At 55.1% G+C, this 144,179-nt stretch overlaps 1 protein-coding gene across 1 annotated transcript; it reads left to right on the top strand.

Annotated features, from left to right (window-relative positions):
• Positions 1–82,199: 82,199 nt before the first annotated feature.
• On the top strand, positions 82,200–144,175 carry LOC132385501 (rabenosyn-5; the record flags this gene model as incomplete). The annotated part of the gene is made up of 11 exons (XM_059957614.1): positions 82,200–82,309; positions 121,823–122,150; positions 122,564–122,689; positions 124,661–124,761; positions 128,946–128,991; positions 129,205–129,366; positions 131,891–132,132; positions 139,765–139,835; positions 142,022–142,108; positions 142,505–142,607; positions 144,077–144,175. Coding segments are annotated over exons 2-11 (1,230 nt in total), but the record flags the coding sequence as incomplete, so codon positions are not given.
• Between the last annotated feature and the right edge of the window lie 4 nt (positions 144,176–144,179).

Genomic DNA, 144,179 nt, shown 5'->3' with positions numbered 1-144,179 from the left:
TGAGAGAGGGTGCGGAGGTGATTCACCAGGATGCCATCTGGATTAGAGAGGGTGCAGCGGAGATTCACCAGGATGCTGTCTTGAATAGAGAGGGTGCAGAGGAGATTCACCAGGATGCTGTCTGTATTTGAGAGGGTGCGGAGGAGATTCACCAGGATACTGCATGGATTAGACTGGGTGCAGAAGAGCTTCACTGGGATGCTGCATGGAATAGAGAGGGTGATAGAGATTCACCAGGATGCTGACTGGATTAGAGAGGGTGCAGAGGAGATTCACCAGGATGCTGACTGGATTAGAGAGGGTGCAGAGGAGATTCACAAGGATGTGCCTGGATGAGAGAGGGTGCGGAGGTGATTCACCAGGATGCCATCTGGATTAGAGAGGGTGCAGCGGAGATTCACCAGGATGCTGTCTGGATTAGAGAGGGTGCAGAAGATATTCACCAGAATGCTAACTGGATTAGAAAGGGTGCAGAGGTGATTCACCAGGATGCTGCCAGGATTAGAGAGGGTGCGGAGGAGATTCACCAGGATGCTGCCTGGATTAGAGAGGGTGCAGAGGAGATTCACCAGGATGCTGTCTGGATTAGATAGGGTGCAGAGGAGATTCACCAGGATGCTGTCTGGATTAGAGAGGCTGCAGAGGAGATTCACCAGTATGCTGCCTGGATTAGAGAGGGTGCAGAGGAGAGTCACCAGGATGCTGTTTGGATTAGAGCGGATGCAGAGGAGATTCACCAGGATGCAGTCTGTATTAGAGAGGGTGCAGAGGAGATTCACCAGGATACTGCATGGATTAGACTGGGTGCAGAAGAGCTTCACTGGGATGCTGCATGGAATAGAGAGGGTGATAGGAGATTCACCAGGATGCTGACTGGATTAGAGAGGGTGCAGAGGAGATTCACCAGGATGCTGACTGGATTAGAGAGGGTGCAGAGGAGATTCACAAGGATGTGCCTGGATTAGAGAGGGTGCAGAGGAGATTCACCAGGATGCTGCCTGGATGAGAAAGGGTGCAGTGGAGATTCACCAGGACTCTGCCTGGATTAGAGAGGTTGCAGAGGAGATTGACCAGGACGCTGCCTGGATTAGAGAGGGTGCAGAGGAGTATCACAAAAATGCTGCCTGGATTAGAGAGGGTGCAGAGAAGATTCACCAGGATGCTGCCAGGATGAGAGAAGGTGCGGAGGAGATTCACCAGGATGCCGTCTGGATTAGAAAGGGGGCGGAGGAGATTCACCAGGATGCTGTCTGGAATAGAGAGGTTGCAGAGGAGATTCACCAGGATGATGCCTGGAATAGAGAGCGTGTTAGGAGATTCACCAGGTTGCTGACTGGATTAGAGAGGGTGCAGAGGAGATTCACCTGGATGCTGACTGGATTAGACAGGGTGCAGAGGAGATTCACCAGGATGTGCCTGGATTAGAGAGGGTGCAGAGGAGATTCACCAGGATGCTGCCTGGATTAGAGAGGGTGCAGTGGAGATTCACCAGGATGCAGTCTGTATTAGAGAGGGTGTAGAGGGAGATTCACCAGGATGCTGCCGGGATTAGAGAGTGTGCAGAGGAGATTCACCAGGACTCTGACTGGATTAGAGAGGATGCAGAGGAGATTAACCAGGACGCTGCCTGGATTAGAGAGGGTGCAGAGGAGATTCATCAGGATGCTGCCTGGATTAGAGAGGGTGCAGAGGAGATTCATCAGGATTCTGACTGGATTAGAGAGGGTGCAGAGGAGATTCACCAGGATGCTGCCTGGATTAGAGAGGGTGCAGTGGAGATTCACCAGGATGCTGTCTGGATTAGAGAGGGTGCAGAGGAGATTCACCAGGATGCTGCCTGGATTAGAGAGGGTGCAGAGGAGATTTACCGGAATGCTGTCTGGATTAGAGAGGATGCAGAGGAGATTAACCAGGATGCATTCTGGATTAGAGACGGTGCAGAGGAGATTCACCAGGATGCTGCCAGGATGAGAGAGGGTGCGGAGGTGATTCACCAGGATGCTGTCTGGAATAGAGAAGGTGAGGAGGAGATTCACCAGGATGCTGTCTGGAATAGAGAGGGTGCAGAGGAGATTCACCAGGATGCTGTCTGGAATAGAGAGGGTGCAGAGGAGATTCAACAGGATGCTGTCTGGATTAGAGAGGGTGCAGAGGAGATTCACCAGAATGCTAACTGGATTAGAGAGGGTGCAGAGGTGATTCACCAGGATGCTGCCAGGATTAGAGAGGGTGCGGAGGAGATTCACCAGGATGCTGCCTGGATTAGAGAGGGTGCAGAGGAGATTCACCAGGATGCTGTCTGGATCAGAGAGGTTGCAGAGGACATTCACCAGGATGCTGCCTGGATTAGAGTGGGTGCAGAGGAGATTCACAAGGATGCCGTCTGGATTAGAGAGGGTGCAGAAGAGATTCACCAGGATGCTGCCTCGATTAGATAGGGTGCAGAGGAGATTCACCAGGATGCTGTCTGTATTAGAGAGGCTGCAGAGGAGATTCACCAGGATGCTGCCTGGATTAGAGAGGGTGCAGAGGAGAGTCACCAGGATGCTGTTTGGATTAGAGAGGATGCAGAGGAGATTCACCAGGATGCAGTCTGTATTAGAGAGGGTGCAGAGGAGATTCACCAGGATACTGCATGGATTAGAGAGGGTGCTGCGGAGATTCACCGGGATGCTGCATGGATTAGACTGGGTGCAGAAGAGCTTCACTGGGATGCTGCATGGAATAGGGAGGGTGTTAGGAGATTCACCAGGATGCTGACTGGATTAGAGAGGGTGCGAGGAGATTCACCAGGATGCGCCTGGATTAGAGAGGGTGCAGAGGAGATTCACCAGGATGCTGCCTGGATTAGAGAGGGTGCAGTGGAGATTCACCAGAATGCAGTCTGGATTAGAGTGGGTGCAGAGGAGATTCACCAGGTTACTGCATGGATTAGAGAGGGTGCTGCGGAGATTCACCGGGATGCTGCATGGATTAGACTGGGTGCAGAAGAGCTTCACTGGGATGCTGCATGGAATAGGGAGGGTGTTAGGAGATTCACCAGGATGCTGCCGGGATTAGAGAGTGTGCAGAGGAGATTCACCAGGACTCTGCCTGGATTAGAGAGGTTGCAGAGGAAATTGACCAGGACGCTGCCTGGATTAGAGAGGGTGCAGAGGAGTATCACAAAAATGCTGCCTGGATTAGAGAGGGTGCAGAGGAGATTCACCAGAATGCTGCCTGGATTAGAGAGGGTGCAGAGGAGATTCACCAGGATGCCTGGATTAGAGAGGGTGCAGAGGAGATTCACCAGGATGCTGCCTGGATTAGAGAGTGTGCAGAGGAGATTCACCAGGACGCTGACTGGATTAGAGAGGGTGCAGAGGACATTCATCAGGATGCTGCCTGGATTAGAGAGGGTGCAGAGGAGATTCTCCAGGATGCTGCCTGGATTAGAGAGGGTGCAGAGGAGATTCAACAGGATGCTGCCTGGATTAGAGAGGGTGCAGAGGAGATTCACCAGGATGCTGCCTGGATTAGAGAGGGTGCAGAGGACATTCATCAGGATGCTGCCTGGATTAGAGAGGGTGCAGAGGAGATTCACAAGGATGCTGTCTGGATTAGAGAGGGTGCAGAGGAGATTCACCAGGATGCAGTCTGTATTAGAGAGGGTGCAGAGGAGATTCACCAGGATACTGCATGGATTAGAGAGGGTGCTGCGGAGATTCACAGGGATGCTGCATGGATTAGACTGGGTGCAGAAGAGATTCACCGGGATGCTGCATCGAATAGAGAGGGTGTTAGGGGATTCACCAGGATGCCGTCTGGATTAGAGTGGGTGCACAAGAGATTCACCAGGATGCCGTCTGGATTAGAGTGGGTGCAGAGGAGATTCACCAGGATGCTGTCTGGAATAGAGAGGGTGCAGAAGAGATTCACCTGGATGCCGTCTGGATTAGAGTGGGTGCAGAGGAGATTCACCAGGATGCTGTCTGGAATAGAGAGGGTGCAGAAGAGATTCACCAGGATGCTGCCTGGATTAGAGAGGGTGCAGAAGAGATTCACCAGGATGCTGCCAGGATTAGAGAGGGTGCAGAGGAGATTCACAAGGATGCTGCCTGGATTAGAGAGGGTGCGGAGGAGATTCAACATGATGCTGCCTGGATTAGAGAGAGTGCGGAGGAGATTTACTAGGATGCTGCCACGATTAGAGAGGGTGCAGAGGAGATTCACCAGGATGCTGCCTGGATTAGAAAGGGTGCAGAGGAGATTCACAAGGATGCTGTTTGGATTAGAGAGGGCGCAGAGGAGATTCACAAGGATGCTGCCTGGATTAGAGAGGGTGCGGAGGAGATTCACCAGGATGCTGTCTGGATTAGAGAGGGTGCGGAGGAGATTTACGGGGATGCTGCATGGATTAGACTGGGTGCAGAAGAGCTTCACTGGGATGCTGCATGGAATAGAGAGGGTGTTAGGAGATTCACCAGGATGCTGACCAGATTAGAGAGGGTGCAGAGGAGATTCAACAGGATGCTGACTGGATTAGAGAGGGTGCAGAGGAGATTCACCAGGATGTGCCTGGATTAGAGAGGGTGCAGAGGAGATTCACCAGGATGCTGCCTGGATGAGAGAGGGTGCAGTGGAGATTCACCAGGATGCAGTCTGGATTAGAGAGGGTGCAGAGGAGATTCAGCAGGATGCTGCCTGGATTAGAAAGGGTGCAGAGGAGATTCACAAGGATGCTGTCTGGATTAGAGAGGGCGCAGAGGAGATTCACAGGGATGCTGCCTGGATTAGAGAGGATGCGGAGGAGATTCAACAGGATGCTGTCTGGATTAGAGAGGGTGCGGAAGAGATTAACCAGGATGCTGCCTCGATTAGAGAGGGTGCAAAGGAGATTCACCAAGTTGCTGCCTGGATTAGAGAGGGTGTAGAGGGAGATTCACCAGGATGCTGCCGGGATTAGAGAGGTTGCAGAGGAGATTGACCAGGACGCTGCCTGGATTAGAGAGGGTGCAGAGGAGATTCATCAGGATGCTGCCTGGATTAGAGAGGGTGCAGAGGAGATTCATCAGGATGCTGACTAGATTAGAGAGGGTGCAGAGGAGATTCACCAGGATGCTGCCTGGATTAGAGAGGGTGCAGAGGAGATTTACCGGAATGCTGTCTGGATTAGAGAGGATGCAGAGGAGATTAACCAGGATGCATTCTGGATTAGAGACGGTGCAGAAGAGATTCACCAGGATGCTGCCAGGATGAGAGAGGGTGCGGAGGTGATTCACCAGGATGCTGTCTGGAATAGAGAGGGTGAGGAGGAGATTCACCAGGATGCTGTCTGGAATAGAGAGGGTGCAGAGGAGATTCACCAGGATGCTCTCTGGAATAGAGAGGGTGCAGAGGAGATTCAACAGGATGCTGTCTGGATTAGAGAGGGTGCAGAGGAGATTCACCAGAATGCTAACTGGATTAGAGAGGGTGCAGAGGTGATTCACCAGGATGCTGTCTGTATTAGAGAGGCTGCAGAGGAGATTCACCAGTATGCTGCCTGGATTAGAGAGGGTGCAGAGGAGAGTCACCAGAATGCTGTTTGGATTAGAGAGGATGCAGAGGAGATTCACCAGGATGCAGTCTGTATTAGAGAGGGTGCAGAGGAGATTCACCAGGATACTGCATGGATTAGAGAGGGTGCTGCGGAGATTCACCGGGATGCTGCATGGATTAGACTGGGTGCAGAAGAGCTTCACTGGGATGCTGCATGGAATAGGGAGGGTGTTAGGAGATTCACCAGGATGCTGACTGGATTAGAGAGGGTGCGAGGAGATTCACCAGGATGCTGACTGGATTAGAGAGGGTGCAGAGGAGATTCACCAGGATGCGCCTGGATTAGAGAGGGTGCAGAGGAGATTCACCAGGATGCTGCCTGGATTAGAGAGGGTGCAGTGGAGATTCACCAGAATGCAGTCTGGATTAGAGTGGGTGCAGAGGGCGATTCACCAGGATGCTGCCGGGATTAGAGAGTGTTCAGAGGAGATTCACCAGGACTCTGCCTGGATTAGAGAGGTTGCAGAGGAGATTGACCAGGACGCTGCCTGGATTAGAGAGGGTGCAGAGGAGCATCACAAAAATGCTGCCTGGATTAGAGAGGGTGCAGAGGAGATTCACCAGAATGCTGCCTGGATTAGACAGGGTGCAGAGGAGATTCACCAGGATGCTGCCTGGATTAGAGAGGGTGCAGAGGAGATTCACCAGGATGCTGCCAGGATTAGAGAGGGTGCAGAGGAGATTCACAAGGATGCTGCCTGGATTAGAGAGGGTGCGGAGGAGATTCAACATGATGCTGCCTGGATTAGAGAGAGTGCGGAGGAGATTTACTAGGATGCTGCCACGATTAGAGAGGGTGCAGAGGAGATTCACCAGGATGCTGCCTGGATTAGAACGGGTGCAGAGGAGATTCACAAGGATGCTGTCTGGATTAGAGAGGGCGCAGAGGAGATTCACAAGGATGCTGCCTGGATTAGAGAGGGTGCGGAGGAGATTTACCAGGATGCTGTCTGGATTAGAGAGGGTGCGGAGGAGATTTACGGGGATGCTGCATGGATTAGACTGGGTGCAGAAGAGCTTCACTGGGATGCTGCATGGAATAGAGAGGGTGTTAGGAGATTCACCAGGATGCTGACCAGATTAGAGAGGGTGCAGAGGAGATTCACCAGGATGCTGACTGGATTAGAAAGGGTGCAGAGGAGATTCACCAGGATGTGCCTGGATTAGAGAGGGTGCAGAGGAGATTCACCAGGATGCTGCCTGGATGAGAGAGGGTGCAGTGGAGATTCACCAGGATGCAGTCTGGATTAGAGAGGGTGCAGAGGAGATTCAGCAGGATGCTGCCTGGATTAGAAAGGGTGCAGAGGAGATTCACAAGGATGCTGTCTGGATTAGAGAGGGCGCAGAGGAGATTCACAGGGATGCTGCCTGGATTAGAGAGGGTGCGGAGGAGATTCAACAGGATGCTGTCTGGATTAGAGAGGGTGCGGAGGAGATTAACCAGGATGCTGCCTCGATTAGAGAGGGTGCAAAGGAGATTCACCAAGTTGCTGCCTGGATTAGAGAGGGTGTAGAGGGAGATTCACCAGGATGCTGCCGGGATTAGAGAGTGTGCAGAGGAGATTCACCAGGACTCTGCCTGGATTAGAGAGGTTGCAGAGGAGATTGACCAGGACGCTGCCTGGATTAGAGAGGGTGCAGAGGAGATTCATCAGGATCCTGCCTGGATTAGAGAGGGTGCAGAGGAGATTCATCAGGATGCTGACTAGATTAGAGAGGGTGCAGAGGAGATTCACCAGGATGCTGCCTGGATTAGAGGGGGTGCAGAGGAGATTTACCGGAATGCTGTCTGGATTAGAGAGGATGCAGAGGAGATTAACCAGGATGCATTCTGGATTAGAGACGGTGCAGAAGAGATTCACCAGGATGCTGCCAGGATGAGAGAGGGTGCGGAGGTGATTCACCAGGATGCTGTCTGGAATAGAGAGGGTGAGGAGGAGATTCACCAGGATGCTGTCTGGAATAGAGAGGGTGCAGAGGAGATTCACCAGGATGCTGTCTGGAATAGAGAGGGTGCAGAGGAGATTCAACAGGATGCTGTCTGGATTAGAGAGCGTGCAGAGGAGATTCACCAGAATGCTAACTGGATTAGAGAGGGTGCAGAGGTGATTCACCAGGATGCTGCCTGGATTAGAGAGGGTGCAGAGGAGAATCACAAGGATGCCGTCTGGATTAGAGAGGGTGCAGAAGAGATTCACCAGGATGCTGCCTCGATTAGATAGGGTGCAGAGGAGATTCACCAGGATGCTGTCTGTATTAGAGAGGCTGCAGAGGAGATTCACCAGTATGCTGCCTGGATTAGAGAGGGTGCAGAGGAGAGTCACCAGGATGCTGTTTGGATTAGAGAGGATGCAGAGGAGATTCACCAGGATGCAGTCTGTATTAGAGAGGGTGCAGAGGAGATTCACCAGGATACTGCATGGATTAGAGAGGGTGCTGCGGAGATTCACCGGGATGCTGCATGGATTAGACTGGGTGCAGAAGAGCTTCACTGGGATGCTGCATGGAATAGAGAGGGTGTTAGGAGATTCACCAGGATGCTGACTGGATTAGAGAGGGTGCGAGGAGATTCACCAGGATGCTGACTGGATTAGAGAGGGTGCAGAGGAGATTCACCAGGATGCGCCTGGATTAGAGAGGGTGCAGAGGAGATTCACCAGGATGCTGCCTGGATTAGAGAGGGTGCAGTGGAGATTCACCAGAATGCAGTCTGGATTAGAGTGGGTGCAGAGGGCGATTCACCAGGATGCTGCCGGGATTAGAGAGTGTTCAGAGGAGATTCACCAGGACGCTGCCTGGATTAGAGAGGGTGCAGAGGAGCATCACAAAAATGCTGCCTGGATTAGAGAGGGTGCAGAGGAGATTCACCAGAATGCTGCCTGGATTAGAGAGGGTGCAGAGGAGATTCACCAGGATGCTGCCTGGATTAGAGAGGGTGCAGAGGACATTCATCAGGATGCTGCCTGGATTAGAGAGGGTGCAGAGGAGATTCACCAGGATGCTGCCTGGATTAGAGAGGGTGCAGAGGAGATTCAACAGGATGCTGCCTGGATTAGAGAGGGTGCAGAGGAGATTCACCAGGATGCTGCCTGCATTAGAGAGGGTGCAGAGGACATTCATCAGGAAGCTGCCTGGATTAGAGAGGGTGCAGAGGAGATTCACAAGGATGCTGTCTGGATTAGAGAGGGTGCAGAGGAGATTCACCAGGATGCAGTCTGTATTAGAGAGGGTGCAGAGGAGATTCACCAGGATACTGCATGGATTAGAGAGGGTGCTGAGGAGATTCACAGGGATGCTGCATGGATTAGACTGGGTGCAGAAGAGATTCACCGGGATGCTGCATGGAATAGAGAGGGTGTTAGGGGATTCACCAGGATGCCGTCTGGATTAGAGTGGGTGCAGAAGAGATTCACCAGGATGCCGTCTGGATTAGAGTGGGTGCAGAGGAGATTCACCAGGATGCTGTCTGGAATAGAGAGGGTGCAGAAGAGATTCACCAGGATGCCGTCTGGATTAGAGTGGGTGCAGAGGAGATTCACCAGGATGCTGTCTGGAATAGAGAGGGTGCAGAAGAGATTCACCAGGATGCTGCCTGGATTAGAGAGGGTGCAGAAGAGATTCACCAGGATGCTGCCAGGATTAGAGAGGGTGCAGAGGAGATTCACAAGGATGCTGCCTGGATTAGAGAGGGTGCGGAGGAGATTCAACATGATGCTGACTGGATTAGAGAGAGTGCGGAGGAGATTCACTAGGATGCTGCTACGATTAGAGAGGTTGCAGAGGAGATTCACCAGGATGCTGCCTGAATTAGAATGGGTGCAGAGGAGATTCACAAGGATGCTGTCTGGATTAGAGAGGGCGCAGAGGAGATTCACAAGGATGCTGCCTGGATTAGAGAGGGTGCGGAGGAGATTCACCAGGATGCTGTCTGGATTAGAGAGGGTGCGGAGGAGATTCACGGGGATGCTGCATGGATTAGACTGGGTGCAGAAGAGCTTCACTGGGATGCTGCATGGAATAGAGAGGGTGTTAGGAGATTCACCAGGATGCTGACCAGATTAGAGAGGGTGCAGAGGAGATTCACCAGGATGCTGACTGGATTAGAGAGGGTGCAGAGGAGATTCACCAGGATGTGCCTGGATTAGAGAGGGTGCAGAGGAGATTCACCAGCATGCTGCCTGGATGAGAGAGGGTGCAGTGGAGATTCACCAGGATGCAGTCTGGATTAGAGAGGGTGCAGAGGAGATTCAGCAGGATGCTGCCTGGATTAGAAAGGGTGCAGAGGAGATTCACAAGGATGCTGTCTGGATTAGAGAGGGCGCAGAGGAGATTCACAGGGATGCTGCCTGGATTAGAGAGGGTGCGGAGGAGATTCAACAGGATGCTGTCTGGATTAGAGAGGGTGCGGAGGAGATTAACCAGGATGCTGCCTCGATTAGAGAGGGTGCAAAGGAGATTCACCAAGTTGCTGCCTGGATTAGAGAGGGTGTAGAGGGAGATTCACCAGGATGCTGCCGGGATTAGAGAGTGTGCAGAGGAGATTCACCAGGACTCTGCCTGGATTAGAGAGGTTGCAGAGGAGATTGACCAGGACGCTGCCTGGATTAGAGAAGGTGCAGAGGAGATTCATCAGGATGCTGCCTGGATTAGAGAGGGTGCAGAGGAGATTCATCAGGATGCTGACTAGATTAGAGAGGGTGCAGAGGAGATTCACCAGGATGCTGCCTGGATTAGAGAGGGTGCAGAGGAGATTTACCGGAATGCTGTCTGGATTAGAGAGGATGCAGAGGAGATTAACCAGGATGCATTCTGGATTAGAGACGGTGCAGAAGAGATTCACCAGGATGCTGCCAGGATGAGAGAGGGTGCGGAGGTGATTCACCAGGATGCTGTCTGGAATAGAGAGGGTGAGGAGGAGATTCACCAGGATGCTGTCTGGAATAGAGAGGGTGCAGAGGAGATTCACCAGGATGCTGTCTGGAATAGAGAGGGTGCAGAGGAGATTCAACAGGATGCTGTCTGGATTAGAGAGGGTGCAGAGGAGATTCACCAGAATGCTAACTGGATTAGAGAGGGTGCAGAGGTGATTCACCAGGATGCTGCCAGGATTAGAGAGGGTGCGGAGGTGATTCACCAGGATGCTGCCTGGATTAGAGAGGGTGCAGAGGAGATTCACCAGGATGCTGTCTGGATCAGAGAGGTTGCAGAGGACATTCACCAGGATGCTGCCTGGATTAGAGAGGGTGCAGAGGAGATTCACAAGGATGCCGTCTGGATTAGAGAGGGTGCAGAAGAGTTTCACCAGGATGCTGCCTCGATTAGATAGGGTGCAGAGGAGATTCACCAGGATGCTGTCTGGATTAGAGAGGCTGCAGAGGAGATTCACCAGTATGCTGCCTGGATTAGAGAGGGTGCAGAGGAGAGTCACCAGGATGCTGTTTGGATTAGAGAGGATGCAGAGGAGATTCACCAGGATGCAGTCTGTATTAGAGAGGGTGCAGAGGAGATTCACCAGGATACTGCATGGATTAGAGAGGGTGCTGCGGAGATTCACTGGGATGCTGCATGGATTAGACTGGGTGCAGAAGAGCTTCACTGGGATGCTGCATGGAATAGGGAGGGTGTTAGGAGATTCACCAGGATGCTGACTGGATTAGAGAGGGTGCGAGGAGATTCACCAGGATGCTGACTGGATTAGAGAGGGTGCAGAGGAGATTCACCAGGATGCGCCTGGATTAGAGAGGGTGCAGAGGAGATTCACAAGGATGCTGACGGGATTAGAGAGGGTGCAGTGGAGATTCACCAGAATGCAGTCTGGATTAGAGTGGGTGCAGAGGGCGATTCACCAGGATGCTGCCGGGATTAGAGAGTGTTCAGAGGAGATTCACCAGGACTCTGCCTGGATTAGAGAGGTTGCAGAGGAGATTGACCAGGACGCTGCCTGGATTAGAGAGGGTGCAGAGGAGCATCACAAAAATGCTGCCTGGATTAAAGAGGGTGCAGAGGAGATTCACCAGAATGCTGCCTGGATTAGAGAGGGTGCAGAGGAGATTCACCAGGATGCTGCCTGGATTAGAGAGGGTGCAGAGGAGATTCACCAGGATGCTGCCTGGATTAGAGAGGGTGCAGAGGAGATTCACCAGGATGCTGCCTGGATTAGAGAGGGTGCAGAGGACATTCATCAGGACGCTGCCTGGATTAGAGAGGGTGCAGAGGAGATTCACCAGGATGCTGCCTGGATTAGAGAGGGTGCAGAGGAGATTCAACAGGATGCTGCCTGGATTAGAGAGGGTGCAGAGGAGATTCACCAGGATGCTGCCTGGATTAGAGAGTGTGCAGAGGACATTCATCAGGATGCTGCCTGGATTAGAGAGGGTGCAGAGGAGATTCACAAGGATGCTGTCTGGATTAGAGAGGGTGCAGAGGAGATTCACCAGGATGCAGTCTGTATTAGAGAGGGTGCAGAGGAGATTCACCAGGATACTGCATGGATTAGAGAGGGTGCTGAGGAGATTCACAGGGATGCTGCATGGATTAGACTTGGTGCAGAAGAGATTCACCGGGATGCTGCATGGAATAGAGAGGGTGTTAGGGCATTCACCAGGATGCCGTCTGGATTAGAGTGGGTGCAGAGGAGATTCACCAGGATGCTGTCTGGAATAGAGAGGGTGCAGAAGAGATTCACCAGGATGCCGTCTGGATTAGAGTGGGTGCAGAGGAGATTCACCAGGATGCTGTCCGGAATAGAGAGGGTGCAGAAGAGATTCACCAGGACGCTGCCTGGATTAGAGAGGGTGCAGAAGAGATTCACCAGGATGCTGTCAGGATTAGAGAGGGTGCAGAGGAGATTCACAAGGATGCTGCCTGGATTAGAGAGGGTGCGGAGGAGATTCAACATGATGCTGCCTGGATTAGAGAGAGTGCGGAAGAGATTTACTAGGATGCTGCCACGATTAGAGAGGGTGCAGAGGAGATTCACCAGGATGTGCCTGGATTAGAGAGGGTGCAGAGGAGATTCACCAGGATGCTGCCTGGATGAGAGAGGGTGCAGTGGAGATTCACCAGGATGCAGTCTGGATTAGAGAGGGTGCAGAGGAGATTCAGCAGGATGCTGCCTGGATTAGAAAGGGTGCAGAGGAGATTCACCAGGATGCTGTCTGGATTAGAGAGGGCGCAGAGGAGATTCACAGCGATGCTGCCTGGATTAGAGAGGGTGCGGAGGAGATTCAACAGGATGCTGTCTGGATTAGAGAGGGTGCGTAGGAGATTAACCAGGATGCTGCCTCGATTAGAGAGGGTGCAGAGGAGATTTACTATGATGCTGCCTCGATTAGAGAGGGTGCAGAGGAGATTCACCAGGATGCTGCCCGGGTTAGAGAGGGTGCAGAGGAGATTCACCAGGATGCTGCCTGGATCAGAGAGGGTGCAGAGGAGATTCACAAGGATGCTGTCTGGATTATAGAGGGTGCAGTGGAGATTCACCAGGATGCTGCCTAGATTAGAGAGTGTGCAGAGGAGATTCATCAGGATGCTGGCTGGATTAGAGAGGGTGCAGAGGAGATTCACCAGGATGCTGCCTGGATTAGAGAGGGTGCAGTGGAGATTCACCATGATGCTGTCTGGATTAGAGAGGGTGCAGAGGAGATTCACCAGGATGCTGCCTGGATTAGAGAGGGTGCAGAGGAGATTTACCGGAATGCTGTCTGGATTAGAGAGGATGCAGAGGAGATTAACCAGGATGCATTCTGGATTAGAGACGGTGAGAGGAGATTCACCAGGATGCTGCCAGGATGAGAGAGGGTGCGGACGTGATTCACCAGGATGCCGTCTGGATTAGAGAGGGTGCAGCGGAGATTCACCAGGATGCTGTCTGGAATAGAGAGGGTGAGGAGGAGATTCACCAGGATGCTGTCTGGAATAGAGATTGTGCAGAGGAGATTCACCAGGATGCTGTCTGTATTAGAGAGGGGGCGGAGGAGATTCACCAGGATGCTGTCTGTATTAGAGAGGGTGCAGAGGAGATTCACCAGAATGCTTACTGGATTACAGAGGGTGCAGAGGAGATTCACCAGGATGCTGCCAGGATTAGAGAGGGTGCGTAGGATATTCACCAGGATGCTGCCTGGATTACAGAGGGTGCAGAGGAGATTCACCAGGATGCTGTCTGGATCAGAGAGGGTGCAGAGGACATTCACCAGGATGCTGCCTGGATTAGAGAGGGTGCAGAGGAGATTCACAAGGATGCTGTCTGGATTAGAGAGGGTGCAGAGGAGATTCACCAGGATGCTGCCTCTGTTAGATATGGTGCAGAGGAGATTCACCAGGATGCTGTCTGGATTAGAGAGGCTGCAGAGGAGATTCACAAGTATGCTGCCTGGATTAGAGAGGGTGCAGAGGAGAGTCACCAGGATGCTGTTTGGATTAGAGCGGATGCAGAGGAGATTCACCAGGATGCAGTCTGTATTAGAGAGGGTGCAGAGGAGATTCACCAGTATACTGCATGGATTAGAGAGGGTGCAGAAGAGCTTCACTGGGATGCTGCATGGAATAGAGAGGGTGTTAGGAGATTCACCAGGATGCTGACTGGATTAGAGAGGGTGCAGAGGAGATTCACCGGGATGCTGACTGGATTAGAGAGGGTGCAGAGGAGATTCACAAGGATGTGCCTGGATTAGAGAGGGTGCAGAGGAGATTCACCACGATGCTGCCTGTATGAGAGAGGTTGCAGAGGAGATTGACCAGGACGCTGCCTGGATTAGAGAGGGTGCAGAGGAGATTCACCAGGATGTGCCTGGATTAGAGTGGGTGCAGAGGAGATTCACCAGGATGCTGCCTGGATTAGAAAGGGTGCAGAGGAGATGTACCGGAATGCTGTCTGGATTAGAGAGGATGCAGAGGAGATTAACCAGGATGCATTCTGGATTAGAGACGGTGCAGAGGAGATTCACCAGGATGCTGCCAGGATGAGAGAAGGTGCGGAGGAGATTCACCAGGATGCCGTCTGGATTAGAGAGGGGGCAGAGGAGATTCACCAGGATGCTGTCTGGAATAGAGAGGATGCAGAGGAGATTCACCAGGATGTGCCTGGATTAGAGAGGGTGTTAGGAGATTCACCAGGATGCTGACTGGATTAGAGAGGGTGCAGAGGAGATTCACCAGGATGCTGACTGGATTAGAGAGGGTGCAGAGTAGATTCAACAGGATGTGCCTGGATTAGAGAGGGTGTAGAGGAGATTCACCAGGATGCTGCCTGGATTAGAGAGGGTGCAGTGGAGATTCACCAGGATGCAGTCTGTATTAGAGAGGGTGTAGAGGGAGATTCACCAGGATGCTGCCGGTATTAGAGAGTGTGCAGAGGAGATTCACCAGGACTCTGCCTGGATTAGAGAGGTTGCAGAGGAGATTGACCAGGACGCTGCCTGGATTAGAGAGGGTGCAGAGGAGATTCATCAGGATGCTGACTGGATTAGAGAGGGTGCAGAGGAGATTCACCAGGATGCTGCCTGGATTAGAGAGGGTGCAGAGGAGTATCACAGAAATGCTGCCTGGATTAGAGAAGGTGCAGAGGAGATTCACCAGGATGCTGTCTGGAATAGAGGGTGCAGAGGAGATTCACCAGTATGCTGTCTGGAATAGAGGGTGCAGAGGAGATTCACCAGGATGCTGTCTGGAATAGAGGGTGCAGAGGAGATTCACCATGATGCTGAGTGGATTAGAGAGGGTGCAGAGGAGATTCACCAGGATGCTGACTGGATTAGAAAGGGTGCAGAGGAGATTCACCAGGATGTGCCTGGATTAGAGTGGGTGCAGAGGAGATTCACCAGGATGCTGCCTGGATTAGAGAGGGTGCAGTGGAGTTTCACCAGGATGTGCCTGGATTAGAGAGGGTGCAGAGGAGATTCACCAGGATGCTGCCTGGATTAGAGAGGGTGCAGTGGAGATTCACCAGGATGCAGTCTGGATTAGAGATGTTGCAGAGGAGATTGACCAGGACGCTGCCTGGATTAGAGAGGGTGCAGAGGAGATTCATCAGGATGCTGACTGGATTAGAGAGGGTGCAGAGGAGATTCATCAGGATGCTGACTGGATTAGAGAGGGTGCAGAGGAGATTCACCAGGATGCTGCCTGGATTAGAGAGGGTGCAGAGGAGTATCACAGAAATGCTGCCTGGATTAGAGAAGGTGCAGAGGAGATTCACCAGGATGCTGTCTGGAATAGAGGGTGCAGAGGAGATTCACCAGTATGCTGTCTGGAATAGAGGGTGCAGAGGAGATTCACCAGGATGCTGTCTGGAATAGAGGGTGCAGAGGAGATTCACCATGATGCTGAGTGGATTAGAGAGGGTGCAGAGGAGATTCACCAGGATGCTGACTGGATTAGAAAGGGTGCAGAGGAGATTCACCAGGATGTGCCTGGATTAGAGTGGGTGCAGAGGAGATTCACCAGGATGCTGCCTGGATTAGAGAGGGTGCAGTGGAGTTTCACCAGGATGTGCCTGGATTAGAGAGGGTGCAGAGGAGATTCACCAGGATGCTGCCTGGATTAGAGAGGGTGCAGTGGAGATTCACCAGGATGCAGTCTGGATTAGAGAGGGTGTAGAGGGAGATTCACCAGGATGCTGCCAGGATGAGAGACGGTGCGGAGGAGATTCACCAGGATGCCGTCTGGATTAGAGAGGGTGCAGAGGAGATTCAACAGGATGCTGTCCGGAATAGAGAGGGTGCAGAGGAGATTCACCAGGATGCTGACTGGATTAGAGAGGGTGCAGAGGAGATTCACCAGGATGCTGCCTGGATTAGAGAGGGTGCAGAGGAGATTAACAAGGATGCATTCTGGATTAGAGACGGTGCAGAGGAGATTCACCAGGATGCTGCCAGGATGTGAGAGGGTGCAGAGGAGATTCACCAGGATGCCGTCTGGATTAGAGAGGGTGAAGAGGAGATTCAACAGGATGCTGACTGGATTAGAGAGGGTGCAGAGGAGATTCACCAGGATGCTGACTGGATTAGAGAGGGTGCAGAGGAGATTCACCAGGATGCTGCCTGGATTAGAGAGGGTGCTGTAGAGATTCACAGGATGCTCTCTGGATTAGAGAGGGTGCCGAGGAGATTCACCACGATGCTGCCAGAATTAGAGAGAGTGCAGAGGATATTCACCAGGATACCATCTGGATTAGAGAGGGTGCAGAGGAGATTCACCAGGATGCTTCTAGGATTAAAAAGGGTGCGGAGGAGATTTACCAGGATGCTGACCGGATTAGAGAGGGTGCAGAGGAGATTCACAAGGATGCTGATGGGATTAGAGAGGGTGCAGAGGAGATTCACCAGGATGCTGCCTGGATTAGAGAGGGTGCAGAAGACATTCACCAGGATGCTGTCTGGATTAGAGAGAGTGCAGAGGAGATTTACCAGGATGCTGTCTGGATGAGAGAGGGTGCGGAGGAGATTCACCAGGATGCTGTCTGGATTAGAGAGCGTGCAGAGGAGTTTTACCAGTATGCCATCTGGCTTAGAGAGGTTGCAGAGGAGCTTCACCAGGATGCCATCTGGATTAGAGAAGGTGCAGAGGAGCTTCACCAGGATGCCATCTGGATTAGAGAGGGTGCAGAGGACATTCACCAGGATGCCATCTGGATTAGAGAGGGTGCAGAGGAGATTTACCAGGATGCTGTCTGGATTAGAGAGGGTGCAGAGGAGATTCACCAGGATGCTGCCTGGATTAGAGAGGGTGCAGAGGAGATTCACCACGATGCTGCCAGAATTAGAGAGGGTGCAGAGGAGATTAACCAGGATGCTGCCTGGATCAGAGAGGGTGCAGAGGAGATTCACCAGGATGCTGCATGGATGAGAGAGGGTGCAGAGGAGATTTACCAGGACGCTGTCTCGATTAGAGAGGGTGCAGGGGAGATTCACCAGGATGCTGCATGGATTAGAGAGGGTGCAGAGGAGATTGACCAGGAAGCTGCCTGGATTAGGGAGGGTGCAGAGGAGATTCACCAGGATGCTGACTGGATTAGAAAGGGTGCAGAGGAGATTCACCAGGATGTGCCTGGATTAGAGTGGGTGCAGAGGAGATTCACCAGGATGCTGCCTGGATTAGAGAGGGTGCAGTGGAGTTTCACCAGGATGTGCCTGGATTAGAGAGGGTGCAGAGGAGATTCACCAGGATGCTGCCTGGATTAGAGAGGGTGCAGTGGAGATTCACCAGGATGCAGTCTGGATTAGAGAGGGTGTAGAGGGAGATTCACCAGGATGCTGCCAGGATGAGAGACGGTGCGGAGGAGATTCACCAGGATGCCGTCTGGATTAGAGAGGGTGCAGAGGAGATTCAACAGGATGCTGTCCGGAATAGAGAGGGTGCAGAGGAGATTCACCAGGATGCTGACTGGATTAGAGAGGGTGCAGAGGAGATTCACCAGGATGCTGCCTGGATTAGAGAGGGTGCAGAGGAGATTAACAAGGATGCATTCTGGATTAGAGACGGTGCAGAGGAGATTCACCAGGATGCTGCCAGGATGTGAGAGGGTGCAGAGGAGATTCACCAGGATGCCGTCTGGATTAGAGAGGGTGAAGAGGAGATTCAACAGGATGCTGACTGGATTAGAGAGGGTGCAGAGGAGATTCACCAGGATGCTGACTGGATTAGAGAGGGTGCAGAGGAGATTCACCAGGATGCTGCCTGGATTAGAGAGGGTGCTGTAGAGATTCACAGGATGCTCTCTGGATTAGAGAGGGTGCCGAGGAGATTCACCACGATGCTGCCAGAATTAGAGAGAGTGCAGAGGATATTCACTAGGATACCATCTGGATTAGAGAGGGTGCAGAGGAGATTCACCAGGATGCTTCTAGGATTAAAAAGGGTGCGGAGGAGATTTACCAGGATGCTGACCGGATTAGAGAGGGTGCAGAGGAGATTCACAAGGATGCTGATGGGATTAGAGAGGGTGCAGAGGAGATTCACCAGGATGCTGCCTGGATTAGAGAGGGTGCAGAAGACATTCACCAGGATGCTGTCTGGATTAGAGAGAGTGCAGAGGAGATTTACCAGGATGCTGTCTGGATGAGAGAGGGTGCGGAGGAGATTCACCAGGATGCTGTCTGGATTAGAGAGCGTGCAGAGGAGTTTTACCAGTATGCCATCTGGCTTAGAGAGGTTGCAGAGGAGCTTCACCAGGATGCCATCTGGATTAGAGAAGGTGCAGAGGAGCTTCACCAGGATGCCATCTGGATTAGAGAGGGTGCAGAGGACATTCACCAGGATGCCATCTGGATTAGAGAGGGTGCAGAGGAGATTTACCAGGATGCTGTCTGGATTAGAGAGGGTGCAGAGGAGATTCACCAGGATGCTGCCTGGATTAGAGAGGGTGCAGAGGAGATTCACCACGATGCTGCCAGAATTAGAGAGGGTGCAGAGGAGATTAACCAGGATGCTGCCTGGATCAGAGAGGGTGCAGAGGAGATTCACCAGGATGCTGCATGGATGAGAGAGGGTGCAGAGGAGATTTACCAGGACGCTGTCTCGATTAGAGAGGGTGCAGGGGAGATTCACCAGGATGCTGCATGGATTAGAGAGGGTGCAGAGGAGATTGACCAGGAAGCTGCCTGGATTAGGGAGGGAGCAGAGGAGATTCACCAGGATGCTGACTGGATTAGAGAGGGTGCAGAGGAGATTCACCAGGATGCTGCTTGGATTAGGGAGTGCGCAGGGGAGATTCAGCAGGATGCTGCCTGGATTAGAGAGGATGCAGAGGAGATTCACCAGGACGCTGTCTGCATTATTGAGGGTGCGGAGGAGATTCACCAGAATGCTGCCTGGATTAGAGAGGGTGCAGAGGAGATTCACCAGGATGCTGCCTGGATTAGAGAGGGTGCAGAGGAGATTCACCAGGATGCTGCCTGGATTAGAGAGGGTGCAGAGGAGATTCACCAGGATGCTGCCTGGATTAGAGAGGGTGCAGAGGACATTCATCAGGACGCTGCCTGGATTAGAGAGGGTGCAGAGGAGATTCACCAGGATGCTGCCTGGATTAGAGAGGGTGCAGAGGAGATTCAGCAGGATGCTGCCTGGATTAGAGAGGGTGCAGAGGAGATTCACCAGGATGCTGCCTGGATTAGAGAGTGTGCAGAGGACATTCATCAGGATGCTGCCTGGATTAGAGAGGGTGCAGAGGAGATTCACAAGGATGCTGTCTGGATTAGAGAGGGTGCAGAGGAGATTCACCAGGATGCAGTCTGTATTAGAGAGGGTGCAGAGGAGATTCACCAGGATACTGCATGGATTAGAGAGGATGCTGAGGAGATTCACAGGGATGCTGCATGGATTAGATTGGGTGCAGAAGAGATTCACCGGGATGCTGCATGGAATAGAGAGGGTGTTAGGGCATTCACCAGGATGCCGTCTGGATTAGAGTGGGTGCAGAGGAGATTCACCAGGATGCTGTCTGGAATAGAGAGGGTGCAGAAGAGATTCACCAGGATGCCGTCTGGATTAGAGTGGGTGCAGAGGAGATTCACCAGGATGCTGTCTGGATTAGAGAGAGTGCAGAGGAGATTTACCAGGATGCTGTCTGGATGAGAGAGGGTGCGGAGGAGATTCACCAGGATGCTGTCTGGATTAGAGAGCGTGCAGAGGAGTTTTACCAGTATGCCATCTGGCTTAGAGAGGTTGCAGAGGAGCTTCACCAGGATGCCATCTGGATTAGAGAAGGTGCAGAGGAGCTTCACCAGGATGCCATCTGGATTAGAGAGGGTGCAGAGGACATTCACCAGGATGCCATCTGGATTAGAGAGGGTGCAGAGGAGATTTACCAGGATGCTGTCTGGATTAGAGAGGGTGCAGAGGAGATTCACCAGGATGCTGCCTGGATTAGAGAGGGTGCAGAGGAGATTCACCACGATGCTGCCAGAATTAGAGAGGGTGCAGAGGAGATTAACCAGGATGCTGCCTGGATCAGAGAGGGTGCAGAGGAGATTCACCAGGATGCTGCATGGATGAGAGAGGGTGCAGAGGAGATTTACCAGGACGCTGTCTCGATTAGAGAGGGTGCAGGGGAGATTTACCAGGATGCTGCATGGATTAGAGAGGGTGCAGAGGAGATTGACCAGGAAGCTGCCTGGATTAGGGAGGGAGCAGAGGAGATTCACCAGGATGCTGTCTGGATTAGAGAGGGTGCAGAGGAGATTCACCAGGATGCTGCCTGGATTAGGGAGTGCACAGGGGAGATTCAGCAGGATGCTGCCTGGATTAGAGAGGATGCAGAGGAGATTCACCAGGACGCTGTCTGCATTATTGAGGGTGCGGAGGAGATTCACCAGAATGCTGCCTGGATTAGAGAGGGTGCAGAGGAGATTCACCAGGATGCTGCCTGGATTAGAGAGGGTGCAGAGGAGATTCACCAGGATGCTGCCTGGATTAGAGAGGGTGCAGAGGAGATTCACCAGGATGCTGCCTGGATTAGAGAGGGTGCAGAGGACATTCATCAGGACGCTGCCTGGATTAGAGAGGGTGCAGAGGAGATTCACCAGGATGCTGCCTGGATTAGAGAGGGTGCAGAGGAGATTCAACAGGATGCTGCCTGGATTAGAGAGGGTGCAGAGGAGATTCACCAGGATGCTGCCTGGATTAGAGAGTGTGCAGAGGACATTCATCAGGATGCTGCCTGGATTAGAGAGGGTGCAGAGGAGATTCACAAGGATGCTGTCTGGATTAGAGAGGGTGCAGAGGAGATTCACCAGGATGCAGTCTGTATTAGAGAGGGTGCAGAGGAGATTCACCAGGATACTGCATGGATTAGAGAGGGTGCTGAGGAGATTCACAGGGATGCTGCATGGATTAGATTGGGTGCAGAAGAGATTCACCGGGATGCTGCATGGAATAGAGAGGGGGTTAGGGCATTCACCAGGATGCCGTCTGGATTAGAGTGGGTGCAGAGGAGATTCACCAGGATGCTGTCTGGAATAGAGAGGGTGCAGAAGAGATTCACCAGGATGCCGTCTGGATTAGAGTGGGTGCAGAGGAGATTCACCAGGATGCTGTCCGGAATAGAGAGGGTGCAGAAGAGATTCACCAGGATGCTGCCTGGATTAGAGAGGGTGCAGAAGAGATTCACCAGGATGCTGTCAGGATTAGAGAGGGTGCAGAGGAGATTCACAAGGATGCTGCCTGGATTAGAGAGGGTGCGGAGGAGATTCAACATGATGCTGCCTGGATTAGAGAGAGTGCGGAGGAGATTTACTAGGATGCTGCCACGATTAGAGAGGGTGCAGAGGAGATTCACCAGGATGTGCCTGGATTAGAGAGGGTGCAGAGGAGATTCACCAGGATGCTGCCTGGATGAGAGAGGTTGCAGTGGAGATTCACCAGGATGCAGTCTGGATTAGAGAGGGTGCAGAGGAGATTCAGCAGGATGCTGCCTGGATTAGAAAGGGTGCAGAGGAGATTCACCAGGATGCTGGCTGGATTAGAGAGGGTGCAGAGGAGATTCACCAGGATGCTGCCTGGATTAGAGAGGGTGCAGTGGAGATTCACCAGGATGCTGTCTGGATTAGAGAGGGTGCAGAGGAGATTCACCAGGATGCTGCCTGGATTAGAGAGGGTGCAGAGGAGATTTACCGGAATGCTGTCTGGATTAGAGAGGATGCAGAGGAGATTAACCAGGATGCATTCTGGATTAGAGACGGTGAGAGGAGATTCACCAGGATGCTGCCAGGATGAGAGAGGGTGCGGACGTGATTCACCAGGATGCCGTCTGGATTAGAGAGGGTGCAGCGGAGATTCACCAGGATGCTGTCTGGAATAGAGAGGGTGAGGAGGAGATTCACCAGGATGCTGTCTGGAATAGAGATTGTGCAGAGGAGATTCACCAGGATGCTGTCTGTATTAGAGAGGGGGCGGAGGAGATTCACCTGGATGCTGTCTGTATTAGAGAGGGTGCAGAGGAGATTCACCAGAATGCTTACTGGATTACAGAGGGTGCAGAGGAGATTCACCAGGATGCTGCCAGGATTAGAGAGGGTGCGTAGGAGATTCACCAGGATGCTGCCTGGATTACAGAGGGTGCAGAGGAGATTCACCAGGATGCTGTCTGGATCAGAGAGGGTGCAGAGGACATTCACCAGGATGCTGCCTGGATTAGAGAGTGTGCAGAGGAGATTCACAAGGATGCTGTCTGGATTAGAGAGGGTGCAGAGGAGATTCACCAGGATGCTGCCTCTATTAGATAGGGTGCAGAGGAGATTCACCAGGATGCTGTCTGGATTAGAGAGGCTGCAGAGGAGATTCACCAGGATGCTGTCCGGAATAGAGAGGGTGCAGAAGAGATTCACCAGGATGCTGCCTGGATTAGAGAGGGTGCAGAAGAGATTCACCAGGATGCTGTCTGGATTAGAGAGCGTGCAGAGGAGTTTTACCAGTATGCCATCTGGCTTAGAGAGGTTGCAGAGGAGCTTCACCAGGATGCCATCTGGATTAGAGAAGGTGCAGAGGAGCTTCACCAGGATGCCATCTGGATTAGAGAGGGTGCAGAGGACATTCACCAGGATGCCATCTGGATTAGAGAGGGTGCAGAGGAGATTTACCAGGATGCTGTCTGGATTAGAGAGGGTGCAGAGGAGATTCACCAGGATGCTGCCTGGATTAGAGAGGGTGCAGAGGAGATTCACCACGATGCTGCCAGAATTAGAGAGGGTGCAGAGGAGATTAACCAGGATGCTGCCTGGATCAGAGAGGGTGCAGAGGAGATTCACCAGGATGCTGCATGGATGAGAGAGGGTGCAGAGGAGATTTACCAGGACGCTGTCTCGATTAGAGAGGGTGCAGGGGAGATTTACCAGGATGCTGCATGGATTAGAGAGGGTGCAGAGGAGATTGACCAGGAAGCTGCCTGGATTAGGGAGGGAGCAGAGGAGATTCACCAGGATGCTGTCTGGATTAGAGAGGGTGCAGAGGAGATTCACCAGGATGCTGCCTGGATTAGGGAGTGCACAGGGGAGATTCAGCAGGATGCTGCCTGGATTAGAGAGGATGCAGAGGAGATTCACCAGGACGCTGTCTGCATTATTGAGGGTGCGGAGGAGATTCACCAGAATGCTGCCTGGATTAGAGAGGGTGCAGAGGAGATTCACCAGGATGCTGCCTGGATTAGAGAGGGTGCAGAGGAGATTCACCAGGATGCTGCCTGGATTAGAGAGGGTGCAGAGGAGATTCACCAGGATGCTGCCTGGATTAGAGAGGGTGCAGAGGACATTCATCAGGACGCTGCCTGGATTAGAGAGGGTGCAGAGGAGATTCACCAGGATGCTGCCTGGATTAGAGAGGGTGCAGAGGAGATTCAACAGGATGCTGCCTGGATTAGAGAGGGTGCAGAGGAGATTCACCAGGATGCTGCCTGGATTAGAGAGTGTGCAGAGGACATTCATCAGGATGCTGCCTGGATTAGAGAGGGTGCAGAGGAGATTCACAAGGATGCTGTCTGGATTAGAGAGGGTGCAGAGGAGATTCACCAGGATGCAGTCTGTATTAGAGAGGGTGCAGAGGAGATTCACCAGGATACTGCATGGATTAGAGAGGGTGCTGAGGAGATTCACAGGGATGCTGCATGGATTAGATTGGGTGCAGAAGAGATTCACCGGGATGCTGCATGGAATAGAGAGGGTGTTAGGGCATTCACCAGGATGCCGTCTGGATTAGAGTGGGTGCAGAGGAGATTCACCAGGATGCTGTCTGGAATAGAGAGGGTGCAGAAGAGATTCACCAGGATGCCGTCTGGATTAGAGTGGGTGCAGAGGAGATTCACCAGGATGCTGTCCGGAATAGAGAGGGTGCAGAAGAGATTCACCAGGATGCTGCCTGGATTAGAGAGGGTGCAGAAGAGATTCACCAGGATGCTGTCAGGATTAGAGAGGGTGCAGAGGAGATTCACAAGGATGCTGCCTGGATTAGAGAGGGTGCGGAGGAGATTCAACATGATGCTGCCTGGATTAGAGAGAGTGCGGAGGAGATTTACTAGGATGCTGCCACGATTAGAGAGGGTGCAGAGGAGATTCACCAGGATGTGCCTGGATTAGAGAGGGTGCAGAGGAGATTCACCAGGATGCTGCCTGGATGAGAGAGGTTGCAGTGGAGATTCACCAGGATGCAGTCTGGATTAGAGAGGGTGCAGAGGAGATTCAGCAGGATGCTGCCTGGATTAGAAAGGGTGCAGAGGAGATTCACCAGGATGCTGGCTGGATTAGAGAGGGTGCAGAGGAGATTCACCAGGATGCTGCCTGGATTAGAGAGGGTGCAGTGGAGATTCACCAGGATGCTGTCTGGATTAGAGAGGGTGCAGAGGAGATTCACCAGGATGCTGCCTGGATTAGAGAGGGTGCAGAGGAGATTTACCGGAATGCTGTCTGGATTAGAGAGGATGCAGAGGAGATTAACCAGGATGCATTCTGGATTAGAGACGGTGAGAGGAGATTCACCAGGATGCTGCCAGGATGAGAGAGGGTGCGGACGTGATTCACCAGGATGCCGTCTGGATTAGAGAGGGTGCAGCGGAGATTCACCAGGATGCTGTCTGGAATAGAGAGGGTGAGGAGGAGATTCACCAGGATGCTGTCTGGAATAGAGATTGTGCAGAGGAGATTCACCAGGATGCTGTCTGTATTAGAGAGGGGGCGGAGGAGATTCACCTGGATGCTGTCTGTATTAGAGAGGGTGCAGAGGAGATTCACCAGAATGCTTACTGGATTACAGAGGGTGCAGAGGAGATTCACCAGGATGCTGCCAGGATTAGAGAGGGTGCGTAGGAGATTCACCAGGATGCTGCCTGGATTACAGAGGGTGCAGAGGAGATTCACCAGGATGCTGTCTGGATCAGAGAGGGTGCAGAGGACATTCACCAGGATGCTGCCTGGATTAGAGAGTGTGCAGAGGAGATTCACAAGGATGCTGTCTGGATTAGAGAGGGTGCAGAGGAGATTCACCAGGATGCTGCCTCTATTAGATAGGGTGCAGAGGAGATTCACCAGGATGCTGTCTGGATTAGAGAGGCTGCAGAGGAGATTCACAAGTATGCTGCCTGGATTAGAGAGGGTGCAGAGGAGAGTCACCAGGATGCTGTTTGGATTAGAGCGGATGCAGAGGAGATTCACCAGGATGCAGTCTGTATTAGAGAGGGTGCAGAGGAGATTCACCAGTATACTGCATGGATTAGAGAGGGTGCAGAAGAGCTTCACTGGGATGCTGCATGGAATAGAGAGGGTGTTAGGAGATTCACCAGGATGCTGACTGGATTAGAGAGGGTGTAGAGGAGATTCACCGGGATGCTGACTGGATTAGAGAGGGTGCAGAGGAGATTCACAAGGATGTGCCTGGATTAGAGAGGGTGCAGAGGAGATTCACCACGATGCTGCCTGTATGAGAGAGGTTGCAGAGGAGATTGACCAGGACGCTGCCTGGATTAGAGAGGGTGCAGAGGAGATTCACCAGGATGTGCCTGGATTAGAGTGGGTGCAGAGGAGATTCACCAGGATGCTGCCTGGATTAGAAAGGGTGCAGAGGAGATGTACCGGAATGCTGTCTGGATTAGAGAGGATGCAGAGGAGATTAACCAGGATGCATTCTGGATTAGAGACGGTGCAGAGGAGATTCACCAGGATGCTGCCAGGATGAGAGAAGGTGCGGAGGAGATTCACCAGGATGCCGTCTGGATTAGAGAGGGGGCAGAGGAGATTCACCAGGATGCTGTCTGGAATAGAGAGGATGCAGAGGAGATTCACCAGGATGTGCCTGGATTAGAGAGGGTGTTAGGAGATTCACCAGGATGCTGACTGGATTAGAGAGGGTGCAGAGGAGATTCACCAGGATGCTGACTGGATTAGAGAGGGTGCAGAGTAGATTCACCAGGATGTGCCTGGATTAGAGAGGGTGTAGAGGAGATTCACCAGGATGCTGCCTGGATTAGAGAGGGTGCAGTGGAGATTCACCAGGATGCAGTCTGTATTAGAGAGGGTGTAGAGGGAGATTCACCAGGATGCTGCCGGGATTAGAGAGTGTGCAGAGGAGATTCACCAGGACTCTGCCTGGATTAGAGAGGTTGCAGAGGAGATTGACCAGGACGCTGCCTGGATTAGAGAGGGTGCAGAGGAGATTCATCAGGATGCTGACTGGATTAGAGAGGGTGCAGAGGAGATTCACCAGGATGCTGCCTGGATTAGAGAGGGTGCAGAGGAGTATCACAGAAATGCTGCCTGGATTAGAGAAGGTGCAGAGGAGATTCACCAGGATGCTGTCTGGAATAGAGGGTGCAGAGGAGATTCACCAGTATGCTGTCTGGAATAGAGGGTGCAGAGGAGATTCACCAGGATGCTGTCTGGAATAGAGGGTGCAGAGGAGATTCACCATGATGCTGAGTGGATTAGAGAGGGTGCAGAGGAGATTCACCAGGATGCTGACTGGATTAGAAAGGGTGCAGAGGAGATTCACCAGGATGTGCCTGGATTAGAGTGGGTGCAGAGGAGATTCACCAGGATGCTGCCTGGATTAGAGAGGGTGCAGTGGAGTTTCACCAGGATGTGCCTGGATTAGAGAGGGTGCAGAGGAGATTCACCAGGATGCTGCCTGGATTAGAGAGGGTGCAGTGGAGATTCACCAGGATGCAGTCTGGATTAGAGAGGTTGCAGAGGAGATTGACCAGGACGCTGCCTGGATTAGAGAGCGTGCAGAGGAGATTCATCAGGATGCTGACTGGATTAGAGAGGGTGCAGAGGAGATTCACCAGGATGCTGCCTGGATTAGAGAGGGTGCAGAGGAGTATCACAGAAATGCTGCCTGGATTAGAGAAGGTGCAGAGGAGATTCACCAGGATGCTGTCTGGAATAGAGGGTGCAGAGGAGATTCACCAGTATGCTGTCTGGAATAGAGGGTGCAGAGGAGATTCACCAGGATGCTGTCTGGAATAGAGGGTGCAGAGGAGATTCACCATGATGCTGAGTGGATTAGAGAGGGTGCAGAGGAGATTCACCAGGATGCTGACTGGATTAGAAAGGGTGCAGAGGAGATTCACCAGGATGTGCCTGGATTAGAGTGGGTGCAGAGGAGATTCACCAGGATGCTGCCTGGATTAGAGAGGGTGCAGTGGAGTTTCACCAGGATGTGCCTGGATTAGAGAGGGTGCAGAGGAGATTCACCAGGATGCTGCCTGGATTAGAGAGGGTGCAGTGGAGATTCACCAGGATGCAGTCTGGATTAGAGAGGGTGTAGAGGGAGATTCACCAGGATGCTGCCAGGATGAGAGACGGTGCGGAGGAGATTCACCAGGATGCCGTCTGGATTAGAGAGGGTGCAGAGGAGATTCAACAGGATGCTGTCCGGAATAGAGAGGGTGCAGAGGAGATTCACCAGGATGCTGACTGGATTAGAGAGGGTGCAGAGGAGATTCACCAGGATGCTGCCTGGATTTGAGAGGGTGCAGAGGAGATTAACAAGGATGCATTCTGGATTAGAGACGGTGCAGAGGAGATTCACCAGGATGCTGCCAGGATGTGAGAGGGTGCAGAGGAGATTCACCAGGATGCCGTCTGGATTAGAGAGGGTGAAGAGGAGATTCAACAGGATGCTGACTGGATTAGAGAGGGTGCAGAGGAGATTCACCAGGATGCTGACTGGATTAGAGAGGGTGCAGAGGAGATTCACCAGGATGCTGCCTGGATTAGAGAGGGTGCTGTAGAGATTCACAGGATGCTCTCTGGATTAGAGAGGGTGCCGAGGAGATTCACCACGATGCTGCCAGAATTAGAGAGAGTGCAGAGGATATTCACTAGGATACCATCTGGATTAGAGAGGGTGCAGAGGAGATTCACCAGGATGCTTCTAGGATTAAAAAGGGTGCGGAGGAGATTTACCAGGATGCTGACCGGATTAGAGAGGGTGCAGAGGAGATTCACAAGGATGCTGATGGGATTAGAGAGGGTGCAGAGGAGATTCACCAGGATGCTGCCTGGATTAGAGAGGGTGCAGAAGACATTCACCAGGATGCTGTCTGGATTAGAGAGAGTGCAGAGGAGATTTACCAGGATGCTGTCTGGATGAGAGAGGGTGCGGAGGAGATTCACCAGGATGCTGTCTGGATTAGAGAGCGTGCAGAGGAGTTTTACCAGTATGCCATCTGGCTTAGAGAGGTTGCAGAGGAGCTTCACCAGGATGCCATCTGGATTAGAGAAGGTGCATAGGAGCTTCACCAGGATGCCATCTGGATTAGAGAGGGTGCAGAGGACATTCACCAGGATGCCATCTGGATTAGAGAGGGTGCAGAGGAGATTTACCAGGATGCTGTCTGGATTAGAGAGGGTGCAGAGGAGATTCACCAGGATGCTGCATGGATTAGAGAGGGTGCAGAGGAGATTGACCAGGAAGCTGCCTGGATTAGGGAGGGAGCAGAGGAGATTCACCAGGATGCTGTCTGGATTAGAGAGGGTGCAGAGGAGATTCACCAGGATGCTGCCTGGATTAGGGAGTGCGCAGGGGAGATTCAGCAGGATGCTGCCTGGATTAGAGAGGATGCAGAGGAGATTCACCAGGACGCTGTCTGCATTATTGAGGGTGCGGAGGAGATTCACCAGGATGCTGTCTGGATTAGAGAGGGTGCAGAGGAGATTTACCAGGATGCTGCCTGGATTAGAGAAGGTGCAGTAGAGATTCACCAGGATGCTCTCTGGATAGGAGAGGGTGCAGAGGAGATTCACCAGGATGCTGTCTGGTTTAGTGAGGGTGCAGAGGAGATTCACCAGCATGCTGCCTGGATTAGAGAGGGTGCAGAGGAGATTCACCAGGATGCTGTCTGGATTAGAGAGGGTGCAGAGGAGTTTCACCAGGATGCTGCCAGGATTAAAAAGGGTGCGGAGGAGATTCACCAGAATGCCGTCTGGATTAGAGAGGGTGCATAGGCTTTCACCAGGATGCTGTCTGGATTAGAGAGCGTGCACTGGAGCTTCACCAGGATGCTGCCTGGAATAGTGAAGGTGCAGAGGAGATTCACCAGGATGCTGTCTGTACTAGAGAGGGTGCGGAGGAGATTCACCAGAATGCTGTCTGGATTAGTGAGGGTGTAGAGGAGATTCACCAGGATTAGAGAGGGTGCGGAGGAGATTGACCAGGATGCTGCCTGGATTAGAGAGAGTGCGGAGGAGATTCACCAGGATGCTGCCTGGATTAGAGAGAGTGCAGAGGAGATTCACCATGATGCTGCCTCGATTAGAGAGGGTGCAGAGGAGATTTACTAGGATGCTGCCTCGATTAGAGAGGGTGCAGAGGAGTTTCACCAGGATGCTGCCTGGATTAGAGAGGGTGCAGAGGAGAGTCACCAGGATGCTGTTTGGATTAGAGAGGATGCAGAGGAGATTCACCAGGATGCAGTCTGTATTAGAGAGGGTGCAGAGGAGATTCACCAGGATACTGCATGGATTAGAGAGGGTGCTGCGGAGATTCACCGGGATGCTGCATGGATTAGACTGGGTGCAGAAGAGATTCACTGGGATGCTGCATGGAATAGAGAGGGTCTTAGGAGATTCACCAGGATGCTGCCGGGATTAGAGAGTGTGCAGAGGAGATTCACCAGGACTCTGCCTGGATTAGAGAGGTTGCAGAGGAGATTGACCAGGACGCTGCCTGGATTAGAGAGGGTGCAGAGGAGAATCACAAAAATGCTGCCTGGATTAGAGAGGGTGCAGAGGAGATTCACCAGGATGCTGCCAGGATGAGAGACGGTGCGGAGAAGATTCACCAGGATGCCGTCTGGATTAGAGAGGGGGCAGAGGAGATTCACCTGGATGCTGTCTGGAATAGAGAGGGTGCAGAGGTGATTCACCAGGATGCTGTCTGTATTAGAGAGTGTGCGGAGGAGATTCACCAGGATGCTGTCTGGATTAGAGAGGGTGCAGAGGAGATTCACCAGGATGCTGACTGGATTAGAGAGGGTGCTGTGGAGATTCACCAGGATGCAGTCTGGATTAGAGAGGGTGTAGAGGGAGATTCACCAGGATGCTGCCGGGACTAGAGAGTGTGCAGAGGAGATTGACGAGGACGCTGCCTGGATTAGAGAGGCTGCAGAGGAGATTCACCAGGATGCTGCCTGGATTAGAGAGGGTGCAGAGGAGATTTACCGGAATGCTGTCTAGATTAGAGAGGATGCAGAGGAGATTAACCAGGATGCATTCTGGATTAGAGACGGTGCAGAGGAGATTTACCAGGATGCTGCCAGGATGAGAGAGGGTGCAGAGGAGATTCACCAGGATGCTGCCTGGATTAGCGGGGGTGCAGAGGAGGTTCACCAGGATGCCATCTGGATTAGAGAGGGGGCAGAGGAGATTCACCAGGATGCTGCCTGGATTAGAGAGGGTGCGGAGGAGATTCACCAGGATGCTGCCTGGATTAGAGAGGGTTCAGATGAGATTCACCAGGATGCCATCTGGATTAGAGAGGGGGCAGAGGAGATTCACCAGGATGCTGCCTGGATTAGAGAGGGTGCGGAGGAGATTCACCAGGATGCAGTCTGGATTAGAGAGGGTGTAGAGGGAGATTCACCAGGATGCTGCCTGGATTAGAGAGGGTGCGGAGGAGATTCACCAGGATGCTGCCTGGATTAGAGAGGGTGCAGAGGAGATTCAGCAGGATGCTGCCTGGATTAGAGAGGGTTCAGATGAGATTCACCAGGATGCCATCTGGATTAGAGAGGGGGCAGAGGAGATTCACCAGGATGCTGCCTGGATTAGAGAGGGTGCGGAGGAGATTCACCAGGATGCTGCCTGGATTAGAGAGGGTGCGGAGGAGATTCACCAGGATGCTGCCTGGATTAGAGAGGGTGCAGCGGAGATTCAGCAGGATGCTGTCTGGAATAGAGAGGGTGCAGAGGAGATTCACCTGGATGCTGTCTGGATTAGAGAGGGTGGAGAGGAGATTCACCAGGATGCTGCCTGGATTAGAGAGGGTGCTGAAGAGATTCACCAGGATGCTGCCGGGATTAGAGAGGGTGCAGAGGAGATTGAAAAGGATGCTGGCTGGATTAGAGAGAGTGCGGAGGAGATTCACCAGGATGCTGCCTGGATTAGAGAGGGCGCAGAGGATATTCACCAGGATGCTGCCTGGATTAGAGAGGGTGCAGAGGAGATTCACCACGATGCTGACTGGATTAGAGAGGGTGCAGAGGTGATTCACCAGGATGCTGTCTGGAATAGAGAGGGTGCAGAGGAGATTTACCGGAATGCTGTCTAGATTAGAGAGGATGCAGAGGAGATTAACCAGGATGCATTCTGGATTAGAGACGGTGCAGAGGAGATTTACCAGGATGCTGCCAGGATGAGAGAGGGTGCAGAGGAGATTCACCAGGATGCTGCCTGGATTAGAGAGGGTGCAGAGGAGATTCACCAGGATGTCACCTGGATTAGAGAGGGTGCAGAGCAGATTCACCAGGATGTCACCTGGATTAGAGAGGGTGCAGAGGAGATTCACCAGGATGCTGCCTGGATTAGAGAGTGTGCAGAGGAGATTCACCAGGATGCTGCCTGGATTAGAGAGGGTGCGGAGGAGATTCACCAGGATGCTGCCTGGATTAGAGAGGGTGCAGAGGAGATTCAGCAGGATGCTGTCTGGAATAGAGAGGGTGCAGAGGAGATTCACCAGGATGCTGCCTGGATTAGAGAGGGTTCAGATGAGATTCACCAGGATGCCATCTGGATTAGAGAGGGGGCAGAGGAGATTCACCAGGATGCTGCCTGGATTAGAGAGGGTGCGGAGGAGATTCACCAGGATGCTGCCTGGATTAGAGAGGGTGCAGAGGAGATTCAGCAGGATGCTGTCTGGAATAGAGAGGGTGCAGAGGAGATTCACCTGGATGCTGTCTGGATTAGAGAGGGTGGAGAGGAGATTCACCAGGATGCTGCCTGGATTAGAGAGGGTGCTGAAGAGATTCACCAGGATGCTGCCGGGATTAGAGAGGGTGCAGAGGAGATTGAAAAGGATGCTGGCTGGATTAGAGAGAGTGCGGAGGAGATTCACCAGGATGCTGCCTGGATTAGAGAGGGCGCAGAGGATATTCACCAGGATGCTGCCTGGATTAGAGAGGGTGCAGAGGAGATTCACCACGATGCTGACTGGATTAGAGAGGGTGCAGAGGTGATTCACCAGGATGCTGTCTGGAATAGAGAGGGTGCAGAGGAGATTCGCCAGGATGCTGTCTGGAATAGAGAGGGTGCAGAGGAGATTCACCAGGATGCTGCCTGGATTAGAGAGGGTTCAGAAGAGATTCACCAGGATGCTGCCTTGATTAGAGAGTGTGCAGAGGAGATTCACAAGGATGCTGCCTGGATTAGAGAGGGCGCAGAGGATATTCACCAGGATGCTGCCTGGATTAGAGAGGGTGCGGAGGAGATTCACCAGGATGCTGCCTGGATTAGAGAGAGTGCGGAGGAGATTCACCAGGATGCTGCCTGGATTAGAGAGGGCGCAGAGGATATTCACCAGGATGCTGCCTGGATTAGAGAGGGTGCAGAGGAGATTCAACAGGATGCTGTCCGGAATAGAGAGGGTGCAGAGGAGATTCACCAGGATGCTGTCTGGAATAGTGAGGGTGCAGAGGAGATTCACCAGGATGCTGTCTGTACTAGAGAGGGTGCGGAGGAGATTCACCAAAATGCTGTCTGGATTAGGGAGGGTGTAGAGGAGATTCACCAGGATTAGAGAGGGTGCAGAGGAGATTCACCAGGATGCTACCTGGATTAGAGAGGGTGCAGAGGAGATTCACCAGGTTGCTGTCTGGATTAGAGAGTGTGCAGAGGAGATTCACCAGGACTCTGCCTGGATTAGAGAGGTTGCAGAGGAGATTGACGAGGACGCTGCCTGGATTAGAGAGGGTGCAGAGGAGTTTCACCAGGATGCTGCCTGGATTAGAGAGGCTGCAGAGGAGATTCACCAGTATGCTGCCGGGATTGGAGAGTTTGCAGAGGAGATTCACCAGGACTCTGCCTGGATTAGAGAGGTTGCAGAGGAGATTGACCAGGACGCTGCCTGGATTAGAGAGGGTGCAGAGGAGAATCACAAAAATTCTGCCTGGATTAGAGAGGGTGCAGAGGAGATTCACCAGGATGCTGCCAGGATGAGAGACGGTGCGGAGGAGATTCACCAGGATGCCGTCTGGATTAGAGAGGGGGCAGAGGAGATTCACCAGGATGCTGTCTGGAATAGAGAGGGTGCAGAGGTGATTCACCAGGATGCTGTCTGTATTAGAGAGTGTGCGGAGGAGATTCACCAGGATGCTGTCTGGATTAGAGAGGGTGCAGAGGAGATTCACCGGGATGCTGACTGGATTAGAGAGGGTGCTGTGGAGATTCACCAGGATGCAGTCTGGATTAGAGAGGGTGTAGAGGGAGATTCACCAGGATGCTGCCGGGATTAGAGAGGTTGCAGAGGAGATTGACGAGGACTCTGCCTGGATTAGAGAGGGAGCAGAGTAGATTCACCAGGATGCATTCTGGATTAGAGATGGTGCAGAGGAGATTTACCAGGATGCTGCCAGGATGAGAGAGGGTGCAGAGGAGATTCACCAGGATGCTGCCTGGATTAGAGAGGGTGCAGAGGAGGTTCACCAGGATGCGATCTTGATTAGAGAGGGGGCAGAGGAGATTCACCAGGATGCTGCCTGGGTTAGAGAGGGTGCAGAGGAGATTCACCAGGATGCTGCCTGGATTAGAGAGGGTGCAGAGGAGATTCACCAGGATGCTGCCTGGAATAGAGAGGGTGCAGTGGAGATTCAGCAGGATGCTGTCTGGATTAGTGAGGGCGCAGAGGAGATTCACAAGGATGCTGCCTGGATTAGAGAGGGCGCAGAGGATATTCACCAGGATGCTGCCTGGATTAGAGAGGGTGCAGAGGAGATTCAGCAGGATGCTGTCTGGAATAGAGAGGGTGGAGAGGAGATTCACCTCGATGCTGTCTGGATTAGAGAGGGTGGAGAGGAGATTCACCAGGATGCTGCCGGGATTAGAGAGGGTGCAGAGGAGATTCAAAAGGATGCTGCCTGGATTAGAGAGGGTGCAGAGGAGATTTACCGGAATGCTGTCTGGATTAGAGAGGATGCAGAGGAGATTAACCAGGATGCATTCTGGATTAGAGACGGTGCAGAGGAGATTTACCAGGATGCTGCCAGGATGAGAGAGGGTGCAGAGGAGATTCACCAGGACGCTGCCTGGATTAGCGGGGGTGCAGAGGAGGTTCACCAGGATGCCATCTGGATTAGAGAGGGCGCAGAGGATATTCACCAGGATGCTGCCTGGATTAGAGAGGGTGCAGAGGAGATTCAGCAGGATGCTGTCTGGAATAGAGAGGGTGCAGAGGAGAATCACAAAAATGCTGCCTGGATTAGAGAGGGTGCAGAGGAGATTCACCAGGATGCTGCCAGGATGAGAGACGGTGCGGAGGAGATTCACCAGGATGCCGTCTGGATTAGAGAGGGGGCAGAGGTGATTCACCAGGATGCTGTCTGGAATAGAGAGGGTGCAGAGGTGATTCACCAGGATGTTGTCTGTATTGGAGAGTGTGCGGAGGAGATTCACCAGGATGCTGTCTGGATTAGAGAGGGTGCAGAGGAGATTCACCAGGATGCTGACTGGATTAGAGAGGGTGCTGTGGAGATTCACCAGGATGCAGTCTGGATTAGAGAGGGTGTAGAGGGAGATTCACCAGGATGCTGCCGGGATTAGAGAGGTTGCAGAGGAGATTGACGAGGACGCTGCCTGGATTAGTGAGGGTGCAGAGGAGATTCACCAGGATGCATTCTGGATTAGAGACGGTGCAGAGGAGATTTACCAGGATGCTGCCAGGATGAGAGAGGGTGCAGAGGAGATTCACCAGGATGCTGCCTGGATTAGAGAGGGTGCAGAGGAGGTTCACCAGGATGCTGCCAGGATGAGAGACGGTGCGGAGGAGATTCACCAGGATGCTGTCTGGAATAGAGAGGGTGCAGAGGTGATTCACCAGGATGCTGTCTGTATTAGAGAGTGTGCGGAGGAGATTCACCAGGATACTGTCTGGATTAGAGAGGGTGCAGAGGAGATTCACCAGGATGCTGACTGGATTAGAGAGGGTGCTGTGGAGATTCACCAGGATGCAGTCTGGATTAGAGAGGGTGTAGAGGGAGATTCACCAGGATGCTGCCGGGATTAGAGAGGTTGCAGAGGAGATTGACGAGGACGCTGCCTGGATTAGCGGGGGTGCAGAGGACGTTCACCAGGATGCCATCTGGATTAGAGAGGGGGCAGAGGAGATTCACCAGGATGCTGCCTGGATTAGAGAGAGTGCGGAGGAGATTCACCAGGATGCTGCCTGGATTAGAGAGGGCGCAGAGGATATTCACCAGGATGCTGCCTGGATTAGAGAGGGTGCAGAGGAGATTCAGCAGGATGCTGTCTGGAATAGAGAGGGTGCAGAGGAGATTCACCTGGATGCTGTCTGGATTAGAGAGGGTGGAGGGAGATTCACCAGGATGCTGCCTGGATTAGAGAGGCTGCAGAGGAGATTCACCAGTATGCTGCCGGGATTGGAGAGTTTGCAGAGGAGATTCACCAGGACTCTGCCTGGATTAGAGAGGTTGCAGAGGAGATTGACGAGGACGCTGCCTGGATTAGAGAGGGTGCAGAGGAGTTTCACCAGGATGCTGCCTGGATTAGAGAGGCTGCAGAGGAGATTCACCAGTATGCTGCCGGGATTGGAGAGTTTGCAGAGGAGATTCACCAGGACTCTGCCTGGATTAGAGAGGTTGCAGAGGAGATTGACCAGGACGCTGCCTGGATTAGAGAGGGTGCAGAGGAGAATCACAAAAATTCTGCCTGGATTAGAGAGGGTGCAGAGGAGATTCACCAGGATGCTGCCAGGATGAGAGACGGTGCGGAGGAGATTCACCAGGATGCCGTCTGGATTAGAGAGGGGGCAGAGGAGATTCACCAGGATGCTGTCTGGAATAGAGAGGGTGCAGAGGTGATTCACCAGGATGCTGTCTGTATTAGAGAGTGTGCGGAGGAGATTCACCAGGATGCTGTCTGGATTAGAGAGGGTGCAGAGGAGATTCACCGGGATGCTGACTGGATTAGAGAGGGTGCTGTGGAGATTCACCAGGATGCAGTCTGGATTAGAGAGGGTGTAGAGGGAGATTCACCAGGATGCTGCCGGGATTAGAGAGGTTGCAGAGGAGATTGACGAGGACTCTGCCTGGATTAGAGAGGGTGCAGAGGAGTTTCACCAGGATGCTGCCTGGATTAGAGAGGCTGCAGAGGAGATTCACCAGTATGCTGCCGGGATTGGAGAGTTTGCAGAGGAGATTCACCAGGACTCTGCCTGGATTAGAGAGGTTGCAGAGGAGATTGACCAGGACGCTGCCTGGATTAGAGAGGGTGCAGAGGAGAATCACAAAAATTCTGCCTGGATTAGAGAGGGTGCAGAGGAGATTCACCAGGATGCTGCCAGGATGAGAGACGGTGCGGAGGAGATTCACCAGGATGCCGTCTGGATTAGAGAGGGGGCAGAGGAGATTCACCAGGATGCTGTCTGGAATAGAGAGGGTGCAGAGGTGATTCACCAGGATGCTGTCTGTATTAGAGAGTGTGCGGAGGAGATTCACCAGGATGCTGTCTGGATTAGAGAGGGTGCAGAGGAGATTCACCGGGATGCTGACTGGATTAGAGAGGGTGCTGTGGAGATTCACCAGGATGCAGTCTGGATTAGAGAGGGTGTAGAGGGAGATTCACCAGGATGCTGCCGGGATTAGAGAGGTTGCAGAGGAGATTGACGAGGACTCTGCCTGGATTAGAGAGGGAGCAGAGTAGATTCACCAGGATGCATTCTGGATTAGAGATGGTGCAGAGGAGATTTACCAGGATGCTGCCAGGATGAGAGAGGGTGCAGAGGAGATTCACCAGGATGCTGCCTGGATTAGAGAGGGTGCAGAGGAGGTTCACCAGGATGCGATCTTGATTAGAGAGGGGGCAGAGGAGATTCACCAGGATGCTGCCTGGGTTAGAGAGGGTGCAGAGGAGATTCACCAGGATGCTGCCTGGATTAGAGAGGGTGCAGAGGAGATTCACCAGGATGCTGCCTGGAATAGAGAGGGTGCAGTGGAGATTCAGCAGGATGCTGTCTGGATTAGTGAGGGCGCAGAGGAGATTCACAAGGATGCTGCCTGGATTAGAGAGGGCGCAGAGGATATTCACCAGGATGCTGCCTGGATTAGAGAGGGTGCAGAGGAGATTCAGCAGGATGCTGTCTGGAATAGAGAGGGTGGAGAGGAGATTCACCTCGATGCTGTCTGGATTAGAGAGGGTGGAGAGGAGATTCACCAGGATGCTGCCGGGATTAGAGAGGGTGCAGAGGAGATTCAAAAGGATGCTGCCTGGATTAGAGAGGGTGCAGAGGAGATTTACCGGAATGCTGTCTGGATTAGAGAGGATGCAGAGGAGATTAACCAGGATGCATTCTGGATTAGAGACGGTGCAGAGGAGATTTACCAGGATGCTGCCAGGATGAGAGAGGGTGCAGAGGAGATTCACCAGGACGCTGCCTGGATTAGCGGGGGTGCAGAGGAGGTTCACCAGGATGCCATCTGGATTAGAGAGGGCGCAGAGGATATTCACCAGGATGCTGCCTGGATTAGAGAGGGTGCAGAGGAGATTCAGCAGGATGCTGTCTGGAATAGAGAGGGTGCAGAGGAGAATCACAAAAATGCTGCCTGGATTAGAGAGGGTGCAGAGGAGATTCACCAGGATGCTGCCAGGATGAGAGACGGTGCGGAGGAGATTCACCAGGATGCCGTCTGGATTAGAGAGGGGGCAGAGGTGATTCACCAGGATGCTGTCTGGAATAGAGAGGGTGCAGAGGTGATTCACCAGGATGTTGTCTGTATTGGAGAGTGTGCGGAGGAGATTCACCAGGATGCTGTCTGGATTAGAGAGGGTGCAGAGGAGATTCACCAGGATGCTGACTGGATTAGAGAGGGTGCTGTGGAGATTCACCAGGATGCAGTCTGGATTAGAGAGGGTGTAGAGGGAGATTCACCAGGATGCTGCCGGGATTAGAGAGGTTGCAGAGGAGATTGACGAGGACGCTGCCTGGATTAGTGAGGGTGCAGAGGAGATTCACCAGGATGCATTCTGGATTAGAGACGGTGCAGAGGAGATTTACCAGGATGCTGCCAGGATGAGAGAGGGTGCAGAGGAGATTCACCAGGATGCTGCCTGGATTAGCGGGGGTGCAGAGGAGGTTCACCAGGATGCTGACTGGATTAGAGAGGGTGCTGTGGAGATTCACCAGGATGCAGTCTGGATTAGAGAGGGTGTAGAGGGAGATTCACCAGGATGCTGCCGGGATTAGAGAGGTTGCAGAGGAGATTGACGAGGACGCTGCCTGGATTAGCGGGGGTGCAGAGGACGTTCACCAGGATGCCATCTGGATTAGAGAGGGGGCAGAGGAGATTCACCAGGATGCTGCCTGGATTAGAGAGAGTGCGGAGGAGATTCACCAGGATGCTGCCTGGATTAGAGAGGGCGCAGAGGATATTCACCAGGATGCTGCCTGGATTAGAGAGGGTGCAGAGGAGATTCAGCAGGATGCTGTCTGGAATAGAGAGGGTGCAGAGGAGATTCACCTGGATGCTGTCTGGATTAGAGAGGGTGGAGGGAGATTCACCAGGATGCTGCCTGGATTAGAGAGGGTGCTGAAGAGATTCACCAGGATGCTGCCGGGATTAGAGAGGGTGCAGAGGAGATTCAAAAGGATGCTGGCTTGATTAGAGAGAGTGCGGAGGAGATTCACCAGGATGCTGCCTGGATTAGAGAGGGTGCAGAGGAGATTTACCGGAATGCTGTCTGGATTAGAGAGGATGCAGAGGAGATTAACCAGGATGCATTCTGGATTAGAGACGGTGCAGAGGAGATTTACCAGGATGCTGCCAGGATGAGAGAGGGGGCAGAGGAGATTCACCAGGATGCTGCCTGGATTAGCGGGGGTGCAGAGGAGGTTCACCAGGATGCCATCTGTATTAGAGAGGGGGCAGAGGATATTCACCAGGATGCTGCCTGGATTAGAGAGGGTGCAGAGGAGATTCACCTGGATGCTGACTGGATTAGAGAGGGTGCAGAGGTGATTCACCAGGATGCTGTCTGGAATAGAGAGGGTGCAGAGGAGATTCGCCAGGATGCTGTCTGGAATAGAGAGGGTGCAGAGGAGATTCACCAGGATGCTGCCTGGATTAGAGAGGGTTCAGAGGAGATTCACCAGGATGCTGCCTGGATTAGAGAGTGTGCAGAGGAGATTCAACAGGACTCTGCCTGGATTAGATAGGTTGCAGAGGAGATTGACGAGGACGCTGCCTGGATTAGAGAGGGTGCAGAGGAGATTCACCAGGATGCATTCTGGATTAGAGACGGTGCAAAGGAGATTCACCAGCATGCTGCCAGGATGAGAGAGGGTGCGGAGGAGATTCAGCAGGATGCCGTCTGGATTAGAGAGGGGGCAGAGGAGATTCACCAGGATGCTATCTGGAATAGAGAGGGTGCAGAGGAGATTCACCAGGATGCTGTCTGGAATAGAGAGGGTGCAGAGGAGATTCACCAGGATGCTGTCTGTATTAGAGAGGGTGCGGAGGAGACTCACCAGGAAGCTGTCTGGATTAGAGAGGGTGCAAAGGAGTTTCACCAGGATGCTGACTGGATTAGAGAGGGTGCAGAGGTGATTCACCAGGATGCTGTCTGGAATAGAGAGGGTGCAGAGGAGATTCACCAGGATGCTGTCTGGAATAGAGAGTGCGCAGAGGAGATTCACCAGGATGCTGCCTGGATTAGAGAGGGTGCTGCAGAGATTCACCAGGATGCTGCCGGGATTAGAGAGGGTGCAGAGGAGATTCAAAAGGATGCTGCCTGGATTAGAGAGGGCGCAGAGGATATTCACCAGGATGCTGCCTGGATTAGAGAGGGTGCGGAGGAGATTGACCAGAATGCTGCCTGGATTAGAGAGAGTGCAGAGGAGATTCACCAGGATGCTGCCTGGATTAGAGAGAGTGCAGAGTAGATTCACCAGGATGCTGCCTCGATTAGAGAGGGTGCAGAGGAGATGTACTAAGATGCTGCCTCGATTAGAGAGGGTGCAGAGGAGTTTCACCAGGATGCTGCCTGGATTAGAGGTGGTGCAGAGGAGATTCACGAGGATGCTGCCTGAATTAGAGGGGGTGCAGAGGAGATTTTCCAGGATGCCGTCTGGATTAGAGAGGGTGCAGAGGAGAATCACCAGGATGCTCCCCGGATTAGAGAGGGTGCAGAGGAGATTCACCAGGATGCTGCCTGGATTAGAGAGGGTGCAGAGGAGATTCACCAGGATGCTGTCTGGATTTGAGAGGCTGCAGAGGAGATTCACCAGTATGCTGCCTGGATTAGAGAGGGGGCAGAGGAGAGTCACCAGGATGCTGTTTGGATTAGAGAGGGTGCAGAGGAGATTCACCAGGATGCATTCTGGATTAGAGAGGGTGCAGAGGAGATTCAGCAGGATGCTGTCTGTAATAGAGAGGGTGCAGAGGAGATTCACCTGGATGCTGTATGGATTAGAGAGGGTGGAGAGGAGATTCACCAGGATGCTGCCTGGATTAGAGAGGGTGCTGAAGAGATTCACCAGGATGCTGCCGGGATTAGAGAGGGTGCAGAGGAGATTCAAAAGGATGCTGGCTGGATTAGAGAGAGTGCGGAGGAGATTCACCAGGATGCTGCCTGGATTAGAGAGGGCGCAGAGTATATTCACCAGGATGCTGCCTGTATTAGAGAGGGTGCAGAGGAGATTTACCGGAATGCTGTCTGGATTAGAGAGGATGCAGAGGAGATTAACCAGGATGCATTCTGGATTAGAGACGGTGCAGAGGAGATTTACCAGGATGCTGCCAGGATGAGAGAGGGTGCAGAGGAGATTCACCAGGATGCTGCCTGGATTAGCGGGGGTGCAGAGGAGGTTCACCAGGATGCTGTCTGGAATAGAGAGGGTGCAGAGGAGATTCACCAGGATGCTGTCTGTATTAGAGAGGGTGCGGAGGAGACTCACCAGGAAGCTGTCTGGATTAGAGAGGGTGCAAAGGAGTTTCACCAGGATGCTGACTGGATTAGAGAGGGTGCAGAGGTGATTCACAAGGATGCTGTCTGGAATAGAGAGGGTGCAGAGGAGATTCACCAGGATGCTGTCTGGAATAGAGAGTGTGCAGAGGAGATTCACCAGGATGCTGCCTGGATTAGAGAGGGTGCTGAAGAGATTCACCAGGATGCTGCCGGGATTAGAGAGGGTGCAGAGGAGATTCAAAAGGATGCTGCCTGGATTAGAGAGGGCGCAGAGGATATTCACCAGGATGCTGCCTGGATTAGAGAGGGTGCGGAGGAGATTGACCAGAATGCTGCCTGGATTAGAGAGAGTGCGGAGGAGATTCACCAGGATGCTGCCTGGATTACAGAGAGTGCAGAGTAGATTCACCAGGATGCTGCCTAGATTAGAGAGGGTGCAGAGGAGATTTACTAAGATGCTGCCTCGATTAGAGAGGGTGCAGAGGAGTTTCACCAGGATGCTGCCTGGATTAGAGGTGGTGCAGAGGAGATTCACGAGGATGCTGCCTGAATTAGAGGGGGTGCAGAGGAGATTTTCCAGGATGCCGTCTGGATTAGAGAGGGTGCAGAAGAGAATCACCAGGATGCTCCCCGGATTAGAGAGGGTGCAGAGGAGATTCACCAGGATGCTGCCTGGATTAGAGAGGGTGCAGAGGAGATTCACCAGGATGCTGTCTGGATTTGAGAGGCTGCAGAGGAGATTCACCAGTATGCTGCCTGGATTAGAGAGGGGGCAGAGGAGAGTCACCAGGATGCTGTTTGGATTAGAGAGGGTGCAGAGGAGATTCACCAGGATGCATTCTGGATTAGAGAGGGTGCAGAGGAGATTCAGCAGTATGCTGTCTGGAATAGAGAGGGTGCAGAGGAGATTCACCTGGATGCTGTATGGATTAGAGAGGGTGGAGAGGAGATTCACCAGGATGCTGCCGGGATTAGAGAGGGTGCAGAGGAGATTCAGAAGGATGCTGGCTGGATTAGAGAGAGTGCGGAGGAGATTCACCAGGATGCTGCCTGGATTAGAGAGGGCGCAGAGGATATTCACCAGGATGCTGCCTGGATTAGAGAGGGTGCAGAGGAGATTCACCAGGATGCTGACTGGATTATAGAGGGTGCAGAGGAGATTCGCCAGGATGCTGTCTGGAATAGAGAGGGTGCAGAGGAGAATCACCAGGATGCTGCCTGGATTAGAGAGGGTTCAGAAGAGATTCACCAGGATGCTGCCTGGATTAGAGAGTGTGCAGAGGAGATTCACAAGGATGCTGCCTGGATTAGAGAGGGCGCAGAGGATATTCACCAGGATGCTGCCTGGATTAGAGAGGGTGCGGAGGAGATTCACCAGGATGCTGCCTGGATTAGAGAGAGTGCGGAGGAGATTCACCAGGATGCTGCCTGGATTAGAGAGGGCGCAGAGGATATTCACCAGGATGCTGCTTGGATTATAGAGGGTGCAGAGGAGATTCAGCAGGATGCTGTCTGGAATAGAGAGGGTGCAGAGGAGATTCACCTGGATGCTGTCTGGATTAGAGAGGGTGCAGAGGAGATTCACCAGGACGCTGCCTGGATTAGAGAGGGTGTAGAGGAGATTCACCAGGACTCTGCCTGGATTAGAGAGGTTGCAGAGGAGATTGACGAGGACGCTGCCTGGATTAGAGAGGGTGCAGAGGAGATTCACCAGGATGCTGCCTGGATTAGAGAGGGTGCAGACGAGATTCACCAGGATGCTGCCAGGATGAGAGAGGGTGCAGAGGAGATTCACCAGGATGCTGCCTGGATTAGAGAGTGTGCAGAGGAGATTCACCAGGATGCTGCCTGGATTAGAGAGGGTGTAGAGGAGATTCACCAGGACTCTGCCTGGATTAGATAGGTTGCAGAGGAGATTGACGAGGACGCTGCCTGGATTAGAGAGGGTGCAGAGGAGATTCTCCAGGATGCTGCCTGGAATAGAGAGGGTGCAGAGGAGATTCACCAGGATGCTGTCTGGAATAGTGAGGGTGCAGAGGAGATTCACCAGGATGCTGTCTGTACTAGAGAGGGTGCGGAGGAGATTCACCAAAATGCTGTCTGGATTAGAGAGTGTGTAGAGGAGATTCACCAAGATTAGAGAGGGTGCAGAGGAGATTCACCAGGATGCTACCTGGATTAGAGAGGGTGCAGAGGAAATTCACCAGGTTGCTGTCTGGATTAGAGAGTGTGCAGAGGAGATTCACCAGGACTCTGCCTGGATTAGAGAGGTTGCAGAGGAGATTGACGAGGACGCTGCCTGGATTAGAGAGGGTGCAGAGGAGATTCACCAGGATGCTGCCTGGATTAGAGAGGGTGCAGAGGAGATTTACCGGAATGCTGTCTGGATTAGAGAGGATGCAGAGGAGATTAACCAGGATGCATTCTGGATTAGAGACGGTGCAAAGGAGATTCACCAGGATGCTGCCAGGATGAGAGAGGGTGCGGAGGAGATTCACCAGGATGCCGTCTGGATTAGAGAGGGGGCAGAGGAGATTCACCAGGATGCTATCTGGAATAGAGAGGGTGCAGAGGAGATTCACCAGGATGCTGTCTGGAATAGAGAGGGTGCAGAGGAGATTCACCAGGATGCTGTCTGTATTAGAGAGGGTGCGGAGGAGATTCACCAGGAAGCTGTCTGGATTAGAGAGGGTGCAAAGGAGTTTCACCAGGATGCTGACTGGATTAGAGAGGGTGCAGAGGTGATTCACCAGGATGCTGTCTGGAATAGAGAGGGTGCAGAGGAGATTCACCAGGATGCTGTCTGGAATAGAGAGCGTGCAGAGGAGATTCACCAGGATGCTGCCTGGATTAGAGAGGGTGCTGAAGAGATTCACCAGGATGCTGCCGGGATTAGAGAGGGTGCAGAGGAGATTCAAAAGGATGCTGCCTGGATTAGAGAGGGCGCAGAGGATATTCACCAGGATGCTGCCTGGATTAGAGAGGGTGCGGAGGAGATTGACCAGAATGCTGCCTGGAATAGAGAGAGTGCGGAGGAGATTCACCAGGATGCTGCCTGGATTAGAGAGAGTGCAGAGTAGATTCACCAGGATGCTGCCTCGATTAGAGAGGGTGCAGAGGAGATTTACTAAGATGCTGCCTCGATTAGAGAGGGTGCAGAGGAGTTTCAACAGGATGCTGCCTGGATTAGAGGGGGTGCAGAGGAGATTCCCGAGGATGCTGCCTGAATTAGAGGGGGTGCAGAGGAGATTTTCCAGGATGCCGTCTGGATTAGAGAGGGTGCAGAGGAGAATCACCAGGATGCTCCCCGGATTAGAGAGGGTGCAGAGGAGATTCACCAGGATGCTGCCTGGATTAGAGAGGGTGCAGAGGAGATTCACCAGGATGCTGTCTGGATTTGAGAGGCTGCAGAGGAGATTCACCAGTATGCTGCCTGGATTAGAGAGGGGGCAGAGGAGAGTCACCAGGATGCTGTTTGGATTAGAGAGGGTGCAGAGGAGATTCACCAGGATGCATTCTGGATTAGAGACGGTGCAGAGGAGATTCACCAGGATGCTGCCAGGATGAGAGAGGTGCGGAGGAGATTCACCAGGATGCCGTCTGGATTAGAGAGGGGGCAGAGGAGATTCACCAGGATGCTGTCTGGAATAGAGAGGGTGCAGAGGAGATTCACCAGGATGCTGTCTGGAATAGAGAGGGTGCAGAGGAGATTCACCAGGATGCTGTATGTATTAGAGAAGGTGCGGAGGAGATTCACCAGGATGCTGTCTGGATTAGAGAGGGTGCAGAGGAGATTCACCAGGATGCTGACTGGATTTGAGAGGGTGCAGAGGTGATTCACCAGGATGCTGTCTGGAATAGAGAGGGTGCAAAGGAGATTCACCAGGATGCTGTCTGGAATAGAGAGTGTGCAGAGGAGATTCACCAGGATGCTGCCTGGATTAGAGAGGGTGCTGAAGAGATTCACCAGGATGCTGCCGGGATTAGAGAGGGTGCAGAGGAGATTCAAAAGGATGCTGCCTGGATTAGAGAGGGCGCAGAGGATATTCACCAGGATGCTGCCTGGATTAGACAGGGTGCGGAGGAGATTCACCAGGATGCTGCCTGGATTAGAGAGAGTGCAGAGGAGATTCACCAGGATGCTGCCTCGATTAGAGAGGGTGCAGAGGAGATTTACTAGGATGCTGCCTCGATTAGAGAGGGTGCAGAGGAGTTTCACCAGGATGCTGCCTGGATTAGAGAGGCTGCAGAGGAGATTCACCAGTATGCTGCCTGGATTAGAGAGGGTGCAGAGGAGAGTCACCAGGATGCTGTTTGGATTAGAGAGGATGCAGAGGAGATTCACCAGGATGCAGTCTGTATTAGAGAGGGTGCAGAGGAGATTCACCAGGATACTGCATGGATTAGAGAGGGTGCTGCGGAGATTCACCGGGATGCTGCATGGATTAGACTGGGTGCAGAAGAGATTCACTGGGATGCTGCATGGAATAGAGAGGGTGTTAGGAGATTCACCACGACGCTGCCGTGATTAGAGAGTGTGCAGAGGAGATTCACCAGGACTCTGCCTGGATTAGAGAGGTTGCAGAGGAGATTGACCAGGACGCTGCCTGGATTAGAGAGGGTGCAGAGGAGAATCACCAGGATGCTGCCTGGATTAGAGAGGGTGCAGAGGAGATTCACCAGGATGCTGCCAGGATGAGAGAGGGTGCAGAGGAGAGTCACCAGGATGCTGTTTGGATTAGAGAGGGTGCAGAGGAGATTCACCAGGATGCATTCTGGATTAGAGACGGTGCAGAGGGGATTCACGAGGATGCTGCCAGGATGAGAGAGGGTGCGGAGGAGGTTCACCAGGATGCCATCTGGATTAGAGAGGGGGCAGAGGAGATTCACCAGGATGCTGTCTGGAACAGAGAGGGTGCAGAGGAGATTCACCAGGATGCTGTCTGGAATAGAGAGGGTGCAGAGGAGATTCACCAGGATGCTGCCTGGATTAGAGAGGGTGCAGAGGAGATTCACCAGGATGCTGACTGGATTAGAGAGGGTGCAGAGGTGATTCACCAGGATGCTGTCTGGAATAGAGAGTGTGCAGAGGAGATTCACCAGGATGCTGCCTGGATTAGAGAGGGTGCTGAAGAGATTCACCAGGATGCTGCCGGGATTAGAGTGGGTGCAGAGGAGATTCAAAAGGATGCTGGCTGGATTAGAGAGAGTGCGGAGGAGATTCACCAGGATGCTGCCTGGACTAGAGAGGGCGCAGAGGATATTCAGCAGGATGCTGCCTGGATTAGAGAGGGTGCAGAGGAGATTCACCAGGATGCTGACTGGATTAGATAGGGTGCAGAGGTGATTCACCAGGATGCTGCCAGGATGAGAGAGGGTGCAAAGGAGATTCGCCAGGATGCTGCCTGGATTAGCGGGGGTGCAGAGGAGATTTTCCTGGATGCCATCTGGATTAGAGAGGGGGCAGAGGAGATTCACCAGGATGCTGCCTGGATTAGAGAGAGAGCGGAGGAGATTCACCAGGATGCTGCCTGGATTAGAGAGGGCACAGAGGATATTCACCAGGATGCTGCCTGGATTAGAGAGGGTGCAGAGGAGATTCAGCAGGATGCAGTATGGAATAGAGAGGGTGCAGAGGAGATTCACCTGGATGCTGTCTGGATTAGAGAGGGTGGAGAGGAGATTCACCAGGATGCTGCCTGGATTAGAGAGGGTGCTGAAGAGATTCACCAGGATGCTGCCTGGATTAGAGAGGGTGCAGAGGAGATTCAAAAGGATGCTGGCTGGATTAGAGAGAGTGCGGAGGAGATTCACCAGGATGCTGCCTGGATTAGAGAGGGCGCAGAGGATATTCACCAGGATGCTGCCTGGATTAGAGAGGGCGCAGAGGATATTCACCAGGATGCTGCCTGGATTAGAGAGGGTGCAGAGGAGATTCAGCAGGATGCTATCTGGAATAGAGAGGGTGCAGAGGAGATTCACCTGGATGCTGCCTATATTAGAGAGAGTGCGCAGGAGATTCACCAGGATGCTGCCTGGATTAGAGAGGGCGCAGAGGATATTCACCAGGATGCTGCCTGGATTAGAGAGGCTGCAGAGGAGATTCAACAGGATGCTATCTGGAATAGAGAGGGTGCAGAGGAGATTCACCTGGATGCTGTCTGGATTAGAGAGGGTGGAGAGGAGATTCACCAGGATGCTGCCTGGATTAGAGAGGGTGCTGAAGAGATTCACCAGGATGCTGCCGGGATTAGAGAGGGTGCAGAGGAGATTCAAACGAATGCTGGCTGGATTAGAGAGAGTGCGGAGGAGATTCACCAGGATGCTGCCTGGATTAGAGAGGGCGCAGAGGATATTCACCAGGATGCTGCCGGGATTAGAGAGGGTGCAGAGGAGATTTACCGGAATGCTGTCCGGATTAGAGAGGATGCAGAGGAGATTAACCAGGATGCATTCTGGATTAGAGACGGTGCAAAGGAGATTCACCAGGATGCTGCCAGGATGAGAGAGGGTGCGGAGGAGATTCACCAGGATGCCGTCTGGATTAGAGAGGGGGCAGAGGAGATTCACCAGGATGCTATCTGGAATAGAGAGGGTGCAGAGGAGATTCACCAGGATGCTGTCTGGAATAGAGAGGGTGCAGAGGAGATTCACCAGGATGCTGTCTGTATTAGAGAGGGTGCGGAGGAGATTCACCAGGAAGCTGTCTGGATTAGAGAGGGTGCAAAGGAGTTTCACCAGGATGCTGACTGGATTAGAGAGGGTGCAGAGGTGATTCACCAGGATGCTGTCTGGAATAGAGAGGGTGCAGAGGAGATTCACCAGGATGCTGTCTGGAATAGAGAGCGTGCAGAGGAGATTCACCAGGATGCTGCCTGGATTAGAGAGGGTGCTGAAGAGATTCACCAGGATGCTGCCGGGATTAGAGAGGGTGCAGAGGAGATTCAAAAGGATGCTGCCTGGATTAGAGAGGGCGCAGAGAATATTCACCAGGATGCTGCCTGGATTAGAGAGGGTGCGGAGGAGATTGACCAGAATGCTGCCTGGATTAGAGAGAGTGCGGAGGAGATTCACCAGGATGCTGCCTGGATTAGAGAGAGTGCAGAGTAGATTCACCAGGATGCTGCCTCGATTTGAGAGGGTGCAGAGGAGTTTCAACAGGATGCTGCCTGGATTAGAGGGGGTGCAGAGGAGATTCCCGAGGATGCTGCCTGAATTAGAGGGGGTGCAGAGGAGATTTTCCAGGATGCCGTCTGGATTAGAGAGGGTGCAGAGGAGAATCACCAGGATGCTCCCCGGATTAGAGAGGGTGCAGAGGAGATTCACCAGGATGCTGCCTGGATTAGAGAGGGTGCAGAGAAGATTCACCAGGATGCTGTCTGGATTTGAGAGGCTGCAGAGGAGATTCACCAGTATGCTGCCTGGATTAGAGAGGGGGCAGAGGAGATTCACCAGGATGCATTCTGGATTAGAGACGGTGCAGAGGGGATTCACGAGGATGCTGCCAGGATGAGAGAGGGTGCGGAGGAGGTTCACCAGGATGCCATCTGGATTAGAGAGGGGGCAGAGGAGATTCACCAGGATGCTGTCTGGAACAGAGAGGGTGCAGAGGAGATTCACCAGGATGCTGTCTGGAATAGAGAGGGTGCAGAGGAGATTCACCAGGATGCTGACTGGATTAGAGAGGGTGCAGAGGTGATTCACCAGGATGCTGTCTGGAATAGAGAGTGTGCAGAGGAGATTCACCAGGATGCTGCCTGGATTAGAGAGGGTGCTGAAGAGATTCACCAGGATGCTGCCGGGATTAGAGTGGGTGCAGTGGAGATTCAAAAGGATGCTGGCTGGATTAGAGAGAGTGCGGAGGAGATTCACCAGGATGCTGCCTGGACTAGAGAGGGCGCAGAGGATATTCAGCAGGATGCTGCCTGGATTAGAGAGGGTGCAGAGGAGATTCACCAGGATGCTGACTGGATTAGATTGGGTGCAGAGGTGATTCACCAGGATGCTGCCAGGATGAGAGAGGGTGCAGAGGAGATTCGCCAGGATGCTGCCTGGATTAGCGGGGGTGCAGAGGAGATTTTCCTGGATGCCATCTGGATTAGAGAGGGGGCAGAGGAGATTCACCAGGATGCTGCCTGGATTAGAGAGAGAGCGGAGGAGATTCACCAGGATGCTGCCTGGATTTGAGAGGGCGCAGAGGATATTCACCAGGATGCTCCCTGGATTAGAGAGGGTGCAGAGGAGATTCAGCAGGATGCTGTATGGAATAGAGAGGGTGCAGAGGAGATTCACCTGGATGCTGTCTGGATTAGAGAGGGTGGAGAGGAGATTCACCAGGATGCTGCCTGGATTAGAGAGGGTGCTGAAGAGATTCACCAGGATGCTGCCTGGATTAGAGAGGGTGCAGAGGAGATTCAAAAGGATGCTGGCTGGATTAGAGAGAGTGCGGAGGAGATTCACCAGGATGCTGCCTGGATTAGAGAGGGCGCAGAGGATATTCACCAGGATGCTGCCTGGATTAGAGAGGGCGCAGAGGATATTCACCAGGATGCTGCCTGGATTAGAGAGGGTGCAGAGGAGATTCAGCAGGATGCTATCTGGAATAGAGAGGGTGCAGAGGAGATTCACCTGGATGCTGCCTGTATTAGAGAGAGTGCGCAGGAGATTCACCAGGATGCTGCCTGGATTAGAGAGGGCGCAGAGGATATTCACCAGGATGCTGCCTGGATTAGAGAGGCTGCAGAGGAGATTCAACAGGATGCTATCTGGAATAGAGAGGGTGCAGAGGAGATTCACCTGGATGCTGTCTGGATTAGAGAGGGTGGAGAGGAGATTCACCAGGATGCTGCCTGGATTAGAGAGGGTGCTGAAGAGATTCACCAGGATGCTGCCGGGATTAGAGAGGGTGCAGAGGAGATTCAAACGAATGCTGGCTGGATTAGAGAGAGTGCGGAGGAGATTCACCAGGATGCTGCCTGGATTAGAGAGGGCGCAGAGGATATTCACCAGGATGCTGCCGGGATTAGAGAGGGTGCAGAGGAGATTTACCGGAATGCTGTCTGGATTAGAGAGGATGCAGAGGAGATTAACCAGGATGCATTCTGGATTAGAGACGGTGCAAAGGAGATTCACCAGGATGCTGCCAGGATGAGAGAGGGTGCGGAGGAGATTCACCAGGATGCCGTCTGGATTAGAGAGGGGGCAGAGGAGATTCACCAGGATGCTATCTGGAATAGAGAGGGTGCAGAGGAGATTCACCAGGATGCTGTCTGGAATAGAGAGGGTGCAGAGGAGATTCACCAGGATGCTGTCTGTATTAGAGAGGGTGCGGAGGAGATTCACCAGGAAGCTGTCTGGATTAGAGAGGGTGCAAAGGAGTTTCACCAGGATGCTGACTGGATTAGAGAGGGTGCAGAGGTGATTCACCAGGATGCTGTCTGGAATAGAGAGGGTGCAGAGGAGATTCACCAGGATGCTGTCTGGAATAGAGAGCGTGCAGAGGAGATTCACCAGGATGCTGCCTGGATTAGAGAGGGTGCTGAAGAGATTCACCAGGATGCTGCCGGGATTAGAGAGGGTGCAGAGGAGATTCAAAAGGATGCTGCCTGGATTAGAGAGGGCGCAGAGGATATTCACCAGGATGCTGCCTGGATTAGAGAGGGTGCGGAGGAGATTGACCAGAATGCTGCCTGGATTAGAGAGAGTGCGGAGGAGATTCACCAGGATGCTGCCTGGATTAGAGAGAGTGCAGAGTAGATTCACCAGGATGCTGCCTCGATTAGAGAGGGTGCAGAGGAGATTTACTAAGATGCTGCCTCGATTAGAGAGGGTGCAGAGGAGTTTCAACAGGATGCTGCCTGGATTAGAGGGGGTGCAGAGGAGATTCCCGAGGATGCTGCCTGAATTAGAGGGGGTGCAGAGGAGATTTTCCAGGATGCCGTCTGGATTAGAGAGGGTGCAGAGGAGAATCACCAGGATGCTCCCCGGATTAGAGAGGGTGCAGAGGAGATTCACCAGGATGCTGCCTGGATTAGAGAGGGTGCAGAGGAGATTCACCAGGATGCTGTCTGGATTTGAGAGGCTGCAGAGGAGATTCACCAGTATGCTGCCTGGATTAGAGAGGGGGCAGAGGAGAGTCACCAGGATGCTGTTTGGATTAGAGAGGGTGCAGAGGAGATTCACCAGGATGCATTCTGGATTAGAGACGGTGCAGAGGAGATTCACCAGGATGCTGCCAGGATGAGAGAGGTGCGGAGGAGATTCACCAGGATGCCGTCTGGATTAGAGAGGGGGCAGAGGAGATTCACCAGGATGCTGTCTGGAATAGAGAGGGTGCAGAGGAGATTCACCAGGATGCTGTCTGGAATAGAGAGGGTGCAGAGGAGATTCACCAGGATGCTGTATGTATTAGAGAAGGTGCGGAGGAGATTCACCAGGATGCTGTCTGGATTAGAGAGGGTGCAGAGGAGATTCACCAGGATGCTGACTGGATTTGAGAGGGTGCAGAGGTGATTCACCAGGATGCTGTCTGGAATAGAGAGGGTGCAAAGGAGATTCACCAGGATGCTGTCTGGAATAGAGAGTGTGCAGAGGAGATTCACCAGGATGCTGCCTGGATTAGAGAGGGTGCTGAAGAGATTCACCAGGATGCTGCCGGGATTAGAGAGGGTGCAGAGGAGATTCAAAAGGATGCTGCCTGGATTAGAGAGGGCGCAGAGGATATTCACCAGGATGCTGCCTGGATTAGAGAGGGTGCGGAGGAGATTCACCAGGATGCTGCCTGAATTAGAGAGAGTGCAGAGGAGATTCACCAGGATGCTGCCTCGATTAGAGAGGGTGCAGAGGAGATTTACTAGGATGCTGCCTCGATTAGAGAGGGTGCAGAGGAGTTTCAACAGGATGCTGCCTGGATTAGAGAGGCTGCAGAGGAGATTCACCAGTATGCTGCCTGGATTAGAGAGGGTGCAGAGGAGAGTCACCAGGATGCTGTTTGGATTAGAGAGGATGCAGAGGAGATTCACCAGGATGCAGTCTGTATTAGAGAGGGTGCAGAGGAGATTCACCAGGATACTGCATGGATTAGAGAGGGTGCTGCGGAGATTCACCGGGATGCTGCATGGATTAGACTGGGTGCAGAAGAGATTCACTGGGATGCTGCATGGAATAGAGAGGGTGTTAGGAGATTCACCACGATGCTGCCGTGATTAGAGAGTGTGCAGAGGAGATTCACCAGGACTCTGCCTGGATTAGAGAGGTTGCAGAGGAGATTGACCAGGACGCTGCCTGGATTAGAGAGGGTGCAGAGGAGAATCACCAGGATGCTGCCTGGATTAGAGAGGGTGCAGAGGAGATTCACCAGGATGCTGCCAGGATGAGAGAGGGTGCAGAGGAGAGTCACCAGGATGCTGTTTGGATTAGAGAGGGTGCAGAGGAGATTCACCAGGATGCATTCTGGATTAGAGACGGTGCAGAGGGGATTCACGAGGATGCTGCCAGGATGAGAGAGGGTGCGGAGGAGGTTCACCAGGATGCCATCTGGATTAGAGAGGGGGCAGAGGAGATTCACCAGGATGCTGTCTGGAACAGAGAGGGTGCAGAGGAGATTCACCAGGATGCTGTCTGGAATAGAGAGGGTGCAGAGGAGATTCACCAGGATGCTGCCTGGATTAGAGAGGGTGCAGAGGAGATTCACCAGGATGCTGACTGGATTAGAGAGGGTGCAGAGGTGATTCACCAGGATGCTGTCTGGAATAGAGAGTGTGCAGAGGAGATTCACCAGGATGCTGCCTGGATTAGAGAGGGTGCTGAAGAGATTCACCAGGATGCTGCCGGGATTAGAGTGGGTGCAGAGGAGATTCAAAAGGATGCTGGCTGGATTAGAGAGAGTGCGGAGGAGATTCACCAGGATGCTGCCTGGACTAGAGGGGGCGCAGAGGATATTCAGCAGGATGCTGCCTGGATTAGAGAGGGTGCAGAGGAGATTCACCAGGATGCTGACTGGATTAGATAGGGTGCAGAGGTGATTCACCAGGATGCTGCCTGGATTAGAGAGAGAGCGGAGGAGATTCACCAGGATGCTGCCTGGATTAGAGAGGGCGCAGAGGATATTCACCAGGATGCTGCCTGGATTAGAGAGGGTGCAGAGGAGATTCAGCAGGATGCTGCCTGGATTAGAGAGGGTGCTGAAGAGATTCACCAGGATGCTGCCTGGATTAGAGAGGGTGCAGAGGAGATTCAAAAGGATGCTGGCTGGATTAGAGAGAGTGCGGAGGAGATTCACCAGGATGCTGCCTGGATTAGAGAGGGCGCAGAGGATATTCACCAGGATGCTGCCTGGATTAGAGAGGGCGCAGAGGATATTCACCAGGATGCTGCCTGGATTAGAGAGGGTGCAGAGGAGATTCAGCAGGATGCTATCTGGAATAGAGAGGGTGCAGAGGAGATTCACCTGGATGCTGCCTGTATTAGAGAGAGTGCGCAGGAGATTCACCAGGATGCTGCCTGGATTAGAGAGGGCGCAGAGGATATTCACCAGGATGCTGCCTGGATTAGAGAGGCTGCAGAGGAGATTCAACAGGATGCTATCTGGAATAGAGAGGGTGCAGAGGAGATTCACCTGGATGCTGTCTGGATTAGAGAGGGTGGAGAGGAGATTCACCAGGATGCTGCCTGGATTAGAGAGGGTGCTGAAGAGATTCACCAGGATGCTGCCGGGATTAGAGAGGGTGCAGAGGAGATTCAAACGAATGCTGGCTGGATTAGAGAGAGTGCGGAGGAGATTCACCAGGATGCTGCCTGGATTAGAGAGGGCGCAGAGGATATTCACCAGGATGCTGCCGGGATTAGAGAGGGTGCAGAGGAGATTCAAAAGGATGCTGGCTGGATTAGAGAGAGTGCGGAGGAGATTCACCAGGATGCTGCCTGGGTTAGAGAGGGCGCAGCGGATATTCACCAGGATGCTGCCTGGATTAGAGAGGGTGCAGAGGAGATTCACCAGGATGCTGACTGGATTAGAGTGGGTGCAGAGGTGATTCACCAGGATGCTGTCTGGAATAGAGAGGGTGCAGAGGAGATTCGCCAGGATGCTGTCTGGAATAGAGAGGGTGCAGAGGAGATTCACCAGGATGCTGCCTGGATTAGAGAGTGCGGAGGAGATTCACCAGGATGCTGCCTGGATTAGAGAGGGCGCAGAGGATATTCACCAGGATGCTGCCTGGATTAGAGAGGGTGCAGAGGAGATTCAGCAGGATGCTATCTGGAATAGAGAGGGTGCAGAGGAGATTCACCTGGATGCTGTCTGGATTAGAGAGGGTGGAGAGGAGATTCACCAGGATGCTGCCTGGATTAGAGAGGGTGCTGAAGAGATTCACCAGGATGCTGCCGGGATTAGAGAGGGTGCAGAGGAGATTCAAAAGAATGCTGGCTGGATTAGAGAGAGTGCGGAGGAGATTCACCAGGATGCTGCCTGGATTAGAGAGGGCGCAGAGGATATTCACCAGGATGCTGCCGGGATTAGAGAGGGTGCAGAGGAGATTCAAAAGGATGCTGGCTGGATTAGAGAGAGTGCGGAGGAGATTCACCAGGATGCTGCCTGGATTAGAGAGAGAGCGGAGGAGATTCACCAGGATGCTGCCTGGATTAGAGAGGGCGCAGAGGATATTCACCAGGATGCTGCCTGGATTAGAGAGGGTGTTAGGAGATTCACCACGATGCTGCCGTGATTAGAGAGTGTGCAGAGGAGATTCACCAGGACTCTGCCTGGATTAGAGAGGTTGCAGAGGAGATTGACCAGGACGCTGCCTGGATTAGAGAGGGTGCAGAGGAGAATCACCAGGATGCTGCCTGGATTAGAGAGGGTGCAGAGGAGATTCACCAGGATGCTGCCAGGATGAGAGAGGGTGCAGAGGAGAGTCACCAGGATGCTGTTTGGATTAGAGAGGGTGCAGAGGAGATTCACCAGGATGCATTCTGGATTAGAGACGGTGCAGAGGGGATTCACGAGGATGCTGCCAGGATGAGAGAGGGTGCGGAGGAGGTTCACCAGGATGCCATCTGGATTAGAGAGGGGGCAGAGGAGATTCACCAGGATGCTGTCTGGAACAGAGAGGGTGCAGAGGAGATTCACCAGGATGCTGTCTGGAATAGAGAGGGTGCAGAGGAGATTCACCAGGATGCTGCCTGGATTAGAGAGGGTGCAGAGGAGATTCACCAGGATGCTGACTGGATTAGAGAGGGTGCAGAGGTGATTCACCAGGATGCTGTCTGGAATAGAGAGTGTGCAGAGGAGATTCACCAGGATGCTGCCTGGATTAGAGAGGGTGCTGAAGAGATTCACCGGGATGCTGCCGGGATTAGAGTGGGTGCAGAGGAGATTCAAAAGGATGCTGGCTGGATTAGAGAGAGTGCGGAGGAGATTCACCAGGATGCTGCCTGGACTAGAGGGGGCGCAGAGGATATTCAGCAGGATGCTGCCTGGATTAGAGAGGGTGCAGAGGAGATTCACCAGGATGCTGACTGGATTAGATAGGGTGCAGAGGTGATTCACCAGGATGCTGCCAGGATGAGAGAGGGTGCAGAGGAGATTCGCCAGGATGCTGCCTGGATTAGCGGGGGTGCAGAGGAGATTTTCCTGGATGCCATCTGGATTAGAGAGGGGGCAGAGGAGATTCACCAGGATGCTGCCTGGATTAGAGAGAGAGCGGAGGAGATTCACCAGGATGCTGCCTGGATTAGAGAGGGCGCAGAGGATATTCACCAGGATGCTGCCTGGATTAGAGAGGGTGCAGAGGAGATTCAGCAGGATGCTGTATGGAATAGAGAGGGTGCAGAGGAGATTCACCTGGATGCTGTCTGGATTAGAGAGGGTGGAGAGGAGATTCACCAGGATGCTGCCTGGATTAGAGAGGGTGCTGAAGAGATTCACCAGGATGCTGCCTGGATTAGAGAGGGTGCAGAGGAGATTCAAAAGGATGCTGGCTGGATTAGAGAGAGTGCGGAGGAGATTCACCAGGATGCTGCCTGGATTAGAGAGGGCGCAGAGGATATTCACCAGGATGCTGCCTGGATTAGAGAGGGCGCAGAGGATATTCACCAGGATGCTGCCTGGATTAGAGAGGGTGCAGAGGAGATTCAGCAGGATGCTATCTGGAATAGAGAGGGTGCAGAGGAGATTCACCTGGATGCTGCCTGTATTAGAGAGAGTGCGCAGGAGATTCACCAGGATGCTGCCTGGATTAGAGAGGGCGCAGAGGATATTCACCAGGATGCTGCCTGGATTAGAGAGGCTGCAGAGGAGATTCAACAGGATGCTATCTGGAATAGAGAGGGTGCAGAGGAGATTCACCTGGATGCTGTCTGGATTAGAGAGGGTGGAGAGGAGATTCACCAGGATGCTGCCTGGATTAGAGAGGGTGCTGAAGAGATTCACCAGGATGCTGCCGGGATTAGAGAGGGTGCAGAGGAGATTCAAACGAATGCTGGCTGGATTAGAGAGAGTGCGGAGGAGATTCACCAGGATGCTGCCTGGATTAGAGAGGGCGCAGAGGATATTCACCAGGATGCTGCCGGGATTAGAGAGGGTGCAGAGGAGATTCAAAAGGATGCTGGCTGGATTAGAGAGAGTGCGGAGGAGATTCACCAGGATGCTGCCTGGGTTAGAGAGGGCGCAGCGGATATTCACCAGGATGCTGCCTGGATTAGAGAGGGTGCAGAGGAGATTCACCAGGATGCTGACTGGATTAGAGTGGGTGCAGAGGTGATTCACCAGGATGCTGTCTGGAATAGAGAGGGTGCAGAGGAGATTCGCCAGGATGCTGTCTGGAATAGAGAGGGTGCAGAGGAGATTCACCAGGATGCTGCCTGGATTAGAGAGTGCGCAGAGGATATTCACCAGGATGCTGCCTGGATTAGAGAGGGTGCAGAGGAGATTCAGCAGGATGCTATCTGGAATAGAGAGGGTGCAGAGGAGATTCACCTGGATGCTGCCTGTATTAGAGAGAGTGCGCAGGAGATTCACCAGGATGCTGCCTGGATTAGAGAGGGCGCAGAGGATATTCACCAGGATGCTGCCTGGATTAGAGAGGGTGCAGAGGAGATTCAGCAGGATGCTATCTGGAATAGAGAGGGTGCAGAGGAGATTCACCTGGATGCTGCCTGGATTAGAGAGGGTGGAGAGGAGATTCACCAGGATGCTGCCTGGATTAGAGAGGGTGCTGAAGAGATTCACCAGGATGCTGCCGGGATTAGAGAGGGTGCAGAGGAGATTCAAAAGAATGCTGGCTGGATTAGAGAGATTGCGGAGGAGATTCACCAGGATGCTGCCTGGATTAGAGAGGGCGCAGAGGATATTCACCAGGATGCTGCCGGGATTAGAGAGGGTGCAGAGGAGATTCAAAAGGATGCTGGCTGGATTAGAGAGAGTGCGGAGGAGATTCACCAGGATGCTGCCTGGATTAGAGAGGGCGCAGCGGATATTCACCAGGATGCTGCCTGGATTAGAGAGGGTGCAGAGGAGATTCACCAGGATGCTGACTGGATTAGAGTGGGTGCAGAGGTGATTCACCAGGATGCTGTCTGGAATAGAGAGGGTGCAGAGGAGATTCGCCAGGATGCTGTCTGGAATAGAGAGGGTGCAGAGGAGATTCACCAGGATGCTGCCTGGATTAGATAGGGTTCAGAAGAGATTCACCAGGATGCTGCCTGGATTAGAGAGTGTGCAGAGGAGATTCACAAGGATGCTGCCTGGATTAGAGAGGGCGCAGAGGATATTCACCAGGATGCTGCCTGGATTAGAGAGGGTGCGGAGGAGATTCACCAGGACGCTGCCTGGATTAGAGAGAGTGCGGAGGAGATTCACCAGGATGCTGCCTGGATTAGAGAGGGCGCAGAGGATATTCACCAGAATGCTGCCTGGATTAGAGAGGGTGCAGAGGAGATTCAGCAGGATGCTGTCTGGAATAGAGAGGGTGCAGAGGAGATTCACCTAGATGCTCTCTGGATTAGAGAGGGTGGAGAGGAGATTCACCAGGACGCTGCCTGGATTAGAAAGGGTGCAGAGGAGATTCACCAGGATGTTGTCTGGATTACATAGGGTGCAGAGGAGATTCACCAGGATGCTGCCTGGAATAGAGAGGGTGCAGAGGAGATTCACCAGGATGCTTCCCGGATTAGAGAGGGTGCAGAGGAGATTCACCAGGATGCTGCCCGGATTAGAGAGGGTGCACAGGAGATTAACCGGGATGCTGCCCGGATTAGAGAGGGTGCAGAGGAGATTCACGAGGATGCTGCCTGGATTAGAGGGGGTGCAGAGGAGATTTTCCAGGATGCTGTCTGGATTAGAGAGGGTGCAGAGGAGAATCACCAGTATGCAGCCTGGATTAGAGAGGGGGCAGAGGAGAGTCACCATGATGCTGTTTGGATTAGAGAGGGTGCAGAGGAGATTCACCAGGATGCATTCTGGATTAGAGACGGTGCAGAGGGGATTCACCAGGATGCTGCCAGGATGAGAGAGGGTGCGGAGGAGGTTCACCAGGATGCCATCTGGATTAGAGAGGGGGCAGAGGAGATTCACCAGGATGATGTCTGGAACAGAGAGGGTGCAGAGGAGATTCACCAGGATGCAGTCTGGAATAGAGAGGGTGCAGAGGAGATTCACCAGGATGCAGTCTGGAATAGAGAGTGTGCAGAGGAGATTCACCAGGATGCTGCCTGGATTAGAGAGGGTGCTGAAGAGATTCACCAGGATGCTGCCGGGATTAGAGAGGGTGCAGAGGAGATTCAAAAGGATGCTGGCTGGATTAGAGAGAGTGCGGAGGAGATTCACCAGGATGCTGCCTGGATTCGAGAGGGCGCAGAGGATATTCACCAGGATGCTGCCTGGATTAGAGAGGGTGCAGAGGAGATTCACCAGGATGCTGACTGGATTAGAGAGGGTGCAGAGGAGATTCACCAGGATGCTGCCTGGATTAGAGAGAGTGCGGAGGAGATTCACCAGGATGCTGCCTGGATTAGAGAGGGCGCAGAGGATATTCACCAGGATGCTGCCTGGATTAGAGAGGGTGCAGAGGAGATTCACCAGGATGCTGCCTGGATTAGAGAGGGCGCAGAGGATATTCACCAGGATGCTGCCTGGATTAGAGAGAGTGCGGAGGAGATTCACCAGGATGCTGCCTGGATTAGAGAGGGCGCAGAGGATATTCACCAGGATGCTGCCTGGATTAGAGAGGGTGCAGAGGAGATTCAGCAGGATGCTGCCTGGATTAGAGAGTGTGCAGAGGAGATTCACAAGGATGCTGCCTGGATTAGCGAGGGCGCAGAGGATATTCACCAGGATGCTGCCTGGATTAGAGAGGGTGGGGAGGAGATTAACCAGGATGCTGCCTGGATTAGAGAGGGTGCAGCGGAGATTCACCAGGATGCTGTCTGGATGAGAGAGGGTGCATAGGAGATTTACCGGGATGCTGCCTGGATTAGTGAGGGTGCAGAGGGGATTGAACAGGATGCTGCATGGATGAGAGAGGTTGCAGAGGAGATTTACCAGGACGCTGTCTCGATTAGGGAGGGTGCAGAGGAGATTCACCAGGATGCTGTCTGGATTAGGGAGAGTGCAGAGGAGATTCACCAGGATGCTCTCTGGATTAGAGAGGGTGCAGAGGAGATTCAACTGGATGCTGTTTGGATTAGAGAGGGTGCAGAGGAGATTCACCAGGATGCATTCTGGATTAGAGACGGTGCAGAGGGGATTCACCAGGATGCTGCCAGGATGAGAGAGGGTGCGGAGGAGGTTCACCAGGATGCCATCTGGATTAGAGAGGGGGCAGAGGAGATTCACCAGGATGCTGTCTGGAACAGAGAGGGTGCAGAGGAGATTCACCAGGATGCAGTCTGGAATAGAGAGTGTGCAGAGGAGATTCACCAGGATGCTGCCTGGATTAGAGAGGGTGCTGAAGAGATTCACCAGGATGCTGCCGGGATTAGAGAGGGTGCAGAGGAGATTCAAAAGGATGCTGGCTGGATTAGAGAGAGTGCGGAGGAGATTCACCAGGATGCTGCCTGGATTCGAGAGGGCGCAGAGGATATTCACCAGGATGCTGCCTGGATTAGAGAGGGTGCAGAGGAGATTCACCAGGATGCTGACTGGATTAGAGAGGGTGCAGAGGTGATTCACCAGGATGCTGCCAGGATGAGACAGGGTGCAGAGGAGATTCGCCAGGATGCTGCCTGGATTAGCGGGGGTGCAGAGGAGGTTCACCAGGATGCTGACTGGATTAGAGAGAGTGCGGAGGAGATTCACCAGGATGCTGCCTGGATTAGAGAGGGCGCAGAGGATATTCACCAGGATGCTGCCTGGATTAGAGAGAGTGCGGAGGAGATTCACCAGGATGCTGCCTGGATTAGAGAGGGCGCAGAGGATATTCACCAGGATGCTGCCTGGATTAGAGAGGGTGCAGAGGAGATTCACCAGGATGCTGCCTGGATTAGAGAGGGCGCAGAGGATATTCACCAGGATGCTGCCTGGATTAGAGAGAGTGCGGAGGAGATTCACCAGGATGCTGCCTGGATTAGAGAGGGCGCAGCGGATATTCACCAGGATGCTGCCTGGATTAGAGAGGGTGCAGAGGAGATTCACCAGGATGCTGACTGGATTAGAGTGGGTGCAGAGGTGATTCACCAGGATGCTGTCTGGAATAGAGAGGGTGCAGAGGAGATTCGCCAGGATGCTGTCTGGAATAGAGAGGGTGCAGAGGAGATTCACCAGGATGCTGCCTGGATTAGATAGGGTTCAGAAGAGATTCACCAGGATGCTGCCTGGATTAGAGAGTGTGCAGAGGAGATTCACAAGGATGCTGCCTGGATTAGAGAGGGCGCAGAGGATATTCACCAGGATGCTGCCTGGATTAGAGAGGGTGCGGAGGAGATTCACCAGGACGCTGCCTGGATTAGAGAGAGTGCGGAGGAGATTCACCAGGATGCTGCCTGGATTAGAGAGGGCGCAGAGGATATTCACCAGAATGCTGCCTGGATTAGAGAGGGTGCAGAGGAGATTCAGCAGGATGCTGTCTGGAATAGAGAGGGTGCAGAGGAGATTCACCTAGATGCTCTCTGGATTAGAGAGGGTGGAGAGGAGATTCACCAGGACGCTGCCTGGATTAGAGAGGGTGCAGAGGAGATTCACCAGGATGTTGTCTGGATTACATAGGGTGCAGAGGAGATTCACCAGGATGCTGCCTGGAATAGAGAGGGTGCAGAGGAGATTCACCAGGATGCTGCCCGGATTAGAGAGGGTGCAGAGGAGATTCACCAGGATGCTGCCCGGATTAGAGAGGGTGCACAGGAGATTAACCGGGATGCTGCCCGGATTAGAGAGGGTGCAGAGGAGATTCACGAGGATGCTGCCTGGATTAGAGGGGGTGCAGAGGAGATTTTCCAGGATGCTGTCTGGATTAGAGAGGGTGCAGAGGAGAATCACCAGTATGCAGCCTGGATTAGAGAGGGGGCAGAGGAGAGTCACCATGATGCTGTTTGGATTAGAGAGGGTGCAGAGGAGATTCACCAGGATGCATTCTGGATTAGAGACGGTGCAGAGGGGATTCACCAGGATGCTGCCAGGATGAGAGAGGGTGCGGAGGAGGTTCACCAGGATGCCATCTGGATTAGAGAGGGGGCAGAGGAGATTCACCAGGATGATGTCTGGAACAGAGAGGGTGCAGAGGAGATTCACCAGGATGCAGTCTGGAATAGAGAGGGTGCAGAGGAGATTCACCAGGATGCAGTCTGGAATAGAGAGTGTGCAGAGGAGATTCACCAGGATGCTGCCTGGATTAGAGAGGGTGCTGAAGAGATTCACCAGGATGCTGCCGGGATTAGAGAGGGTGCAGAGGAGATTCAAAAGGATGCTGGCTGGATTAGAGAGAGTGCGGAGGAGATTCACCAGGATGCTGCCTGGATTCGAGAGGGCGCAGAGGATATTCACCAGGATGCTGCCTGGATTAGAGAGGGTGCAGAGGAGATTCACCAGGATGCTGACTGGATTAGAGAGGGTGCAGAGGTGATTCACCAGGATGCTGCCAGGATGAGACAGGGTGCAGAGGAGATTCGCCAGGATGCTGCCTGGATTAGCGGGGGTGCAGAGGAGGTTCACCAGGATGCTGACTGGATTAGAGAGAGTGCGGAGGAGATTCACCAGGATGCTGCCTGGATTAGAGAGGGCGCAGAGGATATTCACCAGGATGCTGCCTGGATTAGAGAGAGTGCGGAGGAGATTCACCAGGATGCTGCCTGGATTAGAGAGGGCGCAGAGGATATTCACCAGGATGCTGCCTGGATTAGAGAGGGTGCAGAGGAGATTCACCAGGATGCTGCCTGGATTAGAGAGGGCGCAGAGGATATTCACCAGGATGCTGCCTGGATTAGAGAGAGTGCGGAGGAGATTCACCAGGATGCTGCCTGGATTAGAGAGGGCGCAGAGGATATTCACCAGGATGCTGCCTGGATTAGAGAGGGTGCAGAGGAGATTCAGCAGGATGCTGCCTGGATTAGAGAGTGTGCAGAGGAGATTCACAAGGATGCTGCCTGGATTAGCGAGGGCGCAGAGGATATTCACCAGGATGCTGCCTGGATTAGAGAGGGTGGGGAGGAGATTAACCAGGATGCTGCCTGGATTAGAGAGGGTGCAGCGGAGATTCACCAGGATGCTGTCTGGATGAGAGAGGGTGCATAGGAGATTTACCGGGATGCTGCCTGGATTAGTGAGGGTGCAGAGGGGATTGAACAGGATGCTGCATGGATGAGAGAGGTTGCAGAGGAGATTTACCAGGACGCTGTCTCGATTAGGGAGGGTGCAGAGGAGATTCACCAGGATGCTGTCTGGATTAGGGAGAGTGCAGAGGAGATTCACCAGGATGCTCTCTGGATTAGAGAGGGTGCAGAGGAGATTCAACTGGATGCTGTTTGGATTAGAGAGGGTGCAGAGGAGATTCACCAGGATGCATTCTGGATTAGAGACGGTGCAGAGGGGATTCACCAGGATGCTGCCAGGATGAGAGAGGGTGCGGAGGAGGTTCACCAGGATGCCATCTGGATTAGAGAGGGGGCAGAGGAGATTCACCAGGATGCTGTCTGGAACAGAGAGGGTGCAGAGGAGATTCACCAGGATGCAGTCTGGAATAGAGAGGGTGCAGAGGAGATTCACCAGGATGCAGTCTGGAATAGAGAGTGTGCAGAGGAGATTCACCAGGATGCTGCCTGGATTAGAGAGGGTGCTGAAGAGATTCACCAGGATGCTGCCGGGATTAGAGAGGGTGCAGAGGAGATTCAAAAGGATGCTGGCTGGATTAGAGAGAGTGCGGAGGAGATTCACCAGGATGCTGCCTGGATTCGAGAGGGCGCAGAGGATATTCACCAGGATGCTGCCTGGATTAGAGAGGGTGCAGAGGAGATTCACCAGGATGCTGACTGGATTAGAGAGGGTGCAGAGGTGATTCACCAGGATGCTGCCAGGATGAGACAGGGTGCAGAGGAGATTCGCCAGGATGCTGCCTGGATTAGCGGGGGTGCAGAGGAGGTTCACCAGGATGCTGACTGGATTAGAGAGAGTGCGGAGGAGATTCACCAGGATGCTGCCTGGATTAGAGAGGGCGCAGAGGATATTCACCAGGATGCTGCCTGGATTAGAGAGAGTGCGGAGGAGATTCACCAGGATGCTGCCTGGATTAGAGAGGGCGCAGAGGATATTCACCAGGATGCTGCCTGGATTAGAGAGGGTGCAGAGGAGATTCACCAGGATGCTGCCTGGATTAGAGAGGGCGCAGAGGATATTCACCAGGATGCTGCCTGGATTAGAGAGAGTGCGGAGGAGATTCACCAGGATGCTGCCTGGATTAGAGAGGGCGCAGAGGATATTCACCAGGATGCTGCCTGGATTAGAGAGGGTGCAGAGGAGATTCAGCAGGATGCTGCCTGGATTAGAGAGTGTGCAGAGGAGATTCACAAGGATGCTGCCTGGATTAGCGAGGGCGCAGAGGATATTCACCAGGATGCTGCCTGGATTAGAGAGGGTGGGGAGGAGATTAACCAGGATGCTGCCTGGATTAGAGAGGGTGCAGCGGAGATTCACCAGGATGCTGTCTGGATGAGAGAGGGTGCATAGGAGATTTACCGGGATGCTGCCTGGATTAGTGAGGGTGCAGAGGGGATTGAACAGGATGCTGCATGGATGAGAGAGGTTGCAGAGGAGATTTACCAGGACGCTGTCTCGATTAGGAAGGGTGCAGAGGAGATTCACCAGGATGCTGTCTGGATTAGGGAGAGTGCAGAGGAGATTCACCAGGATGCTCTCTGGATTAGAGAGGGTGCAGAGGAGATTCAACTGGATGCTGTCTGGAATAGAGAGGGTGCAGAGGTGATTCACCAGGATGCTGTCTGGATTAGAGAGGGTGTAGAGGAGATTCACCAGGATGCTGTCTGGATTAGAGAGGGTGCAGAGGTGATTCACCAGGATGCTGCCAGGATTAGAGAGGGTGCAGAGGATATTCACCAGGATGCTGCCGGGATTAGAGAGGGTGCAGAGGAGATTCACCAGGATGCTGCCTGGATTAGAGAGGGTGCAGAGGAGCTTCACAAGGATGCTGCCTGGATTAGAGAGGGTGCAGAGGAGATTCACCAGCATGCTGCCTGGATTAGAGAGGGTGCAGAGGAGATTCACCAGGATGCTGTCTGGATTAGAGAGGGTGCAGAGGAGATTCACCAGGATGCTGCCAGGATTTAAGAGGGTGCGGAAGAGATTCAGCAGGATGCCGTCTGGATTAGAGAGGGTGCATAGGCTTTCACCAGGATGCTGTCTGGATTAGAGAGTGCGCAGCGGAGATTCACCAGGATGGTGTCTGGATTCGAGAGGGTGCAGGGGAGATTCACCAGTACGCTGCCTGGATTAGAGAGGATGCAGAGGAGATTCACCAGGACGCTGTCTGGATTATTGAGGGTGCGGAGGAGATTCACCAGGATGCTGTCTGGTTTAGAGAGGGTGCATTGGAGATTTACCAGGATGCTGCCTGGATTAGAGAGGGTGCAGTAGAGATTCACCAGGATGTTCCCTGGATTAGAGAGGGTGCAGAGGAAATTCACCAGGATGCTGTCTGGTTTAGTGAGGGTGCAGAGGAGATTCACCAGCATGCCGCCTGGATTAGAGAGGGTGCAGAGGAGATTCACCAGGATGCTGTCTGGATTAGAGAGGATGCAGAGGAGATTCACCAGGATGCTGCCAGGATTAGAGAGGGTGCAGAGGAGATTCACCAGGACGCTGTCGGGATTAGAGAGGGTGCAGAGGAGATTCACCAGGATGCTGCCTGGATTAGAGAGGGTGCAGAGGAGCTTCACCAGGATGCTGCCTGGATTAGAGTGGGTGCAGAGGAGATTCACCAGCATGCTGCCTGGATTAGAGAGGGTGCAGAGGAGATTCACCAGGATGCTGTCTGGATTAGAGAGGGTGCAGAGGAGATTCACCAGGATGCTGCCAGGATTAAAGAGGGTGCGGAAGAGATTCACCAGGATGCCGTCTGGATTAGAGAGGGTGCATAGGATTTCACCAGGATGCTGTCTGGATTAGAGAGTGCGCAGCGGAGATTCACCAGGATGGTGTCTGGATTCGAGAGGGTGCAGGGGAGATTCACCAGTACGCTGCCTGGATTAGAGAGGATGCAGAGGAGATTCACCAGGACGCTGTCTGGATTATTGAGGGTGCGGAGGAGATTCACCAGGATGCTGTCTGGTTTAGAGAGGGTGCATTGGAGATTTACCAGGATGCTGCCTGGATTAGAGAGGGTGCAGTAGAGATTCACCAGGATGTTCCCTGGATTAGAGAGGGTGCAGAGGAAATTCACCAGGATGCTGTCTGGTTTAGTGAGGGTGCAGAGGAGATTCACCAGCATGCCGCCTGGATTAGAGAGGGTGCAGAGGAGATTCACCAGGATTCTGTCTGGATTAGAGAGGATGCAGAGGAGATTCACCAGGATGCTGCCAGGATTAGAGAGGGTGCAGAGGAGATTCACCAGGACGCTGTCGGGATTAGAGAGGGTGCAGAGGAGATTCACCAGGATGCTGCCTGGATTAGAGAGGGTGGGGAGGAGATTAACCAGGATGCTGCCTGGATTAGAGAGGGTGCAGCGGAGATTCACCAGGATGCTGTCTGGATGAGAGAGGGTGCATAGGAGATTTACCGGGATGCTGCCTGGATTAGTGAGGGTGCAGAGGGGATTGAACAGGATGCTGCATGGATGAGAGAGGTTGCAGAGGAGATTTACCAGGACGCTGTCTCGATTAGGGAGGGTGCAGAGGAGATTCACCAGGATGCTGTCTGGATTAGGGAGAGTGCAGAGGAGATTCACCAGGATGCTCTCTGGATTAGAGAGGGTGCAGAGGAGATTCAACTGGATGCTGTCTGGAATAGAGAGGGTGCAGAGGTGATTCACCAGGATGCTGTCTGGATTAGAGAGGGTGTAGAGGAGATTCACCAGGATGCTGTCTGGATTAGAGAGGGTGCAGAGGTGATTCACCAGGATGCTGCCAGGATTAGAGAGGGTGCAGAGGATATTCACCAGGACGCTGCCGGGATTAGAGAGGGTGCAGAGGAGATTCACCAGGATGCTGCCTGGATTAGAGAGGGTGCAGAGGAGCTTCACAAGGATGCTGCCTGGATTAGAGAGGGTGCAGAGGAGATTCACCAGCATGCTGCCTGGATTAGAGAGGGTGCAGAGGAGATTCACCAGGATGCTGTCTGGATTAGAGAGGGTGCAGAGGAGATTCACCAGGATGCTGCCAGGATTTAAGAGGGTGCGGAAGAGATTCAGCAGGATGCCGTCTGGATTAGAGAGGGTGCATAGGCTTTCACCAGGATGCTGTCTGGATTAGAGAGTGCGCAGCGGAGATTCACCAGGATGGTGTCTGGATTCGAGAGGGTGCAGGGGAGATTCACCAGTACGCTGCCTGGATTAGAGAGGATGCAGAGGAGATTCACCAGGACGCTGTCTGGATTATTGAGGGTGCGGAGGAGATTCACCAGGATGCTGTCTGGTTTAGAGAGGGTGCATTGGAGATTTACCAGGATGCTGCCTGGATTAGAGAGGGTGCAGTAGAGATTCACCAGGATGTTCCCTGGATTAGAGAGGGTGCAGAGGAAATTCACCAGGATGCTGTCTGGTTTAGTGAGGGTGCAGAGGAGATTCACCAGCATGCCGCCTGGATTAGAGAGGGTGCAGAGGAGATTCACCAGGATGCTGTCTGGATTAGAGAGGATGCAGAGGAGATTCACCAGGATGCTGCCAGGATTAGAGAGGGTGCAGAGGAGATTCACCAGGACGCTGTCGGGATTAGAGAGGGTGCAGAGGAGATTCACCAGGATGCTGCCTGGATTAGAGAGGGTGCAGAGGAGCTTCACCAGGATGCTGCCTGGATTAGAGTGGGTGCAGAGGAGATTCACCAGCATGCTGCCTGGATTAGAGAGGGTGCAGAGGAGATTCACCAGGATGCTGTCTGGATTAGAGAGGGTGCAGAGGAGATTCACCAGGATGCTGCCAGGATTAAAGAGGGTGCGGAAGAGATTCACCAGGATGCCGTCTGGATTAGAGAGGGTGCATAGGATTTCACCAGGATGCTGTCTGGATTAGAGAGTGCGCAGCGGAGATTCACCAGGATGGTGTCTGGATTCGAGAGGGTGCAGGGGAGATTCACCAGTACGCTGCCTGGATTAGAGAGGATGCAGAGGAGATTCACCAGGACGCTGTCTGGATTATTGAGGGTGCGGAGGAGATTCACCAGGATGCTGTCTGGTTTAGAGAGGGTGCATTGGAGATTTACCAGGATGCTGCCTGGATTAGAGAGGGTGCAGTAGAGATTCACCAGGATGTTCCCTGGATTAGAGAGGGTGCAGAGGAAATTCACCAGGATGCTGTCTGGTTTAGTGAGGGTGCAGAGGAGATTCACCAGCATGCCGCCTGGATTAGAGAGGGTGCAGAGGAGATTCACCAGGATTCTGTCTGGATTAGAGAGGATGCAGAGGAGATTCACCAGGATGCTGCCAGGATTAGAGAGGGTGCAGAGGAGATTCACCAGGACGCTGTCGGGATTAGAGAGGGTGCAGAGGAGATTCACCAGGATGCTGCCTGGATTAGAGAGGGTGCAGAGGAGCTTCACCAGGATGCTGCCTGGATTAGAGTGGGTGCAGAGGAGATTCACCAGCATGCTGCCTGGATTAGAGAGGGTGCAGAGGAGATTCACCAGGATGCTGTCTGGATTAGAGAGGGTGCAGAGGAGATTCACCAGGATGCTGCCAGGATTAAAGAGGGTGCGGAAGAGATTCACCAGGATGCCGTCTGGATTAGAGAGGGTGCATAGGATTTCACCAGGATGCTGTCTGGATTAGAGAGTGCGCAGCGGAGATTCACCAGGATGCTGCCAGGATTAAAGAGGGTGCGGAAGAGATTCACCAGGATGCCGTCTGGATTAGAGAGGGTGCATAGGATTTCACCAGGATGCTGTCTGGATTAGAGAGTGCGCAGCGGAGATTCACCAGGATGGTGTCTGGATTCGAGAGGGTGCAGGGGAGATTCACCAGTACGCTGCCTGGATTAGAGAGGATGCAGAGGAGATTCACCAGGACGCTGTCTGGATTATTGAGGGTGCGGAGGAGATTCACCAGGATGCTGTCTGGTTTAGAGAGGGTGCATTGGAGATTTACCAGGATGCTGCCTGGATTAGAGAGGGTGCAGTAGAGATTCACCAGGATGTTCCCTGGATTAGAGAGGGTGCAGAGGAAATTCACCAGGATGCTGTCTGGTTTAGTGAGGGTGCAGAGGAGATTCACCAGCATGCCGCCTGGATTAGAGAGGGTGCAGAGGAGATTCACCAGGATTCTGTCTGGATTAGAGAGGATGCAGAGGAGATTCACCAGGATGCTGCCAGGATTAGAGAGGGTGCAGAGGAGATTCACCAGGACGCTGTCGGGATTAGAGAGGGTGCAGAGGAGATTCACCAGGATGCTGCCTGGATTAGAGAGGGTGCAGAGGAGCTTCACCAGGATGCTGCCTGGATTAGAGTGGGTGCAGAGGAGATTCACCAGCATGCTGCCTGGATTAGAGAGGGTGCAGAGGAGATTCACCAGGATGCTGTCTGGATTAGAGAGGGTGCAGAGGAGATTCACCAGGATGCTGCCAGGATTAAAGAGGGTGCGGAAGAGATTCACCAGGATGCCGTCTGGATTAGAGAGGGTGCATAGGATTTCACCAGGATGCTGTCTGGATTAGAGAGTGCGCAGCGGAGATTCACCAGGATGCTGTCTGGATTCGAGAGGGTGCAGAGGTGATTCACCAGGATGCTGTCTGGATTAGAGAGGGTGCAGAGGAGATTCACCAGCATGCCGCCTGGATTAGAGAGGGTGCAGAGGAGATTCACCAGGATGCTGTCTGGATTAGAGAGGGTGCAGAGGAGATTCACCAGGTTGCTGCCAGGATTAGAGAGGGTGCAGAGGAGATTCACCAGGATGCTGCCTGGATTAGAGAGGGTGCAGAGGTGATTCACCAGGATGCTGCCAGGATTAGAGAGGGTGCAGAGGAGATTCACCAGGATGCTGCCTGGATTAGAGAGGGTGCAGAGGAGATTCACCAGGATGTTGTCTGGAATAGTGAGGGTGCAGAGGAGATTCACCAGGATTTTGCCTGGATTAGATAGGGTGCAGAGGAGATTCACCAGGATGCTGCCTGGAATAGAGAGGGTGCAGAGGAGATTAACCAGGACGCTGCCTGGATTAGAGAGGGTGCAGCGGAGATTCACCAGGATGCTGTCTGGATGAGAGAGGGTTCATAGGAGATTTACCGGGATGCTGTTTCGATTAGAGAGTGTGCAGGGGAGATTCACCGGGATGCTGCATGGATTAGAGAGGGTGCAGAGGAGATTGACCAGGATGCTGCCTGGATTAGGGAGAGTGCAGAGGAGATTGACCAGGATGCTGCCTGGATTAGAGATTGTGCAGGGGAGATTCACCAGTACGCTGCCTGGATTAGAGAGGATGCAGAGGAGATTCACCAGGACGCTGTCTGGATTATTGAGGGTGCGGAGGAGATTCACCAGGATGCTGTCTGGATTAGAGAGGGTGCATTGGAGATTTACCAGGATGCTGCCTGGATTAGAGAGGGTGCAGTAGAGATTCACCAGGATGCTCTCTGGATTAGAGAGGGTGCAGAGGAAATTCACCAGGATGCTGTCTGGTTTAGTGAGGGTGCAGAGGAGATTCACCAGCATGCCGCCTGGATTAGAGTGGGTGCAGAGGAGATTCACCAGCATGCTGCCTGGATTAGAGAGGGTGCAGAGGAGATTCACCAGGATGCTGTCTGGATTAGAGAGGGTGCAGAGGAGATTCACCAGGATGCTGCCAGGATTAAAGAGGGTGCGGAAGAGATTCACCAGGATGCCGTCTGGATTAGAGAGGGTGCATAGGATTTCACCAGGATGCTGTCTGGATTAGAGAGTGCGCAGCGGAGATTCACCAGGATGGTGTCTGGATTCGAGAGGGTGCAGGGGAGATTCACCAGTACGCTGCCTGGATTAGAGAGGATGCAGAGGAGATTCACCAGGACGCTGTCTGGATTATTGAGGGTGCGGAGGAGATTCACCAGGATGCTGTCTGGTTTAGAGAGGGTGCATTGGAGATTTACCAGGATGCTGCCTGGATTAGAGAGGGTGCAGTAGAGATTCACCAGGATGTTCCCTGGATTAGAGAGGGTGCAGAGGAAATTCACCAGGATGCTGTCTGGTTTAGTGAGGGTGCAGAGGAGATTCACCAGCATGCCGCCTGGATTAGAGAGGGTGCAGAGGAGATTCACCAGGATTCTGTCTGGATTAGAGAGGATGCAGAGGAGATTCACCAGGATGCTGCCAGGATTAGAGAGGGTGCAGAGGAGATTCACCAGGACGCTGTCGGGATTAGAGAGGGTGCAGAGGAGATTCACCAGGATGCTGCCTGGATTAGAGAGGGTGGGGAGGAGATTAACCAGGATGCTGCCTGGATTAGAGAGGGTGCAGCGGAGATTCACCAGGATGCTGTCTGGATGAGAGAGGGTGCATAGGAGATTTACCGGGATGCTGCCTGGATTAGTGAGGGTGCAGAGGGGATTGAACAGGATGCTGCATGGATGAGAGAGGTTGCAGAGGAGATTTACCAGGACGCTGTCTCGATTAGGGAGGGTGCAGAGGAGATTCACCAGGATGCTGTCTGGATTAGGGAGAGTGCAGAGGAGATTCACCAGGATGCTCTCTGGATTAGAGAGGGTGCAGAGGAGATTCAACTGGATGCTGTCTGGAATAGAGAGGGTGCAGAGGTGATTCACCAGGATGCTGTCTGGATTAGAGAGGGTGTAGAGGAGATTCACCAGGATGCTGTCTGGATTAGAGAGGGTGCAGAGGTGATTCACCAGGATGCTGCCAGGATTAGAGAGGGTGCAGAGGATATTCACCAGGACGCTGCCGGGATTAGAGAGGGTGCAGAGGAGATTCACCAGGATGCTGCCTGGATTAGAGAGGGTGCAGAGGAGCTTCACAAGGATGCTGCCTGGATTAGAGAGGGTGCAGAGGAGATTCACCAGCATGCTGCCTGGATTAGAGAGGGTGCAGAGGAGATTCACCAGGATGCTGTCTGGATTAGAGAGGGTGCAGAGGAGATTCACCAGGATGCTGCCAGGATTTAAGAGGGTGCGGAAGAGATTCAGCAGGATGCCGTCTGGATTAGAGAGGGTGCATAGGCTTTCACCAGGATGCTGTCTGGATTAGAGAGTGCGCAGCGGAGATTCACCAGGATGGTGTCTGGATTCGAGAGGGTGCAGGGGAGATTCACCAGTACGCTGCCTGGATTAGAGAGGATGCAGAGGAGATTCACCAGGACGCTGTCTGGATTATTGAGGGTGCGGAGGAGATTCACCAGGATGCTGTCTGGTTTAGAGAGGGTGCATTGGAGATTTACCAGGATGCTGCCTGGATTAGAGAGGGTGCAGTAGAGATTCACCAGGATGTTCCCTGGATTAGAGAGGGTGCAGAGGAAATTCACCAGGATGCTGTCTGGTTTAGTGAGGGTGCAGAGGAGATTCACCAGCATGCCGCCTGGATTAGAGAGGGTGCAGAGGAGATTCACCAGGATGCTGTCTGGATTAGAGAGGATGCAGAGGAGATTCACCAGGATGCTGCCAGGATTAGAGAGGGTGCAGAGGAGATTCACCAGGACGCTGTCGGGATTAGAGAGGGTGCAGAGGAGATTCACCAGGATGCTGCCTGGATTAGAGAGGGTGCAGAGGAGCTTCACCAGGATGCTGCCTGGATTAGAGTGGGTGCAGAGGAGATTCACCAGCATGCTGCCTGGATTAGAGAGGGTGCAGAGGAGATTCACCAGGATGCTGTCTGGATTAGAGAGGGTGCAGAGGAGATTCACCAGGATGCTGCCAGGATTAAAGAGGGTGCGGAAGAGATTCACCAGGATGCCGTCTGGATTAGAGAGGGTGCATAGGATTTCACCAGGATGCTGTCTGGATTAGAGAGTGCGCAGCGGAGATTCACCAGGATGGTGTCTGGATTCGAGAGGGTGCAGGGGAGATTCACCAGTACGCTGCCTGGATTAGAGAGGATGCAGAGGAGATTCACCAGGACGCTGTCTGGATTATTGAGGGTGCGGAGGAGATTCACCAGGATGCTGTCTGGTTTAGAGAGGGTGCATTGGAGATTTACCAGGATGCTGCCTGGATTAGAGAGGGTGCAGTAGAGATTCACCAGGATGTTCCCTGGATTAGAGAGGGTGCAGAGGAAATTCACCAGGATGCTGTCTGGTTTAGTGAGGGTGCAGAGGAGATTCACCAGCATGCCGCCTGGATTAGAGAGGGTGCAGAGGAGATTCACCAGGATTCTGTCTGGATTAGAGAGGATGCAGAGGAGATTCACCAGGATGCTGCCAGGATTAGAGAGGGTGCAGAGGAGATTCACCAGGACGCTGTCGGGATTAGAGAGGGTGCAGAGGAGATTCACCAGGATGCTGCCTGGATTAGAGAGGGTGCAGAGGAGCTTCACCAGGATGCTGCCTGGATTAGAGTGGGTGCAGAGGAGATTCACCAGCATGCTGCCTGGATTAGAGAGGGTGCAGAGGAGATTCACCAGGATGCTGTCTGGATTAGAGAGGGTGCAGAGGAGATTCACCAGGATGCTGCCAGGATTAAAGAGGGTGCGGAAGAGATTCACCAGGATGCCGTCTGGATTAGAGAGGGTGCATAGGATTTCACCAGGATGCTGTCTGGATTAGAGAGTGCGCAGCGGAGATTCACCAGGATGCTGTCTGGATTCGAGAGGGTGCAGAGGTGATTCACCAGGATGCTGTCTGGATTAGAGAGGGTGCAGAGGAGATTCACCAGCATGCCGCCTGGATTAGAGAGGGTGCAGAGGAGATTCACCAGGATGCTGTCTGGATTAGAGAGGGTGCAGAGGAGATTCACCAGGTTGCTGCCAGGATTAGAGAGGGTGCAGAGGAGATTCACCAGGATGCTGCCTGGATTAGAGAGGGTGCAGAGGTGATTCACCAGGATGCTGCCAGGATTAGAGAGGGTGCAGAGGAGATTCACCAGGATGCTGCCTGGATTAGAGAGGGTGCAGAGGAGATTCACCAGGATGTTGTCTGGAATAGTGAGGGTGCAGAGGAGATTCACCAGGATTTTGCCTGGATTAGATAGGGTGCAGAGGAGATTCACCAGGATGCTGCCTGGAATAGAGAGGGTGCAGAGGAGATTAACCAGGACGCTGCCTGGATTAGAGAGGGTGCAGCGGAGATTCACCAGGATGCTGTCTGGATGAGAGAGGGTTCATAGGAGATTTACCGGGATGCTGTTTCGATTAGAGAGTGTGCAGGGGAGATTCACCGGGATGCTGCATGGATTAGAGAGGGTGCAGAGGAGATTGACCAGGATGCTGCCTGGATTAGGGAGAGTGCAGAGGAGATTGACCAGGATGCTGCCTGGATTAGAGATTGTGCAGGGGAGATTCACCAGTACGCTGCCTGGATTAGAGAGGATGCAGAGGAGATTCACCAGGACGCTGTCTGGATTATTGAGGGTGCGGAGGAGATTCACCAGGATGCTGTCTGGATTAGAGAGGGTGCATTGGAGATTTACCAGGATGCTGCCTGGATTAGAGAGGGTGCAGTAGAGATTCACCAGGATGCTCTCTGGATTAGAGAGGGTGCAGAGGAAATTCACCAGGATGCTGTCTGGTTTAGTGAGGGTGCAGAGGAGATTCACCAGCATGCCGCCTGGATTAGAGAGGGTGCAGAGGAGATTCACCAGGATGCTGTCTGGATTAGAGAGGGTGCAGAGGAGATTCACCAGGTTGCTGCCAGGATTAAAGAGGGTGCGGAAGAGATTCACCAGGATGCCGTCTGGATTAGAGAGGGTGCATAGGCTTTCACCAGGATGCTGTCTGGATTAGAGAGTGCGCAGCGGAGGTTCACCAGGATGCTGTCTGGATTCGAGAGGGTGCAGAGGTGATTCACCAGGATGCTGTCTGGATTAGAGAGGGTGTAGAGGAGATTCACCAGGATGCTGTCTGGATTAGAGAGGATGCAGAGGAGATTCACCAGGACGCTGTCTGGATTATTGAGGGTGCGGAGGAGATTCACCAGGATGCTGTCTGGATTAGAGAGGGTGCATTGGAGATTTACCAGGATGCTGCCTGGATTAGAGAGGGTGCAGTAGAGATTCACCAGGATTCTCTCTGGATTAGAGAGGGTGCAGAGGAAATTCACCAGGATGCTGTCTGGTTTAGTGAGGGTGCAGAGGAGATTCACCAGCATGCCGCCTGGATTAGAGAGGGTGCAGAGGAGATTCACCAGGATGCTGTCTGGATTAGAGAGGGTGCAGAGGAGATTCACCAGGTTGCTGCCAGGATTAAAGAGGGTGCGGAAGAGATTCACCAGGATGCCGTCTGGATTAGAGAGGGTTCATAGGCTTTCACCAGGATGCTGTCCGGATTAGAGAGTGCGCAGCGGAGATTCACCAGGATGCTGTCTGGATTCGAGAGGGTGCAGAGGTGATTCACCAGGATGCTGTCTGGATTAGAGAGGGTGCAGAGGAGATTCACCAGGATGCTGTCTGGATTAGAGAGGGTGCAGAGGAGATTCACCAGGATGCTGCCAGGATTTAAGAGGGTGCGGAAGAGATTCAGCAGGATGCCGTCTGGATTAGAGAGGGTGCATAGGCTTTCACCAGGATGCTGTCTGGATTAGAGAGTGCGCAGCGGAGATTCACCAGGATGCTGCCTGGATTAGAGAGGGTGCAGAGGAGATTTACCAGGACGCTGCCTGGATCGGAGAGCACGTCTTCTGGGGAGAGTCTGAGCGAGCTGTGGCTTTTCTCTTTGGAGAGGAGTAAAATGAGAGGTGACTTGATAGAGGTGTACAAGATGGTAAAATGCATAAATTAAGTGGACATTTTTCCCCAAAGTGGAAATGGCTCACAAGAGGGGGGCATAACTGTAAGGTGACTGGAGTATAGATGGAGTTCAACCCAGAGAACTTTGGAAGGAGAAACTCCATGGCAGAGTACAAAGTAAATGGCAGGATACTTGGTGTGGAGTAGCAGGGGAACCTGGGGGTACATGTCCACAGATCCCTTAAAGTTGTCTCACAGGTAGATAGGGTAGTTAAGAAAGCTTATGGGGTGTTAGCTTTCATAAGTCGAGGTATAGAGTTTAAGAGATGCAAGGTAATGATGCAGCTCTGTAAAACTCTGGTTAGGCCACAGTTGGAGCACTGTGTCCAGTTCTGGTCACCTCAGTATAGGAAGGATGTGGAAGCATTGGATAGGGTACAGAGGAGATTTAACAGAATGCTCCCTGGTTTAGAGTGTATGAATTATGATCAGAGATTAAGGGAGCTAGGGCTTTACTCTTTGGAGAGAAGGAGGATGAGAAGAGACATGATAGAGGTGTACAAGATATTAAGAGGAATAGAGAGTGGACAGCCAGCGCCTCTTCCCCAGGGTACCACTGCTCAGTACAAGAGGACATGGCTTTAAGCTAAGGGGAGGGAAGTTCAAGGGGGATATTAGAGGAAGGTCTTTCACTCAGAGAGTGGTTGGTGCGTGGAATGCACTGCCTGGGTCAGCGTTGGAGGCAGATACACTATGAGACTACTAGACATGTATATGGAAGAATTTTAGGTGGAAGGCAGGGTTTGAGGGTTTCAGAACAATGTGGGCCGAAGGGCCTGTACTGTGCTGTGTATGTTCTATAGAGAGGGGGGATATCAGAGGTAAGGTTTTTTTACCCAGAGGGTAGTGGGTGCATGGTGAAGGAGAGTTTACTGCCGATTCTCAAGTCAGGGGAAACTCAAACTAAAGCAGTACTGAGGAGTGTAATACTGAAACAGTTGGCTGTGGAAAGAGTGACACCCGTCTCTCCCTCGTTAGTGAGCGAGAGAGCCGGTGGGATGTCGAAGCGTTGGCATGAACAGTGTTTTTTTTGGTGGATGGGAGATCACGGTCTCCTTTTGCTATTGCTTGCATAGCAGGTGGTGGGGGTGGGGGGTGCTGATAGTTTAGCGGGGGCAGGTGGGAGGTAGAAGGGGGTTGATGCTTTTCTGCTGCCTGTACGGGTGAAGGGGGGGGGAGTAGGAGGGCTTTGGATCCCTGTCAGTCATTCTTTGGGGGTTTTATGTTTTTATGGATGTCTGTGAAGAGTAAGAATTTCAGGTTGTATATTAGACTGAATGACTTTATTTCTTACGTCCTTCACATAGATGAGGAGTGCAAACCTGTACTTGGGGGAAGAAACGGTTACGTAATCTGGTCGTGAGAGCCCGAATGCTTCGGTGCCTTTTCCCAGACAGCAGGAGGGAGAACAGATTGTAGGAGGGGTGTGTGGGGTCCTTCATAAAGCTGTTTACTTTGCGGATGCAGTGTGTGGTGTAACTTTCCGTGATGGCGGGAAGAGAGACCCCGATGATCTTCTCAGCTGTCCTCACTATCTGCTGCAGGGTCTTGCGATCCGAGATGGTGCAATTTCCGAACCGGTCAGTGATGCAGCTGCTCAGGATGTTCTCAATACAACCCCTGTAGAATGTGACGAGGATGGGGGGGGGGTGGGAGATGGACTTTCCTCAGCCTCCACAGAAAGTAGAGATGCTGCTGGTGTGTACAGACCATGTGAGGTCCTCAGTGAAGTGTATACCGAGGAACTTCAAGCTGTTCACCCTCCCAACCCCAGATCCATTGATGTCAATAGGGGCTAGCCTGTCTCCATTCCCCCTGTAGTCCACAACCAGCTCCTTTGATTTTGCAACGCTGAGGGAGAGCTGGTTTTCTTGACACCGCTGTGTACATTCTCTGATGGTAAATGGAACCATTGAAACGTTGAGCGATGGAATATCCCGACCATGATCCAGATCCTGATACAAACCCAGATCCGGATCTTCATCCCGATGCAGATACAAATCCAGATCTGGATCCGGTTCCCGATGCAGATACAAATCCAGATCCGGATCCGGTTCCTGATGCAGATACAAATCCAGATCCGGATCCGGTTCCTGATGCAGATACAAATCCAGATCCGGATACAAATCCAGATCCAGATCCGGTTCTGATGCAGATACAAATCCAGATCCGGATACAAATCCAGATCCAGATCCGGTTCTGATGCAGATACAAATCCAGATCCGGATACAAATCCAGATCTGGATCCGGTTCTGATGCAGATACAAATCCAGATCTGGATCCGGTTCCTGATGCAGATACAAATCCAGATCCGGATACAAATCCAGATCTGGATCCGGTTCCCGATGCAGATACAAATCCAGATCCGGATCCGGTTCCCGATGCAGATACAAATCCAGATCCGGATCCGGTTCCTGATGCAGATAGAAATCCAGATCCAGATCCAGTTCCGATGCAGATCCAAATCCCGATCCGGATCCGGTTCCTGATGCAGATACAAATCCAGATCCGGATCCGGTTCCTGATGCAGATAGAAATCCAGATCCAGATCCAGTTCCGATGCAGATCCAAATCCAGATCCGGATCCGGTTCCTGATGCAGATACAAATCCAGATCTGGATCCGGTTCCGATGCAGATACAAATCCAGATCCGGATCCGGTTCCGATGCAGATACAAATCCAGATCCGGATCCGGTTCCCGATGCAGATACAAATCCAGATCCGGATCCGGTTCCTGATGCAGATACAAATCCAGATCTGGATCCGGTTCCGATGCAGATACAAATCCAGATCCGGATCCGGTTCCGATGCAGATACAAATCCAGATCCGGATCCGGTTCCCGATGCAGATACAAATCCAGATCCGGATCCGGTTCCCGATGCAGATACAAATCCAGATCTGGATCCAGTTCCGATACAGATCGGGTTGAAAATCCAAAGCAGCTGCAGGTCCGGGTCGCAGTCGTGAACCGCAGCCACACAGAAGCACTGTCACTGGCTGAATGAAAGGCGGTGATGGGTCAGCGTCGAGGAGGGAGGCAGTAAATCTGGGTCAAGTGTTGCCACCACAACCTCTCTCTCGATGTCAGCAACTGACTATTGAGGAGGAACCAGAGGTTCGTGAGCCAGTCCTCATCGGGGGATCAGAGGTGCAGAGGGTCGGCAGCTTTAAATTCCTCGGAGCTATCACTTCAGGAAACTATCCTGGACCCAGCGTTTAAGTGCAATTATGAAGAGAGCACGGCAGCACCTCTACTTTCATAGAAGTTTGCGAAGATTCAGCATAAAATCTGAAACTTTAACAAACTTCTATAGATGTGCAGTGCAGAGTATATTGGCTGGGGCACTCCTCTGAAAAAGAATTTCAGGATGTCTATTGTATACGTTTCTCTGACATTCAATGTACCTGTTGAAACCTCTGGATCATTGCCTGGTGTGGAGACACCAATGCCCTTGAATGGCAAATCCTATGAAAAGTAGTGGATACGGGTAAAGCCCTCCCCACCCCTGAGCGCTGTCACAGGAAAGCAGCTTCCGGCATCAAAGACCCTCACCTCCCAGGCCGTGCTCTCTTCCTGCTGCTGCCATCAGTAAAGAGGAACAGGAGCCTCAGGACCCACACCACCAGGTTCAGGAACAGCTATTACTCCTCAACCATCAGGCTCCTGAACCGAGGGGATGTTCATCTTTGAGTCTGATTGAGTACACCGCAGATGTCACTGACTTCATTAAAACCTGTGTGGGTGAGTGTGTGCTGAGGAAATCTTACTGTACATTCCCAAACCAAAAGCTGTGTGAACCAGGAGGTTCGTAGACTGCTGAGGGCGAGATGTGGCATTTAAACAGGCCAAACTCCCACAAAAGCTGCTGCTTAACTTCTACAGAAGCACAATTGAAACCATCCTGACCAACAGCGCCACGGTGCGGTATGCCAGCTGCACAGCCGCTGAGCGACCAGACCTGCATCGTGCGGTGAAGGCCCAGCGAATTGTCGTGATGGAGTTCCCAGGACAGGACACCGTCTATTCCAGCAGATTCAGGAGGAAAGCAATCAGCGTAACCAGAGACACCACACACCCCGGCCACTCCCTGTCTGACCCGCTGCCATCCAGCAAAAGGTTCAGGACACTAAAAGCCAGAACAAACAGACTGAGGAACAGCTTCTACCCCAGAGCTGTGGCCTCCATCACACCACTCCCACAGAACAATGACTGAAACTGTGAGCACACACAAGGACTCAAATACTTGCACTAACGGCACTTTGAGCATTACTGTGACATTCTGGTGCTGCTGCAATTTATATTCTGCTACTTATCTATTTAATACTGTTTTTCTATTACTGTCTTGTTTTTATCTACTGCTTCCTGAGAGGAAACTAAACAGAGTTTCATAGGACAGTACCTATGTATAATGATAATAAAGATCATTCAATTCAATTAAGTCCGGCAACCCAGATCTGTATAAGGGAACCAGGTATGACTTGCGGAGGACTATTTCAGGAACAAGATAGAATTCCAGCAGCGGTTAGAGATGACGTCGGATGCACGACAACTCCAGTGAGGTTTGCAGGCCATTACTTCCTACAACGTGGAACCCAACGTCATGTTTCACTCCCAGACGAGTTTACGCTCACTTTTAAAGGGAGAAGACAACCTTGAGACTATGAGGCCCTCACGGTATCCGATGACCCTGTGATCTCAGTCTCGGAGGCCGACGTCAGGCCGCCTTTCAGGAGGGAGAACCCTTGCAAGGTGGCAGGGCCCAATGGGGTACCTGGTAAGGCTCTGAAAACCTGTTCCAACCGACTGGCGGGGATGTTCAAAGACATTTTCACTCTCTCACTGCTACGGTCGGAAGTTCCCACCTGCTTCAAAAGGGCAACAATCACACCAGTGCCCAAGAGCGAGCTACCTCAGTGACTATCGTACAGTAGCACTCACATCTACAGGGATGAAATGTTTTGAGAGGCAGGTCATGCCCAGAGTGAACTCCTGCCTCAGCAAAGGCCTGGACTCACTGGAAAAGGTCTATTGTGGGTGTGATCTCACTGGCTTTCCACACAGCCTTGGATAACTTGGGACAACATAAATATCACTGTCAGGATGCTGTTCATTAGCTAGAGCTCAGCATTTGACACCATCAGTCCAACAGTCCTGATCAAAAAGCGACAGAATCTGGGCCTCTGTACCTCCCTCTGCAACCGGATCCTCGACTTCCTAACCTCAAGACCACAATCTGCGCGGTTTGATAAGAGCATCTCCACCTCACTGATAATTAACTCTGGTGCACCTCAGGGACATGTGCTGAGCCCACTGTTCTACTCACTCTATATCCTGGAATTGTTTCTTGCTCCTGTTTCTTGCGGACTGGTGCTGCAGCAACAACCTTGCGTTCAATAAATTTCATGCCAGTGGTATTAGATCTGATTCTGATTCTAATTCAAGGACTGTGCTCACAACTGTGGACTCACTTTCAACAATTCTTCATCTGAAGCTCTCGATATTTATTCATTATGACCAATTGTTTTCAAATTTGCATAGTTTATTGTCTTTTGCATACCGGTTGTCTGTCCATCTTGTGAGGGGTCCTTTGAGTGCCTTTGTATTTACTGTGAATGCCCACAAGAAAATCAATTTCGGGGCTGCATGTTGACAAATATGTATTTTGATCATAAATTTACTTTTAACTTAGATATCCAGCTCCAGACCCAGATCCTCTTTTTCCTGCTGTACTTCCTGACAGAGTAATTAGTTTCGAACTATTTACATGCATTTACCCTGGAACAATTAAAACAAGTAAACAAGGACGGCGACGCGGCGCTTTCTGGGGGTTGTAGTTTCCATATGAGGACAAGCAGCGCCCATGAGTACAAAAGACTTCATTGCCCAGCGTGCTCCAGGTCTCGACGTACCGGAATGGCGTCACCCGGCGACGGAATGCCAGCCGTACAAGACAACGAAACTAGGGGCCTATTGGGAAATGGAGTCCAAATGAAGATTTCAAAGGACATGCTCAATGCATCTGTGAATTTCGGACTACATCTCCCAGCGGGCGGTGCGGCGGGCGGGCTCTCTCCTGCGCTCAGCTGGGCGGGGTGGTGGCGAAAATATCAGGACTGAGGCGGTAAGTTGCTGCCGGGTTAGGCCCGAATCGCCGCGGGGTGGGACACACCGCGGAATGGCGGTGGTTAGTGGGGAGGGAATAGTCGCGAAGCACGGCCTCAGGCCTTGCCCTGCTGGGTTGCCATGGTTACAGGCCACTATTGGCCTCCAAATGGGGCATAACGGGGGGAGGGCGGACGGACGGGACAGCGACAGGGTGGGGAGGGATCTGGGGGCTGCTCGGTGATGGGAAGGGCTGGTTGTCCTTTGCCCTGGCAAACCTCTGCAAGAACCGGGGACTCAGGGCAGAGGGCAAAGGTTATTAGATCCTGGATTACAGCACTTGACCTCGGAAACCGTCCTGGGGCACAGAGATTGGGGTTGGGGGCATTATCAATGAATGGTTGTATCTACAATGACAGATCCATCCCCACCAGTACCGTACCACGGTGTCACACAGTGACGGACCCGTCCCCACCGGTACCGTACCCCGGTGTCACACAGTGACGGACCCGTCCCCACCGGTACCGTACCCCGGTGTCACACAGAGACAGACCCGTCCCCACCGGTACCGTACCCCAGTGTAACACAGTGACAGACCCGTCCCCACCAGTACCGTACCCCGGTGTCACACAGTGACGGACCCGTCCCCACCGGTACCGTACCCCGGTGTCACAGAGTGACAGACCCGTCCCCACCGGTACCGTAGCCCGGTGTTACACAGTGACAGACCCGTCTCCACCGGTATCGTACCCCGGTGTTGCACAGTGACAGACCCGTACCCCAGTGTTATACAGTGACAGACCCGTCCCCACCGGTACCGTACCCTGGTGTCACACAGTATCAAACCCGTCCCCACCGGTACCGTACCCCGGTGTCACAGAGTGACGGACCCGTCCCCACCGGTACCGTATCCCGGTGCCACACAGGGACAGACCCGTCCCCACCGGTACCTTATCCCGGTGTCACACAGGGACAGACCTGACCCCACCGGTACCATACTCCGGTGACACAAAGTGACAGACCCGTCCCCACCGGTACTGTACCCCGGTGTCACAGAGTGACAGACCCATCCCCACAGGTACCGTACCCCGGTGTCACAAAGTGACAGACCCGTCCCCACCGGTACCGTACCCCGGTGTCACACAGTGACAGACCCATCCCCACTGGTACTGTACCCCGGTGTTACACAGAGACAGACCCGTCCCCACCGGTACCGTACTCCGGTGTCACAAAGTGACAGACCCGTCCCCAGCGGTACCGTACCCCGGTGTCACAGAGTGAAAGACCCATCCCCACCGGTACCGTACCCCGGTGTTATACAGTGACAGACCCATCCCCGCCGGTACCGTACTCCGGTGTCACACAGTGACAGACCCATCCCCACATGTACCGTACTCCGGTGTTATACAGTGACAGACCCGTCCCCACCGGTACCGTACCCCTGTGTGACAGTGACAGACCCGTCCCCACCGGTACCGTACCCTGGTGTTACAGTGTCAGACCCGTCCACACCGGTTCCATACTCCGGTGTCACAGAGTGACGGACCCGTCCCCACCGGTACCGTACCCCGGTGTTAAACAGAGACAGACCCTTCTCCACTGGTACTGTACCCCGGTGTTACACAGAGACAGACCCGTCCCCACCGGTACCGTTCCCCGGTGTCACACAGTGACAGACCCGTCCCCACCGGTACCGTACCCTGGTGTTACAGTGTCAGACCCGTCCACACCGGTTCCGTACTCCGGTGTCACAGAGTGACGGACCCGTCCCCACCGGTACCGTTCCCCGGTGTCACACAGTGACAGACCGATCCCCACTGGTTCTGTATGCCGGTGTTACACAGAGACAGACCCGTCCCCACCGGTACCGTACCCTGGTGTCACACAGTGACAGAACCATCCCCACCGGTACCGTACCCCCGGTGTTGCACAGTGACACACCCCACCAGTACCGTACCCCAGTGTTACAATGACAGACCCGTCCCTACAGGTACCGTACCCTGGTGTTACAGTGTCAGACCCGTCCACACCGGTTCCGTACTCCGGTGTCACAGAGTGACGGACCCGTCCCCACCGGTACCGTTCCCCGGTGTCACACAGTGACAGACCGATCCCCACTGGTTCTGTATGCCGGTGTTACACAGAGACAGACCCGTCCCCACCGGTACCGTACCCTGGTGTCACACAGTGACAGAACCATCCCCACCGGTACCGTACCCCCGGTGTTGCACAGTGACACACCCCACCAGTACCGTACCCCAGTGTTACAATGACAGACCCGTCCCTACAGGTACCGTACCCCAGTGTTACACAGAGACAGACCCATCCCCACCGTTACTGTACCCCGGTGTTACACAGTGACGGACCCGTCCCCACCGGTACCGTACCCCGGTGTCACACAGTGACGGACCCGTCCCCGCCGGTACCGTACCCTGGTGTCACACAGTGACAGAACCATCCCCACCGGTACCGTACCCCCGTGTGACAGTGACAGACCCGTCCCCACCGGTACCGTACCCTGGTGTTACAGTGTCAGACCCATCCACACCGGTTCCGTACTCCGGTGTCACAGAGTGACGGACCCGTCCCCACCGGTACCGTACCCCGGTGTTACACAGAGACAGACCCGTCCCCACCGGTACCGTTCCCCGGTGTCACACAGTGACAGACCGATCCCCACTGGTACTGTATGCCGGTGTTACACAGAGACAGACCCGTCCCCACCGGTACCGTACCCTGGTGTCACACAGTGACAGAACCATCCCCACCGGTACCGTACCCCCGGTGTTGCACAGTGACACACCCCACCAGTACCGTACCCCAGTGTTACAATGACAGACCCGTCCCCACCAGTACTGTACCCCGGTGTTACACAGAGACAGACCCGTCCCCCCCGGTACCGTACCCTGGTGTCACAGAGTGACAGACCCGTCCCTACAGGTACCGTACCCCGGTGTTACACAGTGTCAGACCCGTCCCCCCTGGTACCGTACTCCGGTGTCACAAAGTGACAGACCCGACCCCACCGGTACCGTACTCCGGTGTCACAAAGTGACGGACCCGACCCCACCGGTACCGTACTCCGGTGTCACAAAGTGACAGACCCGACCCCACCGGTACCGTACTCCGGTGTCACAAAGTGACAGACCCGACCCCACCGGTACCGTACCCCGGTGTCACAAAGTGACAGACCCGACCCCACCGGTACCGTACCCCGGTGTCACACAGTGACAGACCCATCCCCACTGGTACTGTACCCCGGTGTTACACAGAGACAGACCTGTCCCCACCGGTACCGTACTCCGGTGTCACAAAGTGACAGACCCGTCCCCAGCTGTACCGTACCCCGGTGTCACAGAGTGAAAGACCCATCCCCACCGGTACCGTACCCCGGTGTTATACAGTGACAGACCCATCCCCGCCGGTACCGTACTCCGGTGTCACACAGTGACAGACCCATCCCCACATGTACCGTACTCCGGTGTTATACAGTGACAGACCCGTCCCCACCGGTACCGTACCCCCGTGTGACAGTGACAGACCCGTCCCCACCGGTACCGTACCCTGGTGTTACAGTGTCAGACCCGTCCACACCGGTTCCGTACTCCGGTGTCACAGAGTGACGGACCCGTCCCCACCGGTACCGTACCCTGGTGTTACACAGAGACAGACCCGTCCCCACCGGTACCGTTCCCCGGTGTCACACAGTGACAGACCGATCCCCACTGGTACTGTATGCCGGTGTTACACAGAGACAGACCCGTCCCCACCGGTACCGTACCCTGGTGTCACACAGTGACAGAACCATCCCCACCGGTACCGTACCCCCGGTGTTGCACAGTGACACACCCCACCAGTACCGTACCCCAGTGTTACAGTGTCAGACCCGTCCACACCGGTTCCATACTCCGGTGTCACAGAGTGACGGACCCGTCCCCACCGGTACCGTACCCCGGTGTTAAACAGAGACAGACCCTTCTCCACTGGTACTGTACCCCGGTGTTACACAGAGACAGACCCGTCCCCACCGGTACCGTTCCCCGGTGTCACACAGTGACAGACCCGTCCCCACCGGTACCGTACCCTGGTGTTACAGTGTCAGACCCGTCCACACCGGTTCCGTACTCCGGTGTCACAGAGTGACGGACCCGTCCCCACCGGTACCGTTCCCCGGTGTCACACAGTGACAGACCGATCCCCACTGGTTCTGTATGCCGGTGTTACACAGAGACAGACCCGTCCCCACCGGTACCGTACCCTGGTGTCACACAGTGACAGAACCATCCCCACCGGTACCGTACCCCCGGTGTTGCACAGTGACACACCCCACCAGTACCGTACCCCAGTGTTACAATGACAGACCCGTCCCTACAGGTACCGTACCCCAGTGTTACACAGAGACAGACCCATCCCCACCGTTACTGTACCCCGGTGTTACACAGTGACGGACCCGTCCCCACCGGTACCGTACCCCGGTGTCACACAGTGACGGACCAGTCCCCGCCGGTACCGTACCCTGGTGTCACACAGTGACAGACCCGTCCCCACCGGTACCGTACCCCCGTGTGACAGTGACAGACCCGTCCCCACCGGTACCGTACCCTGGTGTTACAGTGTCAGACCCATCCACACCGGTTCCGTACTCCGGTGTCACAGAGTGACGGACCCGTCCCCACCGGTACCGTACCCCGGTGTTACACAGAGACAGACCCGTCCCCACCGGTACCGTTCCCCGGTGTCACACAGTGACAGACCGATCCCCACTGGTACTGTATGCCGGTGTTACACAGAGACAGACCCGTCCCCACCGGTACCGTACCCTGGTGTCACACAGTGACAGAACCATCCCCACCGGTACCGTACCCCCGGTGTTGCACAGTGACACACCCCACCAGTACCGTACCCCAGTGTTACAATGACAGACCCGTCCCCACCGGTACCGTACCCCGGAGTCACAGAGTGACGGACCCGTCCCCACCAGTACTGTACCCCGGTGTTACACAGAGACAGACCCGTCCCCCCCGGTACCGTACCCTGGTGTCACAGAGTGACAGACCCGTCCCTACAGGTACCGTACCCCGGTGTTACACAGTGTCAGACCCGTCCCCCCTGGTACCGTACTCCGGTGTCACAAAGTGACAGACCCGACCCCACCGGTACCGTACTCCGGTGTCACAAAGTGACGGACCCGACCCCACCGGTACCGTACTCCGGTGTCACAAAGTGACAGACCCGACCCCACCGGTACCGTACTCCGGTGTCACAAAGTGACAGACCCGACCCCACCGGTACCGTACCCCGGTGTCACAAAGTGACAGACCCGACCCCACCGGTACCGTACCCCGGTGTCACACAGTGACAGACCCATCCCCACTGGTACTGTACCCCGGTGTTACACAGAGACAGACCTGTCCCCACCGGTACCGTACTCCGGTGTCACAAAGTGACAGACCCGTCCCCAGCTGTACCGTACCCCGGTGTCACAGAGTGAAAGACCCATCCCCACCGGTACCGTACCCCGGTGTTATACAGTGACAGACCCATCCCCGCCGGTACCGTACTCCGGTGTCACACAGTGACAGACCCATCCCCACATGTACCGTACTCCGGTGTTATACAGTGACAGACCCGTCCCCACCGGTACCGTACCCCCGTGTGACAGTGACAGACCCGTCCCCACCGGTACCGTACCCTGGTGTTACAGTGTCAGACCCGTCCACACCGGTTCCGTACTCCGGTGTCACAGAGTGACGGACCCGTCCCCACCGGTACCGTACCCTGGTGTTACACAGAGACAGACCCGTCCCCACCGGTACCGTTCCCCGGTGTCACACAGTGACAGACCGATCCCCACTGGTACTGTATGCCGGTGTTACACAGAGACAGACCCGTCCCCACCGGTACCGTACCCTGGTGTCACACAGTGACAGAACCATCCCCACCGGTACCGTACCCCCGGTGTTGCACAGTGACACACCCCACCAGTACCGTACCCCAGAGTTACAATGACAGACCCGTCCCCACCGGTACCGTACCCCGGAGTCACAGAGTGACGGACCCGTCCCCACCAGTACTGTACCCCGGTGTTACACAGAGACAGACCCGTCCCCCCCGGTACCGTACCCTGGTGTCACAGAGTGACAGACCCGTCCCTACAGGTACCGTACTCCGGTGTCACAAAGTGACAGACCCGACCCCACCGGTACCGTACTCCGGTGTCACAAAGTGACAGACCCGACCCCACCGGTACCGTACCCCGGTGTCACAAAGTGACAGACCCGTCCCCGCCGGTACCGTACCCCGGTGTCACACAGTGACAGACCTGTCCCCGCCGGTCCCGTACCCCGGTGTTACACAGTGACAGACCCGTCCCCGCCGGTACTGTACCCCGGTGTCACAGAGTGACAGACCCGTCCCCACTGGTACCGTATCCTGGTGTCACAGAGTGACAGACCCATCCCCACCGGTACCGTACCCCGGTGTCACACAGTGACAGACCCATCCCCACTGGTACTGTACCCCGGTGTTACACAGAGACAGACCTGTCCCCACCGGTACCGTACTCCGGTGTCACAAAGTGACAGACCCGTCCCCAGCGGTACCGTACCCCGGTGTCACAGAGTGAAAGACCCATCCCCACCGGTACCGTACCCCGGTGTTATACAGTGACAGACCCATCCCCGCCGGTACCGTACTCCGGTGTCACACAGTGACAGACCCATCCCCACATGTACCGTACTCCGGTGTAATACAGTGACAGACCCATCCCCACCGGTACCGTACCCCCGTGTGACAGTGACAGACCCGTCCCCACCGGTACCGTACCCTGGTGTTACAGTGTCAGACCCGTCCACACCGGTTCCGTACTCCGGTGTCACAGAGTGACGGACCCGTCCCCACCGGTACCGTACCCCGGTGTTACACAGAGACAGACCCTTCTCCACTGGTACTGTACCCCGGTGTTACACAGAGACAGACCCGTCCCCACCGGTACCGTTCCCCGGTGTCACACAGTGACAGACCGATCCCCACTGGTACTGTATGCCGGTGTTACACAGAGACAGACCCGTCCCCACCGGTACCGTACCCTGGTGTCACACAGTGACAGAACCATCCCCACCGGTACCGTACCCCCGGTGTTGCACAGTGACACACCCCACCAGTACCGTACCCCAGTGTTACAATGACAGACCCGTCCCCACCGGTACCGTACCCCGGAGTCACAGAGTGACGGACCCGTCCCCACCAGTACTGTACCCCGGTGTTACACAGAGACAGACCCGTCCCCCCCGGTACCGTACCCTGGTGTCACAGAGTGACAGACCCGTCCCTACAGGTACCGTACCCCGGTGTTACACAGTGACGGACCCGTCCCCACCGGTACCGTACCCTGGTGTCACACAGTGTCAGACCCGTCCCCCCTGGTACCGTACTCCGGTGTCACAAAGTGACAGACCCGACCCCACCGGTACCGTACCCCGGTGTCACACAGTGACAGACCCGTCCCCACCGGTACCGTACCCCAGTGTCACAGAGTGACGGACCCGTCCCCACCGGTACCGTATCCTGGTGTCACAGAGTGACAGACCTGTCCACCCCGGTACCGTACCCCGGTGTCACACAGTGACAGACCCGTCCCCACCGGTACCGTATCCTGGTGTCACAGAGTGACAGACCCGTCCCCACCGGTACCGTACTCCGGTGACACAACGTGACGGACCCGTCCCCACCGGTACTGTACCCCGGTGTCACACAGTGACGGACCCGACCCCACCGGTACCGTACCCCGGTGTTATACAGTGACAGACCCATCCCCACCGGTAACATACCCCGGTGTCACACAGTGACAGACCCATCCCCACCGGTACCATACCCTGGTGTCACACAGTGACAGACCCATCCCCACATGTACCGTACTCCGGTGTCACACAGTGACAGACCCATCCCCACATGTACCGTACTCCGGTGTTATACAGTGACAGACCCGTCCCCACCGGTACCGTACCCTGGTGTTACAGTGTCAGACTTGTCCACACCGGTTCCGTACTCCGGTGCCACACAGGGACAGACCCGTCCCCACCGGTACCGTATCCCGGTGTCACACAGGGACAGACCTGACCACACCGGTACCATACTCCGGTGACACAAAGTGACAGACCCGTCCCCACCGGTACTGTACCCCGGTGTCACAGAGTGACAGACCCATCCCCACCGGTACCGTACCCCGGTGTCACAGAGTGACAGACCCGTCCCCACTGGTACCGTATCCTGGTGTCACAGAGTGACAGACCCATCCCCACCGGTACCGTACTCCGGTGTCACAAAGTGACAGACCCGTCCCCAGCGGTACCGTACCCTGGTGTCACAGAGTGACAGACCCGTCCCTACAGGTACCGTACCCCGGTGTTACACAGTGACGGACCCGTCCCCACCGGTACCGTACCCTGGTGTCACACAGTGTCAGACCCGTCCCCCCTGGTACCGTACTCCGGTGTCACAAAGTGACAGACCCGACCCCACCGGTACCGTACCCCGGTGTCTCACAGTGACAGACCCGTCCCCACCGGTACCGTACCCCAGTGTCACAGAGTGACGGACCCGTCCCCACCGGTACCGTATCCTGGTGTCACAGAGTGACAGACCCGTCCACCCCGGTACCGTACCCCGGTGTCACACAGTGACAGACCCGTCCCCACCGGTACCGTATCCTGGTGTCACAGAGTGACAGACCCGTCCCCACCGGTACCGTACTCCGGTGACACAACGTGATGGACCCGTCCCCACCGGTACTGTACCCCGGTGTCACACAGTGACGGACCCGACCCCACCGGTACCGTACCCCGGTGTTATACAGTGACAGACCCATCCCCACCGGTAACATACCCCTGTGTCACACAGTGACAGACCCATCCCCACCGGTACCATACCCTGGTGTCACACAGTGACAGACCCATCCCCACATGTACCGTACTCCGGTGTCACACAGTGACAGACCCATCCCCACATGTACCGTACTCCGGTGTTATACAGTGACAGACCCGTCCCCACCGGTACCGTACCCTGGTGTTACAGTGTCAGACTTGTCCACACCGGTTCCGTACTCCGGTGCCACACAGGGACAGACCCGTCCCCACCGGTACCGTATCCCGGTGTCACACAGGGACAGACCTGACCACACCGGTACCATACTCCGGTGACACAAAGTGACAGACCCGTCCCCACCGGTACTGTACCCCGGTGTCACAGAGTGACAGACCCATCCCCACCGGTACCGTACCCCGGTGTCACAGAGTGATAGACCCGTCCCCACTGGTACCGTATCCTGGTGTCACAGAGTGACAGACCCATCCCCACCGGTACCGTACCCCGGAGTCACACAGTGACAGACCCATCCCCACTGGTACTGTACCCCGGTGTTACACAGAGCCAGACCCGTCCCCACCGGTACCGTACTCCGGTGTCACAAAGTGACAGACCCGTCCCCAGCGGTACCGTACCCCGGTGTCACAGAGTGAAAGACCCATCCCCACCGGTACCGTACCCCGGTGTTATACAGTGACAGACCCATCCCCGCCGGTACCGTACTCCGGTGTCACACAGTGACAGACCCATCCCCACATGTACCGTACTCCGGTGTTATACAGTGACAGACCCATCCCCGCCGGTACCGTACTCCGGTGTCACACAGTGACAGACCCATCCCCACATGTACCGTACTCCGGTGTTATACAGTGACAGACCCGTCCCCACCGGTACCGTACCCCCGTGTGACAGTGACAGACCCGTCCCCACCGGTACCGTACCCTGGTGTTACAGTGTCAGACGCGTCCACACCGGTTCCGTACTCCGGTGTCACAGAGTGACGGACCCATCCCCACCGGTACCGTACCCCGGTGTTACACAGAGACAGACCCGTCCCCACCGGTACCGTTCCCCGGTGTCACACAGTGACAGACCGATCCCCACTGGTACTGTATGCCGGTGTTACACAGAGACAGACCCGTCCCCACCGGTACCGTACCCTGGTGTCACACAGTGACAGAACCATCCCCACCGGTACCGTACCCCCGGTGTTGCACAGTGACACACCCCACCAGTACCGTACCCCAGTGTTACAATGACAGACCCGTCCCCACCGGTACCGTACCCCGGAGTCACAGAGTGACGGACCCGTCCCCACCAGTACTGTACCCCGGTGTTACACAGAGACAGACCCGTCCCCCCCGGTACCGTACCCTGGTGTCACAGAGTGACAGACCCGTCCCTACAGGTACCGTACCCCGGTGTTACACAGTGACGGACCCGTCCCCACCGGTACCGTACCCTGGTGTCACACAGTGACAGACCCGTCCCCGCCGGTACCGTACCCCGGTGTTACACAGTGACAGACCCGTCCCCGCCGGTACTGTACCCCGGTGTCACAGAGTGACAGACCCGTCCCCACTGGTACCGTATCCTGGTGTCACAGAGTGACAGACCCATCCCCACCGGTACCGTACCCCGGTGTCACACAGTGACAGACCCATCCCCACTGGTACTGTACCCCGGTGTTACACAGAGACAGACCTGTCCCCACCGGTACCGTACTCCGGTGTCACAAAGTGACAGACCCGTCCCCAGCGGTACCGTACCCCGGTGTCACAGAGTGAAAGACCCATCCCCACCGGTACCGTACCCCGGTGTTATACAGTGACAGACCCATCCCCGCCGGTACCGTACCCTGGTGTTACAGTGTCAGACTTGTCCACACCGGTTCCGTACTCCGGTGCCACACAGGGACAGACCCGTCCCCACCGGTACCGTATCCCGGTGTCACACAGGGACAGACCTGACCACACCGGTACCATACTCCGGTGACACAAAGTGACAGACCCGTCCCCACCGGTACTGTACCCCGGTGTCACAGAGTGACAGACCCATCCCCACCGGTACCGTACCCCGGTGTCACAGAGTGATAGACCCGTCCCCACTGGTACCGTATCCTGGTGTCACAGAGTGACAGACCCATCCCCACCGGTACCGTACCCCGGAGTCACACAGTGACAGACCCATCCCCACTGGTACTGTACCCCGGTGTTACACAGAGCCAGACCCGTCCCCACCGGTACCGTACTCCGGTGTCACAAAGTGACAGACCCGTCCCCAGCGGTACCGTACCCCGGTGTCACAGAGTGAAAGACCCATCCCCACCGGTACCGTACCCCGGTGTTATACAGTGACAGACCCATCCCCGCCGGTACCGTACTCCGGTGTCACACAGTGACAGACCCATCCCCACATGTACCGTACTCCGGTGTTATACAGTGACAGACCCATCCCCGCCGGTACCGTACTCCGGTGTCACACAGTGACAGACCCATCCCCACATGTACCGTACTCCGGTGTTATACACTGACAGACCCGTCCCCACCGGTACCGTACCCCCGTGTGACAGTGACAGACCCGTCCCCACCGGTACCGTACCCTGGTGTTACAGTGTCAGACCCGTCCACACCGGTTCCGTACTCCGGTGTCACAGAGTGACGGACCCGTCCCCACCGGTACCGTACCCCGGTGTTACACAGAGACAGACCCGTCCCCACCGGTACTGTTCCCCGGTGTCACACAGTGACAGACCGATCCCCACTGGTACTGTATGCCGGTGTTACACAGAGACAGACCCGTCCCCACCGGTACCGTACCCTGGTGTCACACAGTGACAGAACCATCCCCACCGGTACCGTACCCCCGGTGTTGCACAGTGACACACCCCACCAGTACCGTACCCCAGTGTTACAATGACAGACCCGTCCCCACCGGTACCGTACCCTGGTGTCACAGAGTGACAGACCCGTCCCTACAGGTACCGTACCCCGGTGTTACACAGTGACGGACCCGTCCCCACCGGTTCCGTACCCTGGTGTCACACAGTGTCAGACCCGTCCCCCCTGGTACCGTACTCCGGTGTCACAAAGTGACAGACCCGACCCCACCGGTACCGTACTCCGGTGTCACAAAGTGACAGACCCGACCCCACCGGTACCGTACCCCGGTGTCACAAAGTGACAGACCCGTCCCCGCCGGTACCGTACCCCGGTGTCACACAGTGACAGACCCATCCCCGCCGGTACCGTACTCCGGTGTCACACAGTGATAGACCCATCCCCACATGTACCGTACTCCGGTGTTATACAGTGACAGACCCATCCCCACCGGTACCGTACCCCCGTGTGACAGTGACAGACCCGTCCCCACCGGTACCGTACCCTGGTGTTACAGTGTCAGACCCGTCCACACCGGTTCCGTACTCCGGTGTCACAGAGTGACGGACCCGTCCCCACCGGTACCGTACCCCGGTGTTACACAGAGACAGACCCTTCTCCACTGGTACTGTACCCCGGTGTTACACAGAGACAGACCCGTCCCCACCGGTACCGTTCCCCGGTGTCACACAGTGACAGACCGATCCCCACTGGTACTGTATGCCGGTGTTACACAGAGACAGACCCATCCCCACCGGTACCGTTCCCCGGTGTCACACAGTGACAGACCGATCCCCACTGGTACTGTATGCCGGTGTTACACAGAGACAGACCCGTCCCCACCGGTACCGTACCCTGGTGTCACACAGTGACAGAACCATCCCCACCGGTACCGTACCCTCGGTGTTGCACAGTGACACACCCCACCAGTACCGTACCCCAGTGTTACAATGACAGACCCGTCCCCACCGGTACCGTACCCCGGAGTCACAGAGACAGACCCGTCCCCCCCGGTACCGTACCCTGGTGTCACAGAGTGACAGACCCGTCCCTACAGGTACCGTACCCCGGTGTTACACAGTGACGGACCCGTCCCCACCGGTACCGTACCCTGGTGTCACACAGTGTCAGACCCGTCCCCCCTGGTACCGTACTCCGGTGTCACAAAGTGACAGACCCGTCCCCACCGGTACCGTATCCTGGTGTCACAGAGTGACAGACCCGTCCACCCCGGTACCGTACTCCGGTGACACAACGTGACAGACCCGTCCCCACCAGTACTGTACCCCGGTGTCACAGAGTGACGGACCCGTCCCCACAGGTACCGTACCCCAGTGTTACACAGAGACAGACCCTTCCCCACCGTTACTGTACCCCGGTGTCACACAGTGACGGACCCGACCCCACCGGTACCGTACCCCGGTGTTATACAGTGACAGACCCATCCCCACCGGTAACATACCCCGGTGTCACACAGTGACAGACCCATCCCCACCGGTAACATACCCCTGTGTCACACAGTGACAGACCCATCCCCACCGGTACCATACCCTGGTGTCACACAGTGACAGACCCATCCCCACATGTACCGTACTCCGGTGTCACACAGTGACAGACCCATCCCCACATGTACCGTACTCCGGTGTTATACAGTGACAGACCCGTCCCCACCGGTACCGTACCCTGGTGTTACAGTGTCAGACTTGTCCACACCGGTTCCGTACTCCGGTGCCACACAGGGACAGACCCGTCCCCACCGGTACCGTATCCCGGTGTCACACAGGGACAGACCTGACCACACCGGTACCATACTCCGGTGACACAAAGTGACAGACCCGTCCCCACCGGTACTGTACCCCGGTGTCACAGAGTGACAGACCCATCCCCACCGGTACCGTACCCCGGTGTCACAGAGTGATAGACCCGTCCCCACTGGTACCGTATCCTGGTGTCACAGAGTGACAGACCCATCCCCACCGGTACCGTACCCCGGAGTCACACAGTGACAGACCCATCCCCACTGGTACTGTACCCCGGTGTTACACAGAGCCAGACCCGTCCCCACCGGTACCGTACTCCGGTGTCACAAAGTGACAGACCCGTCCCCAGCGGTACCGTACCCCGGTGTCACAGAGTGAAAGACCCATCCCCACCGGTACCGTACCCCGGTGTTATACAGTGACAGACCCATCCCCGCCGGTACCGTACTCCGGTGTCACACAGTGACAGACCCATCCCCACATGTACCGTACTCCGGTGTTATACAGTGACAGACCCATCCCCGCCGGTACCGTACTCCGGTGTCACACAGTGACAGACCCATCCCCACATGTACCGTACTCCGGTGTTATACAGTGACAGACCCATCCCCACCGGTACCGTACCCCCGTGTGACAGTGACAGACCCGTCCCCACCGGTACCGTACCCTGGTGTTACAGTGTCAGACCCGTCCACACCGGTTCCGTACTCCGGTGTCACAGAGTGACGGACCCGTCCCCACCGGTACCGTACCCCGGTGTTACACAGAGACAGACCCTTCTCCACTGGTACTGTACCCCGGTGTTACACAGAGACAGACCCGTCCCCACCGGTACCGTTCCCCGGTGTCACACAGTGACAGACCGATCCCCACTGGTACTGTATGCCGGTGTTACACAGAGACAGACCCGTCCCCACCGGTACCGTACCCTGGTGTCACACAGTGACAGAACCATCCCCACCGGTACCGTACCCTCGGTGTTGCACAGTGACACACCCCACCAGTACCGTACCCCAGTGTTACAATGACAGACCCGTCCCCACCGGTACCGTACCCCGGAGTCACAGAGACAGACCCGTCCCCCCCGGTACCGTACCCTGGTGTCACAGAGTGACAGACCCGTCCCTACAGGTACCGTACCCCGGTGTTACACAGTGACGGACCCGTCCCCACCGGTTCCGTACCCTGGTGTCACACAGTGTCAGACCCGTCCCCCCTGGTACCGTACTCCGGTGTCACAAAGTGACAGACCCGACCCCACCGGTACCGTACTCCGGTGTCACAAAGTGACAGACCCGACCCCACCGGTACCGTACCCCGGTGTCACAAAGTGACAGACCCGTCCCCGCCGGTACCGTACCCCGGTGTCACACAGTGACAGACCCATCCCCGCCGGTACCGTACTCCGGTGTCACACAGTGATAGACCCATCCCCACATGTACCGTACTCCGGTGTTATACAGTGACAGACCCATCCCCACCGGTACCGTACCCCCGTGTGACAGTGACAGACCCGTCCCCACCGGTACCGTACCCTGGTGTTACAGTGTCAGACCCGTCCACACCGGTTCCGTACTCCGGTGTCACAGAGTGACGGACCCGTCCCCACCGGTACCGTACCCCGGTGTTACACAGAGACAGACCCTTCTCCACTGGTACTGTACCCCGGTGTTACACAGAGACAGACCCGTCCCCACCGGTACCGTTCCCCGGTGTCACACAGTGACAGACCGATCCCCACTGGTACTGTATGCCGGTGTTACACAGAGACAGACCCATCCCCACCGGTACCGTTCCCCGGTGTCACACAGTGACAGACCGATCCCCACTGGTACTGTATGCCGGTGTTACACAGAGACAGACCCGTCCCCACCGGTACCGTACCCTGGTGTCACACAGTGACAGAACCATCCCCACCGGTACCGTACCCTCGGTGTTGCACAGTGACACACCCCACCAGTACCGTACCCCAGTGTTACAATGACAGACCCGTCCCCACCGGTACCGTACCCCGGAGTCACAGAGACAGACCCGTCCCCCCCGGTACCGTACCCTGGTGTCACAGAGTGACAGACCCGTCCCTACAGGTACCGTACCCCGGTGTTACACAGTGACGGACCCGTCCCCACCGGTACCGTACCCTGGTGTCACACAGTGTCAGACCCGTCCCCCCTGGTACCGTACTCCGGTGTCACAAAGTGACAGACCCGTCCCCACCGGTACCGTATCCTGGTGTCACAGAGTGACAGACCCGTCCACCCCGGTACCGTACTCCGGTGACACAACGTGACAGACCCGTCCCCACCAGTACTGTACCCCGGTGTCACAGAGTGACGGACCCGTCCCCACAGGTACCGTACCCCAGTGTTACACAGAGACAGACCCTTCCCCACCGTTACTGTACCCCGGTGTCACACAGTGACGGACCCGACCCCACCGGTACCGTACCCCGGTGTTATACAGTGACAGACCCATCCCCACCGGTAACATACCCCGGTGTCACACAGTGACAGACCCATCCCCACCGGTAACATACCCCTGTGTCACACAGTGACAGACCCATCCCCACCGGTACCATACCCTGGTGTCACACAGTGACAGACCCATCCCCACATGTACCGTACTCCGGTGTCACACAGTGACAGACCCATCCCCACATGTACCGTACTCCGGTGTTATACAGTGACAGACCCGTCCCCACCGGTACCGTACCCTGGTGTTACAGTGTCAGACTTGTCCACACCGGTTCCGTACTCCGGTGCCACACAGGGACAGACCCGTCCCCACCGGTACCGTATCCCGGTGTCACACAGGGACAGACCTGACCACACCGGTACCATACTCCGGTGACACAAAGTGACAGACCCGTCCCCACCGGTACTGTACCCCGGTGTCACAGAGTGACAGACCCATCCCCACCGGTACCGTACCCCGGTGTCACAGAGTGATAGACCCGTCCCCACTGGTACCGTATCCTGGTGTCACAGAGTGACAGACCCATCCCCACCGGTACCGTACCCCGGTGTCACACAGTGACAGACCCATCCCCACTGGTACTGTACCCCGGTGTTACACAGAGCCAGACCCGTCCCCACCGGTACCGTACTCCGGTGTCACAAAGTGACAGACCCGTCCCCAGCGGTACCGTACCCCGGTGTCACAGAGTGAAAGACCCATCCCCACCGGTACCGTACCCCGGTGTTATACAGTGACAGACCCATCCCCGCCGGTACCGTACTCCGGTGTCACACAGTGACAGACCCATCCCCACATGTACCGTACTCCGGTGTTATACAGTGACAGACCCATCCCCGCCGGTACCGTACTCCGGTGTCACACAGTGACAGACCCATCCCCACATGTACCGTACTCCGGTGTTATACAGTGACAGACCCATCCCCACCGGTACCGTACCCCCGTGTGACAGTGACAGACCCGTCCCCACCGGTACCGTACCCTGGTGTTACAGTGTCAGACCCGTCCACACCGGTTCCGTACTCCGGTGTCACAGAGTGACGGACCCGTCCCCACCGGTACCGTACCCCGGTGTTACACAGAGACAGACCCTTCTCCACTGGTACTGTACCCCGGTGTTACACAGAGACAGACCCGTCCCCACCGGTACCGTTCCCCGGTGTCACACAGTGACAGACCGATCCCCACTGGTACTGTATGCCGGTGTTACACAGAGACAGACCCGTCCCCACCGGTACCGTACCCTGGTGTCACACAGTGACAGAACCATCCCCACCGGTACCGTACCCTCGGTGTTGCACAGTGACACACCCCACCAGTACCGTACCCCAGTGTTACAATGACAGACCCGTCCCCACCGGTACCGTACCCCGGAGTCACAGAGACAGACCCGTCCCCCCCGGTACCGTACCCTGGTGTCACAGAGTGACAGACCCGTCCCTACAGGTACCGTACCCCGGTGTTACACAGTGACGGACCCGTCCCCACCGGTACCGTACCCTGGTGTCACACAGTGTCAGACCCGTCCCCCCTGGTACCGTACTCCGGTGTCACAAAGTGACAGACCCGTCCCCACCGGTACCGTATCCTGGTGTCACAGAGTGACAGACCCGTCCACCCCGGTACCGTACTCCGGTGACACAACGTGACAGACCCGTCCCCACCAGTACTGTACCCCGGTGTCACAGAGTGACGGACCCGTCCCCACAGGTACCGTACCCCAGTGTTACACAGAGACAGACCCTTCCCCACCGTTACTGTACCCCGGTGTCACACAGTGACGGACCCGACCCCACCGGTACCGTACCCCGGTGTTATACAGTGACAGACCCATCCCCACCGGTAACATACCCCGGTGTCACACAGTGACAGACCCATCCCCACCGGTACCATACCCTGGTGTCACACAGTGACAGACCCATCCCCACATGTACCGTACTCCGGTGTCACACAGTGACAGACCCATCCCCACATGTACTGTACTCCGGTGTTATACAGTGACAGACCCGTCCCCACCGGTACCGTACCGTGGTGTTACAGTGTCAGACTTGTCCACACCGGTTCCGTACTCCGGTGCCACACAGGGACAGACCCGTCCCCACCGGTACCGTATCCCGGTGTCACACAGGGACAGACCTGACCACACCGGTACCATACTCCGGTGACACAAAGTGACAGACCCGTCCCCACCGGTACTGTACCCCGGTGTCACAGAGTGACAGACCCATCCCCACCGGTACCGTACCCCGGTGTCACAGAGTGACAGACCCGTCCCCACTGGTACCGTATCCTGGTGTCACAGAGTGACAGACCCATCCCCACCGGTACCGTACCCCGGTGTCACACAGTGACAGACCCATCCCCACTGGTACTGTACCCCGGTGTTACACAGAGCCAGACCCGTCCCCACCGGTACCGTACTCCGGTGTCACAAAGTGACAGACCCGTCCCCAGCGGTACCGTACCCCGGTGTCACAGAGTGAAAGACCCATCCCCACCGGTACCGTACCCCGGTGTTATACAGTGACAGACCCATCCCCGCCGGTACCGTACTCCGGTGTCACACAGTGACAGACCCATCCCCACATGTACCGTACTCCGGTGTTATACAGTGACAGACCCGTCCCCACCGGTACCGTACCCCCGTGTGACAGTGACAGACCCGTCCCCACCGGTACCGTACCCTGGTGTTACAGTGTCAGACCCGTCCACACCGGTTCCGTACTCCGGTGTCACAGAGTGACGGACCCGTACCCACCGGTACCGTACCCCGGTGTTACACAGAGACAGACCCGTCCCCACCGGTACCGTTCCCCGGTGTCACACAGTGACAGACCGATCCCCACTGGTACTGTATGCCGGTGTTACACAGAGACAGACCCGTCCCCACCGGTACCGTACCCTGGTGTCACACAGTGACAGAACCATCCCCACCGGTACCGTACCCCCGGTGTTGCACAGTGACACACCCCACCAGTACCGTACCCCAGTGTTACAATGACAGACCCGTCCCCACCGGTACCGTACCCTGGTGTCACAGAGTGACAGACCCGTCCCTACAGGTACCGTACCCCGGTGTTACACAGTGACGGACCCGTCCCCACCGGTTCCGTACCCTGGTGTCACACAGTGTCAGACCCGTCCCCCCTGGTACCGTACTCCGGTGTCACAAAGTGACAGACCCGACCCCACCGGTACCGTACTCCGGTGTCACAAAGTGACAGACCCGACCCCACTGGTACCGTACCCCGGTGTCACAAAGTGACAGACCCGTCCCCGCCGGTACCGTACCCCGGTGTCACACAGTGACAGACCCGTCCCCGCCGGTACCGTACCCCGGTGTTACACAGTGACAGACCTGTCCCCGCCGGTACTGTACCCCGGTGTCACAGAGTGACAGACCCGTCCCCACTGGTACCGTATCCTGGTGTCACAGAGTGACAGACCCATCCCCACCGGTACCGTACTCCGGTGTCACAAAGTGACAGACCCGTCCCCACCAGTACTGTACCCCGGTGTCACAGAGTGACGGACCCGTCCCCACAGGTACCGTACCCCAGTGTTACACAGAGACAGACCCTTCCCCACCGTTACTGTACCCCGGTGTCACACAGTGACGGACCCGACCCCACCGGTACCGTACCCCGGTGTTATACAGTGACAGACCCATCCCCACCGGTAACATACCCCGGTGTCACACAGTGACAGACCCATCCCCACCGGTAACATACCCCTGTGTCACACAGTGACAGACCCATCCCCACCGGTACCATACCCTGGTGTCACACAGTGACAGACCCATCCCCACATGTACCGTACTCCGGTGTCACACAGTGACAGACCCATCCCCACATGTACCGTACTCCGGTGTTATACAGTGACAGACCCGTCCCCACCGGTACCGTACCCTGGTGTTACAGTGTCAGACTTGTCCACACCGGTTCCGTACTCCGGTGCCACACAGGGACAGACCCGTCCCCACCGGTACCGTATCCCGGTGTCACACAGGGACAGACCTGACCACACCGGTACCATACTCCGGTGACACAAAGTGACAGACCCGTCCCCACCGGTACTGTACCCCGGTGTCACAGAGTGACAGACCCATCCCCACCGGTACCGTACCCCGGTGTCACAGAGTGATAGACCCGTCCCCACTGGTACCGTATCCTGGTGTCACAGAGTGACAGACCCATCCCCACCGGTACCGTACCCCGGTGTCACACAGTGACAGACCCATCCCCACTGGTACTGTACCCCGGTGTTACACAGAGCCAGACCCGTCCCCACCGGTACCGTACTCCGGTGTCACAAAGTGACAGACCCGTCCCCAGCGGTACCGTACCCCGGTGTCACAGAGTGAAAGACCCATCCCCACCGGTACCGTACCCCGGTGTTATACAGTGACAGACCCATCCCCGCCGGTACCGTACTCCGGTGTCACACAGTGACAGACCCATCCCCACATGTACCGTACTCCGGTGTTATACAGTGACAGACCCATCCCCGCCGGTACCGTACTCCGGTGTCACACAGTGACAGACCCATCCCCACATGTACCGTACTCCGGTGTTATACACTGACAGACCCATCCCCACCGGTACCGTACCCCCGTGTGACAGTGACAGACCCGTCCCCACCGGTACCGTACCCTGGTGTTACAGTGTCAGACCCGTCCACACCGGTTCCGTACTCCGGTGTCACAGAGTGACGGACCCGTCCCCACCGGTACCGTACCCCGGTGTTACACAGAGACAGACCCGTCCCCACCGGTACCGTTCCCCGGTGTCACACAGTGACAGACCGATCCCCACTGGTACTGTATGCCGGTGTTACACAGAGACAGACCCGTCCCCACCGGTACCGTACCCTGGTGTCACACAGTGACAGAACCATCCCCACCGGTACCGTACCCCCGGTGTTGCACAGTGACACACCCCACCAGTACCGTACCCCAGTGTTACAATGACAGACCCGTCCCCACCGGTACCGTACCCTGGTGTCACAGAGTGACAGACCCGTCCCTACAGGTACCGTACCCCGGTGTTACACAGTGACGGACCCGTCCCCACCGGTTCCGTACCCTGGTGTCACACAGTGTCAGACCCGTCCCCCCTGGTACCGTACTCCGGTGTCACAAAGTGACAGACCCGACCCCACCGGTACCGTACTCCGGTGTCACAAAGTGACAGACCCGACCCCACCGGTACCGTACCCCGGTGTCACAAAGTGACAGACCCGTCCCCGCCGGTACCGTACCCCGGTGTCACACAGTGACAGACCCGTCCCCGCCGGTACCGTACCCCGGTGTTACACAGTGACAGACCTGTCCCCGCCGGTACTGTACCCCGGTGTCACAGAGTGACAGACCCGTCCCCACTGGTACCGTATCCTGGTGTCACAGAGTGACAGACCCATCCCCACCGGTACCGTACCCCGGTGTCACACAGTGACAGACCCATCCCCACTGGTACTGTTCCCCGGTGTTACACAGAGACAGACCTGTCCCCACCGGTACCGTACTCCGGTGTCACAAAGTGACAGACCCGTCCCCAGCGGTACCGTACCCCGGTGTCACAGAGTGAAAGACCCATCCCCACCGGTACCGTACCCCGGTGTTATACAGTGACAGACCCATCCCCGCCGGTACCGTACTCCGGTGTCACACAGTGACAGACCCATCCCCACATGTACCGTACTCCGGTGTTATACAGTGACAGACCCATCCCCACCGGTACCGTACCCCCGTGTGACAGTGACAGACCCGTCCCCACCGGTACCGTACCCTGGTGTTACAGTGTCAGACCCGTCCACACCGGTTCCGTACTCCGGTGTCACAGAGTGACGGACCCGTCCCCACCGGTACCGTACCCCGGTGTTACACAGAGACAGACCCTTCTCCACTGGTACTGTACCCCGGTGTTACACAGAGACAGACCCGTCCCCACCGGTACCGTTCCCCGGTGTCACACAGTGACAGACCGATCCCCACTGGTACTGTATGCCGGTGTTACACAGAGACAGACCCGTCCCCACCGGTACCGTACCCTGGTGTCACACAGTGACAGAACCATCCCCACCGGTACCGTACCCTCGGTGTTGCACAGTGACACACCCCACCAGTACCGTACCCCAGTGTTACAATGACAGACCCGTCCCCACCGGTACCGTACCCCGGAGTCACAGAGACAGACCCGTCCCCCCCGGTACCGTACCCTGGTGTCACAGAGTGACAGACCCGTCCCTACAGGTACCGTACCCCGGTGTTACACAGTGACGGACCCGTCCCCACCGGTACCGTACCCTGGTGTCACACAGTGTCAGACCCGTCCCCCCTGGTACCGTACTCCGGTGTCACAAAGTGACAGACCCGTCCCCACCGGTACCGTATCCTGGTGTCACAGAGTGACAGACCCGTCCACCCCGGTACCGTACTCCGGTGACACAACGTGACAGACCCGTCCCCACCAGTACTGTACCCCGGTGTCACAGAGTGACGGACCCGTCCCCACAGGTACCGTACCCCAGTGTTACACAGAGACAGACCCTTCCCCACCGTTACTGTACCCCGGTGTCACACAGTGACGGACCCGACCCCACCGGTACCGTACCCCGGTGTTATACAGTGACAGACCCATCCCCACCGGTAACATACCCCGGTGTCACACAGTGACAGACCCATCCCCACCGGTACCATACCCTGGTGTCACACAGTGACAGACCCATCCCCACATGTACCGTACTCCGGTGTCACACAGTGACAGACCCATCCCCACATGTACTGTACTCCGGTGTTATACAGTGACAGACCCGTCCCCACCGGTACCGTACCGTGGTGTTACAGTGTCAGACTTGTCCACACCGGTTCCGTACTCCGGTGCCACACAGGGACAGACCCGTCCCCACCGGTACCGTATCCCGGTGTCACACAGGGACAGACCTGACCACACCGGTACCATACTCCGGTGACACAAAGTGACAGACCCGTCCCCACCGGTACTGTACCCCGGTGTCACAGAGTGACAGACCCATCCCCACCGGTACCGTACCCCGGTGTCACAGAGTGACAGACCCGTCCCCACTGGTACCGTATCCTGGTGTCACAGAGTGACAGACCCATCCCCACCGGTACCGTACCCCGGTGTCACACAGTGACAGACCCATCCCCACTGGTACTGTACCCCGGTGTTACACAGAGCCAGACCCGTCCCCACCGGTACCGTACTCCGGTGTCACAAAGTGACAGACCCGTTCCCAGCGGTACCGTACCCCGGTGTCACAGAGTGAAAGACCCATCCCCACCGGTACCGTACCCCGGTGTTATACAGTGACAGACCCATCCCCGCCGGTACCGTACTCCGGTGTCACACAGTGACAGACCCATCCCCACATGTACCGTACTCCGGTGTTATACAGTGACAGACCCGTCCCCACCGGTACCGTACCCCCGTGTGACAGTGACAGACCCGTCCCCACCGGTACCGTACCCTGGTGTTACAGTGTCAGACCCGTCCACACCGGTTCCGTACTCCGGTGTCACAGAGTGACGGACCCGTCCCCACCGGTACCGTACCCCGGTGTTACACAGAGACAGACCCTTCTCCACTGGTACTGTACCCCGGTGTTACACAGAGACAGACCCGTCCCCACCGGTACCGTTCCCCGGTGTCACACAGTGACAGACCGATCCCCACTGGTACTGTATGCCGGTGTTACACAGAGACAGACCCGTCCCCACCGGTACCGTACCCTGGTGTCACACAGTGACAGAACCATCCCCACCGGTACCGTACCCTCGGTGTTGCACAGTGACACACCCCACCAGTACCGTACCCCAGTGTTACAATGACAGACCCGTCCCCACCGGTACCGTACCCCGGAGTCACAGAGACAGACCCGTCCCCCCGGATACCGTACCCCGGTGTCACAAAGTGACAGACCCATCCCCACCGGTACCGTACCCCGGTGTCACAGTGACAGACCCATCCCCACTGGTACTGTACACCGGTGTTACACAGAGACAGACCCATCCCCACCGGTACCGTACTCCGGTGACACAAAGTGACAGACCCGTCCCCACCAGTACTGTACCCCGGTGTCACAGAGTGACAGACCCATCCCCACCGGTACCGTACCCCGGTGTCACAGAGTGACAGACCCGTCCCCACAGGTACCGTACCCCAGTGTTACACAGAGACAGACCCATCCCCACCGTTACTGTACCCTGGTGTTACACAGTGACGGACCCATCCCCACCGGTACCGTACCCCGGTGTCACACAGTGACGGACCCGTTCCCTCCGGTACCGTACCCTGGTGTTACAGTGTCAGACCCGTCCCCCCGGATACCGTACCCCGGTGTCACAAAGTGACAGACCCATCCCCACCGGTACCGTACCCCGGTGTCACAAAGTGACAGACCCGTCCCCACCGGTACCGTACTCCGGTGTCACAAAGTGACAGACCCGACCCCACCGGTACCGTACTCCGGTGTCACACAGTGACGGACCCGACCCCACCGGTACCGTACTCCGGTGTCACAAAGTGACAGACCCGTCCCCACCGGTACCGTACCCTGGTGTCACAGAGTGACAGACCCAGCCCCACCGGTACCGTACCCCGGTGTTACACAGAGACAGACCCGTCCCCATTGGTACTGTACCCCGGTGTTACACAGAGACAGACCCGTCCCCACCGGTACCGTGCTCCGGTGACACAAAGTGACAGACCCGTCCCCACCAGTACTGTACCCCGGTGTCACAGAGTGACAGACCCATCCCCACCGGTACCGTACCCCGGTGTCACAGAGTGACAGACCCGTCCCCACAGGTACCGTACCCCATTGTTACACAGAGACAGACCCATCCCCACCGTTACTGTACCCTGGTGTTACACAGTGACGGACCCGTCCCCATCGGTACCGTACCCCGGTGTCACACAGTGACGGACCCGTCCCCGCCGGTACCGTACCCCGGTGTCACACAGTGACGGACCCTACCCCACCGGTACCGTACCCCGGTGTCACAGAGTGACGGACCCGTCCCCACCAGTACTGTACCCCTGTGTTACACAGAGACAGACCCGTCCCCCCCGGTACCGTACTCCGGTGTCACAAAGTGACAGACCCGTCCCCACCGGTACCGTACCCTGGTGTCACAGAGTGACAGACCCAACCCCACCGGTACCGTACCCCGGTGTCACAGTGACAGACCCATCCCCACTGGTACTGTACCCCGGTGTTACAGAGACAGACCCATCCCCACCGGTACCGTACTCCGGTGACACAAGGTGACAGACCCGTCCCCACCAGTACTGTACCCCGGTGTCACAGAGTGACAGACCCATCCCCACCGGTACCGTACCCCGGTGTCACAGAGTGACAGACCCGTCCCCACAGGTACCGTACCCCAGTGTTACACAGAGACAGACCCATCCCCACCGTTACTGTACCCTGGTGTTACACAGTGACGGACCCATCCCCACCGGTACCGTACCCCGGTGTCACACAGTGACGGACCCGTCCCCTCCGGTACCGTACCCTGGTGTTACAGTGTCAGACCCGTCCCCCCGGGTACCGTACTCCGGTGTCACAAAGTGACAGATCCGTCCCCACCGGTACCGTACCCTGGTGTTACAGTGTCAGACCCGTCCCCCCGGGTACCGTACTCCGGAGTCACAAAGTGACAGACCCGTCCCCACCGGTACCTTACCCTGGTGTTACAGTGTCAGACCCGTCCCCCCGGGTACCGTACTCCGGTGTCACAATGTGACAGACCCGTCCCCACCGGTACCGTATCCTGGTGTCACAGAGTGACAGACCCGTCCCCCCCGGTACCGTACTCCGGTGACACAACGTGACAGACCCGTCCCCACCAGTACTGTACCCCGGTGTCACAGAGTGACGGACCCGTCCCCACAGGTACCGTACCCCAGTGTTACACAGAGACAGACCCATCCCCACCGTTACTGTACCCTGGTGTTACACAGTGACGGACCCGTCCCCACCAGTACCGTACCCCGGTGTCACACAGTGACGGACCCGTCCCCGCCGGTACCGTACCCTGGTGTCACACAGTGACGGACCCGACCCCACCGGTACCGTACCCCGGTGACACACAGGGACAGACCCGTCCCCACCGGTACCGTACCCCGGTGTCACACAGTGACGGATCCGTCCCCGCCGGTACCGTACCCCGGTGTCACAAAGTGACAGACCCGTCCCCACCGGTACCGTACCCCGGTGTCACAGAGTGATGGACCCGTCCCCACCGGTACCGTATCCCGGTGCCACACAGGGACAGACTCGACCCCACCGGTACCGTACTCCGGTGTCACAAAGTGACAGACCCGTCCCCACCGGTACCGTACCCTGGTGTCACAGAGTGACAGACCCAACCCCACCGGTACCGTACCCCTGTGTCACAGTGACAGACCCATCCCCACTGGTACAGTACCCCGGTGTTACACAGAGAAAGACCCGTCCGCACCGGTACCGTACTCCGGTGTCACACCCGTCCCCACCGGTACCGTACTCCGGTGTCACAAAGTGACAGACCCGTCCCCACCGGTATCGTACTCCGGTGTCACAAAGTGACAGACCCGTCCCCACCGGTACCGTACCCCGGTGTCACAAAGTGACAGACCCGTCCCCACCGGTACCGTACTCCGGTGTCACAAAGTGACAGACCCGACCCCACCGGTACCGTACTCCGGTGTCACAAAGTGACAGACCCGACCCCACCGGTACCGTACTCCGGTGTCACAAAGTGACAGACCCGACCCCACCGGTACCGTACTCCGGTGTCACACAGTGACGGACCCGTCCCCGCCGGTACCGTACCCTGGTGTCACACAGTGACGGACCCGACCCCACCGGTACCGTACCCCGGTGACACACAGGGACAGACCCGTCCCCACCGGTACCGTACCCCGGTGTCACACAGTGACGGATCCGTCCCCGCCGGTACCGTACCCCGGTGTCACAAAGTGACAGACCCGTCCCCACCGGTACCGTACCCCGGTGTCACAGAGTGATGGACCCGTCCCCACCGGTACCGTATCCCGGTGCCACAAAGTGACAGACCCGACCCCACCGGTACCGTACTCCGGTGTCACAAAGTGACAGACCCGACCCCACCGGTACCGTACCCCGGTGTCACAAAGTGACAGACCCGACCCCACCGGTACCGTACTCCGGTGTCACAAAGTGACAGACCCGACCCCTCCGGTACCGTACTCCGGTGTCACAAAGTGACGGACCCGACCCCACCGGTACCGTACTCCGGTGTCACAAAGTGACAGACCCGTCCCCACCGGTACCGTACCCCTGTGTCACAGTGACAGACCCATCCCCACTGGTACTGTACCCCGGTGTTACACAAAGAAAGACCCGTCCCCACCGGTACCGTACTCCGGTGTCACAAAGTGACAGACCAGTCCCCACCGGTACCGTACTCCGGTGTCACAAAGTGACAGACCCGTCCCCACCGGTACCGTACTCCGGTGTCACAAAGTGACAGACCCGTCCCCACCGGTACCGTACCCCGGTGTCACAAAGTGACAGACCCGTCCCCACCGGTACCGTACCCCGGTGTCACAAAGTGACAGACCCGTCCCCACCGGTACCGTACTCCGGTGTCACAAAGTGACAGACCCGACCCCACCGGTACCGTACTCCGGTGTCACAAAGTGACAGACCCGACCCCACCGGTACCGTACCCAGGTGTCACAGAGTGACGGACCCGTCCCCACAGGTACCGTACCCCAGTGTTACACAGAGACAGACCCATCCGCACCGTTACTGTACCCCGGTGTTACACAGTGACGGACCCGTCCCCACCGGTACCGTACCCCAGTGTCACACAGTGACGGACCCGACCCCACCGGTACCGTACCCCAGTGACACACAGGGACAGACCCGTCCCCACCGGTACCGTACCCCGGTGTCACACAGTGACGGACCCGTCCCCGCCGGTATCGTACCCCGGTGTCACAAAGTGACAGACCCGTCCCAACCGGTACCGTACCCTGGTGTCACAGAGTGACAGACCCAACCCCACCGGTACCGTACCCCTGTGTCACAGTGACAGACCCATCCCCACTGGTACTGTACCCCGGTGTTACACAGAGAAAGACCCGTCCCCACCGGTACCGTACTCCGGTGTCACAAAGTGACAGACCCGTCCCCACCGGTACCGTACTCCGGTGTCACAAAGTGACAGACCCGTCCCCACCGGTACCGTACTCCGGTGTCACAAAGTGACAGACCCGTCCCCACCGGTACCGTACCCCGGTGTCACAAAGTGACAGACCCGTCCCCACCTGTACCGTACCCCGGTGTCACAAAGTGACAGACCCGTCCCCACCGGTACCGTACCCCGGTGTCACAAAGTGACAGACCCGACCCCACCGGTACCGTACCCCGGTGTCACAAAGTGACAGACCCGACCCCACCGGTACCGTACTCCGGTGTCACAAAGTGACAGACCCGTCCCCACCGGTACCGTACCCCGGTGTCACAAAGTGACAGACCCGACCCCACCGGTACCGTACCCCGGTGTCACAAAGTGACAGACCCGACCCCACCGGTACCGTACTCCGGTGTCACAAAGTGACAGACCCGACCCCACCGGTACCGTACCCCGGTGTCACACAGTGACGGACCCGACCCCACCGGTACCGTACTCCGGTGTCACAAAGTGACAGACCCGTCCCCACCGGTACCGTACCCCGGTGTTACACGGAGACAGACCCGTCCCCATTGGTACTGTACCCCGGTGTTACACAGAGACAGACCCGTCCCCACTGGTACCGTGCTCCGGTGACACAAAGTGACAGACCCGTCCCCACCAGTACTGTACCCCGGTGTCACAGAGTGACAGACCCATCCCCACCAGTACCGTACCCCGGTGTCACAGAGTGACAGACCCGTCCCCACAGGTACCGTACCCCAGTGTTACACAGAGACAGACCCATCCACACCGTTACTGTACCCTGGTGTTACACAGTGACGGACCCGTCCCCACCGGTACCGTACCCCGGTGTCACACAGTGACGGACACGTCCCCGCCGTTACCGTACCCTGGTGTTACCGTGTCAGACCTGTCCCCCCTGGTACCGTACTCCGCTGTCACAAAGTGACAGACCCGTCCCCACCGGTACCGTATCCTGGTGTCACAGAGTGACAGACCCGTCCACCCCGGTACCGTACCCCGGTGTCACACAGTGACAGACCCATCCCCACCAGTACCGTATCCTGGTGTCACAGAGTGACGGACCCGTCCCCACAGGTACCGTACCCCAGTGTTACACAGAGACAGACCCATCCCCACCGTTACTGTACCCCGGTGTCACACAGTGACGGACCCGACCCCACCGGTACCGTACCCCGGTGTTATACAGTGACAGACCCATCCCCACCGGTAACATACCCCGGTGTCACACAGTGACAGACCCATCCCCACCGGTACCCTACCCTGGTGTCACACAGGGACAGACCCGTCCCCGCCGGTACCGTACCCCGGTGTCACACAGTGACGGACCCGACCCCACCGGTACCGTACTCCGGTGTCACAAAGTGACAGACCCGTCCCCACCGGTACCGTACCCCCGTGTGACAGTGACAGACCCGTCCCCACCGGTACCGTACCCCGGTGTCACACAGTGACAGACCCATCCCCACTGGTACTGTATGCCGGTGTAACACAGAGACGGACCCGTCCCCACCGGTACCATACTCTGGTGTCACAAAGTGACAGACTTGTCCCCACCGGTACCGTACCCCGGTGTCACACAGTGAAAGACCCATCTCCACCGGTACCGTACCCCAGTGTTCTACAGTGACAGACCCATCCCCGCCGGTACCGTACTCCGGTGTCACACAGTGACAGACCCATCCCCACATGTACCGTACTCCGGTGTTATACAGTGACAGACCCGTCCCCACCGGTACCGTACCCCGGTGTCACACAGTGACAGACCCATCCCCACATGTACCGTACTCCGGTGTTATACAGTGACAGACCCGTCCCCACTGGTACCGTACCCCGGTGTCACACAGTGACAGACCCATCCCCACATGTACCGTACTCCGGTGTTATACAGTGACAGACCCGTCCCCACCGGTACCGTACCCCCGTGTGACAGTGACAGACCCGTCCCCACCGGTACCGTACCCTGGTGTTACAGTGTCAGACCCGTCCACACGGGTTCCGTACTCCGGTGTCACAGAGTGACGGACCCCTCCACACCAGTACCATACCCGTCCCCACCAGTACCATACCCCGGTGTTACACAGAGACAGACCCGACCCCACCGGTACCATACCCTGGTGTTACAGTGTCAGACCCGTCCACACCGGTTCCGTACCCCGGTGTTACAGTGTCAGACCCGTCCACACCGGTTCCGTACCCCGGTGTCACACAGTGACGGACCCGACCCCACCGGTACCGTACCCTGGTGTTACAGTGTCAGACCCGTCCACACCGGTTCCGTACCCCGGTGTCACAGAGTGACGGACCCGTCCCCACCAGTACCGTACCCTGGTGTTACACAGAGACAGACCCTTCTCCACCGGTACCGTACCCCGGTGTCACACAGTGACAGACCCGTCCCCACTGGTACCGTACCCCAGTGTCACACAGTGACAGACCCATCCCCACATGTACCGTACTCCGGTGTTATACAGTGACAGACCCGTCCCCACCGGTACCGTACCCCGGTGTCACACAGTGACAGACCCATCCCCACATGTACCGTACTCCGGTGTTATACAGTGACAGACCCGTCCCCACCGGTACTGTACCCCCGTGTGACAGTGACAGACCCGTCCCCACCGGTACCGTACCCTGGTGTTACAGTGTCAGACCCGTCCACACCGGTTCCGTACTCCGGTGTCACAGAGTGACGGACCCGTCCCCACCAGTACCGTACCCCGGTGTTACACATGACAGACCCGTCCCCACTGGTACCGTACCCCGGTGTCACACAGTGACAGACCCATCCCCACTGGTACTGTATGCTGGTGTAACACAGAGACAGACCCGTCCCCACATGTACCGTACTCCGGTGTTATACAGTGACAGACCCATCCCCACCGGTACCGTACCCCGGTGTCACACGGTGACAGACCCGTCCCCACCGGTACCGTACCCTGGTGTCACACAGTGACAGAACCATCCCCACCGGTACCGTACCCCCGGTGTTGCACAGTGACCCACCCCACAAGTACCGTACCCCAGTGTTACAATGACAGACCCGTCCCCACCGGTACCGTACCCCGGTGTCACAGAGTGACGGACCCGTCCCCACCAGTACCGTACCCCGGTGTTACACAGAGCCAGACCCGTCCCCCCCGGTACCGTACTCCGGTGTCACAAAGTGACAGACCCGTCCCCACCGGTACCGTATCCTGGTGTCACAGAGTGACAGACCCATCCCCACCGGTACCGTACCCCGGTGTCACACAGTGACAGACCCATCCCCACATGTACCGTACTCCGGTGTTATACAGTGACAGAGCCATCCCCACCGGTACCGTACCCCGGTGTCACACGGTGACAGACCCGTCCCCACCGGTACCGTACCCCGGTGTCACACGGTGACAGACCCGTCCCCACCGGTACCGTACCCCGGTGTCACACGGTGACAGACCCGTCCCCACCGGTACCGTACCCTGGTGTTACAGTGTCAGACCCGTCCACACCGGTTCCGTACTCCGGTGTCACAGAGTGACGGACCCGTCCCCACCAGTACCGTACCCCGGTGTTACACAGAGACAGACCCATCCCCACAGGTACCGTACCCTGGTGTCACAGAGTGAAAGACCCATCCCCACCGGTACCGTACTCCGGTGTCACACAGTGACAGACCCATCCCCACAGGTACCGTACTCCGGTGTTATACAGTGACAGACCCGTCCCCACCGGTACCGTACCCCGGTGTTATACAGTGACAGACCCATCCCCGCCGGTACCGTACTCCAGTGTCACACAGTGACAGACCCATCCCCACCTGTCCCGTACTCCGGTGTTATACAGTGACAGACCCGTCCCCACCGGTACCGTACCCCCGTGTGACAGTGACAGACCCGTCCCCACCGGTACCGTACCCTGGTGTTACAGTGTCAGACCCGTCCACACCGGTTCCGTACTCCGGTGTCACAGAGTGACGGACCCATCCCCACCAGTACCGTACCCCGGTGTTACACAGAGACAGACCCTTCTCCACTGGTACTGTACCCCGGTGTTACACAGAGACAGACCCGTCCCCACCGGTACCGTACCCCGGTGTCACACAGTGACAGACCCATCCCCACTGGTACTGTATGCCGGTGTAACACAGAGACGGACCCGTCCCCACCGGTACCATACTCTGGTGTCACAAAGTGACAGACTTGTCCCCACCGGTACCGTACCCCGGTGTCACACAGTGAAAGACCCATCTCCACCGGTACCGTACCCCAGTGTTCTACAGTGACAGACCCATCCCCGCCGGTACCGTACTCCGGTGTCACACAGTGACAGACCCATCCCCACATGTACCGTACTCCGGTGTTATACAGTGACAGACCCGTCCCCACTGGTACCGTACCCCGGTGTCACACAGTGACAGACCCATCCCCACATGTACCGTACTCCGGTGTTATACAGTGACAGACCCGTCCCCACCGGTACCGTACCCCCGTGTGACAGTGACAGACCCGTCCCCACCGGTACCGTACCCTGGTGTTACAGTGTCAGACCCGTCCACACGGGTTCCGTACTCCGGTGTCACAGAGTGACGGACCCCTCCACACCAGTACCGTACCCGTCCCCACCAGTACCATACCCCGGTGTTACACAGAGACAGACCCGACCCCACCGGTACCGTACCCTGGTGTTACAGTGTCAGACCCGTCCACACCGGTTCCGTACCCCGGTGTTACAGTGTCAGACCCGTCCACACCGGTTCCGTACCCCGGTGTCACACAGTGACGGACCCGACCCCACCGGTACCGTACCCTGGTGTTACAGTGTCAGACCCATCCACACCGGTTCCGTACCCCGGTGTCACAGAGTGACGGACCCGTCCCCACCAGTACCGTACCCCGGTGTTACACAGAGACAGACCCTTCTCCACCGGTACCGTACCCCGGTGTCACACAGTGACAGACCCGTCCCCACTGGTACCGTACCCCAGTGTCACACAGTGACAGACCCATCCCCACATGTACCGTACTCCGGTGTTATACAGTGACAGACCCGTCCCCACCGGTACCGTACCCCGGTGTCACACAGTGACAGACCCATCCCCACATGTACCGTACTCCGGTGTTATACAGTGACAGACCCGTCCCCACCGGTACCGTACCCCCGTGTGACAGTGACAGACCCGTCCCCACCGGTACCGTACCCTGGTGTTACAGTGTCAGACCCGTCCACACCGGTTCCGTACTCCGGTGTCACAGAGTGACGGACCCGTCCCCACCAGTACCGTACCCCGGTGTTACACATGACAGACCCGTCCCCACCGGTACCGTACCCCGGTGTCACACAGTGACAGACCCATCCCCACTGGTACTGTATGCTGGTGTAACACAGAGACAGACCCGTCCCCACATGTACCGTACTCCGGTGTTATACAGTGACAGACCCATCCCCACCGGTACCGTACCCCGGTGTCACACGGTGACAGACCCGTCCCCACCGGTACCGTACCCTGGTGTCACACAGTGACAGAACCATCCCCACCGGTACCGTACCCCCGGTGTTGCACAGTGACCCACCCCACAAGTACCGTACCCCAGTGTTACAATGACAGACCCGTCCCCACCGGTACCGTACCCCGGTGTCACAGAGTGATGGACCCGTCCCCACCAGTACTGTACCCCGGTGTTACACAGAGACAGACCCGTCCCCCACGGTACCGTACTCCGGTGTCATAAAGTGACAGACCCGTCCCCACCGGTACCGTACCCTGGTGTCACAGAGTGACAGACCTATCCCCACCGGTATCGTACCCCGGTGTCACAGAGTGACGGACCCGTCCCCGCCGGTACCGTACCCCGGTGTCACACAGTGACGGACCCGACCCCACCGGTACCGTACCCTGGTGTTACAGTGTCAGACCCGTCCACACCGGTTCCGTACCCCGGTGTCACAGAGTGACGGACCCGTCCCCACCAGTACCGTACCCCGGTGTTACACAGAGCCAGACCCGTCCCCCCCGGTACCGTACTCCGGTGTCACAAAGTGACAGACCCGTCCCCACCGGTACCGTATCCTGGTGTCACAGAGTGACAGACCCATCCCCACCGGTACCGTACCCCGGTGTCACACAGTGACAGACCCATCCCCACATGTACCGTACTCCGGTGTTATACAGTGTCAGACCCGTCCACACCGGTTCTGTACCCCGGTGTCACAGAGTGACGGACCCGTCCCCACCAGTACCGTACCCCGGTGTCACACAGTGACAGACCCATCCCCACATGTACCGTACTCCGGTGTTATACAGTGACAGAGCCATCCCCACCGGTACCGTACCCCGGTGTCACACGGTGACAGACCCGTCCCCACCGGTACCGTACCCCGGTGTCACACGGTGACAGACCCGTCCCCACCGGTACCGTACCCTGGTGTCACACAGTGACAGAACCTTCCCCACCGGTACCGTACCCCCGGTGTTGCACAGTGACCCACCCCACCAGTACCGTACCCCAGTGTTACAATGACAGACCCGTCCCCACCGGTACCGTACCCCGGTGTCACAGAGTGATGGACCCGTCCCCACCAGTACTGTACCCCGGTGTTACACAGAGACAGACCCGTCCCCCACGGTACCGTACTCCGGTGTCATAAAGTGACAGACCCGTCCCCACCGGTACCGTACCCTGGTGTCACAGAGTGACAGACCTATCCCCACCGGTACCGTACCCCGGTGTCACAGAGTGACGGACCCGTCCCCACCGGTACCGTATCCTGGTGTCACAGAGTGACAGACCCGTCCCCCCCGGTACCGTACTCCGGTGACACAACGTGACAGATCCGTCCCCACCAGTACTGTACCCCGGTGTCACAGAGTGACGGACCCGTCCCCACAGGTACCGTACCCCAGTGTTACACAGAGACAGACCCATCCCCACCGGTACCGTACCCCAGTGTTACACAGAGACAGACCCGACCCCACCGGTACCGTTCCCTGGTGTTACAGTGTCAGATCCGTCCACACCGGTTCCGTACCCCGGTGTCACAGAGTGACGGACCCGTCCCCACCGGTACCGTACCCCCGGTGTTGCACAGTGACCCACCCCACCAGTACCGTACCCCAGTGTTACAATGACAGACCCGTCCCCACCGGTACCGTACCCCGGTGTCACAGAGTGATGGACCCGTCCCCACCAGTACTGTACCCCGGTGTTACACAGAGACAGACCCGTCCCCCACGGTACCGTACTCCGGTGTCATAAAGTGACAGACCCGTCCCCACCGGTACCGTACCCTGGTGTCACAGAGTGACAGACCTATCCCCACCGGTACCGTACCCCGGTGTCACAGAGTGACGGACCCGTCCCCACCGGTACCGTATCCTGGTGTCACAGAATGACAGACCCGTCCCCCCCGGTACCGTACTCCGGTGACACAACGTGACAGATCCGTCCCCACCAGTACTGTACCCCGGTGTCACAGAGTGACGGACCCATCCCCACAGGTACCGTACCCCAGTGTTACACAGAGACAGACCCATCCCCACCGGTACCGTACCCCAGTGTTACACAGAGACAGACCCGACCCCACCGGTACCGTACCCTGGTGTTACAGTGTCAGATCCGTCCACACCGGTTCCGTACCCCGGTGTCACAGAGTGACGGACCCGTCCCCACCGGTACCGTACTCCGGTGTCACAGAGTGAAAGACCCATCCCCACTGGTACCGTACCCCGGTGTTATACAGTGACAGACCCATCCCCGCCGGTACCGTACTCCGGAGTCACACAGTGACAGACCCATCCCCACATGTACCGTACTCCGGTGTTATACAGTGACAGACCCGTCCCTACCGGTACCGTACCCCGGTGTCACACAGTGATGGACCTGTCCCCACTGGTACCGTACCCCGGTGTTACAGTGACAGACCCATCCCCACCAGTACCGTACCCTGGTGTGACAGGGACAGACCCGTCCCCACCGGTACCGTACCCTGGTGTCACACAGTGACAGACCCGTCCCCACTGGTACCGTACCCCAGTGTCACACAGTGACAGACCCATCCCCACATGTACCGTACTCCGGTGTTATACAGTGACAGACCCGTCCCCACCGGTACCGTACCCCGGTGTCACACAGTGACAGACCCATCCCCACATGTACCTTACTCCGGTGTTATACAGTGACAGACCCGTCCCCACCGGTACCGTACCCCCGTGTGACAGTGTCAGACCCGTCCACACCGGTTCCGTACTCCGGTGTCACAGAGTGACGGACCCGTCCCCACCAGTACCGTACCCCGGTGTTACACATGACAGACCCGTCCCCACCGGTACCGTACCCCGGTGTCACACAGTGACAGACCCATCCCCACTGGTACTGTATGCTGGTGTAACACAGAGACAGACCCGTCCCCACATGTACCGTACTCCGGTGTTATACAGTGACAGACCCATCCCCACCGGTACCGTACCCCGGTGTCACACGGTGACAGACCCGTCCCCACCGGTACCGTACCCTGGTGTCACACAGTGACAGAACCATCCCCACCGGTACCGTACCCCCGGTGTTGCACAGTGACCCACCCCACAAGTACCGTACCCCAGTGTTACAATGACAGACCCGTCCCCACCGGTACCGTACCCCGGTGTCACAGAGTGATGGACCCGTCCCCACCAGTACTGTACCCCGGTGTTACACAGAGACAGACCCGTCCCCCACGGTACCGTACTCCGGTGTCATAAAGTGACAGACCCGTCCCCACCGGTACCGTACCCTGGTGTCACAGAGTGACAGACCTATCCCCACCGGTATCGTACCCCGGTGTCACAGAGTGACGGACCCGTCCCCGCCGGTACCGTACCCCGGTGTCACACAGTGACGGACCCGACCCCACCGGTACCGTACCCTGGTGTTACAGTGTCAGACCCGTCCACACCGGTTCCGTACCCCGGTGTCACAGAGTGACGGACCCGTCCCCACCAGTACCGTACCCCGGTGTTACACAGAGCCAGACCCGTCCCCCCCGGTACCGTACTCCGGTGTCAGAAAGTGACAGACCCGTCCCCACCGGTACCGTATCCTGGTGTCACAGAGTGACAGACCCATCCCCACCGGTACCGTACCCCGGTGTCACACAGTGACAGACCCATCCCCACATGTACCGTACTCCGGTGTTATACAGTGTCAGACCCGTCCACACCGGTTCTGTACCCCGGTGTCACAGAGTGACGGACCCGTCCCCACCAGTACCGTACCCCGGTGTTACACAGAGACAGACCCTTCTCCACCGGTACCGTACCCCGGTGTCACACAGTGACAGACCTGTCCCCACTGGTACCGTACCCCGGTGTCACACAGTGACAGACCCATCCCCACATGTACCGTACTCCGGTGTTATACAGTGACAGAGCCATCCCCACCGGTACCGTACCCCGGTGTCACACGGTGACAGACCCGTCCCCACCGGTACCGTACCCCGGTGTCACACGGTGACAGACCCGTCCCCACCGGTACCGTACCCTGGTGTCACACAGTGACAGAACCATCCCCACCGGTACCGTACCCCCGGTGTTGCACAGTGACCCACCCCACCAGTACCGTACCCCAGTGTTACAATGACAGACCCGTCCCCACCGGTACCGTACCCCGGTGTCACAGAGTGATGGACCCGTCCCCACCAGTACTGTACCCCGGTGTTACACAGAGACAGACCCGTCCCCCACGGTACCGTACTCCGGTGTCATAAAGTGACAGACCCGTCCCCACCGGTACCGTACCCTGGTGTCACAGAGTGACAGACCTATCCCCACCGGTACCGTACCCCGGTGTCACAGAGTGACGGACCCGTCCCCACCGGTACCGTATCCTGGTGTCACAGAGTGACAGACCCGTCCCCCCCGGTACCGTACTCCGGTGACACAACGTGACAGATCCGTCCCCACCAGTACTGTACCCCGGTGTCACAGAGTGACGGACCCGTCCCCACAGGTACCGTACCCCAGTGTTACACAGAGACAGACCCATCCCCACCGGTACCGTACCCCAGTGTTACACAGAGACAGACCCGACCCCACCGGTACCGTACCCTGGTGTTACAGTGTCAGATCCGTCCACACCGGTTCCGTACCCCGGTGTCACAGAGTGACGGACCCGTCCCCACCGGTACCGTACCCCCGGTGTTGCACAGTGACCCACCCCACCAGTACCGTACCCCAGTGTTACAATGACAGACCTATCCCCACCGGTACCGTACCCCGGTGTCACAGAGTGACGGACCCGTCCCCACCGGTACCGTATCCTGGTGTCACAGAGTGACAGACCCGTCCCCCCCCGGTACCGTACTCCGGTGACACAACGTGACAGATCCGTCCCCACCAGTACTGTACCCCGGTGTCACAGAGTGACGGACCCATCCCCACAGGTACCGTACCCCAGTGTTACACAGAGACAGACCCATCCCCACCGGTACCGTACCCCAGTGTTACACAGAGACAGACCCGACCCCACCGGTACCGTACCCTGGTGTTACAGTGTCAGATCCGTCCACACCGGTTCCGTACCCCGGTGTCACAGAGTGACGGACCCGTCCCCACCGGTACCGTACTCCGGTGTCACAGAGTGAAAGACCCATCCCCGCCGGTACCGTACTCCGGAGTCACACAGTGACAGACCCATCCCCACATGTACCGTACTCCGGTGTTATACAGTGACAGACCCGTCCCTACCGGTACCGTACCCCGGTGTCACACAGTGATGGACCTGTCCCCACTGGTACCGTACCCCGGTGTTACAGTGACAGACCCATCCCCACCAGTACCGTACCCTGGTGTGACAGGGACAGACCCGTCCCCACCGGTACCGTACCCTGGTGTTACAGTGACAGACCCGTCCCCACCGGTACCCTACCCCAGTGTCGCAGAGTGACAGACCTGTACCCTGGTGTGACAGTGACAGACCCGTCCCCACTGGCACCGTACCCTGGTGTGACAGGGACAGACCCGTCCCCACTGGCACCGTACCCTGGTGTTACAGTGGCAGACCCGTCCCCACCGGTACCGTACCCCAGTGTCGCAGAGTGACAGACCTGTACCCCGGTGTGACAGTGACAGACCCGTCCCCACTGGCACCGTACCCTGGTGTTACAGTGGCAGACCTGTCCCTACCGGTACCTTACCCCAGTGTCACAGAGTGACAGACCCGTACCCCGTTGTCACACGTGACTGAACCGTCCCCACCGGTACCGTACCCCGGTGTTACAGTGCCGGACCCATACCCCGGTGTTACACAGCGACAGAACCGTCCCCACTGGTAGCATGCCCTGCATTGTATGGTGATGGTACTACCACACTGTTCTCTGTGTTCTGTCCGCAGTGTTGAATTGTCCAGGCCCCACAGTTATGCCTGACCTCTTCCCGACGTGAGATGTTGCCCCGGGGGATCGCCAGAGCGTCGCCAGTCCCGTCCCGCCTGCCGCCTTCAGGCCACAGCTGAGCAGCTTGGGAAGGGATGTGGGCGTCCCCCTCCTCGCCGCCCCAGCCCAGCCATGGCCGAGGGGGCAGCCCCTCGCTGGGAGAGGTGCGTGAAGGATTCCTGTGTCCCCTCTGTCTGAAGGACCTTCTATCCGTTCAGCAGCTCCAAGCTCACTACGAAGAGGCGCACTCCAGCGACGATGATGGACACATGGTGGGCCAGATTAAAAGTGAGTGTGTGCCGCTGTGTGTCCTCCTGTCTGCCTGCTTCCCACAGCCCTCTCCTGCCTCACCTCCTACCTCTTCCCCACCTCTGCTCTGCTTCTCTCCAGCCCCCTTTTTACCCTCCCCACCACCAGCACCTACCTCAACTCGGCCTCTCTCCTTCCTTCCTGGACCCTTTAACCCCACCTCCCCCCCCCCCCCCCCACCCACCTCTCCTTCCTTTCGGAAGCCCTGGATGCTGATGGCTGTCGCGGGGGTTATGGAGCATCCAACCCCAACCTCCGTTAATGGACGGAAGGAAATCTTCCTGACCACGTAACGTGAGCCTTCCCCTGATGCCATTGTGTGGGACTAGCCACTGACCCTTCTTTCACTCCTCCCCCTCTCTCCCCTCCTTGCTGCCTCCCACCCTCGGCAGCCTTCCTCGGCCGAGCGAAGCGCAAGCTCCTGAAGAGGGACGAGTCGGGCCAGCTGGAGCCGGAGCCCCAGGACCTGGTTTACACGGGCGGAGTGGACACCAGCAAGTGGGAGCCTCAGGACCTCGGTGAGTTGTGTCAGTGGCCAGCGTAGACTCAACAGGCCGGGTCACGAGGTGAGAGGGGAGGGGTCAGATGATCAGGGTAGGTTCATTACTCCGATACCTGATGTGAAGTTTGTTTGGTTTTGTGGTGAATGGACACTGTATACAACCTGAAATTCTTACTCTTCACAGACACCCGCGAAACGGAAGAAAATCCCCAAAGCATGAATGACAGGAAAATGTTAGAACCCCTTCCCAGCAAAAAGCATCAGCCCCCACCGCTTCTCGCTATGCAAGAAATAGCGAGCCCACCCCCTTCCCAAAGAGACCATGATCTAGACCATCAAAAACCACTGTGCATCCTCAACAGTTCAACCTGCCGCAGGCTCTCTGTCTCTCGCTGATGAGAGAGAGAGAGGTAGCACTCCCTGCCGCTGTCTCGACGTTCCGATCTCAGGCAACGTGGCACCGGCACACAATCGGGTCCACGGGGCTGAAGGCGCCCGTTTTCCAGGCCGCTCGGCGGGCTCCGACCGTGAAGACCACAGTTTGAGTGCAGCTGTATATCAGGGGCTCCGAATGGACCCCAGCCACCTTAAGCGGAAAGAAGAGACACTAGAGAGAAGAGTTTAAACTGTTTCACAGCTGGACTTGGACAAGTCGTCCTCGGCACCATCTTCAGCTCCTTTAGAGTGTAAATCGAGAATCCATAAATTGCACTGGACAACAGATTTTTTCCAAAAGTGTTGCTTCTTCTGAATTTTTATTTATGATGGACCGTTGAAATTGAACACAAATGTAATTTCAAACTACTTGCATCACGTAAGGATTTGGAGAAACAAGTAAATAACTTTTATTGAATATAATGCATTTAATTGCATAAGGCTGTGATTCTTTGCAATAGCTCAGCTAAGCTAAAAATGTTTTGTTGATGATTTTCATTTGTGTTTAGTGTCTGAGGCTTCTCGCTGAAGTTTCCAATAACAATCAGCCAGCATTGATGGATTCCAGTTGCCCTGATACTACAATGTCCTGGTGAAACCTTTCACCGTGCTCGTCACTGACAGTGACAAGATCGGCCGGGAAGAAGTCTAAATGGGAAAGCAGGAAATGAATCTTTAGTGACATGTTGCACTTCGTGGTTTTGTATGCTTGAAGCACATTGTCAGCCAGCTGCACATAATTTGGTGTTCTGCAGTTGCCCGGAAAATTTTCAACAACATCCTTGAAAGCCTTCCATGTGATTTTCTCCGGTCCCACGAGAAGCTCTTCGAATTGCCTGTCATTGATGACGTTTGATTTGTGGACCAACAAAATGCCTTCCTGAATCTTGGCGTCTCTTAATGAATTAAGAATTGAAATAACTAATATATCAATTTCAAGAAAATGGTGCTCGAAGGGAAATTTCATGGAGATTTTCATGAGCAAAAGCTCAAAATCCATAAGATATACCAACAGTCTGCAGGAAGCAGAATTTTTGCTGTCCAGGATTACTAAAATGAATAGCGTTTGCAAAGGACATGGGTCAGTTTTACTTGTCACTTGTACATTGAAACATCAGTGAAATGCCCTGCTTTTGCGTCACTGACCAGCACAGTCCGAGGATGTTCTTGGGGGGGTGGGGGGGGGGAGGTTGCCAACGTAGCGTGCCTGCAACTCACTCACCCTTTGGAATGGGGGTGGGAACCGGAGTGCCCATAGGAAATGCACGGGGTCACGGCCAGAACGTGCACACTCTTTGTAGACAGCGGTGGGGATTGAACCCTGTCCGTGATCGTGCGACGTTACGCTAACCGCTACATTACCGTGCCAGTCGTGTGCTCAGCGGGCATGTCGGTCTAGTTTCCCGTGCTCTGTAAACCCCACGGAACCGGTGCACAGTACCCCTACCGTGGGCTCCGAGCGGGAAGGCGGGAGGGTTGGAGACTGTGTGATGGAGGAGGTCGCTGGTAGTCTCGTTCCTGGGTGACGACAGTGCTTCTTCCTGGACTGCAGGCGTGACCAGGAGCGTGAGGAGCAAGTTCCAGCAGTGGCGAGGAGCCCGAATCAACCACTACGTCATTGAGGCCAACAAGTTGCTGATCCGCTTGGAAAAGGTAGGTGGACGGGATTGAGAATCAGAGCAACGCACGCAAAGCGCTGGAGGAACTCAACAGGGCAGGCAGCATCTATGGAGTTGACATTTCCAGACTTTCATCCCGTGACAGAGGGTTTGAAGCTTGTTGAAGTCCTGATGAAGGGTCTCAGCCCCAAATGTCTCCATAGATGCTGCCTGACCTGCTGAGTTCCTCGGGCAAATTGTGCCTGTTACTCTGGATTTCCAGGATCTGTTGCGTTTGGAAAGGATGTGGTTGTGCTCGAGAGGAGACTCACCGGGATGTGGCTGGGTGGGAGGATCTGAATTATGCAGAGAGATTGGAGAAACTGGGCACATCGGGGGTATTGGGTTGAAACGTCAACTGTTTATTCATTTCCATAGATGCTGCCTGACCTGCTGAGTTCCTCCAGCATTTTGTGTGTGTTGCTCTGGATTTCCAGCATCTGCAGAATCTCTTGTGTTTCTGTATTCGAACCAGGCTTACTATCACTGACCTATGCAGTGAAATTTGTTTTGTGTCAGCAGTACAGTGCTGGACTACTAGAAGTTACAATATTGAATAAATAAGTTGTGCAAAAATAGAGCAAAATAGTGAGGTAGTGTTCACTGGTTCAATGTCCATTCAGAAATCTGATGGCAGAGGAAACTATTTCTGAATCGTTGAATGTGTGCCTTCAGGCTCCTGTACCTCTTCCTGGATGGTGGCAATGAGAAGAGGGTCTGTTCTGGGTGAAGGGGGATGTCGCCTATTTGAACATAATAAATAGGAGCAGGAGTAGGCCATCCGGCCCATCGAGCCTGCCCTGCCATTCAATAGGATCATGGCTGATCTGTCTGTAAACTCAGCTCCATCTACCTGCCTTTTCCCCATAACCCTCAATTCCCTTACTGTGTGAAAACCTATCTAACTGATCTGTTGCATCATCTGTTGAAGAAGCCCTCGTTGCTGACTGTGTTTGCAACTTTCTGCAGCTTTTCCTGATCCCGTGGCAGAGGCCCCTCCATACCAGATGGTGATGCATTCGGTCAGAATTCCCCCTGTGGAAATTTGCTAAAGTCTTTAGTGAGATACCAAATCTCCTCCGACTCCTAACAGAATATAGCCGCTGTCCTGCCTTCTTTGTAATTGTATCGACATGTTGGGCCCGGGATAGATCTTCAGAGATGTCAACAGACAGGAAATTGAAACTGCTCACCCTTTCCTCTCCTTCCTGAAGTCCACAACCAATTCTTTGGTCTTACTGATACTGAGCGCAGGGCGGTTGTTGCTACATCCCTCAACCAGCTGATCTATCTCACTCCTGTATGTCTCATCGCCATCTGAGATGCTGGTAACGACAGTTCTGTCATTGCTGGATTTATAGATGGCGTTTGAGCTGTGCATAGCCACGTAGTTATAGGTGTAGAGAGAGCAGAGCAGTGGGCTAAGCATACATCCTTAAGATGCACCAGTGTTGAGATTATTAAAGATTTTTTGTCACATCGAAACGACGAACAGTGAAATGGGTCGTTCGCGTCAAATCAAATCAGTGAGGGTGTGCTGGGGGCAGCCCACAAGTGTTGACATGCTTCTGGCGCCAGTGTAGCGTGTCAGTAACTCTAGCCTTAACCGTACGCCTTTGGAACATGAAACGAAACCGAGGCGGTCGGGGGGGGGGGGGGGGGATCCTTCCAGACAGCGGCAGCAATCGAACCACCAAGGTCGTCCAATCGGCACTGTACTGCATTGCGCTAACCCAACAATACCGTGCCCTCCTCCCCTGCGTGTGTCGTAGATAGCTGGTGAGGGGGAGATGTTAGTACCCATCCGCGCTGACTGGGGTCTCCTGAGGTCAAGGATCCAGTTGCAGAGGGAGGCACAGAGGCCCTGGGTTATGAGCTTGTTGATTAGTACTGAGGGGGTGATGGTGTTGACACTGTGCTGTAGTCTTGATAATGATAGGGGACAGGATGTGAGGGGATGGAGGGGAGGCAGAGTGAAAATATAGCGACAGGATGGTAGAGATGGGTGTTGGTTACAGAAATCTTCCACAATCTGTTCCAATCCCTGTATTATTCCCCATCCCAAAATGACCCCAAGACATGGGGGGGGACTCCGTCTTGATTCTGCACGAGGAGGGAGCTCCCATATTCGGATGGTTTACAGTATTTCCAAAGTCAAGGAGGGAACGTCTGAGTGGTGGTGTCTCTGTAGCATCTCGCTCCCCGGTGGGAGGGGTGGAGTGTTTGAGAGGGGCTGTCAGAGTAGCCCCGGGCAGGTAACCACATAGTTCTGTAGACGGTGCATCCCTCGAGACCGGGGCATGGAGGGAGGGTAGGTGAACTGCTCTGTCCCTGATGGTGTCAAAATCCTTGAGAATTGTTGGAGCCACACCCAGGCCTGTCATACTCCTGACTTGTAGATGGGGGAGGGTAATGCAGTGGATGTGGAGTGCATGGACTAACTCCACACAGGAAGTAAGGAGTGTCCTGTCACACTCCTGACTTGTAGGTGAGGTGCATGGACTAACTCCATCTGTGCCAGTGGGAAGTGTCCTGTCATACTCCTGACTTGTAGATGGGGGAAGGTAATGTGGCGGATATGGAGTGCGTGGACTGACTCCTCACAGGAAGTGGGGAGTGTCCTATCACACCCCTGACTTGTAGATGAGGTGCAGGTAATGTGGTGGATGTGAAGTGCATGGACTAACTCCACACAGGAAGTAGGGAGTGTCCTATCACACCCCTGACTTGTAGATGGGGGAAGGTAATGTGGCGGATATGGAGTGCATGGACTAACTCCACACAGGAAGTAGGGAGTGTCCTATCACACTCCTGACTTGTAGGTGAGGTGCATGGACTAACTCCATCTGTGCCAGTGGGAAGTGTCCTGTCATACTCCTGACTTGTAGATGGGGGAAGGTAATGTGGCGGATGTGAAGTGCGTGGACTGACTCCTCACAGGGTAGTGGGGAGTGTCCTATCACACTCCTGACTTGTAGATGGGGGAAAGGTAATGTGGCGGATGTGGAGTGCGTGGACTGACTCCTCACAGGAAGTGGGGAGTGTCCTATCACACCCCTGACTTGTAGATGAGATGCAGGTAATGTGGTGGATGTGAAGTGCATGGACTAACTCCATCTGTGCCAGTGGGAAGTGTCCTGTCACACTCCTGACTTGTAGATGAGATGCAGGTAATGTGGTGGATGTGAAGTGCGTGGACTGACTCCTCACTGGGTAGTGGGGAGTGTCCTATCACACCCCTGACTTGTAGATGAGATGCAGGTAATGTGGTGGATGTGAAGTGCATGGACTAACTCCATCTGTGCCAGTGGGAAGTGTCCTATCACACTCCTGACTTGTAGATGGGGGAAAGGTAATGTGGCGGATGTGGAGTGCGTGGACTGACTCCTCACAGGAAGTGGGGAGTGACCTATCACACTCCTGACTTGTAGATGAGGTACATGGACGAACTCCACCTGTGCCAGTGGGAAGTGTCCTGTCATACTCCTGACTTGTAAGTGAGGTGCATGGACAAACTCCACCTGGGTAGGTGGGGAGTGTCCTGTCACACTCTTGATCTGTGCCTCGCGGATGAGGGAGGTGTAGAGGTGTCAAGCGGTGAGTCACCATGGACTCCAGCCCTGACCTGCCCTTGTTCACACGGCTGGTCCAGTTCAGTCTCTGTCCTGGTGATGCCGGGGAGTGGTATCTTTGTATCGTGAGTCCCTGTGGAAGGGCAGTGGGACTAGAAGCTCCTGGGCCTCTGGGAGAACCCTCAATCCGCTGGAAGATCTCAGGGAGTTGAACAGTGTCTGCGGGGAGTGGGAAGGGAATTTCGGAACCCCAATACACATGAGATTCTGCAGATGCTGGAAATCCAGAGCAAACACAAATGGAACTCAGGTCAGGCAGGATCTGGAATCAACTCAGGCTGTTGGTGGTTGGGGGAGGAGGGAGGAAGAGTGTGCAGTGAGTCCATGCGAAGGTGGGGGCAGTGAATTGAGGCATTCCTCCACTCCGGAGGGCGTTCCTGCCACTGGAAGATAGGTGGGGAGGGGAGGTAATGTGGACTTAGTAACTGTGTGGGTGGGAGGCAGCGTTGGGACTGAGAGGTGCCTTGGTGGGCAATAAGGGTAGTTGGAAGGGAGGGGGCAAAGAGAGTGGCCAGACCAGCCCCCACATTCTTCCTTCTCTTCCCAGCTGATCGCCTTTGACCGAACAGCTACAGACCCTGCCAAGAAGAAAGGTTAGTACCCATCGCTTCTGTCCCCTCTCCTTCCGTCCCTGTCCCTTCCACTCCCTCCTGACAGCCTACCGGCACTTGTCCTCCCTCTTTACCCTCCCCAACATGCCTGCTCATTCTCCTGTTCCCCCTCTCCTTCCCGGTCGCTCAGTAAAGGTTTTACCACCCCGGTGCTGCGAACTCCTGTTGTACACTGACGGTGCTTCTCTCCCCCAGCCCTGGAGCGCTCAGTGGTGAGCTGGGTGAGTGACCGGGACGTGCCCTACTGCCCCGACTGTGGGGCCCACTTCTCCCTCACCCTGCGGCGCCACCACTGCCGTCTGTGCGGCTCCATCATGTGCAAGCGGTGCTCCCACTTCCTGTCCGTCCACTTTGCCCGTGAGTGGGGCGGGGCGGTGGGAGGGAGGGGGTGGAGGCCCTCAGCCAGGCAGGCGGTTGGGAGAGGGGGTGAAGACTTTGGGTGGGAGGGGTGGTGGTGGGGTTAAGGAGGATGCGGAGGGAGGATGTGAGGGGCTTTAAGAAGTTTCTTTGGAGGATGTTTCTGGATGTTTGGAAAGAGCTGTAAGAGCTATTGCTTGACGATCGTTTTATCAATGGAACAAATAACATTGAAAATTGGACAGTGATTGGCTAGTGAGGGAAGGGAAGGACAAGGCTGGTGCAGCTCCTGGTCAGTTCCTTTCAGATGTGAGGAACATCCCTTTCAAATTTGCAGATAAGGGTCAGCCAATCAGATCACCTTTATTCAAATAATGCAATGCCAAGAGAAGTTTCCAGAAGAGCAATGAAGAGAGATTCCCAGAAAAGCTTCCAGAGCTTTCTAGAGCTTCCAGAAGAGAATCAAAGAGGGTTACCAAACAGAAGCTTCCAGAAGAGAAGTGGACAGATACGAACAGAAGCTTCCAGAGCTTCGAGAAGGGAAGCGAAGAGAGCTACCAACAGAAGCTTCCAGAAGGGAAGCGAAGAGAGCTACCAACAGAAGCTTCCAGAAGGGAAGCGAAGAGAGATACCAACAGAAGCTTCCAGAAGGGAAGCGAAGAGAGCTACCAACAGAAGCTTCCAGAAGGGAAGCGAAGAGAGCTACCAACAGAAGCTTCCAGAAGGGAAGCGAAGAGAGATACCAACAGAAGCTTCCAGAAGGGAAGCGAAGAGAGATACCAACAGAAGCTTCGAGAAGGGAAGCGAAGAGAGATACCAACAGAAGCTTCCAGAAGGGAAGCGAAGAGAGATACCAACAGAAGCTTCCAGAAGGGAAGCGAAGAGAGATACCAACAGAAGCTTCGAGAAGGGAAGCAAAGAGAGCTACCAACAGAAGCTTCCAGAAGGGAAGCGAAGAGAGCTACCAACAGAAGCTTCCAGAAGGGAAGCGAAGAGAGATACCAACAGAAGCTTCCAGAAGGGAAGCGAAGAGAGATACCAACAGAAGCTTCCAGAAGGGAAGCGAAGAGAGATACTAAACAGAAGCTTCCAGAAGGGAAGCGAAGAGAGATACCAACAGAAGCTTCGAGAAGGGAAGCGAAGAGAGATACCAACAGAAGCTTCCGGGGCTTTCAGAAGATTCCAGAACTTACCTGACTGTTACAATTATAACCACCGGGGACATACTGAACACTGCAGATACACACTATGACCACGAGGAAATATACTAAGCAGATACATGCTATTAAATAGTAATACAAAACGATTGTTAACTGTAAAGAAAGTAACAATTGAACGATCGAATCCTACAGACGGGGAGGGAAGATTTCGGGACATGCAGGGGAAGTTGAGGGAGGACGTGAGAGAGCATGGGTAGAGGGGAGAATTTTGGGGGAAATGTGAGAGGGAGGGTTGAGGGTGGTGGCATTGGGGGCAACTAGTTAGGTCTGTTCCCTAGAAAGTAGCAAAAGGTTTTAAGGCCTGGGCGATAGAGGTGTTTTGGGACTGGACACCCAGAGTGAAAATGGTCTGGGAGCTGAAAGTGGTTGAAGAGATTGAGAATACGTGAAGTGTCACGGGTTGATGGGAAGGGACTGAACCAAGGGGGAGAAATGGAGCCAAGGTATGTGGAGTTCAATGGGGCAGGAGAAACAGTGGGCCAACCCAGAAAGACATATTACATCTTGGGTGGTGGATCTTTGTGAGCAGCTTTCGGCTTCGTAGCGAAGAAAGGACGTGCTGGTATTGGAGCGCGTCTGGAGGAGATTCCGAAGAATTATCCCAGGAATGAAGGGCTTAATGGATTAGGAGCTCTGGGCCTGTACTCGCTGGAGTTCAGAAGACCAAGAGGGAATCTCACTGAAACCGTTCGAATATTGAAAGGCCGAGATAGGGTGGATGTGGAGAAGATGTTTCCTATAGTCCAGGGCCAGAGGCCACAGCCTCAGAATAGAAGGAACAGATGAGGAGGAATTTCCTTAGCCAGAGGGTGGGAACGGGAGAATGGGATTGAGAGGGATAATAAATCAGCTCTGATGGAATAATGGAGAAGACTCGATAGGCTGAATTGCCAGCTTCTGCTCTTATGTCTTATGGATGTGTGGTAGGAGGACAAATGAGAATGTACTGAGGAGAGGGGGTGGTAGGGGACAGTTGGGTGGTGCAGGGGAGGATGGAGAACCAAGATGGGAAGGTTTGGGATGGATGTGAATGGAGAATGAGTAGGAGTAGGGGAGGTGAGGATAGATGCGGGAGGTGGGGGAAGGTTTTGGGAGGACGTGAGGGTTTGACAGGGCATTGCAAGGACGAGGGGATTGCTGGGAGGGGTGAATTGAGGGATAATGAACGGAGAGTGGTGAGCAGTTTGTGGTGGAGGGCAGATTCGGTGAGTGTAGGGGGAGGGTTTGGGAGGAGGACAAGGGGTGGGGGGGTGTGGCGGGGTCAAGGATGAACTAGCGACCAGGATCTTCCCTCCCTGGCATAGAGAGGCTGACGAGCGCGGTCAGGGCCTCGGTGACGGCAGGGAGTGCGCCGCTGGGGTCAGAGCGCATGCCGAGCGGCGGGGAGAGCAGCCGGAGGTCCAGCGTGTCGAGCGTGGGCTCCCTGCTGGAGGACGGTGAGGACGACCGCATCGTCTCGTGTGGGCACTGCAGCAACGTCCTCGAGAGGCAGGAGAGGAGGCTGGAGGAGAGGGAGAGTTCGCCCGTCATCTGCCAGCTCTACCAGGTACCATCTCAATTCCCTTCCCACCTGCCCATCACCGTACCCTTCCTCCCACCTTCCCACCTACACTCCCTCCCACTCCCCTCATTCCCTCCTACCTCTGCCCCCCTGCCCACCTCTCTTCAACCCCATCCCACTCTGTCTTCTCCCTTAAACCCCTCCCTGTTCCCTTACCAGCCTCATCTCTCATCTCTCTTCCCACCCTTCCTGCTGCCTCCATCTGCCCCCACATTACTCCCCCCTCCACGTCTCTCCCAGTACCAACCCCCTCCACGTCTCTCCCAGTACCAACCCCCTCCACGTCTCTCCCGGTACCAACCCCCCTCCACGTCCCTCCCGGTACCAACCCCCCTCCACGTCTCTCCCGATACCAACCCCCCTCCACGTCCCTCCCGGTACCAACCCCCCTCCACATCTCTCCCAGTACCAACCCCCCTCCACGTCTCTCCCAGTACCAACCCCCCACCACATCTCTCCCAGTACCAACCCCCTCCACATCTATCCCAGTACCAACCCCCCTCCACGTCTCTCCCAGTACCAACCCCCCTCCACGTCTCTCCCAGTACCAACCCCCTCCACATCTATCCCAGTACCAACCCCCCTCCACGTCTCTCCCAGTACCAACCCCCTCCACATCTATCCCAGTACCAACCCCCACCACGTCTCTCCCGGTACCAACCCCCCTCCACGTCTCTCCCAGTACCAACCCCCCACCACGTCTCTCCCGGTACCAATCCCCCACCACGTCTCTCCCGGTACCACCCCCCTCCACGTCTCTCCCTGTACCAACCCCCACCACGTCTCTCCCGGTACCAACCCCCCACCACGTCTCTCCCGGTACCAACCCCCACCACATCTCTCTTGGTACCAACCCCCTCCACGTCTCTCCCGGTACCAACCCCCCACCACGTCTCTCCCGGTACCAATCCCCCACCACGTCTCTCCCGGTACCAACCCCATCCACGTCTCTCCCGGTACCAACCCCCCACCACGTCTCTCCCGGTACCAACCCCCACCACGTCTCTCCCGGTACCAACCCCCCACCACGTCTCTCCCGGTACCAACCCCCCACCACGTCTCTCCTGGTACCAACCCCCCTCCACGTCTCTCCCAGTACCAATCCCCCACCACGTCTCTCCCGGTACCAACCCCCACCACGTCTCTCCCAGTACCAACCCCCCTCCACGTCTCTCCCAGTACCAACCCCCCTCCACGTCTCTCCCGGTACCAACCCCCCACCACGTCTCTCCCGGTACCAACCCCCTCCACATCTATCCCAGTACCAACCCCCACCACGTCTCTTCCGGTACCAACCCCCTCAACGTCTCTCCCGGTACCAACCACCACCACTTCTCTCCCGGTACCAACCCCCCTCCACGTCTCTCCCAGTACCAACCCCCCACCACGTCTCTCCCAGTACCAACCCCCCACACACTTCGAGTCATCCACAGCTCACAATAGCAAGGCTCATAACAAAAGGTTCATTAGAAATAGGAGCAGGAGTAGGTCATCTGGCCCACCAAGCCTACTGCACTTTTCAATAAGATCATGGCTGATCTGTCCACCTACTCATCTCCATCTATCTGCCCAATCCCTTACTGTACAAAACTCTATCCAACCTTGTTTTAAATATATTACTGAGGTAGCTTCTCTCTGGGAAAAGCAGTTCCTCCTGATCTCCGTCCTAAATCAACTCCCCTGAAGCTTCAGACTATGTCCCTCATTCTAGTCTCACCTACCATTGGAAACAACTTTCCTGTTCTATCTTATCTATCCCTTTCAGAATCTTTTATGTTTCTATAAGATTTTCTCTCATTCTTCTGAATTTCAGTGAATACAGTCCCAGGCAACTCAACCTCTCCTCATAGTCTAACCACCACATCTCTGGAATCAACCTGGTGAACCTCCTCCAAAGCCAGTCTATCCTTCCTCAAGTATGGAGACCAGAACTGCACACAGTACTGCAGGTGTGGCCTCACCAGTACCCAGTACAGTTGCAGCATAACCTCCCTGCTCTTGTTCAATCCCTCTAGCAATGGCCAACATCCCATTTGCCTTCTTGATAGCCTGCTGCACCTGCAAACCAACCTTTTGTGATTTATGCACAAGCACTCCCAAGTCCCGCTGCCCAGCAGCAGCATGATTGAAGAATGATCTGCTCTGCCGTTTTTCCTTCCAGAGTGGACGACCTCACATTTACCAACATTGTGCTCCATCTGCCAGACACTTGCCCACTCACTTAATATCTCTGCATCTTCTGCACAATTTGCCTTTCCACTCAATTTAGTGTCCAGTAAACTAAGATACACTACACTTGGTCCCCTCTTCCAGATGGTTGATGTATATCGTCAACAGTTGCAGGCCCAGCACCGACCCCTGCAGCACACCGCTCACCGCTGATTGCCAATCAGAGGAACATCATGCATTCCAACTCTCTGCATTCTGTTCATTAACCAATCCTCTACCCACGCTAATGTTTCTCCCCCAACTCTATGCATCCTTACCTTATGGATAAATCTCTTATGCAGCACCTTGTCGATTGCCGCCTGGAAATCCAAGTAAATAATGTCTGTCTGTCCCCTTCTATTCACTGCACTCATTACATCCTCAAACGTACTGCACTCTTCCTGCCTTTGCTGAGTCCATGCTGCTCTGCCTGATGGATCCATTTCGTTCCAGATGCCTTGCCATTTCTTCTTTAATGATAGCTTCAAGCACTTTCCCAACTACAGATGTTAAAGTACCCGGCCTATAGTTACCTGCCTACATGAACACCCTCTTCCAATCTGCCGAGACCTGCCCAAAGTCCAGAGAAGTTTGGTAAATTATCACCAAAGCTTCTACTATAACTTATGCCATTTCTTTCAGTACCCTGGGATGCATTCCATCAGGACCAGGGGACTTAACTTTTATCTTCAGGCCCACAAGTTTGCTCAGTACTACCTCTTTAGTGTAGCTGTTGTAACGAGGTCCTCACCCCCCCCATCACATCCATAACATCTCTCTTTGGCATGTTAGACATGAAGACCAACACCAAATAATCATTCAAAGCCTCGGCCATTTCCTCATTACCCAATATCAATTCCCCTTCTCATCCTCCAAGGGACTTATATTCACTTTAGCCCCCCCTTTTCTGCTTTATATAATTATAAAAACTATTTGTATCTGTTTTTATATCTTGTGCTAGTTTATTTCCATAATCTATCTTTCTTTATTGCTCGCTCAGTGTTTCTTTGTTGCTTTTTAAAGTTTTCCCAATCTTCCAGTTTCCCACTACCCTTGGCGACTTTATATGCACAAGCTTTTAGTTTGCTGCCTCCTGTTATTTCTTTAGTTATCCAAGGCTGGCTCTCCCCACACTTACTGACCTTGCTTTTAACTGGAATATACCTGTGTTGAGCACCGTGAAAAATCTCTTTGAAAGTCTTCCATTGTCCCTCACCTCGCCTGTGTTTCCAGTCCACACCAGCCAAATCCTCATCTCATTGTTTAGGCATCATACACAGGTTTTGGTTTTGGATTTATATAAGAAACTCGATCGAAGAGGATCCCTAACTACAAGATCACTAATTCTACCTGTCTCATTGCACAGGGCCTGATCTATGATAGCACGTTCCCTTGTAGTTTCAGTAACATGCTGTTCAAGAAAGCCATCACGGATGCATTCACAGATGACAACTCCCGCCAGTGATTTATCTCCCTTTACTATTCCCAATCTCAACATTCTTCTCCGTAGGTGTTGTATTATCTCTCAGTATTATTGCAAATTACCTAATATCCTTGGATATTTAATTCCCAATCCTGTCCACCCTGCAACCACGTCTCTGTAATGGCCCTTTGACTGATTTGTGCCCCAAGCTTACTGACCTTGTTTCGAATACTACAGGCTTTCAAATAAAGTGCCCTTTTAAAATCGTGTGATCTTTTACTCTTTTACACTTGACTTTTCTTCACTCCAGTCTTACTTTTCTCTTTTACTTTTTCTTTATCTTTATCCACACTTTTCTTTTTTACTTTATCCATACGTCCAATCTTTTGAACCCACCCCCCCTACTATTTAGTTTAAAGGCCTGTCCACAGCCCTAGTTATGCGATTGGCTGGGGCCCAGGTCCCAACACGGTTCAGGTGGAGCCCGTCCCAATGGTACATCTCCCTCCTTCCTCAATACAGGTACCAGTTTGCCATGAATTCAAACCCACTTCTCAGTCCGTCAGCCACACATGTAACTCTTAATCCTGCACATGGCTCAGGTAGTAATCCGGAGATTACCACCTTTGTGATTCTGCTTTTTAATTTAGTCCCAAGCTGCTCAAATTCCCTCAGCAGAACCTCCTCCCTCATTCTACTGATATTGTTGGTACCCACATGGACCATGACAGCCGTATCTTTCTCCTCCCAATGTCCCGAACCTGAGCACCAGGCAGGCAACAGAGATTTCGGGACACTATCCTTGCGAAAGAGGACTCTGTCTATTCCCCTGACTATACAATCCCTAATTGCCACTACATTTCTCTTCTCTGCCCCCACTTAAATGGCTCCGTGAACTACAATGCCACAGATAGGTTGTTAATCCTTCTACAGCCCCCCACAGGGAGCAAGAACCTCAGACCTGTTGGACAAGCTCAAGGGCTGAGGATCCTCCAGGATCCTACTACCCACCTCGCTCACCGTCACACTCTCTTGTCCCCGACTGAAGTTGAGGCAGCTAATCTAATGGGTGTGATGACCTCCTGAAGCAGAGAATGCTGGTAAATCTCCCCCTTCCTGATGTGCCGCAGTGTCTGAAGCTCAGATACGAGGTCATCAACTTTGAGCCCGAGTTCCTCGAGCAGCCAACACTTGCGGCCAACGTGGTCACCAGGAGCCACAGTGCGGTGCACCAGCTCCCACATCCTGCAGCAACAGCACTTCACCTGGTCCTGCAGCATCCCGACTTTATTTAATTAGCTGTAATTTACTGCCTTGTTATTCAACCACCACAAAAGCCTGACCTGCTACTGACCTGTGCCTCCTTGCTGAAGCCTCATTCCCTCTCCTCACTGGTCCACTCAGACAACGGCCTCCCTGCTTTGACTTACTTCAGTTTTATTAGCTCCTGCTAATGAGCTGTGAATCGATTGGTCCACTGAGGCCTGCAGAATGCTCCTTTTTTAACTCTTGATCCCGAGCTGTGCAAAGCTCTCTCTCTCTTTGAATCGACTGGACTGATGTTAATGCTCCCTCCACACCGTCTCATCACACACTGCCGGGGTCAGACAGAGAGTGAATCTCCCTCCATACCGTCCCATCACACTCTCCCGGGGTCAGACACAGAGTGAATCTCCCTCCACACCGTCCCATCACACACTGCCGGGGTCAGACAGAGAGTGAATCTCCCTCCATACCGTCCCATCACACTCTCCCGGGGTCAGACACAGAGTGAATCTCCCTCCACACCGTCTCATCACACACTGCCGGGGTCAGACAGAGAGTGAATCTCCCTCCACACTGTCCCATCACACTCTCCCGGGGTCAGACACAGAGTGAATCTCCCTCCACACCGTCTCATCACACACTGCCGGGGTCAGACAAGGGTGAATCTTCCTCCACACTGTCCCATCACACACTCCCGGGGTCAGACACAGAGTGAAACTCCCTCCACACCGTCCCATCACACACGCCCGGGGTCAGACACAGAGTGAATCTCCCTCCACACTGTCCCATCACACTCTCCCGGGGTCAGACACAGAGTGAATCTCCCTCCACACCGTCTCATCACACACTGCCGGGGTCAGACAAGGGTGAATCTTCCTCTACACCGTCCCATCACACACTCCCGGGGTCAGACACAGAGTGAAACTCCCTCCACACCGTCCCATCACACACTCCCGGGTTCAGACACAGAGTGAAGCTCCCTCCACACCATCGCATCACACACTCCCGGGGTCAGACATAGAGTGAAGCTCCCTCCACACCCTCCCATCACACTCTCCCGTGGTCAGACACAGAGTGAAGCTCCCTCCACACCGTCCCATCACACTCTCCCGGGGTCAGACACAGAGTGAAGCTCCCTCCACACCGTCTCATCACACACTGCCGGGGTCAGACAAGGGTGAATCTTCCTCCACACTGTCCCATCACACACTCCCGGGGTCAGACACAGAGTGAAACTCCCTCCACACCGTCCCATCACACACGCCCGGGGTCAGACACAGAGTGAATCTCCCTCCACACTGTCCCATCACACTCTCCCGGGGTCAGACACAGAGTGAATCTCCCTCCACACCGTCTCATCACACACTGCCGGGGTCAGACAAGGGTGAATCTTCCTCCACACTGTCCCATCACACACTCCCGGGGTCAGACACAGAGTGAAACTCCCTCCACACCGTCCCATCACACACTCCCGGGTTCAGACACAGAGTGAAGCTCCCTCCACACCATCGCATCACACACTCCCGGGGTCAGACATAGAGTGAAGCTCCCTCCACACCCTCCCATCACACTCTCCCGTGGTCAGACACAGAGTGAAGCTCCCTCCACACCGTCCCATCACACTCTCCCGGGGTCAGACACAGAGTGAAGCTCCCTCCACACCGTCCCATCACACGCTCCCGGGGTCAGACACAGAGTGAAGCTCCCTCCACTCCGTCCCATCACACACTCCCGGGGTCAGACACAGAGTGAAGCTCCCTCCACACCATCCTATCACACTCTCCCGGGGTCAGACACAGAGTGAAGCTCCCTCCACACCCTCCCATCACACTCTCCTGTGGTCAGACACAGAGTGAAGCTCCCTCCACACCGTCTCATCCGAAACTCCCGGGGTCAGTCACAGACTGAATCTCCCTCTACACCGTCCCATCACTCACTCCCGGGGTCAGACACAGAGTGAAGCTCCCTCCTCACTGTCCCATCACACTCTCCCGTGGTCAGACACAGAGTGAAGCTCCCTCCACACCATCCCATCACACTCTCCCGGGGTCAGACACAGAGTGAATCTCCGTCCACACCGTTCCATCACACACTCCCGTGGTCAGACCCAGAGTGAATCTCCCTCCACACCGTCTCATCACACACTCCCGGGGTCAGACACCAGGTGGCGCTCACTCCACACCGTCCCATCACACTCTCCCGGGGTCAGACACAGAGTGAAGCTCCCTCCACACCGTCCCATCACACACTCCCGGGGTCAGACACAGAGTGAAGCTCCCTCCACGCCCTCCCATCACACTCTCCCGGGGTCAGACACAGAGTGAATCTCCCTCCACACCGTCCCATCACACACTCCCGGGGTCAGACACAGAGTGAATCTCCCTCCACACTGTCCCAACACACGCTCCCGGGGTCAGACACAGAGTGAAGCTCCCTCCACACCGTCCCAACACACGCTCCCGGGGTCAGGCACAGAGTGAATCTCCCTCTACACCGTCCCATCACACACTCCCGGGGTCAGACACCAGGTGGCGCTCACTCCACACCTCCCCCGTCACACATCCTCCCAGGACATGCGCGGTCAACCACGGAGAGCGGTTTCTGTCATTGTGCCGGTGAAGCGTTACGGCTGCCTTGAGGGGTCAGAGGCCTGACCGGGGTGGGTGGGGAAACTCGGTCTTACTCTGATCCTGTCTGTCTGCACGGTCCCTCCCCTGCAGAAGCTACGTTCCTGCATCGTCCGGGTGGAGGAGTTGGCCCCCGAGTACGGGAAGATGGCTGACTCTCTGAAGTAAGTGTTCATTAGGGGTTGTTGGGTGTGTCTGTGTTTACACCTGTTGCCAAACTGCCAGGTCACGTATGTCTTTAACCCCAGTCAGGAGCCTGGAGATTAGTTTCTTTCATTTCTTACCAAGGTGCAGGGAAAACCTTGTCTTGTGTCTTGTTAGTATGTGAGGCCCTCTGTTGGTTGTGGTCGACCTTGAATCCCAGCCGCCTACGTGTCGGGAAGCCAGGGCGGTACGATACGGGGAGCAAGCTTTGGCCTGTGCAGCACACTCCCCCCTCTCCACGCAGCCGACAGTTCCAAAGGGACGGCAGATTCCGATAGTTTGGCACCAGCAGCGTCACAGGAGTTGCCAGTCAGCGTTGAGTCCAATGTAGGAACTGCCTTCGTGAATCCAACTCCAGACTTCCCCTCAGGGTTTTCTGAAGCCTTCCCCATGCTGGGTACAACTGCGAGGCAGCAGAGGTTTGAGATCAGAGTTTTCCTTCTCCTGTATGAGCTGGCAACCGCGAGCTCCACCTGCCCCAAGTGACTGGCTTTGAGGCGCCAATAACCTTTTCCTGTCAGCAGAGACACTTCCACTGGACTTCGTAGCTAAGCCACATGTGAAGGCCAGGAGCTGGTCTTGGGTGTCAGAAGCAATTAGGTGTCCATGTTATCATATTAGGGGACCATTCAGTAGTTTTATAACAGTGGGGGGAGAAGCTGTCCTTGAGCCTGGTGGGACGTGCTTTCAGACTTTTGTATCTTCTGCCCGACGGGAGAGGGCAGAAAAGAGAATGTCTGGGGTGGGTAGGGCCTTTGATTCTGCTGGCTGCTTCACTGGGGTGGTGGAGACAGAGTCACTGGGGTGGGAGGATGTTTTCCGTGATGTGCCGAACTGTGTCCACAACTCTCTGCCATTTCTTGTGGTCACAGTTGTCGTTCCGAGCCCTCTGTACATCGGACACCCCTCCGTACACGAGTGGTGGTCAGGGCCCTGCCGTTTACCGTACGTTTCCTTCCCCCTCACGTTTGACCTCCCACATGGCAGCACCTCACACTTGCCAGAATGATACTGACATCGGAAGAGAGGTGACTCGTTAGAGGTGTACACAGACCGAGAGACTGTTCTCCCACGGATAAATAGCAAATATGCGAGGAAGCAATGTTAAGGTTGTTGGAGGAAAGTAGAGGGAGGTAGGTTTTTGTTTTCACAGAGTGATGAGTGTGTGGAATGCCCAGCCAGCACTGGTGGTGAAGGTAGATATGTTAGGGGCATTTAGAAGACTCTTAGGTAGGCACATGGAGGATAGAAAAATGGAGGGTTCTTTGGGAGGGAAGGGTTCATTTGATCTTGGAGTTGATTAAAAGGTCGGTACTGTACTATGTTCTGCATTCTTCAAGAGGCTCAGGGGACTGAGGAATTCCGGCACGTGTGTCTGACTGGAGGTCATGGCCCCTCTATCAGGTACACCTCGTTAATGCAAATGTCTCATCAGCCAATCACGTGGCAGCAACTTGATGCATGAAAGCATGCAGAGATGGTCAAGAGGTTCAGTTGTTGTTCAGACCAAGCATCAGAACGGGGAGGAAATGTGATCTAAGTGATTGTCGGTGCCAGATGGGGTGGTTTGAGTATTTCAGAAACTGCTGATCTCCTGGGATTTTCATGCACAAGAGTCTCTGGAGTTTACAGAGAAAGGTGTGAAAAACAAAAGATAAAAACACCCAGTGAGCGGCAGCTCTGTGGGTGAAAACGCCTCGTTAATGAGGGAGGTCAGAGGAGAATGGCCAGACTGGTTCAAGCTGACAGGAAGGTGACAGTAACTCAGATAACCACACATTACAACGGTGGTGTGCAGAAGAGCATCTCTGAATGTATTACATGTTGAACCTTAAGTAAATAATTAACACAGGCACATGCAAAATGGGAAGGGAGAAGGTGATGTACAGAGAGAGACGGAGGTAGAGAGATGGGAGGAGAGAATGAATGGCAGTCACCTAATCCTGTGAGTGGGAAGAAAGGAGAGTGAGGGAGTGAGCAAGGCGAGAGCTGAGAGAGGAGATTTCTGTCCCTCAGACTTGCACCAGCAGCCCAGACCACCCAGAGTGACGGGACAGGTTTGGGTGATGCTGGGACAGGAGGGAGGGAGAAGTCGCGGGCTGCGTGGGGGTCTGGCTGATGGGGTCTTGTTCTCGCCCCCTGGCAGTGCGGGGGAGAGCACGTTCGGGCTGGAGCAGGCAGTTCAGCTGAGGATGGAACTGATGAAGCTGTACGAACGCATCGACCTTCTCAGGTAGGTTGCCTGTCCACGACCAGCTCTCTGCGTCGCCCCTTGTGTGTCCCTTTCCTTCCCTCCCCCACCCCCTCTGTCTCACTCCCTCACTCTGTCTCTCCCCTCTCTCACCCTCTTCCCCCATTCTCCCAATCCATCTGTCTGCAAACTTAGCCACAAAGCCATCAATTCAGCCATCAAAATCATTGACATATAACGTGAGCAGAAGCAGGTCCCAACACCGGTCCCCGTGGAATGCCACTAGTCACCGGCTCCAACGGGAGGACTCCTAATTCCCTTGGCAGCTCCTCTTCCCCTTTTCCTTCCCCATTTCCTCCTGCCTCCTGTCTGCTGGGCTTTTTATTCTCCATCCCCTCCCCACCGCTGCCATTCATTCTCTGCCACTGCTTCCTACAGCAAGAAGATCGCCTCGCTGGGAATGAGTGGGGGGCCCCCTCCACATCCCAAGGCTCTGCAACTCCAGAAGATGATCCGCATTTCGGCCACCCACTTCCTACAAGTGAGTGCAGCGGGAATCCCGGATCTAACGCTCCGTTAGTTACGGGGGCGGGTGGGGGGGGGGGGAGTCCACCAAGGAAACATACCCTTGGTCCAATTCCAACACACACAAAATGCCGGAGGAACCAGCAGGCCAGGCAGAGAGGAATAAACAGTCGAAGTTTCGGGCTGACTCCCTCTGCTCTGTCAGGACTGGAAGGGAAGGGGGAAGAAGGTGGTGGGTGGAAGGAAGTAAAAGGAGGATAGCTCGGAGGTGACAGGTGAAGCTAGGTGGGTGGGGAGGGGGTTGAATTAAGAAGCTGGGAGGTGATAGGTGGGAAAGGTAAAGGTCTGAAGAAGGTGGAATCTGATAGGAGAGGGGGAAAAGGGGGGGAAGTGATTGGCAGGTGAGAAGAAGAGGTATGAGGGGGCCGGAATGGGGAATTGAAAAAGAGCAAAGGGAGAAAAAAATTACTAGGATTTGGAGAATCTGGCTTCCTACAATGAGGAGACCAGAACTGAACACAGTCCAAGTGTGGTCTAACCAGGGTTTTATAGATTCGCTACCTTACCTCACAGTCCTCCCGATCAATGGGGTGCCACAGTGGCGCAGCGGCCAACGCAACGCGGTCCCAGCTCCAGCCGTCTGAGCTTGGAGTTCAATTCCGGCATCCTCTGTAAGCAATTCTGTATGTGCTTTCCTGTGACCGCATGGGTTTCCGCCCGCAGTCCAAAGCCGTACCACTCAATGGGTCGTTGTAAATAGTCCGAGGGTTAAATAGGTGGGTTTCTGGGTGCGGCTGTGGAGCCGGAGGGGCCTGGTCAGCGTGGGTCGCTAATTCAATAAATAACAAGGGCTGGTATGCCGCATGCCTTCTTAACCATCATATTAACCTCGAGGTCCCTCCATTCCTCCACACTGTTAATAGTTTTGCCCAGGGTGGAGATGCGTCTCTCCCAAAGGAGGTGTGAGGTGCTCCTTCCCTCTGCCAGCCTGCAGGCCACCCTTGGGCAAGGGGTAGCACCTGCTTAGCCCCTCGATCAGGGTCGTGAGAACCACGGGAGCAGATGGTGGATGATCACGAGTAGCTGGGATGTATCACAAGTCCTGGTTGTGCGACCACTGACGCCAGGCAGACAACCTCTGAAGAGTGTTGATAATGGCTGGGGTCACCCGTCTTTTAAAGACACTGCCCAGAAGAAGGCAATGGCATAAGAAAAATGGTGTAGAAAACTTTGCCAAGAACAATCATGATCACCCACATTAATACGACAAGACACATAATGAATGAGTAAACCCAGGTTTGGTTTCCTGAATGGAAGTCATCATACTTCCTCGGATTGAACCATTTTAAGTTCGCCAAGGTTGTCTCGATCCCCACTGTTGCCAGTAGCATTGTGGATGGGGGTGGGGTTGGGAAGAACACGAGAGGAGGAGTGACTAGTAAACCCTGCCCCCTCTCTCCCACCCCTCTTCTCCTCTGCCCTCAGGAGAAACTGCTGGGCCTGACCAGTCTCCCTAGCCTGGAGAAACTGGAAGAACTGAAGGAGAAACGAAGGCAGAGGGATTTGGGCGCCCCGCCCGTGGGACAGG

This window comes from Hypanus sabinus (assembly GCF_030144855.1).
Source record: "Hypanus sabinus isolate sHypSab1 chromosome 24 unlocalized genomic scaffold, sHypSab1.hap1 SUPER_24_unloc_28, whole genome shotgun sequence".
In the NCBI taxonomy this organism is placed as follows: Eukaryota; Metazoa; Chordata; class Chondrichthyes; order Myliobatiformes; family Dasyatidae; genus Hypanus; species Hypanus sabinus.
Note: the sequence above shows the minus strand (reverse complement) of the source record. Positions and strands in the feature narration are given on the sequence as shown.